The following is a 144179-nucleotide window of genomic DNA, read 5'->3' as shown; positions in this document are numbered from 1 at the left end:
TGGTAAGTGAGTTATATCACACACGGGACTTTGTGGGTGAGCTTTCTGTAAGGACAGAGGTTGTCCGGGACACATGTGGGTTGAAAACTTCATCTGAAGTTGCTTCCACAATTTAAGTGATTCCTTGAGCCTCCCTGTTCTGAGTGGTAAAACGGGAACTCTTGATCATTTCTACACAACTCTTAATGACATTAGGAAGGCGATGATCGAGGTGATTTTAAGTGCAAAGTCCTACCTCCTCGTGACCCTGCAACTCTCTGGTTTGGAGACCCAGAAATATACTGAATTATCAGGTAGCCTCCACTAGTGTCTGTGCAGCTCTACAACTGCTTACCCAGAGAAGAATAAATTAGGTCCATTATCCGAAGAGGGCAAACGTCCTGCTAATTTACTCTGGGAAGTGTCTCATCCTGCCCTTCCTCCATTCTGTACTCCCAAACTAGAACCGCTGATTATTTTTTGATGCTCAAGTTAGCAATAGTCCATTAATTTCATCATTCTTCTGATGCTTAAGTTGTCACAGTTTGGATGCTGAAAGTTATCTTCTGTGCCCCACTGCACAGCTCCACTATTCTTTGAGTCTTTCCATACTTTTTTTTTTTTTTGCACAAGATATATTAGGTCATCTTATACTTTGCATTTCCAAGCTTTAATCAGCCTTTTCCAAATGAGCCCTGTGCCCTGTTTCCCTTCATTCATATATATATTACCACAGCCACTGTGGTCCATTCCCAAAATAAGGTGGAAGGATAATACATGCAGGCATGTATGGGGGAGAGAAGGAGGGGAGAAGAAAGAAGGTGGGGAAGAATCTTCAGTTCTTATGCAGCATATTTTATGTGAGAAATATAAACCATGGACCTGAAAACGTGATCAAGGGCTCCATGCATCCCATCAAGATATTTGACTATTCCCAAAGATGAAGGTTTTAAACAAATCACCGCATTGATAACTCTGATCACTAGAGTTTCAAAGCAAGAGTCTCGCAGGATGGGAGAGGCTCTGTAAGTCGCTGTGTATCCGGCGACTCCCTACCCTGTCCAATCCCACTTTCTGTTCTCCTTTCTTCCTTTGCCTTTCAGTCATTTGGTCTGGGTTTTTGGTCCCCTAACCTGCATGCACGTGTATTGTTGATGTCATGTTTTTCAGTAATATTGGCTTTATAGTTAAAGTTGCAAGCGCACTTTCAGTGTCTTTCTTTCTGTCTAGTGGGAGAAGTATTGGTTGTAGGTCTACTTTGAAAGTTGGCCAGAATTCTGCTGAGACTTCATCTGGACCCGGAATTTTTTTCAGCTAATGGCTTTTTATGACTCTCTCCATCTTCTCATTGGATCTGTGCTTGTGTGGAGTCAGAGAACAACTTGTGGATCTCTCTCTTTCCACCATGTGGGTTCTGGGAATCACTCTTAGGTTGTCAAGTTAACATGCTCCTTCCTTTCCCCACTGAGCCATCTCATCCATCATGTCTCTTGAGTCTCTGACAGTATTTTAGTCTTTCCCTTTCTTATACTGATGTCAACACCCAGTTTTTGTGAATTCTTTTACTTTTGAGACCACCATCTCATTGGAGGAGTTCCGCAGATGAGGTGAGGCAATTTCCTCAGTGTGTTACGACAAGAGTTCCCAATGTCAACATGGAATTAGTGATGCTGTTAATTTTGACAGTTTGGTTCAGGTGGCATCTGCTAGGTTTCTTTGTTAAAATCTTATTGCTTCCATAATATACAATAGATGTTTTGGAAGAGACACTTTCATGTTATGCAAACATCCTGCTTCCTCTTGTACTTCTGTGCACTGATTTTTTTCTAGATCTTTGAGAATTTCCCAGAGTGAAATATTCCTAGTGATCATATTTTCCCCCACCCAAATCCTCCCATTTCTATCTCAACTTTCCCCACCCACCCAACTTTGTGTGCTCATCTTTTTATTGGTGTCGTTTTAAGCATTAACTCCCATTTGTGTTGCTCATAAGATATTAAATGTGTGTCCTTCCACTGGATCATGGTGACCTACCGAGGGCAACATTCTTAAGTGAAAATGATCCCCCTACTCTCCACATAGCCATCAACTGTTAACAGCTTCTCAGACTGCGGTGGGACTTTGTGTCCACATCCCCTCTTAATGCTTGATTTCTGCCTAACTCGATCTTCCTCTGGTCTTGTGAATATTGTCAGAACTGCCATGAGCTCCTATGTGCAGGTGGCCTGCTTGGTCCAGACACCACTGCTTCTTTGGAGTCATTCATCACTGTTAGCTCTTATAGTCTTTCTTCTCTCTATCCCATAATGATCTCTGAACTTTGGAAAGAGGGAATGTGATATGGATGTCCCATTTAGGGCTGAGCATTTTACAGTCTCTTATTTTCTGTACCTTGATCAGTTGTGGGTCTTTGTGTTAATCTCCATCCATTCCAAGAGAAGCTTCTCTGATGAGGCCTGAGAGATGCACTAAGTTGCTGGTGCATAGCAATATATAGAGGTCCATTTAGCCAGCATTATAGTAGCGGATTCTCCCCCAAGGCCTATGACCTGTGTAGCCACAGGTTCTTGGTTCAGATAATGGTGCCAGGTATAGATTTCATCCTGTGGATCTGGCCTTAAGCTCAATCAGAAAGAAGTTGGTCATTCCCATGATATTCACGCTGCTGTCGCACCTTTGCGTATGTCTTGCCAACCCAGTCATTGTTAACTTGCAAAATGTACAGCTAAGTAAGACTGATGACTACTTTTCTCCTCCGCTAGCGAGCATAGTACTTTCCAGCACTATAAAAGCTAGCCAGAAGGGTTGAAGCTTCCAGGTCTGGACCTACTTACTTTCGACATGTTCTGTAATTCAAGCATGCAATGTCTTCAGCAATAAAGTCTCACTGTCAAATTGTGAAGATAATCAAGAGCATTGAGAAAAGCCTTCAATGTTTTAGAGTCTCTGGGACCTCGCTGGCCAATAACTCAAAAAGAAACAACTCTTTCTTGGCACTGGGCTTTTATTTGCTAGCTTATGATGTCCAGCAGGGACACTGTCACTCTGTTATAGAGTAACTTTAATTAAAATATGGGGCATAGCACTAAACAGAGATTTCTCAAAAGATAAAATGCAAATGACTGAGAAATATATTTTAAAATGTTCAACATTCTTAGCCACAGAGGTATTCTCAGCCACAGAGGTATAAATGCATGTTGTACATTTAAACTCCCTCGAGATATCATCTTATCCAAGTCAAAAGGCTAAGATACACACACACACACACACACACACACACACACACACACACACACACGCACACACAGGAAAATGCTGGCATTGACATGGGGACACATTCACCTCTATCCACCTGACTAATTTCTGTTTGGTTTTCAGCTTTTAGATTAATATACCACCCTCATGGCAATCCTCCCTGATTTTATAGTAACCACTAAATTTATCTGTAACATATACTCTCACGGAACCTGGACTCCTCCTTTCTAATACTGAGTCCTAACTGTAGCAAGTGCTGTACTCCCTGTTCAATATTTGTAAAGACCTTTAGGCTGTGATGCCATGAGTGTGCTGACCATATTAACCATGGATATACATCAGACATTCTATGTGCAAAGTATTTGGATAATAAATTTCTGAATAAGCAACAGTTAAAACCTCCAAGTGTTGGGCATGGATCCCTGACATTTGGCCTTAACAAAAACTGAGCAGAATGACTGAATTTCTTATGTTCTTGTTTGTCTTCCATTTTGAATTCTTAATTTTAAAACTTACTATCCTATTATTTTATGCATATGGGTGTTTTGTCTGCATGTATGTCTTAGTGCACAGAATCAGAGCGTGAATGATAATGTTTGGCAGCAAGTTACCCTTTAATTTCTTTACCTTTCAGCCTGTGTAGTGCCAGAGACAGGACAGTAACTGAGCATTTTCACATTTCACAGCAAATTGAACAGGTAATTTCTTATATACTATTGGAAGACTGAAAAGTCTATAAATCTAACAACGTTGCAAATATGAGGAAATGTTACATTGTGTGCCTAATTAGCCACTTTAAGTGGCTCAAAGTGAGCCCTATTTTTCTCTTTCCAATCATAAGCTTGCCACAGATTTAAACTGTTATAGAATGTCTGTTTTGCCAACTTATTTCCCACAGGGAAGCCAGCCTTTCCTATAACTAATGATATACATTTGTGGTAACAAGACACAAAAAGTGTATTCCCCCCCCCACCCCCATTGGCAGGAAAAAAACCATTATGTTTTAATGTAATGGAAAATTAAGAATCTTAAACAGTTTGTTCATCAATCAAAACACTGGAAAGTTTGAACAAAGGAGATATCTAGTTAACAGTGTTTCAACCTGGGGCTCGTTACTGTTTCAAAAAGTGGTTCTTTCTCCAATTTCTCACTAATGTGCCACGGGGAGTCACACCAGTTGCTCCTTCCATTGACTTCCACCCAAACAGCTTTATCTGAAAACCCATCGCTTCCTGCCACATACATGCAGCCCTGTTCACTGAGTCGCTCAGTCCCTACTGTGGAGACGTTGAGACCAAGAGGAGTGGCTGCTCTCAAGGCCTAAGCGCTGAGAACCCCGGATTCTTTTGCCTACTTGACTTGTGTTAATGGGAATTCAAGCTGTTTCAACAGAGGAGTTTCTTTAAACATTCACCTTGTCCTATTAAAAGGAATTTTACAGAATTCTTGTCATGTTAGCAATTTTGATGTGCAGTGAATGCACTGGAGTATTTGGAAGCAAAAAGAAAGTGTATAATTATTGGAAGTTCACAAACAATACTCATTAGTCTCTGACCTTGTGTTAATGAGAGAATCTGCCACTTGACAGGGAGAGAAACTGGCTCTAAACTGGTCTGGTTTCTCCTATCAAACTTACCTCGCGGTTTTCTACAGCGAAAGCAGACTTCTATTCCTTGGCGTCATGGCTTGGTGAGAAGTCCCTTGCCACATTCTTTCCTTTAATTTAATGTAAAGTTTGGCCTTGAAATCTTTCTGCCCTGTAGACTTCCTTTCCAAATTACAGGCACTCCTGGCAACTGAGAATATACAACTGTACCAGACCGGAGTAGACACGAATACCCAGAGAACATTGGCGATCCATTGAGAAAGAAGTACCATTATAATGGTTTGGGGAAATGGGACACATGTAATGAACTATTGCAAGGGTAAAGAATTGCCCACTCTTGTGTGAGTAAAAAGTCAGACGGGTGGAATGGCAGATTTTTGAGATGATTCATGGCAGAAAAGATAGCATTCTGAGAGACCTACACGTAATGGTAGCTTATAAATCCGTGGTTCTCAACCTTCCTAATGCTGCAACCCTTTAATACAAGTCTCCATATTGTGGTGACCCCAACCATAAATTATTCTGTTGTTACTTCATGTGGGAGCCCACAGGGGTTTCCTAGTGAGAGCTGACCTTGCTTTACCAGCAGGGCTGCATAAGAGGATGATTGGATCACGGGCCTGTGTGCCAGGTGTTTGGAAGGGTCTACATTTGGCTGTATCTAGCAAGGGGGGATCTTTTGCCTCGCCCCTTGGCATTGCTATAAAAAGCCGTTTTGAATAAAGTTCTGGGCTGTTGAGTATTGACCAAGGTCCTCCCAAAGCTATCCTGTATTTCTACCTTTCCTCTCGTCAGCTAGGCCTTTCATTCTACCTAATATTTCTTATTCCTCTCTCCTCCTCACAGGAACCCTTTAAAAGGCAGGAACATGTCTCCCACAATTTCATAACTGTAATTTTGCTACTGTTAGAATCATAATACAAATATTGGATATGCAGAATCTTGACCCACAGGTTGAGAACCACTGTTCTAAATTACAGCATGTGACAGAATTGGGAGAAAGGAGCATTGAGCTGCCTTTCTTAGAAAAGCTAAAGACCATTTTAAACATTATTGATGGCACAGCTATCCCTACTGGCTGGACCACAACCAAAGGTACAGAGGGAAATAGAAATGTGCTTGGTCTTTGGAGTAATCAGGGACTTCATCTAGCTAGGGAGGAGTTATATGTTTTTCTGAGTCTCCTTAAAAGGCAGTACAATGTTTTTTAAATGGAAGTTGCATACAGCCCATTCTGGAATAACCCCTAGTCACTGAACATTACTTATGGCTGTGAGAAAAATCAACTCCAAAACGTATTCCTTTTAGAGTGTCCTAAGAGGAGCGTGGTGGACTATTCCTCTTTTGGTGGCACTGATCTAAATGGCTGCCTTGGTAGATAGAACAGAACTAAGATTGGCTCGCTCTTGTTCTTTCTCTCTCATTGAGTAATGCTCTGTTCACTGTCAGGACAGGCAATGCACGCGTCCCATCACAGTTCTCCCATGGTCACAGAGACTGTCATAGAGAAACCAGAGCACTTGTTTTTTTGTGAGCATCCTACTTTGTCTTGTTTCAGACTCTCACACATGCACATTCTTGATCTGACTGCTCCTGTGCCAGTGGGAAAAGAGGCTGATGTGAAAAAAAAACCCACTTCTAAAGTAACAGAGCAGTTGTTTGTATCTAGGCTTTCAGTTCACACTAGCGGCAGTGTTTGAAAGCATTTACTCTCCTTGACCAACTAGGACCACCCAGGATATGGTCTGTACAGTCAGTCACAATAGCCACCATCAACAGATGATTGTGTTAATTGGGAAGGGTTTTCACTTGTGTATTCCTAAAAGTATCTAATAACCCTCTGAGTATAGTCAGCTACCACTCATGCTTTTTCACATGACCCAGATGAGGGAGATAGATATCACTGATAGAAATATATTTTAAAATATCATGAAATTATGCTTCTTTTCCATATTCCTGAAATCATGTGCACATAGTCAAGCCTTACAACCAAACATTAACCCCTTTAGGCTACCAGGAATGTGTTATGGTGTGGCAATAACAAGGGCCATACTATTTGGAGATAGAGGTTAATCCAATCCTAACAAAGTTCATTATTTCTGACCATACACGATCCCATATGCAGTCTATGGTACATTAAGGAGGTAAACACTGGGCTTAACTTGCATTTCAGAAACTCCTTGAGCTGTTTCTGCTCCTATCAGCCTTTAGTGGAAACACTAACTAAAATCTGCATGATTTATTGTTCTCAGCAGGAATTTGTCTGAGAGGGAAATCATAGCAGGTTTAAGCTCATGCTCGAATGTGGCTCTTGCAAATTAGTCAGTCTATTGTCTACCTTTAAAGAAAATATAGCAGACGATCCCAGCCTTTATTCTGTTTTTAACATGCCAACATAACTGAGGCCTTCCATTTACCCATTGTAGCAACCAGTAAGCTACAGCACAAGCTCAGGCTTAGGTAGCCGAAATTCCACATGAAGAGAGGATTGTGGGTTTGCAGCAGGCAGAGGCACATCTTCGGCACATTCTTCTCCAAGCAAGTCCTCCTCATCAGGGAAGGACTATGGGTTGAGGCACCAGCTTCTGTTCTTAGAAGGTCATGTGAGTTTCAGATAGCCAAAGTCCAAAACAAATGGGAAAAGAGGAAAAGAAGGGGAAAGGAAGGGAAGGGAGAGGAACAACAGACAGGAAGGGTCAGACAAATCACCACCACAGAACCCACTAGGGTACCACACTATTCAGGGCTTTTTTTCTGTCATTTCTTCTGAACAGTGTCACTGAGGAATTGTGTTCTTCACCCAGAGAACTTTCTGTGTCTTTACTGCAGTCCTTCTTGTCCTAAGGACTTTTCTGTCCCCAAGGCACGAAGTATTTCTACAGTCCAACGCCTTTCATCCACCACTTCCTTATTATTGTTCTGTTGTTACAGCTTTCTTTCTAAACAGTTCTTTGGGTTTCTTTTTATTCTATTCATTTTTATTGTTGATGTTCATGCAACTAATTTTTTTACTTGCTACTAATTTAATGTAAGATTATGGAATGGTAACTTATATGGCATGTTTTGTTGAAGGATCAAAAATTAGGAAGCCCTCTGAAAAAATGCCAGAGAGGTTTAACTTAGTTGAGAAGACCCATTTTGTATGTAAGTAATATCATTCCTTGGATTGGGGTCATGGACCAAATAAAAAGGAGAAAGGAAGTGAAGCCTGGTATCCATCCCTCTGTTTCCTGATTGTTGATGTAATGTGAGCAGCTGCCATCATGCCTCCTCCACTGTGATAGCCAGTACTGTCCAACTGTGAACCAGAATAAAGTCTTCCTTCCTTAAGATACTTTTATCATGCACTTTATCATAGCAATAAGAAGAGTAATTAATTCTGCAGCTCAAAAACCCTGCTTGTGGGAAGAGTTAAGGAAAGCAGGCCTTATAGGGGCAGTCCCTCAGATGAAGTATAGGAACCTGGGTTTCATTGTGCACATTTCAATATTTGCTACACTCTTTTGCAGAGTAGGTTGATAAGAAAACAAGATCTGCAGAAATCATCCCTACTTGATGCAGACTATTTGTCATGGCTTTTCATGGTTGTAGCAAGTGTCACAAACTGGGGTTCTGATGAATAAAAACATTGGAATTATGTAGGATCAGTTTTGGGGTTGATTTCAAAGCTTTCTAAGTCTTATATAGTACTGGAGATCTTTCTTTATATTTTTTAATTGTGTAGTTCCCAGGGTCATTTACAAATATATTATTGAGATTTTTGTACTTTATTGCCACTAATTTTTAGCTCATGATTCCAGGTTCCATCACTGAAGAAGAGTCAAGGCAGAAACTTCAAAAAGCTGGCCACATTACATTGTCAAGAGCAGAAAGAAATGATTGCGTGCATGCTCACTGCTTGCTTTGTTTGCTCATGCTCAGCTTGATTTATTTACTCCTACAGTTCAGGACATTCTGCTAGGAGCCACCCACAGTAGGATGGCACTTCATTAAATCAACTGGTTTATGAAGATGATCCCACGTAGACACACCCACTGGCCAGCCCAATGGAGACAATTGAGATCTTCCCTAGTGATTCTTGGTTGTGTCAAGTTGAGAAAGCTAGTGATGACAGTATTTAAACATTACTTATGGCCTTTGAGTCTGTCTGTGCAAATGTGGAATGATGTAATTTCCATTGTTCCTCTTGCCAGTTTTTAACAACTCTCTTTACTCTTGGCCGTTGGATATGGGGATTGCTACATTGGGTGGAGTAAAACCCTCCATTTCCTATTCTTCTTTGCTTCTAATCCCTGTCTTTTTATTTTTGGTTTTGTTTTCTCTTTTCTCTTTTAGGTGACATAGCCTTAGGTCTTTTTCTTTTTTTAAAGACCATGAGAATATTTTATTTTAATTAGTAAATTTGACCTGTATACATGTAATTACTTCATATTAACATCTCTTTAATCCCATTTTCTCTCCCTTTCCTTTTCTTCCTTCTTTCCTCTCTCTTCTCCCATTTTCTCCCCCTTTCCTTTTCTTCCTTCTTTCCCCTTTCTTCTCTCCTCCCTGTCTCTTTCTCTTCCTTCTTCCTTTCATTATTTCTTGTTCACAATTCACATTCCACATATTTCTACTGTCTCACCATTAAATACATGCACCATGGTGTTTTAAATTCCTGAAGTCAGCAGTTCTACTTCAGAGTCTGTGGTTCCCAGAGGCACTGGCTGCTCATTCACAAAGTATGTAAGGTAAGCCCTGAAGCTATGCCCTTAAACTGACAGGCAACAACCTCAGACTACACACACACACACACACACACACACACACACACACACACACACACACACCCCTGGCTCCATATCCTGCTCTACAACTTTGGAAGACTTCTGCTTTTAGGGACCTCAGGTAAGACGCCACCCACTGCCTGCTAACACTCCTTAAAGCCTTCTGAGCAATCCCAGACTGCACCCCCTTCCTTGGGCTCCACACTATGCCCCACAGCCCTAGCAGCTTTACCAGAGGCTAAAATGGTCCTAGGGACCCAAGGGAAGACATTGCCCACCTCCATATCCCAGCCTACAACTTCAGAAGCAGACATCGGCTTTACCGGAACACAGCCTGGATCTAGGGACCCCAGCCCCAGCTGCTGCACTGGAGGCCAGGTTGGTCCTAGTGACCCCAGGTAAGACACTACCCACTGCCCACTTAACACTTTTTAGCCTGATCAATAACCCCAGACTGCATCCCTTCCCCTGTGCCCCATATCTCGGCCTACAACTTCTCTAGAAGACTTTTGCTTTACCAGAGGCCAGGGCAGATCTAGAAATCCCAGGTAAGACATTTCCCATCATCTGCTAATACTCCCTAAAACCTGCCCAACAACCCCAGATTGTACCCCCTTCCCTGGGCTCCACACTAGGCCCCACAACCCCGGCAGCCTTATAGGAGGCCAGGCTGGACTTAGGGACCCCAGGCAAGACACTGTCCACCACCCACTAAACCCCTTTAAGCCTGCCAACAACCCAAGACTACATCACTGGGGTGGGGGCTCCATATCTTGGCCAAAACTTCAGAAGAAGACTTCCATTTTACCGGAGGCCAGGCTAGACCTAGGGACCCCAGACCTCTGCTTTACCAGAGGCCAGGCCAGATCTAGGGACCACAGACTATAACCCCTCACCTGGGCTCTATATCCTGGTCTACAACTTTGGAAGAAGGCTTCAGCTTTACCAGAGGCCAGGCTGGAGCTAGGAACCCCAGACCCCTCAAACCCCAGAGGAGACACTCTACTGGATGTAAAGACTCACTAGTCACCAGAACCCTTGGCCATTTAGGCCAGAAGACCAGAGCAGAAAGAGAAACAAAGGAACAAAACTGCCATCCAACAAAGACAAACAGTAATCAACACCCAGACATACAACCATCCCAAATCCAGATGCCTAAACACCAGTGTAAGAACACAATAACAAAAAGGGCAATACAGCACCACCAGAGCCCAGTTATCTTCAACAGCAAGATCCGAGCAATCCAACATAGCTGAAGATCAAGAAAATAACCTTTTATGAAGATGATAGAGGTCCTTAAAGAAGATATGAAAAAAGCCCTTAAAGAAATTGAGGAAAAGACAAAACAAAAAATTGGAAGAAATCAATAAATCCCTTTTTTAAAAAAGCCAAGAACAAAACAGATGAAGGAAACTGTTCAAGACCTGAAAATGGAAATAGAAGAAATAAATAACACAAATGGAGGGAATTCTGGAAATGCAAAATCTGAGTAAGGGAACAGGAACTATAGATGCAAGCATCACCAACAGAATATAAGAGATGGAAGAGAGAATCTCAGGCATTGAAGACACTATTGAGTGCGATGGAAGTGTGGTAATATTGTGTTCCCCAAAATATTGTGCACCCTAATAAACTTATCTGGGGTCAAAGACAGAACAGCCACTAGATACAGAGGCTAGAAAATGGTGGCACACACACCTTTAATCCTAGCACTCCAGAGGTAGAAATCCCTCTGTATCTCTATGAGTTCAAGGCCACATTGGAAACAGCCAGGCATGTTGACACACGCCTTTAATCCCAGAAAGCGAGCCTTTAATCCCAGGGAGTGGTGGCAGAAAGCAGAAAGGTATATAAGGTGTGAGGACCAGAAACTAGAAGCATTTGGTTGGTTAAGCATTTGGCTGGTTAAGCTTTTAGGTTTCGAGCAGCACAGGTCAGCTGAGATTCATTCTGGATGAGGACTCAGAGGCTTCCAGCCTGAGGAAACAAGACCAGCTGAGAAGTTGGCCAGGTGAGGTTAGCTGTGGCTTGTTCTGTCTCTCTGACCTTCCAGTGTTCACCCCAATACCTGGCTCAGGTTTGATTTCATTAATAAGAACTTTTAAGACTCCTGCTACATGGGAGTTTTTTCTATGTTGTGGTCTGATGTCCAATGGAATAGAATGTTTGGTTTGAGAGGCAGGGTTCACATTCTGCTGGCTGGAATGGATCATGGAGTTCCCTGTGAACTTGGGACAAAAGAAAGAAAGGCCCTTAAAAGAGGATGAGGTGGGGTCAAGGGGTTGTATGAACCCTTTCGAGCTGGTCAGTGGGCAGTGGCGGTGTGTGTTGTGGTTACTTTTGTTTATCTCAGGTTTTTATCTTTAATATTTATCCCTGAGTTTTATTTTATAATAAACAGTAAAAGAAATTGTAATATCTGGCACCCAATGTGGGGCATAATTTGTCAGTGGAGTTTTTCAACTGGGACTGCTGGCTCCAAAATAACCACACAGAGACTTATTACTAATTATAAATGCTTGGCCAATAGCTTAGGTTGTTACAAACTAGCTCTTACAACTTAAATTAACCCATATTTCTTATCTACACTCTGCCACGTGGCGGTACCTTTTCTTGGCATGGCATATTCATATCCTGCTTTCTCTGTGTCTGGCTGGCGACCCCACCCTCCCTCTTTTCAACATTCTCTCAGTCAGGCTCTTCCACCTATCCTCTTTCTGCCTATGTATTGACCAGTCAGCTTTTTATTAAACCAATGAGAGCAAAACATCTTCACAGTGTACAAAAGGATTATTCCACAGCACATTACCTCAGAGTAATCAAATGGACCTAAGTAGCAAGCTGGTATAGCTATCCTAACATCTAACAAAATAGACTTTCAACCAAAATTAATCAAAAGAGACAGAGAAGGGCATTTTATATTCATCAAAGGAAAAATCCAACAAGATGATGTCTCAGTTCTGAACATCTATGCCTCAAATGTAAGGGTACCCACATTTGTAAAAGAAACATTACTAAAGCTCAAATCATACATCAAACCCCACACAATAGACATACTCTCACAAATCGACATCCAGACAGAAACTAAACAGAGAAATAATAATGAAACTAACAGATGTTATGACTTAAATGGACCTAACAGACAGCTACAGAGCATCTCACCCAAACACAAAAGAATATACCTTCTTCTCAGCACCTCATGAAACCTTCTCCAAAACTGACCATATACTTGGCTACAAAGCAAGTGTCAACAGATACAAAACAATTGAAATAACCCTTTGATGAAGGCCATGCCACTGATTTCATCTTGGTGTTATTTCATTTTCCTATAGTTAGAACTTTTAAAAAATGCTTTTTGCTTTTTCAAATGAAACAATTAATAGTTGAAAACTTGGTTCCATTCTGTAGCTGCATAATAGATTTATAGATATTTATCTGAAATATTGTTGAGGCTGAGGTGAGCAAGCATAGATACTGTGGGATGTTCTGTATGGCAAATGTGTTGCTGATTAGTCAATAAATAAAACACTGATTGGCCATTGGCTAGGCAGGAAGTATAGGCGGGACAAGGAGGAGAATAAAACTGGGAAGCGGAAGGCTGAGTCAGAGAGACCCTGCCAGCCACCACGATGACAAACAGCATGTGAAGATGCCGGTAAGCCACGAGCCATGTGGCAAGGTATAGATTAATGGAAATGGATTAATTTAAGCTGTGAGAACAGTTAGCAAGAAGCCTGCCACGGCCATACAGTTTGTAAGCAATATAAGTCTCTGTGTTTACTTGGTCGGGTCTGACGGCTGTGGGACTGGCAGGTGAGAGAGATTTGTCCTGACTGTGGTCCAGGCAGGAAAACTCTAGCTACACATAGGGAATAGTTTGGCAGCATGGGACTCCCCTTGCCTTGGGTTCTGCACACATTCCTCTCTACATAATGCCCCTAGCAACCTGCTAGCTACTTAGGGCACACTTGCATGGAGCTGCCAGTTTACCTTCTTTAAATGATGGAAATAAGTTACTTCCCTCAGGAACCCATTGATAATATCTTACCGTGTTTCTAGTCAAACACATTCTGAAACACAATCCAGGAATTGCATCAGTGGACTGATCAAGCCTAGACTGGTTTGGGGTGCATGGACCACAAGTTTAAATTGTGCCCCAGGTGAACTTTTAGGGAGAATCTCCTACACTCATGCATAATTGGGTGTATATATGACTAAAATCAGATGCATTATGCAAAGTGACATGCATGGAGCAAAGGAAAGCCTACGTAATCTAAGCCTATTAATCAAAATACAAAACCAACCAAATTATAGCCTAGTAATGGCACTACTACTCCTCTTGAGCCCCATAAAAGAAAGCCCAGACAATGGAGAGTGCCCTTGTCTTCACGCATGTAATCCACTGCTCTCCAACAGTGCGCTCTGACTTGATCTAGTCCTTTACTTTTGAATAGTTTCCTTACTACTCTGCAATCTGTGTGGGCTTTTACTTCATTCCTGAACGAAAGGCCAAGAACCTAGGAACACCAGGCCCAGATCCCAGCTTCTGGAAACACAACTGTCGTTTGATGTTTCAAAGCTGGAGATCCAAACAGCACACTAGAAGGACAGGGATATTAATTTTTTCTTGAAAACATGGATTTGGGTTTCCTTGTAGTACAGAAAAATAAGTCAAATTCCTTTCTGCAGTTTTCTGTCTGATTTCCTTAGGTGTGGCAGTCAATTTGGCTTTATATATTTGTAATTTGTTAACGATACATTAAAAGCAGACTTGATGAGACCTCGAAATGTCTCTTCAGAGTAGGACAAGATTTGATTGATCAATAGAAAATATTCTTTTCATGGTTCCAAATGGATTCCCTATGAATCCATTAATTCTGAACCCAGATGCTTCATAAAGCCTTCAGTGTAATGAATTACATAGAAATATGAATCCTTCGTATGGTGTATTTTGATCCCAGCTGGGAATATGACTGTGACCCGAGCAAGAATTTCCAGAAGTTCTAAATGCAACTGGAAAAGCAGCAACAGATATTAGTCTCAGCTATCATGGTATCAGATTTTCATCTCTGCCAGCCTGGGACGGCCTGAAGAATCCAAGCAATCCTGTGAGAGACGTCAAAGGCTTGAAGCTGTTACTGCCGATATGCCCACATCCAAATTTCTGCTTGCATCATAAAAATGAGAACCTGGAAAGTGTGTCGGGGGCTGAGAGTCAGAATGAAAAACCTGAGTTTTCTTAGAAAAGTGTCTGACCTGGCTCTCAGTGTGGGCCACCGACACCAGAGCCAGCCCAGCCCCCGGGGTCACAAAAGAAGAGTTAAAAGATAGCGCACAGCTGTTCCCCTTTCTCCTGAGGCTGGAGAGGAAATGGGTTTACACCCAAGCAGAGGGATTTAGACTGATCTAGGAAAGGATTTTTGCCTCAAGGTAATGCTTTCTCAGATGGAATCTAGTGTCTTCCCATGGCTGGTTAGAGACCAGTCATTCCCCAGAGCCCCAGAGGCCCCCGGAATGACTCACTTAAACATCACTATTCTCTTTGATAAGAAGCCTGAGAAGGATGTCTTAAAAAAAAAAAAAAACAAACTATTTGCATGGGATTGTATCAGCTTCAGTATTATCTCAGTTGCCAGCTGCACTATTTTGAAAAAATCTGTGTGAATTAAAGTGAGGAATTTAGTTGTGATTTATTTTTTATTAATTGTTCTTGGTTAAAAACTTTAAGAATTGGTTCCAGTGGGAAAAAAAGGAAAATTGAAAAGAATCCCATGGTTCTGAGAAGACAGAAAGCTAATCTTCATGAGGAGAAAACAGGATGTGTTGGACTAGACTTAGGGAGCTGGGTCTTGCAGCTTAGAAGTCTTAACTCCTTCTGCTGTCCTGAGCACTTCCAGCCCCATGCTTTACTTTGCTCATTTAAAAACAAGGAGGCTATTCACCTTGCTAACATTTTACATGAGAAAATGCATTTTGCATGAGAAAATACATAAAAGCGAGACTGTATGTTCTTTAGTTCTGGAGATCGAAACCCAGAAATACATTTTGTGAGATAGAAATCAGGTACATGAAACCAGGAGAAAAAAAATTAGTGGACTTTTCACTACATCAAGTGGCTCACAATCACCTGTAACTCTAGCTCCAGGGGACCTGACGTCTCTGGCCTTTCATTGGTGCCTGTACTCATGTGCACATACCTATACATCCACATCCACACACATACGTATAGTTAAAAACAATAAAAAGAAATCCCTAAAAGAATGAAGAGGTTTTGGTAGAATGGTGAGTTTAATAATTTTTGCTTTTCCTTCCTTTTTGTCATTTGTTTTCTTAAAGCAATCTTAACCCAATAATACATATTTACAGGTAGTTTACAGTTTGTAGCATCCATAGGTTGTTATTGACTCATTATTATCTCGGGGATCAAACATTAGCCCCATTGGAAAATTAACTTTCCACGTTTCTCTTTGCCTTCAATCTTTCACCCCCAGTTCACAGTTATGAAGGAGGAAGCAGGGAACCCGGGTCTGCATCAAATTAAATCCTTCAATTGCTCTGTTTAGACTTGCTGTTTGGCTTCCCACATAGGCCACCCTTTACCTTCTTCTCTGACAGTTATGGCAGGTTCTTAGGGGCACCAGCTCCAACTGGAGAAGACTCATGAAAGCTGCCTATAAATAGCAGCAATATTGGGGGTCAGGAATAATCCAGTGCAGACAATGTGTGACCTTTTTGTACATAGTAGCTGTCTGGGTTCTCACAACCTCTTGCTAAGAACCTTCTCTTTCTGCTCATGTACGGCTAATTTACCAACAACACTATCAGCTATTTATTTATTCCCCTCCCACTTGAAGTTTCTTAATACTAGAAAATTCAAAACTAGATCCAGAAGACAGGATCAGAAGGAAGTTCGTCTGTGGCAAGAGACACATCCTCTTTTAAAGTTACAAGCAAACAAGTTTTTATTTGAAGTGGCCAGAAGTAAAATTTTCAATTAGAGAGACACATTTTGTTGTTGTTACTTTTAAAACAAATCAGAAAACGAATGTGTGGTTGCATATTGGATAATTTTTTTGGGGGGAGGGACAATTAATTAAAAACAAAACCAAAAATAGAGACCCCTTCAAAGAGCTGTGTAGAAGTTTTGAGCATGTCCCATGTTAGACAAGAATTCCTGAAAGGCTGGAAGGTTCATCCTCAGGAGTTTATGCTTGAAAGATAAACTCAAGCTGTGTGTTCCCTGGGGGCTGGCCCTGCCATTAGAAGGCAAAAGCATGGATTTAAAGGCTGAGGCTCCAAGCCTGACTGGGGCTCATCTTCCTGGTGGGACTTGCCTCAAAGTGCAATTAGTGTGTTCCTTGTAGAAATCCTTTCCACGTATAATGACGGAGAGTAGGGTCGCATTGGTGCGTGCGTGTGTGTGTGTGTGTGTGTGTGTGTGTGTGTGTGTGTGTGTGTGTGTGTGTGCCAGTGAGAAGACCGCATGCTTCTGTTTCACTTAGCCTTTGGGGACCCTTAATCCCATATCCCAAGCTCCCTCTCCTGCCACCCCTCACCAAGATGCTTCCTCAGTGCTGACAAAGCCCGCAGCAGGAAGGACTCCTGCTCACCAGGCTCTGCTCTTGTGATCAGCAGAGCTGCCGTTCCGTTTTTCTGCTCTCCGTTTTGTTTTAATCTTCATTTCTGATGTGTATGAGAGTCTGCACTCACAGCTCTCTCTGATAGTCGAGGATATTTGATCTGTCACTATTTACCCATTATTGGCTCTGTTTACCCAAGGGAAAATGAGCTGCACGGCTTTAGAACAGCGAGCACTTTAGTACTCGCATGCACACACATGCTGATCTCTGACAGATGTTGCTCTTTGGGAACGGCAGAGAGGGGAGATACGTCATTCACTTGGGAAGCTGTTTGTGCAAGCTGACTGATCCTGCAGGTGCCCGGACAGCACGGCCGAAAGGCTGAGAAAAATGTCTGCTGCAGGAACAATGCCCCAAATAACTGTTTTCCACATACACACGCAGCCAGCTGGCATAGCACTCAGAGCGATGCCTTCCTGAGAAAATTAGCCATCTGAAGAGATTTTAATTTCAGCTGTATTACTGGGCTTATAAATTCTAACTTTTTGTTATCTTTTAAGCACTCATTAATTACTAGGTAACACGGTTTCTTTTCTTTTTTGTTTGTTTGTTTTGCTTTGTTTTTTGAGACAAGGTTCATCCATCCTAGGCTGACCTCCAACTTGCTGTATAACCAAGAGTGAGCTTGAATTTCTCATCCTTTGGCCTTCACTTCCTGAGTGCTGGGATTGCAGTGCTCAAGAATCTCACTCAGGGCTTCACACACACTGAGCAAACACTCTGCCAACTGATCTGTCTTCCCATCTCTAGGCAATTGTCTTTATAAATATACCAAGGTGAGGTCCTTTTTCAAGCCAAGATGCATATTGGGTGAACTAGTTTTTGTTTTGTTTTGTTTTGTTTTGTTTTGTTTTGTTTTGTGTGTGTGTGTTTGTGTTTGTGTGTGTGTGTGTGTGTGTGTGTGTGTGTGTGTGTGTGTTTAGAATGTGTGTGTATCATGGGGAGGGTGTTTAACCTCACGTATGTTTAAGTAGAAGAACATTTAAAAACAGAAATCTGGGGTGTTACAGGAATCCCTTTCTACCAAGGGCAACTTTCCTGCTGCCTCAGTTACATGTGTTGCTAGGCAGAGGCAGGACTGCCTGATCATCCCCAGAGAATACAAGAGACGGGGCTTCATTTTCCACAGCGGCTGTCCCTTACATCTTCATGGTAGTGTTTATGTGTCCACTGAGCGTTTGCTCCTGGTCTAGACTTGTGTGACAAGTTCAATAAAGTAGAATCTTAGTCCCCAAAGGGAAGAAATCTTTCAAGAGCAGTCATGACTTTGAAGCAGTGAGAATGTCAGGAAAACTCTGTTTTCATGGTGTATGTATAGAAACCATGCCTTCTTATCCATCACCCAATGTTGAGATGTTATCAGCCTCAATTACTCTCAACAATTTATCTAAGACTTCCTGCTAGGACTCTGCTGGGACTTGGCATTCCTTGCTTGAAGCTGCTTTAATGGAGCTGCATCCCCCTTAGTTAGTAGGGGCTCAAAACCAGGCTCTGACAGTCTTTGGGGGAACCTTGAAAGCTAAGTCACTTGCTGTTGGGACAATCAAGTGAGCCAGTCCCATGTCAAAGCATGACACATACTACCTAATGATACATAGTGTCAAATTTTATTGCTGAGTTCTTTAGTAGCCTCTCTTCCTTCTGTCTGTCACAAAACTGAAGAAAAGTCCAAATACAATCTTTGAACATTCCCTTCTTTGCAGTGACAGGGTATTATCACAGATATTGGGGCTGTCTGGTATGTCAAGTTTCTTCTTGGCCCCTTGTCCAGCAGCCTGGCCTTGACTTTGCATCTTAGCTTCACTATGTACTGTTACTATCATGTCCTGGCACTTGTGCTGGCAGCCAGTCTGGACACCAGACACTACCCTGAAACCCATTGCTCATGTAACTCACAGTGTAAATGAAAAGCTCCTTTTGGATTTGAATTCAAAGAACTTGAGTCAAGTTTTCCTTATTCCAAGGAAGCCAGGTAGTCCCTGGTCAAGAAAATCATGTTCTATTTTGTAAAAGGCCCTGTTTTTCAGTACGTGTGACAGCAACAAAGTAAAATCACAGTCATGATATCCACACCCTAATAAGGGAGAAAAGTAATGAGCCATTACCTGTTTAATTGGATATCAGGTTTCTGGTGCACTGAGATTTTCTAAAGGGTTGAAATGTTGCTTCTATAATAATTCACACCTAAGGAATGTTTAGTCCTATATTGGTTAGCTATCCTACTATGGACAAAATGTCTACTATAAAGAACTAAACATGGGAAGGTTTCCCTTGGCTCACAGATTTAGAGGGTTCAGTCTGTGGCTGCATAGTCTTATAAATCATGCAGAAGGTTGTGATGGCAGAAACTTGTGTCCCAAAGGAATTTCTTCACCCCTTGGTATACAGGAAGTAGAGAAAGACAGGAGAAGCTTAAAAAGAAGAGATTTGCAAGGATCTGCCCATGATGACCTACTTCCTTCAGCTGGACTCACTTCCTAGTGTTTCTAGAACCTTCCAAAGTATCATCACCATCTGAGGACCAAGCTTTAACACACTAGCCTAGGCAGACATTTTATATTGAAATCACAAGCTCTCTAGAGAGAATATATCAAATGCCCTCCATGTCTGCTCATAGAAGATAGATAGGGTCTACTGTATTAGCTAAGTCCAGGACAGCCACAGCCATTTCAGAGACCTTTAAGTAAGCAAGATCCAGGACAGTGTTTTATAGGTGTCCTTCTAGGGAAATGTCTACTGAGTGACAAAGCCAAATTGAGGCTGGCAGAGTCTAGTCCCTTATACCCAGGATTGGAGCTGCTTCTCAGGCTGAGAGAATGTGCTGGAAGTTTCTAGGCTATAAGAAAGGCAGGCTCTGCCGGGCGGTGGTGGCGCACGCCTTTAATCCCAGCACTCGGGAGGCAGAGCCAGGCGGATCTCTGTGAGTTTGAGGCCAGCCTGGTCTCCAAAGCGAGTTCCAGGAAAGGCGCAAAGCTACACAGAGAAACCCTGTCTCGAAAAACCAAAAAAAAAAGAAAGGCAGGCTCTGGTTTGGAGTTAGACAGAACTACTTCAAGCTTTAGGTTCCCATCACCTACTAGTTGAACAAGTGTGGTGGAGTTAGTTAACCTGTATCCATTTCCTAGCTTTATGAGAAATCCCACAAAACAGTCTACAAGCTTACAAGCTGGTGATATAAATTAGTATATTTATATTATTTGAGAACAAATTATAATAGCAGTGAAGATGGGGGGGTTTCTGGTGTAAGGACCAGCATCGGAAGGCCTGATGAACAAAAATTACATTGCTTGAATCCAGGAGGAATTAAATGTCCCAGCTCCATCTAGCAGAAAGAAAACTCTCTCTCACTATTTGTTCTATTAGGACCATCTCAAGATGCTGATTGGATGATGGTCACCCGCATTGGTGTGGCAATCTTGTTTACTCATTCTGTGATTTAATTCTAGTCTTTTACAGAAACACCTGTAGTTAGAGTTTTCCTGCCTGGCCCACAGTCAGGACAAATCTTTGTCACCCGTCAGTCCCACAGCCACTCAAACCCAACCAAGTAAACACAGAGACTTATATTGGTTACAAACTGTATGGCCGTGGCAGGCTTCTTGCTAACTGTTCTTACAGCTTAAATTAATCCATTTCTATTAGTCTATACCTTGCCATGTGGCTCATGGCCTACCGGCATCTTCACATGCTGTTTCTCACCGTGGCGGTTGACAGTGTCTCTTTCTGCCTTCCTGTTCTTTCTTTTCTCCTCTTTGTTAGTCCCGACTATACTTCCTGCCTAGCCACTGGCCAATCAGTGTTTTATTTATTGACCAATCAGAGCAACACATTTGCCATACAGAACATCCCACAGCAAACACCCCTGTGGACACTGCCCTAAACGTTTTGCAGCTCTCTGAGCATCCCTTCACATACACAATTGACCACCACAGTGGTCATAACTCTCCATGGTGGGGCCAGTGAGGCACTTAGCAGGAGTAAATTGAGTGAGATGACCTGTGACTAACTTGAACTAATGTGAAAGTTTGCTTGGACCCTGGGCAATTAGAGCATCCTAGAGGCAATGTTTATCCCATCTGGGCTGCAACAGGGTAGGATGGAGATTTTCCTGGAAGCAGTGTTGTTTTGTTAGCTCAGAGGCAGCCTCATTGTTGCTTGGTGAAACCAAGATCTTAGACATGGAGAACTGTGTCAGTCCTGAGGGAAGAGGCACCCTTAGGAGACAGGTAAGGAGTCGATCTTCAGTGATGGTGAGGATAAAGCAAGACAGGGAAGGTTTTATATGTGACACAGAAACTGGAGGACTGTGCAGGCAGATGCTTAGGAGTTTATCGAGGGCTCCAAACTTATGTTAGCAAATAAATCCCTGGGATAGGAAGCAGGGTTATTGGTGTTTCCAGGTTTGGATTTGTGCTCTGTTTATAGATACATGGGATTGAAGCCTTAATTACCTACTGCTCAGCTGTGCAGCAGAATGCTACATGATTTTCTCAGCTGACCTCCTTTCCATGGGCCCCACCTGCTGGACTGTGGGGGTGGGTGGTCAGGGACTTAAAACTAAATTCCCAATTCATCCTCTTCCACTGTAATAGTTTTCTTGGGATGACTCAGACCCCATCAGGTAAATATTTGGCTAAGAGAACCGTGCAGTTTGTCTTTGGAATGCGAAAGAGGACCCTGCAGAAAGACTTCCCCTTTCTCAGATGATGCTGAACAAAATGTTGAATGAGGGGATCCATGAATGTAGACTTTTCATGACTTTTATGCTGACTTCTTCTCCCACATACCTTTTTCCTTGCTCACCAGACTTTAGAATTTCCAATTTCCTTCCATGATCATGGTTTAGGGAACAAATTCTCTATAGATAATAGATACTACTGCATAGGGCAGCCTATGCAGTAGCATGCTTTCAGGGTAGATTTTGAGATCATAAGACTTGAAAGTAAGGTGTGTGTGTGTGTGTGTGTGTGTGTGTGTGTGTGTGTGTGTGTGTATGTGTGTGTGTGTGTGTGTGTGTGTGTGTGTGTGTGTGTGTGTGTACATGTGTGTGCCCATGGAGGTCAAGAAAAAACCTTCCATATCATTCTTCAGGTTCTGTCCTAAGGCAGGGTCTCTCATTGACCCAGTATTCACTAAGTGAGCTGTATTTGCTGGCCAGCAAACCTCAGGTATCTCCCTGAGTCCATATTGCCAGTGCTAAGATTAAAATCCCTGGCTTCTTTTACATGAGTTCTGGGGGTGGAGCTCATGTTCTTGAGATTGCAAGGCAAACACTTTACCAACTAAAAATATCACTCCTGACTAGTGCCATGGATATGAATAAAACTAGCTTTCCTCTAAGCCATGTTCTTTCTATATAGACCGTAGACCATGTCCTAAGCACTTTATCCTAAGTATTTAAAATTTGTACTCACATATAGTAACCCAGTTATTCATAACTGCATAAATTTACTATAGCTGTTTAATAGCTACATATGCTAAATTAATTGTAGTTTGGGATATAGATTTCTTTTTAATTTTTAGGTGTGAATGCTTTTATATATATATCATGATGTGTATTTTACCTGTGAAGACAGTCAGATGTCACCCATCAGCAGGGAAAAAAACTGTAGTACAGAGGTTAAAATGGTACCTAAGTTTTGTCCAAGTCAAAACTTAACTAATTAAAACAAAATTTTAAAGGGCTGTTAATCTGAGAGCATCGAAAGAGTCAAACACAGGAGGGAATTTTCTTATTGTTAAAAAAAAAAAAAGATTTCCCCAATTACTAGCAAAGGTTGTAGAAAAGGAAGAGCTGGAGTCCTGGCTTTAGGTAATGGAGCCGGGGGTGGACTGGTTATTAAACCAATGAGTCTGGAGCTTTGTGCTTTGTTCTTAAGCTGTGATTTGATGAATTGAGACATTGTTTAAATACTTAAGGGGTATGTCAAGGGTTTGCTTGCAGAAGCCAGACTGCCTTATGTGAGGCTGAGACAATTGTATTTCTTGATTGTCATGTGATTGAATCCAGAACCAACTAAGAGGGTCTGTGTGGACACTTCCAGAAAGGATAACTGAGGAGAGGAGACCCTCCCTCAGAGTGGGTGATGCCATCCAGTGAGTGGCTCAAGAAGTCCCCGGGAGCAGTGTTGCTTACTGGCTGGCTTTCAGTCCTTGCTGGTGAGTGTGTCTATTTTTGGTGCTGCCACTGCCTTCATCCTTTCTAACATCAGAAACCCAGCTTCTTTGGCTTTCCATTGTGACTAAAGACAGTGGCTCTCTGGGAGTCCTCCAGGCCTTCACCACCAGAATGGAAATTTGAAGTGTCCAGCCTGAGGACTGAGTAACCTACTAGCTTCTCAGTCTTCGGAGCAAGTAGCCATTGTTGAACTACATAATTCCTGTTATTCTTTTACAACACACACACACACACACACACACACACACACACACACACACGCACACGCACACGCACACGCACACGCACACACACACACACACACCTCTATAAGTTCTATTCTAGAGAATTCTGGTGAACACAGAGACACAGCAGATACCTTCCCTACTACTGAGCTCTGATTAGAATGTCTCTTCATTTGAAATTCCCATCCTAATGCCATGCAGTGGTCCACAGCTCTTTGTCAAGTCAACTCTATGCCTCAACTAATGTGCATGGAAAGTCTGACTTGTTCTTTCTTAGGCTAAAAGGTTTCCTCTTTACCTCTAGATGGAATTAAGCTTTTTCTCTCCTTGTTCGGACATCTGTGGGTTATTCAAGCACTGACTGGACATTCTTTTGAATCTATTAATTAGTATGTATACCTCCTTGTTATTCTTCACAACTTGAGGATCGCTTCTTTCTTTTTTCTCTCTCATTTAAAAAAAAAAGATTCAAGTTTTTACATCTATGTGTGTGTTTGTGTGTGCCTGTGTGAATTTATGCACAGCATTTGTGTTCAGGTGTGGACAGAGGCCAGAGGGAATCAGATCACTTGCAACTAGATAACAGGCACTTGTGAGGCACCTAATTGAGTGCTGGGACTCTAACTTGGGTCTTCTATAAGAGCAGAAGTCCATTTCCCCAGGTCTTTCTCTTGTACATCCCCAGAGGCAGGATAGACACAGGCCAGATCAACACTATTCCTTGGAAGCCTTAACTCCAAATTTCTCTTTCCCATTCTTAACCCAAATCTATGAAATATAAAATACTTTTAAAATATGAAAGACTATAAGAGGAACTAAACATCTGCCTTTCTTGATGGTTATTATCCTAAATGCTCAAAGCCACAGGTTCTTTAGTTTGCAGAAAGCAAGGGTCATAGAGCTAACTGGCAGTCAGTTCAGGTGAACTTTGGCAAAGTATTGGCCTCAATGGAAAAAGAAAGTCCTAAGTAGCTACCCTACTCTGAGACCTCTAAACTAGGGTATGTATTTGCAAGAAGGAATATAAGCGATGTATTAGTCATTGAAAATCCTCTTGTTAGTTTATTTGTTCTCTTCGTTTTCCTGGGTTCCTTAGATACTAAACTTGACTCTTGGAATGATTTCGAAGGAAGACTTGAAATTCATCCAGTGCATAGAGAGGAAAGCTGTTTCAGGACAGTACCTCACCAGGGAAGGAGGTTACATAAAGGCACGAGTAGCGGGGAAGGCTGGGAGCACCCTTCGTCGGAAGCACAGGAGACCAGGGGGAGAATCAGTGCATACGGGGAACGGCCAGAGCTCAAAGAACGCAGAAAGTCTTCAAAGCACTTCTCCAGGGGAGGATGTTATTAGATTTGTTTAAAAAAAAAAAAAGGAGTCTTAAAAATAATTCTAAAGGCAACAAGATAATGCAAGAATAATACCTGCTGATAAAGGGCCCTTATTCTGAGCTAGGTACAAGTCTAGGCCCTTTCCACGCATTCATATATTTCATTCCCACAGTTACCCAAGGGGTAAGTACTATATTGCTTCTTTTACTAAACACATTCATAGTAAGCACCCGAGTTGAGATATGAACGAAGGCAGTCAGGATGGACTGCATATTTCATGTTGCTGCTGTGCCTCCCCAGAGGCAGGAGGGATATAGACTGGAGGTGTGTAGCTTGATAGCAAACAGAGGCAGCAGCATGAGAAAGGAACTCATATGCAACAAAGATAATGCAGTTGGTACAGTTGGTAGTGGTACAATTAATAATGCAGTTGGTACAGTTGGTAATGGTACAATTGGTAATGCAGTTGGTACAGTTGTAATGTACAATTGATTATGCAGTAGGGACAGTTGGTAGTTGTGGAGGCCCACAGAGGTTTCCTAGTGAGATCTGAGCTTGCTTTACCCAGCAGGGATGCATTAGAGGATGGCTTGACCATGTGCGTGATTACCAAGTGATTGGAGGGGTCTGCACTTAAAGGGAGTTCTTTTGCTCCACCCCTTGGCATTCCTAGAAAATGCCGTTTTGAAGAGACACAAGAGGCCGATGGATATTGATCCAGACCCTCCCGAGGCTATGCTGTGTTTTTATTTGTCTCTCCCCTCTATCTTTCTATCTAAATATTTCTCACTTTTCCCTCCACAAGAGTACCCTGGGGAAAAAGTAGGAGTGGGCCTCCCACAGGTAATGGTATATTTGATAACGCAATAGATACAGTTGACAGGTTCTTAGTGAGGGACACAGTTTTAGGGTTTGGTAAGCCCTTGCGAATCATGTAGAGATTTACCCTTGAGCCAGAAAAAGAATAAAAGAATATTGGGTTTGTGGTGGGAGAGGCACTTTAAGCATGAAATGGGACCCCAAATGCCATAGCAGTACATAGAAAGCAGATGACAGAGAGATGTACTCTGAATTGGAAGAGGAAGACAGTCATTAAGTGTAAGGAAGACTCAGATAAGTCAGATGAAATGGAAGAAAGGGTATTTACAGGCACAGAATGCAATGTACAGCTAAAGTACCAAAGGAAAGGAGGGTGAGTCCCAGGTCACAGGGGAGTTTGGGCAGGATGTGCAAAGCAGAGCAGAGAGAGGGAGATGAAGCTAGGGGGAAATGAGAGGGACAAGAGAGGGCATCGGCTCTCCAATTCATTTCATTACTGTGTGCTTGCCAGAAACATCTCAGAGGTTCTAGACCTAGTCAGCACCCACAGATGGCTGTACCTTTAGAAGGTATGTTAAATTACTTTCCTTGTTGCTGAGACAAAAACAAAACCCAAAACCAAAACAAGAACAACAAAAATAACCAACCTGACTTTAGGCAGGAAGAGTTTATTCTGGCTTTTGGTTTCAGACCATCCCAGCAGGGTAGATATGGTAGAGTTCATGACAGTGGAAGCATATAATGATTCCTTCTCATATCTTTGTGGGGCAGGAGACAGAGAATGGGGATGGGCTCCATCTTGTAAGGAGTAAGTAACATATACCCAGCACCATTTTCCAAAGGTTCCACAACCTTCTGAAACAGAGCTACCAGCTGGGACCAAGGGTTCAAACACATGGGCCTACAGGGTCGCATTTCCCATTCAAACTATAACAGAAGGTCACAGCCAAGGTGACATGCGAGCTTTTGGACAGCTCAAAGAATCATGAAGTCATTGAAAACCTGAGTTCACAAGCCAGCCTGACCAAAGGCACGTCTGCTCTCACCTGCTTCACATGCTAAGCCCTCACAGTGATGGGGGCAGGTGTCACTGTGGCAGCATTTACCAACAATGTGCTTTCTGACATGGACCATCTGGCTTTAGGAGACAGACAGACAATAGGAAACACTATTTCTGAGGACCCTCACCATCCCAGGTCATCTCACACAGGGGCCTGCTACTGAACTCAAATGTAGTTCTTGAGAGGCATATTATCTGTCCTCTGTAGACTGCCTTGTAGGTTAAAGGGCACAAACTCCTCTTTTCCACCTTGTGCCCTGGTTCCTTGTGTCTAAAAACCTTTCCATCGCACCTTTGAACCTCTTGGCCGGTGCACTGCTCTGTCAACATCCTAGCACTTGGCATCCTAGGTTTGTAGTTGTTGTTTACTTCTCTGGTTCCTTCCCTGCACTCTCATTTTCATGATCTGTGCCAGCCTCTTCTGTCTGTATTAGCTTTGCTAGCACAAAGTAGGCACCACTAAGGTTTCCTGTTGAACCCCATGGAGCAATATGTACAAAAGAGGGGCTTATTTGCTAATGACACACAAACACACACACACATACATTTTTTTTTTTCCAGTGTGACTATGAAGTACCCATCCACTGCACTGAAGGCTTTGGAGATCAATCCTTGCAGAATGTTGTGCTTGGCTTCCTTTACAGTGGATCAGGACTGGACCCTTCCCCACATTTCATATGATATTGTTTCTTAATTATCTGTGAAATATGTTTACCTATGGGTGACTGGATGAGTTATGACTGTATGCAACCTGTATCTGCAGGAGGAAGCTTCATAAATAAGTCCATCTTGTACAGTCTGTGAAATTGTGTGTGTGTGTGTGTGTGTGTGTGTGTGTGTGTGTGTGTGTGTGTGTGTTTCTGTCTCTCTCTCCCTGTCTCTTTTCTCCCTGTCTCCCTTCCTCTTCTCTCCCTCCCTCCCCCTTCCCACCTCTTTTCTCTCCCCACCTCTGGGACAGGGATGGAACCTGGGCCTTTACACATGCTAATCAAGCATTCTACCACAAAACTGCATCCCCACAGACTGGGATGTCTCTAATCTGACCATAAAGAGAAACGAGGAAATAGACTAGTATGGAACAGGGTAGGTTTAAGGATATGACTTTTGTTCTTAGGGAAATTTAATGTGGCTTATATGATATAAAGAAAAATACATACAACAAAGCCAGGAACTTGAAGAGGCATCTGAGAGACGGGAAGCTCACTGATTGGCCAGGCCAGCAGGACAGGAGCCAGCCAAGGGAGCGAAGGGTTGCACAGCAAAGGACTCAGATCAGTAGCTTCACCCCGATCCCCAGCTCAGCTTTTGGTTGGTTGAGTGGGAGGGTTGTGTTGTTGTTTGTTTGTGACTGAGTCTCTGTAGCCCAGGCTGGCTTTGAACCTGAAGGAATAACTTCAGGTTAGGAAACACTTCACCTTATCTTGCTGAGGGCTGGGATCACAAGCATGCACCACCAGGACAGGCTACTGCCTCATGTTTTAAGTGAAAATAAACACTGTATACTTTGTCTCTATGAAATGTTCTCTCTAATGCTGAAGAACTATAGACCATGTGTGTTCTTGTGTAGAAATTGTCACAGCTGTGTATGTTTTTGCTGTTTTACAAGATCAAAAATAGCCCCATTCTTTTTCTGGCAATGAAGTTAATTAGAACTTCACTGCAAGTAAACATTAGGAGAAAAAGTAGACTACTAAATGGTGTGGGTAGGGCCCTGACTTTAAACGGCAGCACGTGGCCTTGGACCGTGACTGTTAGGGTCACTGCATCAGTACATCATCAAGAAACGAAATCTCCTACCGCCCCTGTCTTCTGCCCTGTGCTAGTTATGTGAACTGTTTCACGGAATTGCATAGATGCAAAGCAATCTGTGGGAAGTTCCTCCCCTCCTCTCCCATTCTTATCAGACCGAGTTTATATTTTATTTTGCTCAGTTGAATTGCAGTTTTAACAATGCTTTCCTTAGAAAAATGCAAACAGATTTACAAAGTGCTACCAGCCTGATTTACTTAGGAATACCAATGGAACTCCCAGTGTCAGACCCACTTGTAACAAGTTGACTTTGGCAGGATTGTACAATTACTAGACTGAAAAGAGTGGCCAGTGGCTTCCAACTAGTTCTGCTTTTAACCCTTAAGAATGCACTGAGTATTGAAAGAAACCATGGAAGAACTTAGAGCCGCCATGAGGAGACAAGGAGCCAGCAACACTCTCCTCTTCCTCTAAGCTATACTACCATATATGACTTACTGTTCGTGGATGAATATATTAAGAACAAGAAGCACTCATTTCTATCCATTTAGCCAGCAGGGGCAGGGCATGTGTTTATTGAATAAAGTCATATGGAAGATGTCATCTCTGCTAACCAGGAGCTTCTGGTCAAGACAAAAGGCAAGCTATCAAACTACCAGCATTGAAGGCACAGTCTAACTCACAGTATTTATAGCATGTCTGCAGATTTGCACAGAACCTCAGAGATTTATAGATGGCGTGCATGACACCTACCAGGGAGTCAGAGCCTTGTCTGAGTAAGCAGGGTTTGAGATGAGCCTTTGGGGATGAGTGCATATGGCCATGGGGATCTGGGAGAAAATGAAGAGCATGGGGGCTCAGAGAGGGGCCCACATGCCAGGGTGGGTCGGGGAGCTGCTGTCAGAAGCTCATGGGACCAGAGAGAGGCTGGTGAAGATGCAGAAGTGCACTGTAGATGATCTGGAGATCTGCCCTTTAATGGAGAAATGAAGTGATACTCAAACCCCCTTATTCTGTAGTATGATGCCAGGGGCTTTCTAGTTCATGTGTTGTATTCTTAGAAAATAAAACCAAACAAAACTGGGATGTAAATTCCCGAAGCTTATTTCCTACTTCTTGGCTAGATGACAAAGGAAGGGGCTATTGTGTTTGCTATAGTTTTTATTGGGGGTAGAGACCTGCTAACCCTGGTGTGTATTACAGGCTTACAGGTGTGTCTAATTTTTGACATTGTAAGAGAAGTTCTCTAGAAACTCGCACTTAAGAACTGCACAGTAGAGTTATAAAACAAATAAGAATCTCAAAATGTTATGATTTTGTGTTGGGCTGCATTCATAACTATCCTGCGATACATGTGGTCCACAGGCCACAGTCGGACATGCCTGGAACCTTCACTCACAGTAACCAAGTGTCTGCAATTAGTGTTCACGCTTGACCACCCTTTCTGTTACCTGACCTGTCAGAGGGACTTGCCCCTGTAGTCCTCTGTAAATAGTTCATTCATTCATTCAACCGCCTGTGCTAGATCCAAATGTGTCATATTATTGGTGATTGTGTGGCTTATGGTTAGTGTTTTACAGTTTTCCGTGTTGATTGGGTCTCTAAGTAAAGAGCCATCTTGAATAAACAGACGGCCTGGCAATTCATGAATGGAGCCAGATAGAACATGTTAGCTATTTGAGGGTAAACTCAGCAGAGTTACTCAGAGTTACAGATTTATTCTAGGACAAAATTAAATGGCCACAGGATCGATTCCAGGGTGGTCAGTGAGTTGGCCCCTTCTCTCTGGATGTGCTGTGGAGTTTTGCTTATCTGTGGGACTCTTCTGACTACTTTTTTCCAGAACTGATAAATGTTGGAAACTCAAAAGAACTTCAAGATGTTTGAGTATCACTTTGTCACTAATACAGTCCCGACTTACAGAAAGTTTGAGTTTCCAAGAGAGGAAAAGTGCTTGAGTGCAGATTCTATGGTAAGGCATTGATAACAGCACAGCACCGCTAAGAATTAGCTGCTTCTATCCTGTCTGGGTACCTAACACCTGCAGAGGCTTTCCATCAAAGTGCTGGATGTCTGTCAGCGTCCTTGAACAGGGAAGGGGGACGGAGAAATTGTAAGAGCAGCAATGTACTTACCTACAGAATGTTTAACTCTAGTCTGCTTTTCCTAAATGATTATACCCCAAAACTTGAGTGCAAAAGAGGAAAAGTAAATCAATCAAGTGTGACGTTCCAAGTTATTTTGTGAGTTTGGAATTGTGGTTTTCATTACAGGAAAGGAATTAAACTTTTAGTACATGATGTAGGCCACCTCTTCCTAAGGCGAGCTTTCTCGGAGTTTGCACTAGCTTAGAAAATGATCTTCTGGTTCAGAGAAGTAGTTAATGCAACCTCACTCTCTTTTTATTTTAAAGAAGTTTTTATGCTATATTGTTTTAGAGCAAGTCTAGATAGAGTGGAGAGTAAAAAAGTGTGTTTGAACTTGGCTTTCATTGCTCCACATAGTTCATAGAAAAAATTATTTTGTAATTGTTCTTAGAACTAACTGTATTACTTTTGTCCATAAAAATGCAGTTCGGATTCCCTGGGAATCCACAGGCCACACAAGCTAGGGATGAAGGTGAGCTGGCTTGGGATTTTTGCTCCCTGTCCCCTCCTCCAAATCCAATCTGCCAGTCTTACCTCCATCCCTGTAGCAGACCTTCTGGATACCTTGGCCAAAGAAAATATTAAATCTGAAAAATTCCAGGAGCAAAACATCCAGGACATACAGGACACTATGAAAAGACCCAAAACTATGAATAATAGGAATAGAGGAAAGAGAAGAAACACCGGTCAAAGTCACAAAAAATATTTTCAGCAAAATCATAGAAAACAATTTCCCTAACCTGAAGAAGAAGGTGCCTATCAAGGTACAAGAAACATACAGAATATTAAATAGACTGGACAAGAAAAGAAAGTCTCCTTGCCACATAATAATCAAAATACTAATCATACAGAACAAAGAAATAATATTAAAAGCTGCAAAGGGAAAAGACTAAGTAACATATAAAAGCAGAACAATCAGAAAAACACCTAACTTCTCAATGGAGACAATACAAACCTGAAGGGCCTACAAAGATATTCAATAGACCCAAAGAGAACACAGATGCCAACCCAGATGACTATACCCAACAAAACCTTCAATCACCCAGAAGGAGAAAATAAAACTTTACATGACAAAACCAAATTTAATCAGCATCTGTCTACAAATCCGGCACTACAGAAGATTCTAGAAGGAAAACTCCAACCTCAAGAGGTTAACCACACCCAAGAATCCACGAATATACAGGGAATAGATAATCACAGACCAGCAAGTCAGAAGAGAGGGAAGAAACACACACACACACACACACACACACACACACACACACACACACACACTAGAGACACCACTTATAACACCACAACAACAAAGTAACAGGAATCAATAAACACTTCATGATAACTCTCAGCTTAAATCACATATTGACCCCACACACTGGTGATAGGAGTCTTCAATACTACAGTTTTGCCAGTAGACATGTCATTCAGACAAAAACTAAACAGAGAAATGCCGGAGCTAACTGAAGTCATGAACTGAATGGACCTAGCAGATTTTTAAAATATTGTTTATTTTTATTTTATGTGCATTGGTATTTTGCCTGCATGTATGTCTGTATGAGGGTATCAGATATTGGAGTTATAGACAGTTGTTAGCTGCCATGTAGGTGCTGGAATTGAACTTTGGTCATCTGGAAGGGCAGAGTGCTCTTAAGTGCTCTTAACCACTGAACCATCTCTCCAGCCCCTTAAGATTGATCTCAGGGTCTCATGAATGCTAGGCAAATAATCTACCACTGACCTATGTCCCCAGCCCATCTGTTACATTTCTTGTTGTTGTTGTTTTGTGTTTTTTGAGACAGAGTTTCTCTATGTAAAAGCTCTGGCTATCCTGGAACTTGTTTTATAGACTAGGGTGACCTCAAACTCACAGAGATCCATTTGCCTCTGCCGCTCAAGCGCTGGGATTAAAACCTAATACAGTAGAAGCTTCCTAAAATATATGTATGTGTGTGAAATTGCCAAATAATGAGGGAGGAAGAGCATCCAATGGACACCTCTTGTCACCAAATGAAGCTTCTAGTACTGGAAATGGGTTACATCTAACCGAGTTGTTAGCCAAGGGAGTCCCATGGGAACCTCCATATAAGCCAAGCTGTTGCCAGTGCCACAGTTTACTCTACACAAATGGATGGCAAGGCCCTATGTCACTGAAGACAGCACCTACCCAGCTCATTGATTACGGAGAAGTTGAGCTGGTGCCTACCTAGAGCCTTCACCCCTATGGACTAATGTTCATGGTACTGGAAAGTACTCTGCATGCTACCAAAGGAGAAACATAAACACCAGCACAGCTAAAAGCCTTTTGCTACAAACCCTTTGATCCACAATGGTGTCCGGCCTGCAAGATGTGCTAGTGCAGTAGTGGCACACAGCTTGTGGTCGTAACCAACCACTATCTGATTTGATTTAAGGCTGCTCTAGGCAGAGATGGAACCCATATCCAAAGCTGCTTGAGTGACCAAGCACCTGAAACTAGAGATCCCAGGGATCTAGAGTAAAACCAAATGCTATTGTTCTAAACAATAACAACAAAACATAGCAATAAAATGACTCTTAATGACATTCTGCTATTCATAGATCAGTGCCTTGCTCAGCTATCATCAGAGAAGCTTCCTCCTGTAGCAGATGGGAACAAATACAGAAATCCACAGCCAGAAAATATGTAGAGTGAGATACCTTACAACATTCAACCCTAAACGGGATGTCTCCATCAAATTCCTCCCCTCAAGGCTCAGAGAATCCCATGGAAGAGGAGACAGAAAGGGTGTAAGAGCCAGAAGGGATGGAGGACACCAAGAAAACAAGGCCCTCTAAATCAACAGATCCATACACATGTGAACTCACAAAGACTGAGGCAGCATGCACTGGGCCTGCATGGGTCTGCACCAGGTGGGATCCTAGAGCTGAAAGGAGAAGAGGACTATGTCCCCATCCCTAACCCAGAAGCTAACTCCACTTGATAACCACTGAAAAATGAAAATGGAGCTTTCTCCAAGGGAGTCACACTAGGAAAACAAACTATTCTTAAGTTTAGGCCCCATGCCCGATAGTGGATGGCTAACAAAAACAACCTCAATGGCATCTTTGGAGGTTCTTTGTCTCATAATGTCGTGTCAGGGCTTCTTCTTTCTTATTTTTTAATTATCTTTTTAAATTGTTCATTTATTATTCTTAGTTATGCCCCTCTCTCTTTTTTAACCCACACATCCTTTGGATATATATATACATATGGCTTCCAGTTTAGTGTTGATGTCATTTCTGAGAGTGCAAACCAGTGGGTTCTGTGTCTGTATTGGTTTCTATGCCTTTTCTTGGGCTCTTTTTGTTTGTTTTGTCCTATGCTGATGTGTTAGTTTTTCTTTTATATTATATTATATTATATTATATTATATTATATTATATTATATTATATTATATTATATTATATTATATTACATTATATTATAATTCTGATTGTTTTCTAATGAGAGACAGAAATGGGTGTATCTGAATGGGAGGTGGGGAGGAACTGGAAGGAGTAGAGGGAGAGAGGGAAATCCCTAATTGGTATATTACATGAAAAAAAAACTATTTTCAATAAAGAAAAATAATTAATTTCAAAACTACAGTTAGGAAAGAGGCAGAGAGAACCTCAGATATCCAGTAAGCCGGGGAGAAAGGTCAAAGGTTGGACAAGCAAGCACTACTGTGCACAAATGTACCACCTAGTGACCGTAATTAGTAATTGCATGTAAAGGTTTACAGTTCCTGTCCCTGCAGAGTGCACTTGACTCCTACTCACTTGACTACAGCCTCACTGTTGTTAGGAAATGTCGGTGAAAGTGCCTTGCCAGTGATTTCACGTCGCACTCTCATCTCTGCACGGGAGATCCTCAAAGTTTTATGTTTTTGTGCATTTCCATCCTTCCCCTTCTATTTGCTACGGTTTGAAATGTTCTAACAACCGCACCAATTGTAAATAACTGACTGCATAATTCTCCTAAGATGCATTTCAATTTCAAAAGGTTGGTCTCTACTAATCAGTCCAAGATCTAACGGGGTAGTAGAGCTGGGGCTATGCTTGGTTTAAAAAGTCTATTACTCAAAATGATTGGTCAAATAGCATTTCCCATGATTTGATGGTCACCAGAACACCACCGGAAACATTACCCAGGCATTAAAATTGCCGACTACAACACTTTCCTACTGTTTAGAGGGATAATATTGCAAAAGTGAAACACTCTGGTTAGATTGACATCTGCCAACACTATGTGTTAATTTTAGGAATAACACAATTTTTCCTGTTTCTCCCTGCTCCCGAAGACCACTTACTAAAAGCCAAGAAATGGCTGATATCTTTTCTGAGGAAGAAACCAATTTTTAGATTGCATCAGATGAGTATTTTATTTGTTTGTTTGTTTGTTTGTTTGTTTGTTTTAAATTAGATCTGGGTTTCTCGTATCTCCTTGATGTACAACCTGCTTACATAGGTTTCTCTGCACTTTATGGCTCAGGACTTAGGAAAATAGGTTCCAACAGTGAAAAGTGGTAAATAAATACATTACATCTTTATAGGCTACTTGATAGACTGAAAACACACTAATTATCTGACATTATTTAATAGCATAGAAAATGCTTCCAATATATTTTCATGGTTTTTTTTTTAAACCTCATAATTGTACTTTTAGTATGCTATCAAGTTTAGGGTAAAAATTGTTTTTGTGTCCCTAGGAAAGCATTACTAGAATGATATGCTTCTAAAACTGGGCTGGGCCTCTTCTGCCTTTTCTAATTTATGGTCCCAGACAGGATGAAACATATGCAGAGGAGCGCCCAGGCCTCCCACCAAGGTGCCCTGACCTCTGTCTTCTGTCATGTCCTCACTGGATCCTGCGCTTTTAGATGTTGTTGCGTGGCACTAACTGTAAGAAAGCTACTCCATCCTCCAGTGTACTAGGAAGGAGCCATGCATGGGAAAGAAGCAGTCCTGGCATGACTGTGGGCAGAAGACAGGACTAAGGTGGGCAAACAGGTGTCCTGCTGCCTGGTCCTGGACTTTCTCAGCCTCATCCCCTTACATACATCTTAGACAATGAGGTCTGACACTAATTGAAATCTGTAGTTAGATTCTGGGCCAGCTCCATATTTTATGTGTTGTCTCTAAGGTTTACCCTTTAGTTTCTTTTTTATTAATTAAATTGGTTCTTTTGACAGTTTTATACAGGCGTATAGTGCATACTGACCACTCTTACCCCCACCCTCTCTGATATTCTTATAATGAATCACCCACACCTCCCTACGCATCTCTTTCTCATACTCATGCCTATTTGTTTCATTTTGTGATCCACCGAGGCTAGTTGTTGACAAGGAACTTATCAATAACACAGTCATTGTTTACAAAGCCATCAATTGGTTTTCATTTTCCATGCTCTAATTTCCATGCACTCTTCTTCTTTCTATATCCCTCTTTCCTTCTCTCCACTGTGGCTTTCACTACTAACAGGGTGAAAGGGGCTGGACCTGAAGCTCGGGGTGTAGTCTAGTGTGCTGGAGACCTTGGGTTCAGTTCCTAGTTTGGCCAAAACAAACAAACAAACAAAGTAAATGACACCAGATATTTGACAGCAGTTCCAGGGGATTCTTTTCTCTCTGAAACAATTCAGCTTAGAATGAGACTACTGATTGATTGGTTTTTAACCTCCTGGAAAGGGTGTGGTAGTCTTACATGCTGTGCTCCAGTTTCTAGGAACCAGTAATTTATAGATTTCTGCCTACATCAGCCAGCCCATATTAGTATAACAAATCCACTCTACTTACCTCACACCCAGGCAAGAGTGTCTTAATGCAGGCTGAGTGGATTTTTAGGAGTGTCTCCTCTTGAGACCCAGGTGTTTGGACTGGTTTTCTGTGACATTGAGGAACCAACCATTAGCTGTTCAGGCCAACTGGCATTTGCACCCTCAACACACAATGGGGTATGTGAACCCCACATGTAGCTGAGGCTCACCTTAGAACTCCTGGTTCTTTGAATGTCTACACTGGTTCCTTTATCTGCCTCTTCATGTAAGTCTCACTGTACTTGTCCTAGTTAGGGTTTCTATTTTTGCCATGAAACATCATGACTAAGGCAGCTTGCGGGGTAAGGGCTTATTCAGCTTACACTTTCATATCATTGTTCTTCACCAGAGGAAGTCAGGACAGGAACTCAAGCAAGCAGGAACCTGGAGGCAGGAGCTGATGCAGAGGCCATGGAGGGGTGCTGCTTACTGGCTTGCTCTTTGTGGCTTGCTCAGTCTACTTTCTTATAGAACCCAGGACCCAGGGATGGCACTACCCACAGTGGGCTGGGCCCTCCCCAATCAATCACTATTTAAGAAAATGCCCTATAGCCAGATCTTATGGAGACATTTTCTCAATTGAGGTTCCCTCCTTCCTGATGATTCTAGCATGTATCAAGTTGACATAAAAGTAGCCAGCACAGCACTCAGCTGTTGAAGTCCATTTGGTGGATGACTAATGTCTGGTTTTGACCAGCATCTCCTATCCTAAGCCAGAGTTCTCATATCTGTTTTGATCTTGAGCCCTACTTAGGCAGAGTAGGAGCCTTCACAGCCCCATCCTGACCAGGAAAGAAAGATCATCCTGGCTTTATCTGTCCCTCTTGCCAAAGAAGGATCAAACAGGATGTGGTTTTCTAGACTGGCTAGAACACTGGTTAGCAAATGGTACCCAGAGACTCTGTAGACAGCAGCATGGCAGAGTATTTTATCACAGCAAGTTAAGATTGATTCCCTAGGGTGTGGGCAAGAGACTTCATATGTTGATGGATTCTTGCTCTCTGATCTATTAACCCAGAACTTTGGGTGATGGGGCCTTCTATTACCTGGCCATAATTCACTCCACTGGCTTACTTCCTCAGTGACTTCACAAAAGCTGAGTGAGGTCTTCACTGAGAGCCATGTCTGTGGGACAAGAAGTCAAATATCAGGACCTATGTGTGCTTTAAAATTTTATAAACCAGTGTGCACTTACCAAAGCCAGGGAATGTGTAGTGTGGGAAGAGGGCTGTGTTGTATGAAGTTGATCATGGCAAATTTTATGCAAACTATATTAGAAGGGCCAATATTTTAATAGGCACAATGAGAACCTTTCTAGATCATCAAGTTTTTCTTTTATTATATCAGTACGTTATAGCCCAGCATTGTTTGACAAACTGAGTTTTACCTTGCTAAAGTCAAGTCTAGCACTATTTATCAAGCAAGCTATGAACTGTCAACTATCCCAATGAGTTTAATTTCATGTCAAGTTGTAATGTCAATAAAAGAAATTACAATAAAATTTCTTAAGTAATTGTTAAGCCCAAGCAAGTCAAGTTAGGAAGTATAAATGGATTTGTTCATTTGAAACTCGGGAGTCATCCTCATGGGAAGCCACTTCCATTTACACCAGCTGTTCTCAGTTCTGAGAAATTAACATCCTGATAGGAAATGAACAGAACTTCGTCCTTTGAGAAGAAGATCTCTGGAGGAGGCTGATTTGTCTGAAAGTTTCTTCTTCGACGTAGGCTGCTGTCTCCTTTCCAGCTTTTTCCCTTGAAGCTAAACTCAGGCATCCTAAACCCCTGCAGCTGTTCACCAGAGATTACCAGCAAGATAGGGGCTATAAAACTCAAGCTGTAAGATGCAAACTTCTGCACATTTTCTCAGGCCCCGCCTCCTCCAAATATTCTACGTCTCTCTCAACTCACTAAGAGCCTTCATGAAAGCTCATCATGTGTCTTGCTTCTTTGGGGCCTAAAAGTTGGCTTACAAATGCTGTGCTTATTTCAAAGGACAGTCAGCTTGCTGAGGACCATCTTTGAAGTGAGTGGAGTCAGGCCGCCCTTTTGTTTTTAGCAGGGAACAAAAAGGGCAGCCTTCCCAGCTCTACCATCGTCTGCTCTAATGCAGTGTGGAAAAGCAAACAGAGAATACTTTTGTTAAAATCAGATTAGACTAATTCTATATGAAGTGCTTTAATGAAAAATGTTTAATGGTTGAAATACTATAACTCTGGAGTTAAAGTACAGGTGCAAGATTGATATTCTACACTCCCTAGAGAGCAAACTGGTACGTACTGTGAAAAACCAATTAGAGTTTATAGTTGCCTGGGTTGGCTAAACGTCTTTTTCGTGGGAACTTTTCATTCTTATGAAATAATCATTTTGCATTCTGTTGGTTCTGAATAATGTGGGCATCCTGAGTTATTAAGAAATGGATTTATTTTACTAAGCATCCTTTGCTGTTTTTCTGGGGTCATCGACCTGACTTTTAAATGGGGCTGCAGGCCAACTCTGATTCTCACATCAGTTCATTAATTCACACAGCTGTCTCAGAACAGCACAAGAATAATATATACTGCAGACAGAGGGCCAGCAAGGGGGTGGGCTAGGCCTTCATGCTATATTTCAGTCGGGAGATCCTGCTGACATCATAAACTACGAGAAGACAGCTTAAGCTGTATGAGGAGAGCGGCAATGCCCCCCCCCCCCCATGGAAATACGGCAGGTTTAATTGACTCCTTTGAATTTCAGCATACACAGAGTGGGGCACCCAGTCATTTTCATTTTGAGCAAAGTCAGAACATTAAAGGCAGGCACTGCAGGAGTAGATTATTGGGGAAACCCAAGCAGCACGAAAGTGTGGGGACAGATTTAATTGTGTGGATGATATATGAGCAAGCCCCACAGAAGGGTCTGGTCCTCGTGGCCTTGCGGAAGATTCGGGTTTGTTTTATTGGTGACTGTGAACTCATCCCTTCCTGGAGGTAATGGTCCAAGTGAAGTGTGACAAGGATGAGATGATTGAAGTGTGAGTAAGGCTGGGGAAACCAAGGTCTGCCTCCACATCCTGAGGAACGGAGGACCAGATATGCCCTCCATGCAACTTCCAGTAGCATTTCCTTCTTGGTCTGACAGCAGGATTGCTAAAATTGACCTAAAGCCTTATTCTGGACTGAGTCCCTGCTGGAGCTTTTTCTACCAAACTGAACTTGGAGGTTTCTTAGACAGAACCGAGGCATCCGAGAGGTCCCGGTCCTCAGGGTTTCCTCTGCGATGCAGGCATAGGATAATGACCAAAAATGCATTCGCTAGTTTCACATTGTTTAAGTTCCCAATTGGTTTTGGTTGCCATGGGGAAGTGAGCTAGGCCTCTCTGAGCATAGTTTTCATTTTACAAATAAATCCAGCCAAGGTTTTATGTCTTTAGATATGGGGGAAGTTTATGAAGTGTGACATTTTAAGTGTGCTCTTCAGTAACTATTATAAACTCACACCTGTGAGTATGTGGCTTGCAGAGATCTGGTGGCCCTTATCTCATCTGTACAGACAAATGTCGCTTGGTACAAGTCACCTAAAGCTTTGCATGAAACACTGACGAATCTTGACAGAGAATGAGACTGCCAATGTGCAAGGAAGAGAAAAGGTTGAAATTGACTGAGATCAGATGTGAGCCTCTTCTAGGCTGTTCTGCCACACGTGCTCTGACAGTTCTCTCTCTCTCTCTCTCTCTCTCTCTCTCTCTCTCTCTCTCTCTCTCTCTCTCTCTCTCTCTCCCTCCCCTTCTGTCTCTCTCCCTCTCTTCCTCCCTCCCTCTCACTCTCACCCCTTTCTCTCGTCCTCTTCTTCCCTTTCTCTCCCTCTCTCTCTGTCTCTCTGTCTCTCCCTCTCCCTTCCCATCTCCATCACCCTCTCTCCCCCTTTCTCTCTCTGCTTATTTGTTAGACAAATGCCCAGACCCACGGAAATCCTAGGGATACACAGACTGCAGTCACAAACCCTCTGAAAGACTCTTCTTCACTGGTGGAGCTGGTGGTCATCCCATCCTGTCACAGAGTCTCCTACCACAAGGTAGATGGTGTCGGGACAAAGGGTTAGCTAGGTGTGGTGGCACAGGGCTCTAATAGCACTGGGAACAGAGGCAGGTGGATCTCTGAGTTCGAGGCCAGCCTGGTCTGCAGAGTGAGTTCCAGGACAGCCAGGGCTACACAGAGAAACCCTGCCTCAAAAACAACAAAAACAGAAAGAAACAAACAAAGGGCTCCTTGGGAGCACGCCTTCATCATGCAGACCATTAGAAATCTCAAGAAGGCAGCTCTGCTCTCTGTTAGCCACCGACTTGGAAATACCGTTAGCCAGATTGTAATTTGTTTGGAAGAATGTTTTGTGTTACGTTTGTGCACAGAAAGTATGAGGATTGCCCATGAACTGATTTATACTCATGATAGAAACATTTCTTAATTTTGCTTGTTAGCAGAAAGATGGATAAGTGACAGCTGTTGTGAATGAGGAGGCCATCATTAACCCAAATTGGGCAATTTTAATTAAGAAGGAGTAACTAATAAATTTGATTGAGGAGCGGGAAAATTTAGTAATAATAAAAATTTCATATGTTTATTTAGGAATAGATATTCACAGAGTCGATGAACACCAGGAATGATCAGGATAGTTCTTTTTTTTCTTTTTTTTAATGGATAAAACTAGGTAGGTAGGTAGCACTTGCTATTGCCCTGAATGTATCCCTACCTCCTTGGGAAGTAAATAGATTTAGATGAATTCATGGGGTAGTGCTCCCATGCTAAGGCTAGTGTCCTGTATCAGAAGAACAGGAAACAGCATCCTCCTTACACAGGATTCCCCCCCCCCATCCTTTCCTTCTGTCTCCCTCTCTTCTCCTCTCTCTCTTTTCTCTGCCTCCCCCTCTCATCCCTCATCTCTCTTTATCTCCTCTGTCTCTGTTTCCTTCCCTTCCTCTCTTCTCCCGTGATCTACTCCACTCCCCTCCCTTTCTCCTCTCCTCTCCTCTCCTCTCCTCTCCCCTCCTCTCCTCTCCTCTCCTCTCCTCTCCTCTCCTCTCCTCTCCTCTCCTCTCCTCTCCTCTCCTCTCCACTCCACTGTCTTGGCCTCCTCCCCAGCCTTGGAAGGACATTATAAGTCAGCCCTCTGGATGCTGGGGAAGGACACTCACCAGGCACTTAATCCATCTGCATCGTGATCTTGGACTTGTCCCCTTTTAGAACTGTGAGAAACACATGTAGCAGAGCCATCCGATCTGTGGTATTGTATTATAGCAACTTGAAAGCTAAGACAGCAAGCTTAATTTATGGATTTGTTTCAGTGAATGACTCTTTTAGAGTTACTGAATTTTCTTGTTATGAGGATTTGTTTCTTTTATTTATAGATTATGGGTAGTCAAGCTCATTAATGGAGTAATTTTATCTAAATCTTCTCAGATCTTTTCCAAACTGCTGTTATTGGAAATTCTTTATCTTAAATACTTGAAATCACAATGGTTTAGCTTTCAGATTTTTAAAAAATTTTATAGTGTTTGTATAAATACAGTATCTTGGTAATGGGTCCAAGTCTTAAAAACGTTCACCTGTGTTAGCGCACTCCTTATACACATAAACTAAGGTTATTTCATACAATATTCTTAGTGTGCCTGTGATTTGATGATACTGACTGATCTCATGAAACCAGCTGTAGAATTTTCCATTTGTGATTGTCACATTAGTATTTTGAGTTTCAAATCAGGGAACATTTTAGATCCTTACATTTAGAATTACTCAACTTTTATAGAGTTTACAACAGAACAGCAAACAGTGGGAGGAAAATAGTAACGAAAGGGAAACAATGACAAAGTCACAGTGATTCCTATGAAATGGGGCGTTCTGGGACTCACAGATCTTTTATATGTTCTGCCAATGAAACAATCCAGTGTTTCCCTTGGTGAATTAAAGATGGAGGTATTAAAATGTATACTTTTCTTGTAAAAATGTGATATTGCAACAATAGTGCTTGAAGCTCTCTTTGTACTTTGGAATGTTCCTTTTTATTCTCAAATGGGAAACACATTGGGCATGGATCATAGGTGCAGTGAATAAGCTCATATTTTGGATAGTTATTATTTCATCTATTGCAAGGATAGGAAGTCACCAAAAGTCTGATTTTAAATATATTTAATAAAAGCATTTTTCTAAAGCTCATTAGGAAAAATATTTCCTAATGGTTGGGTATTCTTTTTGAGAACAGATTGGTGTTTTTTTCTTTCTTACCCCATCATAATAGTAAAGGTCAACCAAACAACCTTCAACAAATGCTGGAGGGGATGTGGGAAAAGGGACCCTGCTTCTCTGTGTTTGTTGGATTACAAACTGGTCCAGCCATTCTGGAAATCATTGTGGAGAACCTTCAGAAATCTAAAAAGGAATCTACCATATGACCCAGCTCCACCACTCTTTGGAAAATGCATAAAAGGACCTGACACTCCACAGATCCTTCCTTAGCAATGATCACTGTTGTTGTAGTCACAAGAGCACTAGTCACTTCCAGGAAGTAGAAACAGGCTAACTGTCCTTCAACTGACAAATGGATAGTGAAAATGTGTTACATCTACCCTAGGAGATGCTGTTCTGATGTAAAGAAAAAACGCAATCATAAACTTTGCATGAACTAGAAAAGACAGATTGAGTGAGGGAATACAAACCTGGAAAGACAGTATCCTAAGTTCTTCTTATCTGAGGCTCCTAGCTCCAAATCTGAGTACGTAATCTGTAATAACTACAGAAACCAGGAGAGTAAAAAGGGGCCATTGTATGGAAGAACACTGGAGCAACAGAGAGGAGAATGTCAGGGTGCAACAGACCTGAAAGAGGAAATGGAAAAATGGGGAAATTAGGGAAGCAGAGGGATAAATTCAGACGAAGGATGGTTAAAAGAAAAAAGTAAGGATGTCTAAAAATGTCATAAGGGATCATACTATTAGCTACCTTAAAATACCTATTATACACAGATGTCAGTGTATAGAGATACATATATAGTTTAAATGGCATTTTCTCATCTGGGCTGACAATGCCTCCCAAGAGCCATAGACCATCCAACAAACCCCCCAAAACCAGGCATGAGAAGACCCCTTTTTAGTTGTTAGTCAGGGCTATCTAAGAGACTCTCAAAAATTACAAGCTATTATGACTGCCCTCGGGGGCTTCCCAGAGGTAGAAGGTAAATCCTTATTTTTGAGATCCTATGTGCTTTAGACATGGAACCCAGAGAATCTGAGCTTGTTCTGACCCAAAGGCCTTCTCCCTGATAACTCATTTTCACACCAGAAGGTGTCGTGCAAGCTTCCAAAGGAGAGAGGTAACCAATGCCCCATCCAGCTATTATACTTGTAAACCACAACAATCAGCATGGCATGATAATCCTAACAGTACAGTAATGCCATGTATATCTCAGTGGTAACTAACAGCCAGCCAGAAGAATTTAAGACAAATGCAAGGGGGAAATCATACCTGGTACTAGAAATATAGCCAACTACCCAGGGCTAATAAAGTCATGGCTCTTAGAGGAGAACCCACAACCGCCACTCTATTGAACCAGCATAATCCATAACTGTATTCTATAAATATTTATCCTTATATCAACACGAGTGTAGGCCCGGCCACCCCCCATTGTCAAGGTAAGTTTCTCTTTGGAACAGACAGACACCATTACAAAAACCACAGCTGATCAGAATGCAGAGTTGTAGTGCCCAGTCCCAAGGGATACAAAGAGGGTGGGCCGTCAGTTTTTCTTTTTCCCTTTGGTTGGTGGCTGTCAGAGTCCCAGCTCTTCTGGAAGTAAAGCACAATCTCAGTGATTAAAGTCATTATTTTTACAAGGAAGGGTTACTATCTTGTGAACTACCAAACATTTTCATAGATATGGATTAATTTTGTGCTTTTTCTATAAGGATGTAGCTGTTGATAAGTCTAGGGATGGTTGACTTTTTTCTCATGCTCTCTTATTATTAAAATGCCCAACATGGTACCAGGCAGAGAGAGACCTTAGTTGCTGGGGCAAATATATTCATACAGTATGACAGTAGATCTCTCTGCATAAATATCTGAAATGCAATTAGTGCACTCTAAGAATGTATTTCTCTAACATATTAAAACCATCTGAATGTGGCTTAGTGTTAATTGATACATTGTGATGATTGCAACAAGTAGAAGATGTATATCAAATATAAAATTATAGTTGGCTGACTGCATATATTAAAATATTATTTTGCTTTTAAACGTTATTTTTAATTCCATTTGTTGCATAAGAAATTTATCCATACTTTTATTGTCATTGTATGTGTATTTGTGTATTTGCTCTGGGGATCAAACTAAGGTCATCAGGATTGTGCGGCAAGTGACTCTATCCACTGAGCCATCTTGCCAGCCCTTAAATTGTTTTCTTTTTCAAGAACTCACAATAGTTTTGCATCTTGAGGCATAGGCCTCTCCCATCACCATGACCATACTATATCATCAATGTATGGCTGTCATCAGTTTGAGTGTGTAGTTTCCCTTCACTAACATTAAGTGGTGCGTGTTCCTTTCAAGGCATGACCTAATCAATGCTGTGAGACCGAGTCTCATTCTGTCACTCCTATAAGAATCAGTGCTCCCTATTTGCTTTAACATATCCATCAGGAGTTCTGCTGTGAGAGGAGATGTGCTTGGGTTTGCCTTCACTGATTTTGAGTTTCACATGAGCAAACTTTATGTAGCCGTCTCAACAGAAAGCCTCAAGCATTGTAGTAGCACAATCCAGTTTCCATCTTGAGGGAGAAAGGATAGTTTGTAAAAGAAACTTAGGGGAAGCAATGGAACTTTTTGGGTGAAATTAGGGACAAATGAGCCTGCAAGTGCTTTGGTGAAATGTATATGTGGGGTGCAGCCATCATCAGACTTCGGCTTCCTTGGCTCTTCCACCCTCTTACTCCCCCACCCTCAAGGTCATCTGCTCCAAGGAGCAATTTATAACATTACAGCTCATATTGTGGTTGCAGTTCCACAAGTGACATGAAACTAAATCAGTCTTGAGTGCTGTAGGCCAGCACAGCTACTTTCCTAGTTTACTGATCCCTCCAAGACGCCTAATAAATCTTAGAAAGGTAGCATTCCACCCCGGCCTGCCAGTTTTCTCCCCTCACAAAAGGACCTTGAAATGGAAACAATGAAGTCCTCTTTAAGGCTGAATTTTATGCCAGGGAGAAAGAGACGTGCATGGGAGCCACGTTCTTAAATTGCCTTTTCGAACCCTGGTGTAAGCACTTTGCAAGACAAACGAACCCTCAACTTACTGCGCATTCCAAGTTGCGGGGGCCACAGGGCATGAAAACATGCATGAAAAGTTTAGTAACTGTACCCACAAAGTTCTTTATTGTCTCTCAGGAGCAGAAGGTGAGGTTCAAATAAAATCTAGGCCACTAATAAGCATGTGTTCTCTACAATTGTGTGTTACTTCAATTTCCATGGACACACAAGGCTCACTGGAGGAGGTTCCCCCAGTGTGGCTGAGAAAGAACCTGACACAGATGTCAGCACTGAATTATATCCAAAGACAACTCATGGCTTCCAGTATTTTAAAACTTAATCTTAAATTCTAAGTCAGATCCACCCAAAATCTTAGGACATGGGGTCAATCATTGAGTGACTTGGTACCATGTGTTGTGTTTATATTTTATGGCTATTACTACTTAATTTTCCCAAAACTTCTCTGAGTGAACTGCCAAGACCCCTTGTTAGTTTGGTGTGTTGTTCAGCTCGCCTAGTCATGATGCCCACTTTATCCAGTGTCTGTCAAATGTCAGCCTGGATTTTGCTGCATAGGAATGCTGTAGACATCAAACTTTAGTAAGTAGGGGCTGGGAGTGTAAATTTGGGGCAGAACATGTATTTATCACATATAAACCTCTGGGTTTAATCCTCACCACAAAACAAAACCAACAAACAAAAACTTTTAGGGAAGTGTTGAAATCAGTCGAGGCTGAATCACAAAGGTCACCCTTATATTGGACTGAGCCTCTTCCAATCAGTTAGACGGTCTGGTGGGTAAGACTGAGATACGTCAGAAGGAAAGAATTCTGTCTTTGTGCTGCCTGTGGACTTGACTTGTCACACCAGCTCTTCTCTGACTCTCCAGCCTGCCGGCCAGCTCCGTGAATTTCAGATTTGCCAGAACCCTCAACTGCAGCGCTGATTCCTTGACGTAATTTCACTCTATATACCTGTACATCATCTATAGCTCCTCCTACCACTCCTGTTTTTCTGGAGAACTCTAACACAACCCCACTTTATAGCTAATAACGCCAAGGCTCTCTGAGGTGAAGCATTGTGCCTTGGCATTCAGCTCACTGATGAAGGCAGAACATGGGCTGCCTTGCCATCTGCACCCCCACCCCTGATCAAGCTGGAGCCCTCCCAGCCTGTGGCCAACGGACATGTGAGGGGCCTGTGGAGAGCTGAGCTGTTTAATTCCTCTCATAGGCTTTGTCTGAAGGCTTCTCACAGCAGCCCACGTGAGGGAAACTGATTTGCTCAGGATGAATGTGGCCACCAGTGTGCTATTTCTCTCAGTGTAAACAGAGCCTCACACACACTTCATCGATCATACCTCCACACTGAAAGGTCCCCTTAATGCTGGCCCACAAATATTATGTGTCTCAGGCAATCCTGTGCTATCAGCCACATTTCCTGATCCACTTTGATTAGATACATAAACAGCGTCAGTAAAACAGATCCTGAGCTTTGCTGTTAAAAATACAAGATAAGGCCTCCATAAAGATTCATCAATGGCAGAGGTGCTGTCTAAATTAGGCCTGCGCTCTCAGATTCATGCTTTCTTTCTTTTTTCCATGTTGGAAGAAGGGTCAATGGGCAAACATCTGTGATATATAATCAATGTGTCCAGTCCACTACTAAAGGGGGATCTTGGGGAGAAGGAAAGGTTAAAATAATCAAGAGGTTCACAAAGTGCTCTTGCATTTGCGGCCCAGTACATGATTGACACTGCTTACAGTTACCTCATCATTTTGTATCTGGTAAACGGTGTCGCTGTCGCAGCTGAGAGCAGGGAAGAAGAGGGCTGATGCCTACAAGGTGCAAAAGCTAACAGAGGCAGCACCCCGAATCTTCATGGCCTTCAAGGAATGTGCTGCTCAATGCCTTCCACAAAGGAGCCCGAGGGGACCAGGGGTAAGAGCCTGGGACTGTGCTTATAGTCTGGGCATGTAAAATGCCTTTTAAAGCTGTGTCAGTTAGTTCATCTTATGCTGCTAGTGCCTCTTGGATCCCACACTTTTGCTGATTTTGTTGAGTGTTGTTTGTTTTGTGCGTTGTGCAGGGTAGTCACGTAGTAAAAGCCAAAGTGATGAAAAGCTATATTGAAGAGTTAATTTGGAGAGATCAGTCCACTTTTTCAGGCTTTCAAAAAGGCATATACACGTGGACATTTCTTCAGATTGGATATCTTTCATTTTTGTTTTCACACGCCAAAGGTTTTAAGTATCAGACTGATGGAAGTGAGCACCTTGCTCCCCCCACGCCTGTGAGTGCAGCAGACATCAGAGACCATTGGCCATTTAAGTAGAAAAAACAGACACACCCCGAGTTTAGAGTCAGCAACCAAGAACGCCAAACCATCCTGGTCACTCAGGTCTGAAGGAGTTCCAAGCACCTTTTGGGCATCACCCTGAGCCTTTACTTTATTCCCCCAAGCATCCCCTACTGACAGTTTCCCCCATTCAAGACACAGAACAGTAGTACAGGACCAGTGTTGGACAGTCCCTCTCCTGAAGAAAGACAAATTCTTCATTTGGGATGAAAAAGTGAATCTCTGAAAGAATCCAGGCATCAAGAGCCCTGGAGTAGAAACTTTTTGTTCAAATTGGCTTCCTTGGCATGATATTTTCATACAGAACCACAGATATGATGAAGTACAGGATGCTCTCAGGCCTTTAATCTACACAACCAGGAGCTCAGTGTTTTATTTGAAGTTCACATAACAAAGCTTCCCACAGTTCCCAAGGAAAAGAATTTGATATTGCAAATTTGCACTTGAGGTCTTGAGTATAACGGTAAGTTATATCCTCCATTCAACTTAACTCCCAAGTACACAATGCTGAGATAAACAGACCTGCTGGCGGACTGTTTAAAGTGCCGAGGTATTCATCCACAGATCTGGAGTGTGCAGTCTCAGAAAGCAGCATGAAATGTCTTCCAGTGCATTTCACGATTGTAATTTCCTGTTTATTCAAGGTAAGAGTGTTGCTACCACAGACTGCAGTCGGACTTAAGCTGCTTGAATCCACAAATGCTGACACTCCAGCGACCCTCTCTGTTTTAAACAAGCTGTGTTTATTCTGACTTCCTTGGGGTTGACCTTCCCAGTTTCCTTGGCTATGTTTGTGCTCATTTGCTCTATTTACGTATTCCTTCCAACACAGATCTATGACTGCTTGCATTGTCTCTCCTTGCCACACTGCTGTACCCTCTCCTCTCCTGCCACGCTGTGCGATGGCTCCCCTTTTCTACCGTCCACTGTCTTCCGGTTACCCAGCAATAGTAAGAGCTGAAATAAGCATGCAGTTGACAAGGTCTGAATTTATAAAATAAATAAGACAATTCTATGCTTTCTCAAGTTTATCATATCTGACTCATGTCCCTGAATTTATGTTTAGTCAAAGTGAAATGAAATGTCAGTTGCCTTAAAATTTTAGCCATTTCACCAGAGGGGCTGGCCGAGCCTTGCAGTAAGTTCATACCCTGACCATCAGCACAGTACCCTCCTCTCTCGCTGAGTCTAAAGAGAAGCCTGTATTTGTCTTACAGTGTCTTTCAGAATGCACCTATGAATAATGAAGGCTTTTCTTCAAAGTGACTACCCAAGAAATGCTCAGTTTTCATTTCTGACTAATCTTGCTATTTTTGACGTGCTGTTGAGTAATCTTTCTTTTTTCAGGTGTCAGAGTGGTCAGACCTTCAGAAATGCAAAGTAAGGAGGTAGTTTAAGAAGTAACAGAGGAGCATTTGACCTGGCCTGGGGGATATGTTGATGTGGGCAGCTACCACACATCCTGAGAGTGTCTTGCAATCTTGTGACCAGGTGTTTGAGTAAACTGGTGCACAGTAGCAGGAGATAAATAGGTCAGATTGGGTGGAAAGTCTAAAGAATAATTAACTGATGACCCGTCACAGTTTCTGTTTCTGTGATCCCGTTTTAACCCTTACATGCTTGCATCGAGTCCTGAATGTTGTCCCTCTCTCTACTCCTTGGGGCTGTTAGCATCATTGTTGAATATTCTCTATTGCAAAAGGCTGCCTCATATACTGTTGGATATTTAGGATCATCCTTCCTAGATGCAAGCAGCATTTCCTCATCCCTTTCTTACCGTCAAATGGCCTCCCTTTTTTATTCCCCACTGAGTACCACTGCTTTCAAATACACTTCTGAAGTCATAAAGGACAAAGTACACAGCAAGCAGCATAGCTGCATGTGAGACCAAGGGCATGTACTTCTATGGGCCACAAATGGATATTACAGAAGGGAGTCAGACACTTCCATCTTGCAAAGTTGCCTACCAAGAAGACTTCTATCCAGTAAGGAAACAACAAACAAACAAAAAAATAAGCCTGGATATAGAATATTGGATTAAAAGACTGATCATCAGCAGAGATGCTGCATACTAGGGAACTCTTCCTCCTCACCTTCCTCCTTTTTCTTTTTAGATAGGTCTCTAGGCCAGGTTGGCTGTATAACTATCTAATTGAACTTTTGATCCTCCTGCCTCCACCTCTAAAGTAGTAGGATTGCAGTGATGGTGGTTGAACCACGGATCTCATGCATTCTAGACAAGCACTCTATCAACTAAGCTACATTGCTGGCCCTTGAATATTGCTTATTTTGATTCCTTTATTCTGTATTCTATCACAATGAGATGATTACTGCCCACTCTTTTCTCTGGATGTTGTGAAGCCACAAAGTTATTATATTGCTGCTTTCAAGTCTTTCAAAAGTCTCATTTATAGGTGGAACTATACTCATAGGAAGATAGCCTAAGTTTGGAGAGTTCTATATAGAATGTGTCATTTAAAAATGAGAGGAAGCCAGACATGGCATATGGAATTCTCAAAGAATTAATAAAATATTATTTTTTTCAAATGAGGAAAATTTCGGTTATCTGGAGTTATCTTCCTTCCTAAGACTTTGTATATGAAGTTGACTAACTGTCTTTATTAACACCTCTTTGTTAGTTGGTTTTCTGTTGCTTGAGGAAAGGGCCATTTTGGTCCACAGTTTCAGAGACTCCAGTCCATGACCAGCTGACACTGTTACTTCTGGGCTCTAGCAGAAAGAACATCTGAGGAATGCTTGGCAGAGGAGGCTGCTCATCTCATGGTGGTCAGGACACAAAGGGGAGGGACAGAAGGGAGCCTGGGGCCTAGAATCCCCTTTAAGAGCATATCTGCTATGACCCAACTTCCTCCTACTAGCCCCCACCTTTTGTAGATTCCATAATCTCCTGATAGAACCACAGGATGGACTCAGACTTCCATCACTTGGCCTCTCAGTGACATTCAGAATTCAAGCTACAGCAATAGACATCTACTAGAAAAGTGCTAGAAATGGTCTTAAGTTGGGTAAAAGAATAGATGTCCTTATTACAGTCATATTTGAGATTCTAGGAGGTAGTGTGTGTGGGGGTTCTGGTCTGGAATAGCCCTGAAGACACAGCCTATGACAATAGGTAAAACAATGCAAAAACACCAAGAATGGATCAGGTAACTTTTTCTTTTCTGTGTCCAGAGTAAGGCCATTTCATACATATCTGTGAGTCCGTTATCAATGACACTCAACATTCATTTCCAGATAATTATTATCAATCACTGCCATCTAGTGTTAACCAGATGAATGGATTTTTCTATATGATTTCAGTTTTGTCAATCCATTTTCCAGACCTGCACCTCTGGATTAAAATGAAATATATGAACCATCTCTCTGGAACGTTGAATGCTGTGTTGTGATGTCTGTACCCTGAAAATACAGGTTTTATACCCAACCAGGTACAGTTTGTAGCTCAGGGTCCCCAGTTGTTCTTTTTTGGGGTTCCATGGACTGTTGTCACCAGTATCAGCCTTGTTCATGACCTTTGCCTTCAGACACCACGGTCTCATAGGACCAAATGCATGATCTGTGGAACAGAAAGTTTATAATTCACCAATTAGAGAAATAATTAAGGAAAATGCGTCTCCACTTTTTTAAAGGGGGATTAAACAGTGGGGAAAGTGCTTGATGTGAAAGTGCAAGAACCCGAGTTCAGCTCTCCAGAACCTACATGAACCTACAGTAGTATGCACATGTATTCCCTACGGAGTGGGATAATTGCTGTTGTTAAGGATGGATTTGGCACATTCTTGCCCTCTTTCTCACCTGCTCTCATGATGGAGTAAGCAGAACCTTATCAAATGTTGGCTCCTTGGCACTGGACTTCCAATTAGGGCCCCAGGAATATAATTCTGTTTATTAGGAAGTATCCTGTCCCTGGTGTTATTACAGCAGCACAGAATGGATGAAGGCATTGTCCAATTTTTTTTTTGTTCCTAAATTAGGGTTCTCCAGAGAAACATGCCCAAGAGGACATGCAGAGGTGTTACAGGAATTCTGTCACCAGTCTGCTAGCCAATTGAAAGGAGCATTGTGGTCTAAGAGGTGTGTGTGTGTGGAGAGGGGCGGTGGGGTTCATTGAGAATGTACATGACAGAAAGAAAAGGCGGGGCCAAGGGATGTGTGGCCCCTTGGATTGAGGAATGAGTGGTGAGTAGTAGTGGCTGGTGACTCAGTTCAGATTCCCCATTCTGTCTTGTGACATTTGTGCTTGGATTTTACTGATAATAAATGGTAAAACAATCTTTTGATTTCCATTTCCACATAGGTCCATAGAACAAGTCATAGCATAGCATTGGCTCAGGTCACTATGGAGACTAAAATCTTCCCAGATCTGTGAAGTGGTTCCATTCCAGACTCAAAGGCCTGAGAACAAGGACACTGATGATGCACTCAGTGGTTCAAGTCTGAAATGCTGGGGGCTAATGTTTGAGGGCAGGAAAATGGATGTTTCAGCTCAAGCACAACCGACTCACCCTTGTACCCTGCTTCTGTTCTAGCCGGGCCTCCAATAGACTAGATAATACATGTCCATTGACCATGAAATGGTGATCTTTACTAGTTAGCTCCTGAAATACTGACCTGCTCTGGAAACACCTCTATGAAGTTTTGATTGTGGTGCTGAAACTGGAATTCAGGACCCTCCACAGACTGAGCAAGTGCTCTGCCTCTGAGATACAACCTTGGCCATCCCTTTTCAGGTTTGACAAGTCCCTTGTAAGTCAATGGGCACTGGGAACCCCAATGTTACAAGGAGGAGAAGCAGAGATGGGGAGGGAATGGGTACCATCTCTTATGTCTGAGAGTAGCCATGTTCAGGCTTTTGCTTTCTTCCTTCAGATTCAGGATCCAACAGTGTCACTGTGAAATCTCCTCCCTACAAGAGCCCTACTTAGACTGCAGTACACACATATTTCTGCATGTGGATGACCAGAAGATCTTGATAAAGTGTGGAGTCTGCTTCTGCAGCTCAAAGTGAGGTCTGAAGTTCTGCATGTTTCCCAAGCTCGAAGGACACACTGCCCTCGCTAGTCCTCCACACAGTTGGAATTGCAAAGTAGAAGAACATAATGGAGACAGGAAGAAATATCTGATACCAGGGAAACATTATGATACCATGGACGTTTCTTCTTCATCCTCAGGGTCAACAGTTTAAACAAACGTATGCTTGAGCTGGAGGTGAGGGGAATGAGGCGGAAAGCCATTTGAAGAGTGGGTTACAGTGAAATAGTGACAATTACATTTAAATAACTAGGGAGGGCAGACTTCATGAAGCTGAAGTCTTCTAGAGCAGTGGTTCACGACCTTCACAAGGCTGCAATGCTTTAGTGCTTTAATACAGTTCCTCATGCTGTGGTGACTCCCAAACACAAAACTAATTTCATTGCCCACTTCATAACTGTAATGTTATGTTATGAATCATAATATAAATATCAGATATTCTGCATATCCGTGAAAAGGTCCTTCAACCCCAAAGGAGTCATGACCCACAGGTTGAGAATCACTGATCCAGCCATTCACTTAGATCACAAAGGACTCAGGGATGGTGTCTCAACTCTTCATTGACATTTGGGCCAAGGTGGCTTCACTTTGGGGACTAAAACCAAGGTAACAGGAGAGGAAGGCCAAGTGAAGTATTGGTTCAAGCTTACTATTTTTCTCTCTCCATGTACAAGCACAAATTCCACAGGTTATGACTGAAAAATAAAACTCTCTTTAGTCATTCTAAATGTGATCAAGCAGCAAAAATTGGAAGAGCAAAATGTGGACAGAGATAAAAATAGATAAAGCCGGGTCAGGTGAAGGGGTGACATTTACCCAGGAAATACAGTCACCTATTGATCCGTGCCTTAAGCCCTATCTCATAGACACCACCTTCCTGGCCAGGCCCTGGTCTAGTTTGGGAACTTAATTTGAATACCTGTATCAGCCTAGCAGATGGCATCCTCTGCTGACTGCCTCATCTTAGCAGGCTCTCCTGGTTCCTTGGCAACTGTGTTTTAATAACCTTTGTAGGGGAATTGGTGCATAAGCATAGAGCTGGGGTTAGCCTACTGCAGGTGTGATAAGACTTCCCATGTTTTTCTACATATGATTCATCGCTATCAGCACCATATTTTGATAGTTTACTTAAGACAAAGGCCAACAACACGAATTCTTTGTCAGCAAAACCTCCCTTAGCGTAAGTAATAATCTTATCTGAATTGGTCCTTGCCCCCAGGTTCCATGCATTAGATTCCTTCTGCTCCTTCTGCTCTGTCTGCTTCCTTGTTTACACACCTTTAATAGTTTAAGTCAGACTCTGGAAACTACTTCTCAATGCAAATGGAGAATATTTCGTCCTCCTCTATTTTGCATTTTTTTCTGATTTTGTCAGAATTGGTCATTTTATTTTAGTTTGTGCAGTATTCAGTATGTTTTTGAGCTTTTGTGGGTCCTAATTTATTTAGTAATTTTAGCTATTTTATAATGTGTGTTCATGTATGTACTAGCAGGAGCTTTGTCTGTGTAGATTATATTCTTGATTTCTAATAGTTTTAAGGCATTTCTCTATATTTATTTATGTTCTTAACTTTGCTTCCAGTGGAATTGATTTTTTTTCCTAATAAAAGCAGGTGGCTTAATATACCATTGACTGTTCACCACTTGTAACTGTGAAATGTAAACAGTTTGTGTGAAGAGTTGTCAGTGATCAATACAGAAGATATAATCTGCAGGTAGGAAGGCTATTGCCTTGGTCATTGGAACTTGAGCTTGAGTGGTGATAATTTGTAAATATATGAGTTGTTTTCTATGAGGATTTGCCCTTGGTCCTTAAGTTATATGTCACATTTAACTATATCTGCATTTCTGACCTGACAGGCACCCACACACATGTATACCCAGACGCATGTGAGCATACACATACAGTTAAGATATTTTAGTCTATAGTGGTCTGATACGATGCAATGATGTTTAATCCATCATGAAACTACTCAGTGAACTGAACGGAAAGAGTTACAGAGTTGGAAACAAATCCTCTGCCATTTGATTCTGATTTTGCTGGGTAGGAGGCATCGTTTCTGTATGTGATCGGGAAGCTTTTCAGTTCCTGATTCTCTCAATATTCTTATATCCCTGATACTCTTAATGACACTCCAGATCTTGAAGCCAAGTTTGGTAGAAAGCTGGGCATCTGGACTGGAGTCTGGAGCTATGCCCCAGTTCTCACTGCATTGCTGACTAAGTGGTTTTATAGATGCTTCTCAGTACTTTGATAGTTTAAAAAAGTATTTTCTTACCACAGTCAATGGCTCATTATTTTAGAAGGATGCAAGAGCATCAAAAACTGCCTTTAAAAATAGTATTGTGCCTAAAAATATCATTTAAAACAAGTTTGTGGCTTAAACACATTTAATAGATAGAGAACCTGGGAGACTCTTAATAAACACTAATATTTATACCTAGTTATCCAATTATGTGTTTTCTCTTCATATTCTTTTCTTTTAACCTTCTTAAGAATCACCATCCCTTGAAATTGAAGTCTATTTCAATCATATTAAAAGAAGCAACTTGCCTGTTTGAGTTTTTACAACTTGCAACATGTCAATTTTGGCCTGATGAGATAGTGATGGCACATTCAGTACATGAATCAAATTATTCTTGTGAAATTTGGAACCAAGCTTGAAAACATTGTAAAATATGATATCATCACTGAATTTTTAAGATAGATTTGCATAGTTCTTGTTTTTCTTAGTCTGGAACAAAAATGAATAAACAATCTTTAAATAGATGAGTATTCTTTCAGATCTTTGCAAAAACACGTTTTCCATACTGGCTAGTACTTTTTGGAGTGCTATGTGCCAAGTCAATATTTCAAATACTGTACTAGTATTAACTCATTAAATCTTTAGGGTTGCTCTGTGAGGCATGTGGTATCGTTTAATGGCAACAATCTCTGAGAAGGCAAGTCTGCACACTTGCTCTCCTTGTCTGCAAGTCCTGTGTCCTCTAGCCTTCTAACACCAACAGTTACAGTGTTTCCCTGCACGAGTCCACTCAGTAACCTGAGCATGAAGCCATTGGTCAAATAATGTCCTTTTCTCCTGTTTGTTTTTAGGAGAGGATGGAGGTTCATGATGAGGACACAAAATCTGGGAAGGTGTGGTTGTGTTCCTGTCTCAGTTGTTTGACTTCAAGTGTGGTATTCAGGCTGGAGGGATCAAGATTTTTTTCATAAAACAGGAGTGGTCGTTATAGCACCTACATATGGTTTTGAGATGCTGAAGAGTTAAGACATGGGTTTTCTAGCAGTGTCTGATACATAGGAACCCTCACAGGCCTTTCCCTTGTTATGATTGTTTAATATGATCATATCAAAATGTCTCAGATAGTTTAAAACACTCCGTGATGCTGGTCTGTGGTGAGTAGCTCAGTCTGTGTTTGGCAAGGTTTGTTCATCTGTGTCTGAGACAAAAATAAGTCTAAAATACTGAGGAGTTTTATTTTAGTGAAATGTTTTCATGATTTGTGTGATTTATATTATATCCTGGGTAATGGGCTCTAGGACTATCTGGGAGCTTCAGTTTACAGCAATATGATAATTAACTTCCAAGGAAATTTAAAGAGTAATTGGCAGGATGTAAAAATTCCAAAGTTTTATGTCTGCTTCTATCTGCTGGACAAGTTTTCTCCAAACAGCATTTATTGAGCTAGGTACCCTGTGTGCACATTGTCTCATCTTGCCAATGCCCGAGGAACATACATGATTGTCATCACTGTAGAGATGAAAAAAATCATAGTTACTGAACTAAGGGGAACTAGAGTCCATATGAAGGCACACACTGTTCTATCCTGAAGTGCAAACTCTTTCTGTCGTTCCTTCTGACCATAGTTAGAAGTATAAAAGTAACCCAGACTGAAGCAGTGAGAGGGGAAGGCATGGCCATGTGGCTCTCATGACACTTTTCCTCAGGAAGAAGTCTTGTTAGTAGGACAGGGCCAATAGTACAAGGGCACAAACCCCCTTCGAGGCAGTTCCCTTACCTTCTTTATCTGGCCTGTACTTATTTCACTGATTTTATTTGATTCTTGTTTGTGTTTGTTGAGCATCGATTATGTACAAGGTGGAGTTCTAGAAACCACAGAGTATGAAAAAAAAGTGAAGAAAAGTGTCATACTTTATATCACCATAGACTGAAGATGGAAGTGAACCAGGAAGAAGTCTATGTCATGTCTGGTTATGGGTCGGAGGCAAGTCATGGTCATCATTATAGGCAGAAATAGGAGAGACATGCATATCAGTCCACAAGAGACAAGGAGCATAACTCAGGGGGATTTCTATGTGGAGGTACCACATAGAGTAAACTTTGAAAGAGCTGGAGGGAGAACAGGCTGTACAGAAGACAGTAGGAGGAGGGAGATGAGGAATCATGAACTTTTTAGACCAAGAATGATTCCCTACCAGAAGAAGAGGCTAAATTAGGTTAAGAAGGTTATGTTATTTCTGTGGAGGAAGGAAATCTTTATGATCTCTGTTCTTTAGTTAGTAATACTGGGAAAGGACTCAGTGCTGTATAGATACCATGAAAGCATTTTATTATGGAGATACTACTCCAGTGTGGATATAAAGCCTTAGAGCTCTTTTTTAGGAAGAATGCTTCAACATATCTTGATGCATGCCAATTTCAGATGTAGGAGCCTGAGAAAATATTGGAATCTTTGATGGAAAGTTAAGTTTAGATCAATCAAGATCTGTTCTAAATGTGTATGTATTTAATTTGAAAAACTATGGAGATGCAAGACTGGGCTTTGGGTGAAGGGAAAAAAGGACTCAGTGTGTCAGCTGTACTATGCAGAGTAATAATGATACTGACATTGTAAAGAGAAAAGTGTGCAAGAGATCAGAATCAAGAAGAGACCTCAGGGATGGAAACACCACTGCAGCAGTCAGGAAAAGGAGGCAGGCAGGGAGAGAGAAGTGAGCAGAAGAAATGGTGTTGGAGGCAACAGCAGAAGAGAATGTCAGAAGACAAACGATGATTCACTTAGTTGTAAGTTTTAGGAGTTCCAGGCTTCAGAGGTTGTGTAAGTCAGCCTGCATACTTCAGGGTTCCCCACAACATGAGGCACAGTGTTCACTTGGTGTTCAGTAGCCGTAAAGATCTGTACTGTGTAGAGTTTGAAGACAGTGAAGGACTTAGTATTATAATCAGTAGATACCTGATGCATTGGGAACGTCTAGATTTTGTACTTTAATGGTAAGCAGAGAACTCGCATCGAAGATGAGGACACATAGAACACTTATGTCTCCATGCCATGTGTTCTGTTGGACCATGAATATAAAATTGTCTCAGTTTATAATATGACAAATTGCTATGCAACACCTAGTGTTGAACTTGTACTGGATGTATTTGGCAGCAAGAAGGTGGAGACCATCAATATAGCCATCTCTCAGACCATGTAATTACACTGTGATGGGTGCACAAAATAAGATGGACTGTCAAAGGCTCTACACTATATGGACATGAGGTGCAATTTATCTTGTAACCTAAATATAGCATCCAGTGAGAAAGAATAACAAATAGAAAAAGAGACACAAAACAATAACATCTATGAATATAAACACACTCAGAACAATACTGTCCACATATAACATATGGACATGCGTAGCTAAGGTCATGTTCATGGAGTAGTTGTCTTCTGGAGTCAGTGAGTGAATAAACATGAGAATCACTTTATGAAGTTCCGTGCCGGGTTTATGTGAATTCACACTTTTGTATTACACATGAAAGAAATAAAGGTGTGCATCTGATGAAGGCACGTTTGCAATTTTCAAAAAGCTAAATGCAACAAAAATCCATGCTGTCCCTGAGGAATGACTGTGTAGGCATTATCCTTTATTAAGACCATTGGTATACAAGTTACTTTTTGTTGCTCTGATACAATGCCATGACCAAAAGAAATTCAAAGGAAAACAGTTTATTTTTGCTTACAGTTCCAGAGGAAGAGTCCATAATGGATAAAAGGCCATGGCAGCAGGAGCAGGAATCTGACCTATCACATTTTCATCCACACCCAGAAAGTAGAGAGCAAGCAAGGTTGTCAACCTCTCTAAACAGCATCACCAACTGGGGTCCAAGTGTTCAAATGCATGAACCTATGGACAACATTTCTCATTTAAACCACCACAATTGACAAACTAAATACAGAGGGAACCACACATAGCAACTGTAACATTCACACTTACCACAGTTTACTAATTAGGACTTCAGTCAAGTGTCTCAGGGTGATGCTAATGTGAAAAGGAGAAGGGAGGGACTATAGAAACAGAGATTACAGTGTCCCATATCAGGTTCTAACACAGGAAGGCTTTACATGGTAGAGTTTGAATCTAATACTTGGGACTATAGGCGTCTCCTGTTATATAGTTATATCACTATATATATCATTATACATAACTATAGTTATCTAATTATATTATATCAGTATATATTGAATAGGAATCTAATATTGACATTTGTGTCCTGGCTTAATAATTACATTTATTCTTGTCCTTCATAATGTGTGTTCTAACAACTTTGCTTTCTATTCAGTCAAATAAGATTACCCTTCATTAAAGTCCAACTTGAACATGTCAGAAAGGATATTCCCAATACATGGTGATTGACATAATATATATATATATGATTTGCAGAAACTACAGTTTCCCATGCAGTGATGGTGACATCTGTCCAACTCCCGTTTCTTTGCTCTTTCCAAACTGACATTCATTTAAGTAAGTCAAGCAGTCCCCCACTCCCATAAGGCACCCCACTAAAGGTCTGGGTGACTAATGTTTAGGACTAATATATTTATAATATATACTATATAATAATATTTAGTGTGGTTTTGTCTTAACTGCATTCAACACAAAATTCCATTTGCTGTGCATGTGCTCTAACCTCTCCCTCTTGAACCTGTCTTGGAAAGAACAATGGTTATCTTCATCTTCTGTCTCTGAGATGATTTCCATCTTCTGGATGATGAGTTTGATGAGTTCATGCTGCTTTTCCAAGAGAGAAGTGAGGTCCTTCAGTCTGTAAGAGCACGCATGTGTCAGGAACTTATTTTTAATCCCTTCCCCTTTCTTAGCCCTTATGACTGCAGCAAAGACCAAGGACTAGAAGTGTTCGGCACCAAGTAACGGCTCAGCTTGTAGCCTCATGGTTGCCATCCATTCCTGAAGTTGGAGTGATTGCCCCTAAGTTACAGGACTACTTTGTGACCAGCTGTTGTTTCTAGCTGTTGTTTCCAGCTACTGATATGAAACATGCATAGAAAGGTTAAGCAGCCTTCCCATGGACAGTTACTAAATAGTTGATTAGGAATCTAAACTCAGGTAAACTGTAGAGCCCTCTTGCACATCTCCTGTCCACTAGGTAGCTATTCAAGGGATTCTCCAAATCTTTTTAGGGTTCTGTTATATGAACCCAGTTGGCTCATGAAGAATATAGTTTATGATAATGAACCCAGTAGTAAGGAAATTAACATTTAATTCTCATCCATTTATTCCTTGGATGGCAAACTGGCTGGTGAATGGTCACAAATAGAGTCCTAAAATATGTCTCTTGATTTTCAGTGCATGAGTAATGTCCCTCAATAAAGCCTAATTTCATATATGAGATAAATACCAGTATCATAATGTAACTGTACCCAATTTCCCACATGAAGACAGATGGAGAAATACAAACCTGTATTTCTGTTTCAATATTTCCATTTCCAAACACATGTCAGTGTTTGGTACTTCTTGCCGTGTTTCTTGTGTACAAAGAAAGTAATGAAAAAATCGCTGTGGGTAAAACACAGTAGTTATTAAGGGCGAATTAAATTCAGAACTACTTCATGAGCATGCATCAAAGTTCAGTCCCCAAGTCAGGTTCAGTAGGACAAATTTTCCTAGGTACCACTATGGCCTTACAAAGCTCCTCGTCTACCTGGGAAACAATCAGGCCAAAAGCTACGGTGGTGTCATCCGTAAGAGAAAAATTAAAAAATGCAAATGATACAGAAGGCATAAATGTGAAAGGGACTGTTAAGAAAGGGCTTTGTTGTACCATTTTACAAATTCTCATGAAAAATGCCCATTCTGTATTATGTGCAGTACTGTTCCATATACGAGGTGTTAATTCTTTGAAACTGCACGGCCTCATTATTGATCACAATTTAACTACTGAACCATATTTCCCATATAGACATTTCTGAAGTTAAATTTTAGTAATTTTTTACTTAGTGCTCTCTTTTTTTCTGGTAGCAGGGACAGAACACTGGGCCTTGCATGTACTGAGGAAGCTCTTTAACACTGAGCTGTATTACACCCCAGCTTCACCGAGTGTCTTTTTTTTTTTTCCGAGGCAGGGTTTCTCTGTGTAACTTTGTGCCTTTCCTGGAACTCACGCTGTAGCCCAGACTGGCCTCGAATTCACAAAGATCCGCCTGCCTCACAAGTGCTGCCCGGCTACTGAGTGTCTTTTAAATCAAAGTCGACTAGAGAAGGTCAAGTGTAGATGTGAAATGACCAAGAATGAGATAATTCTAGGAGTCCAGGACACGAAGAAATTCAAGTGAACTATGTTTAGATATAGAGTGGACCAGAGGGGAGAAGAAGAAGTAAGGGGATGTCTTACATAACCAGGATGGTTAGCCCACCTAGACTGATGAATAGTACATGAACTGCAGTAGTGAACCCTAGGGAAACACTGGGACCTTTCCACTGTGGGGAGGAGAGGGTGAAGCATGGCAGAAGTGAAGTTTGGCTTTGGGTGTGCTAGGTTTAAAGACGCTTTGAGACAGACGAATGGAATCTTAAAAGTGGTCAGTTGAATACAGGGGCCTGGACCTCAAAAGTAAGCTCTCAGCTATAGAAATGAATTATGGGTATTCTGGGCTTAGGTGCAACCATGTACAAGATTAGGGGATAGTATGGAGTTAAAACAAAAAAAACTAATGTGCAGAGATTATGATTTTGTGACTACATAAGGTAAAATTAACCTACAAAGAACTCAGGAAGAAGAGTCATAAGATGTGAGCAGCCTGGGTGTGACAGAATTAGGATCTGGAACTTGTGACTTTTAGTGTGGCTCTTCTCTCCTATAATGTACTGGCCTTACTTGGTCTTTAATGATTTTACATGTCTTCTAAAGTAGACATTCTCATATATGTTCTTTATTTTGTGTTCTATATTTGCATTTAGACACACACATCTGCACATAAGTCTACACATAAATGTATGTGGCAAGTGATTAGGAAAAGCAAATGAAGAACACCTGTCCTTTTAGACAGCTACTAAAAGGGTATAGCCTGCCCATCTATCTGCCTGAGCGTACAGGGATGTGATGCTGTGCATAAACAGATGTCTCCTTCCTGACATCCTGATACTTTCATATAATGTGTTGTGCACTTGCAAAAATACAACCACTTCTTTCCCACAGGCAGAGCAGACCCAAAGCCTTCTCAGGGGTACTGCTAAGGTCAGCACAATGAATGAATGTCATATAACATCATTTGGTATGCTCTTCCTTAAGAGTACTTACCAGCATCCTGCCATGCCTGGGTCTGTTCGGATACACGATGGTGGACTTCTGATCTACTTTGCGTAAGTACCAGAGAGGCAACTTTTTCTCTAAGTTGGTATGAAGTTCCACCTAAAATGTATGTTGGGTTTATTAATGAATCATTAATTAGTCTCTGAAACAATCACCTCAAGAGCAAAATAAAAGTGGATTCCCATGTCTGGATTTCTACACAGTGACTGAACTGGCCAGGCTTCCTTCACCTGCCACTTAGCTCAGTCACCTACTTGTCCCTCTCTCGCCTCATCCCCCATGTGGCCAGAGCAATCCACAAGTGAAGTCGAAGAAATGACTGAAGACTTTAATGTTAGCAAGCGGGTGTTTAGTGCTCAGGCAGGGGCTGTAATCCACACTGAAGATACAAAGAAGAATGAGATAGCCTGTATGCTTAGGGTGTTACAACGCCAAGAGTTCAGCACTGCTGGGAAGTTTGAATGGTATGATGTGCTCAGGACAGGAGAGGAAGGATTGCTTAGCTGGGGAGATACAAAGTGAATACACAAATGCAGTTCAATGCACAAAACAAAAGGAAAACAAAAATGCAACTATCACACCTACAATCCTTCTGTGGGTTTCTCTTCGTATATTAGCAGGGCAGAAAGTTTTACCCATGACATATATTGAATATAACTTCTCTTTGGAGACACAGTATTTCATCTCTTTAATGTTTCTGTTTTGAGCTGGTATTTAGTTTAATTCTCATATTGTTTATTAATTTTTTGGCAGTACTGGGGGTCCAACCCAGGCCCTTACACATGCTCAGCTAAGAGCTCCCATAGTCTTCCATGGAATCCTCAATCTTCCATTTTTTTTTTCTGTATTTCTAGCCCTTGGTGTCTCTCTGGATGTGGTGGTTGTGACAACTGTGTAGCAGCACTCGCTTTCTAATCTAAGACCACACTGCTTTCAATACCTAGGATTTCAAAATAGTGAACTATAAAGACATTCCTGAGCAAGGTGCCTCAAATGAAGTGTGCCTCAAGTAAGACACACTCACTATCTGGCTTACCATTTATTTTTATGATGTACACCACCCTTTGCATACTGTAAATTCGTTTCCATTTTAAAAAAGCTATGTTTTCTTGTGCTTTGCTTGCAATTCTGGTCAGATATTTGTTTTGATTTTTATGATAATTTGCTGAAGATCAAGCCCATTGTCTTTCAATGCTAGTCAAAGCCTATACCATAGAGCTACATCTCCAGGCCCTCATTATCCACTGCTCACCATCTCTCCACTAATTTACCCATTCCACAGGCAGCGCAAACACCCAGACAGAAGAGAAGCTATTTTAAAGAGGGACTTCGTCTCTCCCCAGGCCTCTGGCTATAAGACTGTTCAAATATTGGAGTCAACTTCTATTCTGAGAAAAGAAAAAGGTCAGAGCCCTGATGCCAGCCAGGAGAATAGCATGGATGTTAGGAAGACATGTTACTTTGTTTTAACAACCCATAAAACCAGTTTGCAGGACAGTGTGGAGCCAAGGCAAAGATAAATCAATGATGGATGGGATCATGCCTTGACCATGAGTACTTAATTACACGTGCTTCACATGCCAAACTATCAGGAGAGTTTCTGAATGGAACATTTGGGCTGTAATGAGAAAAAAATCTTCATATCAATTGGGTTATGGTGGCACAGGTCTGTAACTCCAGGACTCTGGAGGTTGGGCCAGGCAGATTATGAATTCAAGGCCAAAGTGAGTGACAAAGTGAGTTCAAGATCAGCCTGATAGAACACTCACACCTACACACATATACCTTCACATACACACACAGATACACACATACATACCTACATTCACACCTACACACACATACATATGCATATACATACAAACACATACATACACACTTACACAGATTTATATCCATGCATGTACACACTCATACACACACATGCACATATATGCACATACATAGACACACACAAACACCTATACGTACACACCCATATACACACATATAGAGACACACAAACACATGCACACCTATATACACATACATACAGATACATTCACATATACACACACATACAAACACATATCTACACACACACACACACACACACACACACACACACACACCCTCACACCAATTTGCATTTGGCTTGGCATGTAATTAAGCTCGTTTCTTCAGTTGGCTATAACTTAACCTGATACGAGTTGTCAGTCACTTTCTCAATTTTTCTGAGTAGATTACTGCAGGGTGTTTTTTGATAATCCCTTACCTTTTGATTATAACAAGAACACACAAACAGGTGCAGGTGGCAGTTCTCAATATGGGGAGACATCCATATTAAGTAATGGTGCACTTAGAAAATCAGCTTTCTTATATACAAGTAATCATAAGAGTATTGATTTCAATATGTGTTTAATAATTATCATACTTACCTGCATAGCAATCCTCTTCAGTGATGCATGCTTCTGGACCTCGGCAATGTCCCCAACTGCCAAACCAATCTATAATATGACAAAAGATCAATCATAGCTCAACAAAAAATGCAATTAAGATTGGTCTTACTTTCCATTCAAATGTCAATAATTAAACACCATCGACTAAGTGGTATATAAGCAACTAAACACCATAGGCCAAATGGTGTATAGTCTAAACAATGTGAATTTGTTCTTTGCATTTCTGGGGCCAGGAAATCTAAAATGATATTAGCAGATTCAGTGTTGTACATAGTGTATTTTATATATTCTCAAGGAATAGCAGACAAAAGCATTGTGACAAGTTCCAACGCATCTTTTTCACACAGGTGTGAATCCTGCACATGAGTCCTCTGTCCTTATGATAGAGTCATTCAAAGGCCTGGGAGCTTTTAATACTATTATCTTGATGATTAAACATTCAAACTGTGGCAAGATCTCTGCTAAGTGGAAGAATGAGTGATGGGGATGGAGTCATTGGTTAAGGAAGTCTGTCCAAAAGACCTGACACTTGAACTTTGAAAGATTAGAGTTAACCTCTGGTGGGAGGGTTTTCCATGAAAAAGTAAAAGCTTGCACAAGAGTTCCATAAGCATGAAGGAAAGCGGAAACAGTCCTGGGGAAGATCAAGATGATGGTGAGTCAAGCATACAGATGGGTTTGGGCTGGATTAAGACTTCTAAAGAGTCGTGAAAATGAATTTAATAGGCCCACTTTTAAAACAAAATGATCAACTTTTAATTAGCTATCTCTGTAGTGAAAATGCTTAGGAAGAATTCGGCGGAGAAATGAGATTGTAGACTCTTCCAATGACCGCTATGATAGAGATGAAGTGCCGTGAGGATGTAGGCCACCTAGAGGAAGATGTGGGAGGTAAGAAAGAGCAAAGGTGGGGAGTCCAGAACTAAGACACTTTCCATGATCTGGACACCATGTCTCTGGACCATGGGAACCAGGAGGTGTTAAACCTTATCTTCCTAAGTTTGCCGCCTTCTGTAGTTTCTTGTAGTAACATAAAGCTGACTAATACACCCCAAATACAGAGATGTTAAAGGGGTTAAGAATCCTTGGTATTTGTGGTTGTTTGAAAGAAAATGGCCCTTCAAAAGGAGTGTCACTATTAAGAGGTATGACCACCAGGCGGCAGTGGCACACTCCTTTAATCCCAGCACTCGGGAGGCAGAGGCAGGAGGATCTCTGTGGAGGCCAGCTTGGTCTCCAGAGCGAGATCCAGGACAGGCACCAAAACTACACAGAGAAACCTTGTCTCGAAACCTCCCCCACAAAAAAAGAGGTATGGTCTTGCTGAAGGAAGTGTGTCACTGTGGGGGTGGACCTTGAGGTCTCTTTTTCTCAAGCTTCCCTCAGTGTAACAGTTAGTCAACTTCCTGTTGCCTGAAAGATGTAGCACTCTCAGCTCAAGCACCATGTCTGCCTGCATACTGCCATGCTCCCCTTCGTGATCATAATGGACTGAACCTCTGAAACTGTAAGTGAGCCACCCCAACTAAATGTTTCCTTTACAAGAGTTGCTGTGGCCATGGTGTCTCTTTCCCACAATAGAAAACCCTAAGACAGTATTATTAAATGTTCCAAGTAAAATTAATGGTGTGAGCAATGAGATATCACTTACTAGTAAATTCATGAGAACAATTGGGACAGACATTGTGAAGGCAATAAGTTGCCCAAAGGTCAGGACTGGATATGCCAATTCCTTTCTTAGGAATGGTTCTAGGAAGGCATCTCGATAGTTGATGTCTCCTAGCATCATGCTGAAAGTCTGGATTAAGGAGAGCAATGGAGTGCTGAAGGCATCCTGAGAAAAGAAGAAAAGGAAACAGGGAATTAAAATCTCATATCGTGAAAAAGGGTTTCCAAATGACTAAATGATGAGAATTATACTAAGAATACTTTTAAAATTCACACATGTAACTCTTAAGATACAGTCATGAGAAGTATTATTAACAAACTACAATCATCAAAAGTAAACATAAAACACATTTTGGTGCTTAAATATAAATTTTTGACGAGAGAAAAAAATCTAATAAAATGATACTTTTTCATCAATAAAATCATTTAAAAGATGTATAAGATACAAACTATTCAAATACAGTTATTAATTTACTAGACCATTAAGATTTAAGTATAAATATGTATTTCCAATATTACTAGTAATGATGTCAACCAAAGATGTAAATATCTCACTTGGAAGTTCAGGAGGACGTAAAAGCTGAGGCCAAAAGCCAATAAGAGGAAGATAAACACGCCCGTTGATCTCAACAATGTTTTAAAAATCACCTCCAACATAACAATGAAAATTCCACAGTTCTCAAACCTAGAAAAGCAAAAGTATTAAAGCAGTTGCTCACTCTGGTGTCAAGGGGTGTTTCATTCAGTATTTATCGTCGAATAAGTCAGGTAAGAGGTTTAATAGAGGAGATCACTGAAGCCAGGCATTTTGGAATAAATAAATAAATGCAAACCTGCAAGTAACCAAATCTTCTTTTCAAACTGACTATTGGGCTGCTTCCTCCTCCTCCTCCTCCTCTTCTGTTTTTTTCATTCTTCCTTTTTTCTTTCCTTCTCTGTTTCTCTCTTCCTTCCTTCCTTCCTTCCTCCCTCCCTCCCTCCCTCCCTCCCTCCCTCCCTTCCTTCCTTCCTTCCGTCCTTCCTTCCTTCCTTTTTTTAAATTTGTTTTTTGACAAGGTTTCTCTGTGTAGCCCGGGACAGAGTAATTCTTATTAATGCCATTTTTCTTTGTTTTACTGCTTGACCAAGGGGATGGCAGTTTACTCTAAGTGATTAACAGAAACCCTCACAACCCAAATAAAAGAGAATGAGGCCTGTTGCTTAATAAAGGGATTAGGGACAGAAATTCTGTGATGGCTCAAGTAGAGACCAAGTAAAGGAACTCTTGTGCTGTGGGATGGTCTGTTTGTTAAATTGCTCTGATTGGTCAATAAATAAAACACTGATTGGCCAGTGGCCAGGCAGGAAGTAGGCGGGACAAGGAGAGAGGAGAATTCTGGGAAGTGGAAGGCTGAGTGAGAGAGACACTGCCAGCTGCCACCATGACAAGCAGCATGTGAAGATGCGGGTAAGCCACAAGCCATGTGGCAAGGTATAGATTTATAGAAATGGATTAATTTAAGATGTAAGAATTAGATAGCTAGAAGCCTGAGCCATTAGGCCAAACAGTTTAAGCAATATAAGTCTCTGTGTTTACTTGGTTGGGTCTGAGCGGCTGTGGGACTGGCAGGTGACAGAGATTTGTCCTGACTGTGGGCCAGGCAGGAAAACTCTAGCTACACTCATGTTCTCAGAAGCCCCTAAGACAGGGCACAAAGTACACATTTACATTCATCCATCCTTACAACCCACCCTTAGAATACTACATTGTGATGCTTGGATACACAAGTGCAAGATCTGGCCACTAGTTTGTACTCTTCCTTTGTCAAAGATTCTTTAAAAAAAAAATCACATCATGTAACAAAATTCCACTACTTAATATATACCTGAATCAAAACATCCCTTTGTACTTTATAAACATGTATACATATTATATGTCAATCAAGAAATACAGTTTTTGGAAAATCTGAAAGGAAATTTAGCTATGTTCCCAAAGAGAACCAGAAATGTGGCCAGATCACTGATAGTGCCTGACTTGACTCTACGTTCCTTCTGGGTCACTGCCTTTTCCCAAAGCCCTGTCCTCCCTCTCCACAGGCCCACACCTCAGTCAGCATGACTGCACTGTTTCCAGAGATGTGGATTAAAGTGGGGTTAGCATATCCCTGGAGACCCAGCTTACTGGCTGAAACCTTCAGTAAATTACTCCTATTCAGTGTTTACATTTCGTCTTTGACACAATGCAGATAGTGCCATCTACTTCTTGTTATCATAAACATGTGAAAAAGATGCTTAACTCAACATCAGCAGTTTTGGGACGAGAACTTAGGCCACTTTCTCTCTCTTGAATCATTTACTACTTTTTTAAAAATTAGATTATTTTATTCCCTGTTTTTGTATTACTTTTATTCAATTAATTTAAGTGCTTTAACCCAAAGTAAATTTTTTACCAAACAATGTCCAAGGAAACAAGAGTAGCTAACACTTTCATTTCTGTTTCTGCCAACGTTTGAGCTAGGCTTGTTGATGAAGGCAGATTTGGCACTGAGGGGACTATGGCCATGTCTGGATACTTTTTGGTTGTTACACTAAGGGTGGGGATCTGCATCTAGTGTCCAGTGGGTAGAAATCTGGAATGTTGCAAACTACACAACATGTTGTTGCATAGGCAGAGCTGCTCCCTCTACACAATGACATACACCAAAAATAATTAATGGGTCCCAAAGTGAGGAGTTAAAGCCTCAGTGTACACACTGAGGCCTCCACCCTTCAGGATTAAGATATTAACATCCTCACATTTAAAACGACTGGAGACAGTGAGAAGCAAGTTACAAATTCACATCACTTAAAATAGTCTTTCTTTGATATTAAAAAGGTTTAAAGAATGTAAAAATCATCCAAACTGGTCTTACCTCTGAAGATACAATAGGAAGTTCATCCAGTATAAGAATATTGCTATTGCTCCACATTGCCACTGCATATATGCTGGGATGTTGAGAAACAAGGGCAATACAAAGATGATGCTGGTTGTATAGATAATCCATTCCAGAGCGTTGTTGTAATCCAGGAAGTAATTTCTTTTCTGGATAGAGAAGGGTGGAGAATTACCACATGGAGAAGCCTGGCATCTGTATGCTTTAAAGACAAAGTGTCACATCTGTCATTCTGGAGTGACTTATAATCAGTGCTAGAGTTAGCAAAGGCACTGGCTGTCCTTGTGCTATGGATACCTGATAACTAAGAAAATGCTACATGATTTTCTTTGTTTTCCCTATAAATGGCATATTCCCTCTTAAGGGAACTTTCATTTGTTTGTTTGGTTGGTTTTTTGTTTTTTGTTTCTCAAGACAGGGTTTCTCTTTGTAGCCCTGGCTGTCCTGGAACTTGCTCTGTAGATCAGGCTTGTTTCCAATTCACGGAGATCCACCTGCCTTTGCCTCCCAAGTGCTGGGTTTAAAGGCACGAGCTACCACCACCTGGCTTAAGGGAACTTCTAAAGAACTGCAGATTGGTCTCATAATTCCTGAGATCTTTCTGCCTGTGAGGACACACATTTCTGGCATTGTAAACAAGTCCCACTATAAAGAAGTTTGTGACCTGTGCTAAAAGTTAACCAGAGAACAAAGCCAAAGCATAATGATGTGCTTAGTAGAATATACTAGACATTAAATGTTCCATACCATAGACCATTTAAAAATAAACCAGAAAAAGGGAGATCAACTCTAACCAAGGATTTATATAATGTCATAGTTTTTAAGCTATCATTTGCAATGTTTAGTTAGGAAAATGAAAGAAGATAAGTGAGTCTAAATAATGTGCCCAAAATAATTTAAGGTAAACCAACAATGTGACTTGATTCTCAGGATTGTGACATCTTACTGAAAAAAGAATACACATACATATGAAAGTATTTGTAATGTATAATAGTAAGTGAATACAAATTTTTATTAATGCTATTAGTCTTTAATACAGATATCCATGCACTTACATTATATAACAAAGAAAAATTTCAAAAATGTAATGCTATAAAAGAGATAGGTTTTATAAAAAGTTCAAAAGATATGCTTAGAAATAAAGGATCTCTCTCATTTGCCAATCAAAGAGAAGATCTTCGGATACTTAATAAAATTCTTATGTCTAATCTGCACCTAACAACTCATTATCTTAAAAATAAGAATAAAGTAAAAGAAAGTGCCATGATAAATTTCTGAGTCAGGTATGTGGCACATACAGAAAATCCCAGGATTCCAGAAGTGATGGCAGGAAGATCATGAGTTCAAGGTCAGATTCAGCCAGAGTAAGACCCTCAGCTCAAAAAAAAAAGTTTCCATATTTTATAACAATTCGGTTTTTCAATAAAAAGAAAAACTATTCCTCTTATGGCAATGATTCAAAGATAGGCCTGTTTGAAATGGGGTCGAGAGAAGCTCTTTAAAAATACATTTCCAATTTGAAACTGAATTTATAGTATTACAATTAAAATAACTCTCAGCAAACTATCTTAAATAGTACAAGAGCAAACACGGTGAAGTCCTTCATGATGATCGCAGTGGACTGACAGACCCACCTGGAAGCAGGAATGGTGGGGCGATTCTTCCTCACATGTGCCAGCTAGGCAGAGTGACCTGGCCAAAAATTAGGTGATCTCTACATTTTGAAGTTCCTATATGAGTTAAGTTGTGTGAATTGCACATGACCAATACCATTTAAATAATTGTTTACTAGTTAATTCATACTCTCTATATTAAAATAATTATAGTTTAGAAATACAAACTAAATTATGTACCTGTTGGAAAATTTGGACCACTTCTTTGCAATATCCAAATATACTTGATAAGAAAACAAGAACCATACATATTGTTATTGGAAATGAATTCTGAAACAAAAAAATGTAAGACAAAAAGGATTATAAGGGTTTAAGAATAGACAAATTTTATTTGCATCATAATTTTCCACTAGTAGGTTTTATTTTACTTCTGCTTCACTTTTATGCACTGTCTACAATTTCATTAAACTGAAAATTATCATCATGCCAATACTCATCTCATTAGTAGAGGTTACGTACTCATTTCTTACCCCGATTATTGCATGTTCAAACACTGACAAGTGAATTATGAAGGGACACAGATCTGCAGATCTACATATATTTTAAAAAATTGTGGTAAAGTACACGTTATAAAATTCACTGCTTTATAATTTTTATTGTATGTATTTGTTACTTGTTTTGTGTGTATGGTATGTGCACACATGCATGCCTGCATGCACTCATGCTGTAACATGAAGGCTGAGATCAGAGGACAATTTCAAGAAATGGGTTCCTTCTTCCTATCATTTTGGTCCTGGGTATTAAACTCAGGGCATCAGGCTTGGCAACAAGTGCTTTTAACCACTAATCCATCTCGCTGCCTCCCACCTCACCCCCAATTTGCCATTTTAAAAACTCTATGTCTTAAATACACCTTAACATTTTAAAATATAAATCCTATCATTAAACACATTCACATCATTACATCACCATCATCACTATTTCTAAAGTTTTCCCATTATTTCATTAAAAAAAACTCACACTCACGCAACAGCCCTTCCTATTCCCCTTTCCCTGCCTTCTCCATAATTACAAGTCCATGCTATTTCAGAAAAGTTGTAATTTCTCACATTTAGCATTTTAGCTAGATGTCAATTTCTTTGCAAATTGTCTTATTGACCATTTGTTAATATTTGTTCTCAACCCAAGAAAGTTTTAGAAGAAATTTGTACCACATATAAGTTCTATTAATAATAACCAAAGTCCTGATACGTCATGGTAATGAACTTGTTATTTCTAAAGAAAAACACATTTTTACACATTTCCTTAATTTTAAATGTTGAAGTTTTGAAATACCAGAGTGTTTACTGGATCCAAATTATTACTAGTTTCATTGATGATTCCAGTGGAGTTGAAGGCCATTCCAGGCTTTATTTTGACAACAAGAAGGGTCATGGGTATGAGACCAAGACAATAAGATCCTAGGTTCATCATATGGGCTCTGAAGCCATAAGCACACCTACAAAACAATGAGCACATCACAACTGAGTCATCTCAAAGAAAAATATTTACAGACACCTATGGAAAAAATAGCAATGATCTATTTCGAACATCTATTTTATAAATTCCTTGTATTTTACAACCAAAGTTCTTCCTGTTCACTTTCCTCATTTTCAGAGATAGAATCTCAGTTGCTGAGCAAATGACAATGCAAGTCTCACCAACTCATGGAAAAGTGGTGTTTTCCGTCTATGTGTCATAGCTGCAAATTGAGCCTTTCTGTACGACACCCATATTGTCTCACTGCTTACTAAACTTCATGACCCACGAGGCTAGTTTGTGTCTCACATTAAAAATTACATATTTCAAATCTTAGTGTCAAAGATAACCACAATGATGACAAAATTTGCCTTCAATGCTTGCTCTACTCAAATTCTAAAACATAATAATACCTAAAACAACAACATACCACTGCAATATAATTACTTAGAAGGCTTTGGGTAGAGTTAAAGGGATCATCATTTTAAACAGAAGACTAGTACCCACCATTTCATAAGTAAGTATTCCTTACACACAGGGTGGTTGAGAAGCTCTATGCGGTTATGTTGTACCATGACCTGAAAACAAGGAAAAAGTAATAAAAACACAATGATGTTAAACAGCTTAGGATGAACTGAGCCTTTTGTTTTCTGATTTATGATGTTATTATGGTATTATGAATGCAACATTTGGTTATTTTAGAAATTTTGAGAAGTTCAAACTTTCACAAAAAAGTAAAAATGTGCTGGGTAGTGGTGGCACAGGCTTTTAATCCCAGCACTTGGAAGGCAGAGGCAGGCAGATCTCTGTGAGTTCAAGGCCAGTCTGGTCTACAGAGAGAGCTCCAGGATAGTCAGGACTACACAGAGAAACCCTGTCTCAACATTTCCCCCCTAAAAAAATTCAAGAGAGAGAGAGAGGAGGAGGGAGAGAGAGAGAAAGAGAGATAGATAGATAGATCATTTTTATACAGGTGCAACCACTTGATTTAGTGTGTCTTTTCATCTCTGTCCCAATGATATGGTATAAGCTTGTTAATCTTAAATAGGGTTGCAGTAGAAATAGAAATTATAGATAAATTGGCAAGGGTTTACCCTCATTCTGTGTTTCTAGAAGGAATTTCATCAGTAGGACACATACAAGCAGTTAAAATAATGTGTACATTATAAGATTTTGAGGGTGTTTTAGTAACTATTAGTATCTATTTCAAAATTATATTTTAATTATCACAGAACTATATAATGAGAAATTAATGACCTGGACGGTACAAGAGAACCCACCAGATCCTTTATCATTCACAAAAACACTGATTTTAGCATAATACACAGAGCACATTACCTTGATGAGTAACAGAGACCCCAATTAAAAGGACCCTGCTAGCCAGATGAACATATTACCTACAAAGGCTATTCCCCAGAGAAGATAAATTCTAGAAAAGGCCAAAGTGGAAAATACAGGCTTGGGCAACATTGCAGGTATGGACATTGTACTATGAAACTGTCTCCCCAGAGCTTTTCCATTTCTATCAATCTTGTAGCCAAGCAATTCAGAGTCTGAGTGGAAACAAGTCAGCTAACACAAGCACTAGACTTACATTGAGGACTGTAAGAGGCTCATATCTCACATCCTGGGTAGGTGTTAATTTTTTGGTCATTGCTAGTGGGCACTGAAGATATTTGAAATTATATTCAATCTGTGGAAGACATACATTTAAAATATTAGTCTAATAATTAGTTTAGTAAAGATCTCCAACTACTTCTTTTTAAAATTCTTGTTGAGATTTATTTATTTATTTTAGATGTTCTGGATGTTTTGCCATCATGTATGTCTGCACACTTCATGTGTGCTTAATGTCGACAAATTCCAGAAGAGGGTATTGCATCACCTGGAACCAGAGTGGTGGACAATTGTGAGCCACAAAGAGGGTGCTGAGAATTGAACCTGGGTCTTTAGAAGAGCAGTCAATGCCTTTAAATACTGAGCCATCTGTCTAGTGCCCTGCCACTTCTTCTTGATAAATAAATATGCAAGCTTAAATTTTTGATGAAAGTCAACTGGTGTAACTATTAGTAATTTCAAATGGAGAAAAGGAAATTAAGTTATGACATGCAAATTACAAAAATAAATATATTGCAAAGATATTTTTAATTTCTTTACAGAAATGAGGAAAAAATAGAATTATATGATTTAGGCCCTTGCCTACATAAATGATTTGAGTCACCCCAAATCTAGTGGTTAGATTCATAATCCTGAGAGAAAATGATTGCCATGCTATACTCTCAGAACCAGAAAGGACAGGACATACTAGATAGCTTCATACATGCACGAGAAGCCCCTGGATAACTGTCATGAGACATGAGAATTTTTAGACATTCAATCTTCCCATAAAATATGTAAGTAAATGTAAACACTGAAAATAACACTAAATAATGTCATTAGAAGTAACTAAATATTTGGGAGAAACAGAATGTAAGGAGAATATTCTCTCATAAATAAATAGTGCAATATGAAGCCAATACTCATCATCTACTATACACTGTAGAACTACAGTTATCACCACTTTCATATTTTCAAGGAATTTTTATGAAATGCATGTCAGATTATCTTAATAAAACAACCTTACATGGTAGTCATGACAGGACTTGTCCTCTGTGGAAGGTATCATGCAGAAGTCTAAAAGAACCTTTGAGAAAGAAAACCCAGTTGAGAAATTAGAGGAGCAGATTGTACATGAGAAAGAACTTTATTTTGTGTCTACAATAATATACAAGCTATTCCCATGCTTTCCTCTGCTTCACGATCCTTCTCCAGGAAGAACAATGAATTGGGAGTTTCCTTCTATTGATACTGCTACCCTAGGAAAGGCCATGTTCAGTTAACACCGTGAATTTGCTTCCTGTCGCTAATATGGTCCTTTAGGTTATATGCTCATCTGGAGTGCAGGAGCCTCATAATCATGTTCTGCAGTGCTCATCAAGCCATAGACTGTTATCTTCATTTTTGAATAGACACACATATTGAACAGTATCTTTCTAGTGCAAAGAAGACAATTCCATAAGAATGACCATCTATAACCATTACCACTTAACATTAGAGCAGAGTGTGCAAAAGGGAAGAAGTGGAGTGTGGCACGTGGGAGGGGCTTCTGCACATCGAAGTAGCTGATGTTCAACCTAGTGATTCCTGCTGTCTGAGAAGGCCATCCTGGGTCTTTTGATTTCTATAGGAAGTCAGGTGCCTGTATCCTTAAGGAAAGCATCTTAGGGATACATGTTAGAAAGAAATGCAAATGTGAAGAGCTTTCATTCAGCTATCAAATACCACTGTGTCTCTGCCCTAAACTTGAATTATTTGAAGAAGAAAACTATATTTACAAAATTTTATTACATTATAAGCAATAATGTAATAAATTATTCTTTTTTCTAATATAAATAATTCTTTTTTCTAAGCAGGTTCTCATTAAATATTTATTGGCTATTTTTCCTCATAGAATTTGAAAATTAAAAACTGTGAAGATAGAAACTACTGTTATGAGGTTATGATTGTAAGTGTAAGTCCTCCTACCACACTACATGCCAAGCACATACCCATGAAGCTTTTGCTTTAGGGAGCTTACTTTCATGCACTCAGGAAGGTATTCTACCATTTCCATGGTTGGACATCTGTTGCTTGGAGAATAATGACTGAAAACTTGAAGACACTCATCCCATCTGTAAGGAATTCATAAGAGAAGCACAATAATTAATCATGTTTTTATTGTAGCTGAAACTGAAGATTTCATACTTGCAGTAGAACTCTAACTTTAATTGTGTTCTTAAAGCATCATGTTCACACACTGACTGCAATGGAGACAAGTGAACCAGGAACAATTCATCAATATTACACTAACCCATTAATGGGGATTAGGAATGCAGGTGAGGCCCAGAATAGTTGTTACCATGACTGTTCTGTTTCTTTCTTTAACTGTCTTTTTTTTTTTTTTTTTTTTTTTTTTTTTTTTTTTTTTTTTTTGGTTTTTCAAGACAGGGTTTCTCTGTGTAGCTTTGCGCCTTTCCTGGAACTCACTCTGTAGACCAGGATGGCCTCAAACTCAGAGAGATCCACCTGGCTCTGCCTCCCAAGTGCTGAGATTAAAGGCGTGCGCCACCACCGCCCAGCTCTTTAACTGTCTTTTAAAGAAGGAAAGCCAAGGCCATTGTCTTCTTTCTCTCCTGCAATTCTGACATGCTAAGTCCTTCAGAGGTGATTGTGTTAGGCAGATAAAGTCATGCTCACGTACTTGAATTGGCAACTTGGTATGGCATCCACATTTAACTCATATATATGCATGCATGTGGTGCATTGAGTTAAATTGGAAAAAAAAAAGCATGTATTGAATATAGTAGTGAGGGTAGATCGTGACATCACATTACAGAGTGCATCTCTTTCTCCACCACCATCTAGAGAGAAGGGGCTGGAAGGTACTTAGTATTCTAAAGAGAAATTCAATCTATAATAAGTAAAGATGAGCTCATTTATCTCTAAGACAATACTTGTAAGATGAGTCTGATGCTACTGCTACTAATACAGATAGAAATTTAATGAGTAAAATTCATGTAGAATATCTGCATTATTATCAGAAAAGATGGCTAAATACTTTGATTCACTGGTGTTTCAAAGGGAACGAATTTCTCAAGACTCCACAGGCTCAAAATGAAGGCTAGATCAGCCTTGAATATGAATATTGGTCACTTTGTGTTCCCAAATGGGTGACAGGGGTTATCTGAATATTTATTTGTGCTACTATAGAGGAATTTTGTTCAGAGAGTTGAAAAACCACCATCTAACTTCATCATTCAAACTCTTTACAGGGGCTAGAGTTGAGTGGTTAAGAGCACTGGCTGCTCTTCCAGAGGACTTGGGTTCAATTTCCAGCACCCACATGATGGCTCATAACCATCCACAACTCCAGTTTCAGGGACTAACATGCTCTTCTGACCTCTGCAGGCACCTGCTACATGTGTGGTACATATACACAGATGCAAAATAAATTAAATAAATAAATATTTGAAAAACAAGAGTAAACTCCTTAGAGGATGATTTACAAAGGCATATCCACAAAAGGTCACATATTATAAAGGGTCATTTCATTAAATGCCATTAGTAACCTTAATCATACTTTCTACATTGTTATTATTATTTACATGTGTTTATTTATTGATTGATTGATTGATTGATTGACTGATTGACTGACTGGTTGATTGATTGATTGATTGACTGTGTTTGTCTGGAGGAACATGCACCACAGTGTGCTTTTAGGCTAGAGGACAGACAACTTGTGGAAGTCAGTTCTTTTTCTTCTACCGTATGAGTTCTAAAGATCAAACTCAGGTACTCATACTTGGTGGCAGGCATGGTTACCTGATGGGCCAGCTCCCTAGTTCTACACCTACCTTCATCAGCACACAGTTTCAGAGTTTGTGCTGGCAAGAGCTGTCAGGGAAGCCCAGGAAAGCCCGCCAGAGTTTGCTTGACAGTAACCTTGTTACCAAATGTTCCCTGTGCCTGGACCCCAGGCATCTAACAAAGGGCTAAGCAGGTAGTACTGGGCTGTCATGTTTGGTTTGTAGAAACGAAGACTGAGGATGAAGTAATGCTCCCACTGTCAGTAGTGGCTGAGCAATGGGCATTTGCATGTGATTCAAAGCTGAAGCATGTTCTTTCCCTCACTTGTTCTCAGGCTAGGAGGGGTACACCCTGCTACCAGAGGAAGCAGGTTACAAGAAAGATGGGAAAACACATACCTTTTACTCCTGATGGTTGTGAGGACCACTTCCTTCCGCTTATTGTGCAGTGCGATATGCAGAAAGGAGGCTTGCTGCTTGTTCAGGACAATGTCAGCGTTGTAGCTCAGAAGCATAGCAACAGCCTTGGCATGGCCTTCCCGGGCTGCAAAGTGGAGTGCTGTGTTCTTCATACAAAAACAGAGTATGGAGAGTAGGTTGAGAGAAGTGAGAATCTTTGGCTGCTTTGTTGCCTTGTTTCATTGCTGAATTTCTTAAAGGGATGATCAACAAAGCTAACTATTTAATAGCAAGTGTATCAATTTAAACCTCATGTTCACAATGAAGCTTTAAACAATGAGTTTATCATTGAGAGAGAGAGAGAGAGTTGCTTAGAGAGAGTGAGAGAGTGAGAGAGAGAGAGTTGCTTTGTGGTACTCTGTGTTGCTTCTTTGGTGAGATTACTCCATGAGGACAAATGAGAAGCTTTTAGGGTAAGGCTCCAATAGTAAGCACAGAAGTGCATACCCCTGAGGACTTAGCACCTATTAGAACTGTGAATTCCAAACTTGGGGTTCTAAAAGCTTATTAAGAAGTCAGAGATGATTATAATGTTGCCAATTTGTCATTTTTTCATACAAAAATATTTTTAAAAATAGAAAAAGAAATCATGATGGCCTATCTCATTTTGTGAGGAAATGCACATTTTTGGCACTCTGTAAACAAATGAGGAGAAATGCAGATTTAATTGTTATCTTGACACAATTTAGAATAGCATTTTAATTGAGGAACTGTCTAGATCTGGTTGGCCTGTGGGCATGTCTGTAGGGGTGTGTCTTGATTGTTGATTGTTGTAGAAGAGCCCAGTCCATTGTGGGGAGCATCATTCCTTCAGCAGGAGTTCCTGAACTAGAAAAGACAAAGCCATATGGGAGCAAGAAAGCCAAGATCCATTAATTTATCTCTGTTCTCTTCTGTATATGTGATACAGCTACTGGCTTTGAGTTTCTGCCTTGACTTCCCTTCAGTGATTGGCTGTAACATGGACTTGTAAGCCTGATAAACCCTCTTTTGTGTGTTGTCAGGGTGCTTTATCACAACAACAGAATTAAAACTAGAACAGAAATTGGCACCAGAGTAATGGAGTTGTTGCTATGATGAACCCCATCTCATGAATTTTTATGGCTTTGAATTTTGTTGGGGAATTTTGGAACTTTAGATTGGAAAAGCCATTGAGTGCTCAGGACGTCAGGACAAGAACTCAAACTGAGTAGGAACTGGAAAGCAAGAACTGATGCAAAGGTCATAGAGGAGTGCTGCTTACTGACTTGTCCATCATGGCTTGCTCAGCCTGCTTTCTTATAGAACCCAGGACCAGCAGCCCAGAGGTGGCCACACCCATAATGGACTGTGTCCTCCCTATCAACCACTAAGTAAGAAAATGCAGGCATTCTCTCAGTTGAGGTTCTCTCCCTTCAGATGGCTCTAGCTTGTGTCAAGTTGACATAAAACTAGCCAGCATATTTCCCTTTGGAATAAGAATGCTTAAGTGTGTCATTTATTTTTTACAGGAGCCCACACTTAAGAGACTTTGGACTTTTAAAGAGGCTTTGGATTTTTAAAGAGTTGGCTTTTTAAGGATTGGGGACTTTTAAATTGGATTGTCTTTCGTATATAGTATTAATGTGAGAACTTGGAAATAAAGAAAGGAAGGCTATGGTTTACAAGTGATGTGGGTGTTCGTACGTCAAGTTGACAAGAGGAGGGTTCTGATGGTTTGGATTGCCAACTTGCTACAGACTATGGTCAACCTAGGAGCAGAGCCAAAATTAAAGAGTCCTCTAGGTCTGATCAGCCTGTGGGCATTGTCTTGAGGACATTGTCTTAACTGACTCTGCCCACTAGGCAGGAAGAACTTGCTGAACAGAAAGCAAGCAGCAAGAGCACATTCATTTCTCCTGGCTCTAGTCTGTGGATGTGATGTGTAGGTGCTTTGAGTTCCTGCCTCATGCCCCCACTCAGGGATGGACTGTAACCTAGAACTGTAGGTCCAACAAACCCCTTCCTCTACTAAGTTCCTTGTCAGGCTGTTTTGTCACAGCAACAGAAAAAAAAACAAAACAAAACTAGAATAATCCCCAATGTAAGACAACAAGATCAATCCTTTTAAATTGCTGTACTTTATGTCAGATGCCTGTCTTTAGGAACAAACACTCAGTTCTGCTTTCTTTATTTTTCTGGGTTCACAGGGAGAGATACAATTTTAAGGTGAACTCATAGGCTTCTATAGGTATGAAGGACAGCTTCAACTCACACACATCCTTCTGTGTTCTCTACTTTCCATTCTCCTTTTGCTTATTCCTCACTTCAAGAGACTGCTTTTAAACTGAAAAGGCTGAGAGTAGAACAAGGGATGGAGAGAGGGTTGTAAAGGAGGCTTTCTCACAAGCTTGGACATTTGCTCTATGTCAAGATTTTGATTTGGGCAGAGGGATCTATACCTACCCCTTCTTCATCTAGTCGATCGGTACACTTCAAGTTAGTATCAAGAATGACCTTCATGGTCTGAGTGTACCCACCCATGGATGCATGATGCAAAGCCGTCCAGCCATTGTGATCACTGTTAAAGAAGTAAGAAAAGAGATGCAAACACTTACAGATCAAGCATGGAAAGTGATGCCACTAAGCTCATTTTAGCCTGGGCAGATGGTAAAGCATGAGATGTAACAACTCAATATTTAGTGACTATTTCTATAAGGTAGCTTCAAGCATAGTAGTGTAGCTCACTTACTTACAATGTGATTCACACATATACGTTAGTGAAGTATAAAGGATATAAGAATGTTACCAAACTCTTGAGGGTGGGGGAAAGTATAGCTAATACAAAGCCTAAGTGGGTTTGCAAATGTTATTTTCAATCTTGTCTTCCTGAACGTTGTTTCAGAAAAACCTCCCTAATAGTTGTATTGTCCTCACAGTCACCAGTGATTGCACACTTGTAAGATGGTTAATGCTGTCCCTAAGCATTTAGGTCTACAGTCTCTTGTGTTATCCAAGGTATTTATCCTTTTTCACAGGAATTAAAGATGCAAATGTAGCGAGAGCCTGTCAAGTTGGTGATACTTTACAAACTACGACATAGGAAGGAAATGACACAAGTTAATTTTGGTACCAGTAAGTAATTGCTCAGGTTATGAAAGCCACCTTGCTATTTCAGTAATGCTATAATTAAGCACCAGCTATGGAGCTGGATCTACATGTGTCCCTTTTGCAGGTCTGATGTTCTGTGTCCCTGAGAAGCAGGAAGAGATGAGTCTAAGCACTGAGTTCACAGCTGTCACTCAGGTGCTATTATCAATATTCTGATGAAGAAGTTGGCTGATAAACATGAGCCTAAAGACCTGCTTGTTCTCTGCCACTTGGGTAAAGCTTGAAGATAGCCCAAGGTACCTGTAGAAGTGTTTCTAGGTTTTCTTCCCTTTTTGTAAAGATGGGAGTTTGATTACTACACATAGTTCATTATGTTTCATATTTTATCTTGGTTTTATGAATCATGTTAACTTTCTTTAAGTATAAGAGAGGTTGGTTCAGTTTGCATGTTTCCCATGGCCACTCTTTTGTACCTCTCATTTATTAGACTGAAAGGAAAACCCTTTGTGTTTGTATGTGTGCATATGTACACATACATGTACTCACGTACATGAATGTAGCTCTGTATTTGAACAAGAAGATGAAAGAACAATGACATAGAACACAAATATTTTAAAGGTTCTTGGAAATACCCCCCCCAAAGCCACTTATTCTATGGCAATAAGGTCATAACTCTATACACTGAATTTGACATTTGAGAATTATATTGAATTCCAATTTAGTGTTTGGAAAATTATGTATGCTTTGAAAGATTAAACAAGATAAATAGATATTTTATTTATTGATAACTAAAGTTTTATACCATAATTTAAAACATTACAGAAAACAGTCTAAAATGCCTAAATTTAAGACACATGAATTCCATACACTCACACCTCACACTCACACCTCACCTGAGAAACAATGCCCCTTTCTTCAGAAGAAGTTGAACGACTTTATCATGTCCATTCTTTGCTGCCAGGTGAAGAGGGGTCATTCCATGGAGATCCCCTTCATTCAAAAGCCTCGTGTCACTTATGTCCTGTAGAAGCCTCTGACACGTGTTGATGCGTCCATAGCTTTGAAAGGTTCATATGCATAAGACAAAATAAAAGACAGAAACAGACATGCTCATATGTTGGGAGTCTGATCCTTACCTTGCTGCGAAATGCAGGGGTGATTTCTTATCTTTGCTTTTGGAATGAATGGACACATTGAACCCAAGGAGGTTATTTACAGAGACTGGGACCCCCTGCCTACAAGCATAGTGGAGAGGCGTACATCCATCATTGTCTTCATCCATCACTAGCTCTTTGATATGTTGCATCTGTGGGAAAAGGGGTATTTTGATATGACTGCCGCCATGCTCATAGGGTAGGTTTCAAACTACTCTGTAGCATAGCATTTTCCAGTCTAGCCCTTGAAGACAAATCTACAAAGAAACTAAAAGCTAGAGGAAAATAAATATGGATGAGGTCTTATGCTTTGTCCCTTTATCTTTTCAAGTCAAGGCCTCGAGAGACCCTGCAAGTAGGGAAAATACTTAATGCTGTATTCTCCGAGCTATTTGACCATGATCGCCCTCTGCTCCTCCCTTCACTGTTTCTACAAACAACACTTAAGAGCCTAAGATGTTATGTTAAGCAAAACAAAACAGATGGAGGTCTTGAAATTGGATTTATTTAATTAAAAAAATAGATGAAGCAAGACTATAAAAGGTAAATGAGTAGGTCAATCTATATAATAAACATTTACTTTTGTTTAAAAAGTTTAAGCCCATCCATATTTTGACTCTTTATTAAGCACAATAACAACATGAAAATCTACTTATTCTAAGAAATATGATATACCACATGCACTTAATAGTTAAGCAGTAAATATTAGCTGGCTCATTAAACATGATCCTGTCATTAGTGAGTCAAATGTGTTGAGTAGTTTTCTTAATGGATAGTGGAATGTTACTGATTCATCTTTATACTTGGCTTCTCCATTCAATTCACAGAAATGAAACAGAGGAAAATGAATGATTATCAGTGGGCCCTTATTATAGATGAGAGTACAAAAACCCCTGTAACTTTCAAAACTCAGTCTGGATTATCATTATCATCAACTAATTATTACCATCCCCATTTCTATGATGGAAATAAAAGTTTCTTTATTTGAAAACCTAGAATGAACTCTCATAACATAAATGGCAACAAAATCAGTTTACTCTTTATTGAACACAACTCAGTTTATAAAAATTCATGGATATACAATACCTGCATAAACTCCGGCCGCAAATTTTTTAGTCCATAAGGCTGTTGTACAGTCAAATGTAAAAAGTTACGCCCCAGATGATCTTTTATGTCTACTTTGGCACCTGGAAAAAAGCACAGAAGAAATGTACAATCTACTCACGTGTTTGTAAATGGCCTTTGGTGGGTTCTCAACTTTCCAAGTCTTTGACTTACAGGCAACTATACTTAGGTGGAAGAATTGAACATATTTTAAAAATGAGTTTACTTTACGATATGTGTGTGTTTGTGTGTGTGAGTAAAGGGGTGAAAATATCTGGTACTTTACATTTCTATGGGAATCCTTAAGTTTTAAGTATAAAATTTGAGTATGGAGTGATGAAGAAAGGAGAAGCTTCTGTTCCCACAGTACCAGGTTTCTCTGTAACAGGGACAGTGACAGCGGCTATACAGATGTCTGCTGGGACAGAAAGCTCACATGGTCAGCAAACTCCTGGTATTTAACTGTCTGATACATCTTATGTGTTATTGCTACACATTGTCCTCTCAATATTTTTTACTGGACTGAACACTAGTTGAGGCTTGGAATGTGTTCCATTAACCTTTGTGTGAGCACAGAATGTGTCCCTGTGCCTGGCATGAGATAGATGGTTAACAAATGTTTATCTAAGCAGATTGGCTTGCTTCTGGTTGGTACCTTTAGAGAGGAGCAAATTCACAATATTCCAAGATGCAGAAGCAGTTGCTAAAATAAGTGGAGAGCGTCCTTCAGAATCAGTGCTGTTGATGTCTGCTCCCTAAAACAAAGCAAGTCATTCAACAAGATTATGAATAGATGAAACAGCAGCGAACTTTGAAATACCTAACTAGTGTAGTGTCCATATCACTCCAGCACTCAATCTTAAGACTAATCATAGAATTACATGACATTTCTCTAGAATTCAAATAACATTAGAAATCAAGACAATTTCTCATAATTTCAATAATGAAGTTATTTTCCCACATTAGGCTCTTGATTAACATCTGTCAATAGATCAATTACTACTCAAATTCTTAAAAAAACTTAATAAATATGTATGGCTGCAGGCAAGAAGAAGTCACCTGATCTCATTATAGATAGTTGTGAGCCACCATGTGGTTGCTGGGACTTGAACTCAGGACATCAGGAAGTGCTCTTAACCTCTGAGTCATCTCTCCAGACCCCAAGAAATTATTTTAAATGTCTTTGATTTTGATTTTTTCCACATTTATTGACTGTGTAATTTTAAAATCATCAATAAGAAATCATTCACCTAAAAATACTTACTTTATTTGAAATAGATAAACTGAGACAACTGAATTGAAATTATGAAGGTAAGAGTTTAACCAAACATGCATGTGAAAATTCTTTTTGTTATTTTTCTGTGTTGTGGAACTATATTCCACATGATAAGAGACAAAGTGCCTTTGAAATTTCCATGGAGCAAATCCTCTACTTTGGACAGAGTAGCAAAATCAGCAGAAGCCTTGAGTCAGGCATTTTCCTTTGCTCTTTCAGAGCTTGGCTGACAGTAGCAGCAACAACCTCATGGAAAGGTAAAGGCAGTGGGTGAGGGTCAGCCATGATTCTCCTGATAGGACATTTGTAAGAAAGCACACACAGCACAAAAACATGATATCTAGTGAAGCTCTTCCAAAGTTTTCTGTGTAAATACCACAACTTCAGTAGTTGCTACAAACAACACAGAAAGTGCTGAATATGATGAGTGAAGCTGTGCTGATTGTCCCTCTTGTGGGGATAATAAACCCACCACACAACCACCCAAGTGCATACTCGTGAAAATGCCAGTCAAAAGCTGGCCAAGCCGGCTTCTCCAATTGAAGAAGATCCTATGCTTTCTGTAGCAGGCAGCATCTCTTCAACATAGTTTTTAACTTCATTGTTTTTCATGCTTTGGAAGATGATGCTGAGGAGGTGGGGCTAAACGCTTTATTAGAAGATGAAAGGGACATAGGCGGCCTGCCCTATATCTGCCCCAAGATAGCACTGTTATAAAGGCTCAGTTTGCCGGGCGGTGGTGGCACACACCCTTAATCCCAGCACTCTGGAGGCAGAGGCAGGCGGTCTGTGAGTTCGAGGCCAGCCTAGTCTACAAAGTGAGTTCCAGGACAGGCTCCAAAGCTACACAGAGAAACCGTATCTCAAAAAACCATATATATATATATATTAAAGGCTCAGCTGACTTGTCTACACCCAATAGTTCCAAGAGGACCCATTCACAGGCCATCAAATGAACTTACAGACCCATGAACTCTAAGCACAAAAAAAATTGATAAGAACATCAAAATATATACCCCAATTCTTTTAACCTCATAGGTTGACTACTGCATCCATAGGAAATACACTCTTGGGAATGTGTCAATCAGCCTTCTGGAAACTTTGGCAGCCAAATAACCACCCATAATTTCTTTGTACTTCCTTCTTAGCAAGGTTTTAACTCCTGACCTACATTTTTTTAAAATATAAATTGCAATTAATAAGCAAAATTCTTATGGCCATGATTTAAAATAGCATTTCAAAAACTGCATCATGTTTGAGACTAAGATTAAAATAATTTTAATTTCCACAAATATTTCTATTAAATTTGAAATACACAGATATATTAACCAAGAACTGTGGTTTCTTTTAGAAAACCCATGCAATATTTAAGTGATGTTTTCAAGTGTAAGTAGTACTTTAAGAAAACTAAGCCTGTGAATTGAATAATTACCGCTGAAATTAAGTAGTCTGCCAGGTCATGATGGTCAAACAATGAGGCTCTGGGGGAAAAAAAAAAGAAAGAACTAAGATTTTATTGAAATAAATGGGAAAACTAAAACTGCTGTAATCAGAAGTAGATTTAACTGGACAATGAATAATTCAATGTTATAGTAAAGAATTTAGATTCTGGGTAGCATATTTTCAAAGTAATAAAAATCAGGAAAAATAAAATACAACACAAAAACGACTCTCTCATTGTTTAATGAGCTGTCTTATCCTTCCTATAAAATCTTCGTTCTGAAGTGAGTAGCAACTCCTGCCTTTTGATGGAGATGAAAGAACTTGGGGGCACCATTGTGATTGTAGGGATCATGCAAGATGTGCCTAAAATGTGTCTGTAGTATTCAGAACGTCTGCTGGGAGGCTGGGTAGGCGGGGCTCCTCTTCAGCAAAGCCAATGAGGAAGCACCAGCTTTCCTGAGCTCTTAGGAAGCCTGAACTTCTTATGGGGAGAACCAAAATCACTTTAGAGCTCTCTCACACCAAGGTATAAGACAATGCTAATTAATAACAACTGAAAGCCACAACTATTCGTTAAAAAGTCACTGTTCAGATACGAACGCTAATGACTTAAAACTTGATGTTTTCTGTTGGATTTCACACTACTCCCATTCAAAGACCTCAGCTACTTTTAATTTTTTTATACATATGTAAATTTCAGAACACACTTTTGAGTGTTACTGAAAGTACACAAGATACAGCATGGAGCTCTATTTTCCTAACATAATTGTTTCTTAGGCATATTTATATTCTAAAACTATGTTATGAAAAGTCACTGGATATCCAAATTGACTGAACATTATAATCAAAGAATTCTAAACAAAGTCCCAACTCACTCCAGTGGTTCTAACAGAATCTGGGGTGTTAGAATCAGCCCTGGGAGTTCCCAAGTTCTTGCATGTTTCATATGTACAGCACTTTTTGTTTCATTTATTTATTTTTATTACATATTTACTTGTGTGTGTGTGTGTGTGTGTGTGTGTGTGTGTGTGTGTGTGTGTGTGTTTTGCAGTGCACATGTAGAGGTCAGAAGACAATTTGTAGGAGTCATTTCTCTTCTCCTATGACATGCACTCTACGGTTGAACTCAGCTCATCAGTCTTGGTGGCAAGTATCCTAATACCTTGCTGACCCTAAGTTTTTGCTTTTAGGGTTTCTATTTGGATTATTTTGGATCAGCATTCCTGAATTCATGCTGATTCATTTTTCATAATCTTCTTTTGTCATCATATGCTTATGTTTATATAATTTATCATTCATGTCTTCATATCTTTGAAGAACTGAAATATTTTGACTGTCATTCTTTTAATCTTGCTCTGTATTTGTGAATGTCATTGAAAGTAAACAAATCTTTTGTTAGTTTGGGGGTTTGCTGTTTTGTTTTGCTTTTTAAAATATTTTCCCCTTATATTAGGAAATTTTAGTTTGCAGATTCATCCTATGTGAGACCCTGCTTATAAATGCATATTTGATCAGGGCTAGTGGCTTTGCTCATCTGGATATCCATTCCCCCCTTCCCAGTTCAGAAGTACATCTTATACTGCCTGCTTCAAATTCCTTTCCTGGAGAGATAATGCAGCTTTCCTGCTCCAGTTAGTGGCTGAGAATTTACCAGCTCTCTTCTGTCATCCCAGACTTCTACCTTATCATAGTTGTGGAGGAGAAGAGGGATAGAGACAAGTACAGAGAAATGAGGCTATCACTTACATAGAGAATATTAAATCCTTGTCTTCCCAATAGACTTGAGTCCCAATATACACTTCCTGCTTCTCTGCCCAGCATCCAGGAAGCCTCCACCACCAAAATAGTTCTCTTTATTTAAAACCTTGGTTAGAGAATTTACTATAGCTGTTTTAAAACATTGATGTCTACTTATAGATGAAGGCATTAGAGATCAGAAGGGGAACTATGGAGAAGCCACATGGATCTGCTCCATACTGGTCACTAAATGCCAGCAGAATATACCTGAAAAATTGAGTTTAGAACTGGCTTAGAAAATTTCACATGTTGGCTTCCTTAGCCCTTCCTACAGGATCAATGGCTGATCCAGAATATGGCACTGGCACTTCTGTAAAGTTCCAGTTACTTTGATTCCTGAGGTACATTAGAGATTCTAGATGAAACACAACATCATTGTGATTAATTCCCTTCTAACCTTTGTCGCTTTCATGTTTGACTCCAAGCTTGACTTATTTGAAAGGCATCAAGCTGCAGTGGCTTGCTTTGATTTTAATCACATCAGGTGTCTATTGCGAACCTTCCCACTTTTGTTTCTATATATCTTTACTGATGAAGTGAATTGCTTGTGTTGTTGGATCTTGTTTTGTGATTCATCCTGTTGATGTCATTTGACTGGTGAATTTAATCTATTACTCAAGATTTTTACTGTTAGGCATGATTTTCCACCTGACATTTGGTAATTGTCCATTGATTTGAATGTTTTTAAAAACTTGCCATCATTCATTTTTGCCACTATTAATTTATTCATTATTGGGGTTTTCAGACTTTCTGTTGTGTGTGATTATTTATCTTTCATGTATAGGTTTTATACATAGTATGTTTTCATGATAATAGTTATCCTTTTCTTTAATCATTGAAAAGGTATTTCTTAAGGGTGTGTTGAAGAATTCCTTTACTTTCTGGTCATTTGAGAAGAATGATTCAACTTTAGAACTTCCACTACCATTCTGGCTAATTTTTTCAAGCAATATATATATTTAACATATGAATGACAAGTAGGCTACTTGCCTGTGAAGCAGGGTCTCCTGATTGCCATCGACTGCATTCACAATATCACTGCTTCCAGTATAGGATGAGATCATGAGTTTAACAATATCAGTGGCTCCCTGGGTTGCAGCAAAATGGAGGGCCATGCATTTGCCATTCTATAAACAGTGTTGATGTCAGCATTAGCTTAAATCCAAACTTAAGGATCTAACACATGTAAATTCAGCAGTGAGTCTATTCTTCCCAGATCTAGGATGTCAGAAGGCGATGAACCGCACCATTTGACTTACTAAAAACCATGAGTATGAAGGCCTATCTAGCAAAGGCCTCCTAGCAACCCAAGTGCTCTTGGCATACACTTCCATTACTATCATTTGAATACCATTCTCTTCTTAAGGAGTATGAGTCTCGTTCCTTACTGAGGTAACTGAATGAAATGACTTCATAAGAATAAGGTCACTTCTATTTCAAAGAATTTGGAAGCGATGAGAAGAAGTTTCACATGATTAATAGCCAATTTCTGCTTCCTCCACAAAGGAAAGGCCTTTATGGGAGCTGACCCACAGCACTAAAGGGAAAAGTCCCTGTAATCCATGCTCTTCATCAGGTCAGGACCCAGACTCAGTCAGACCTCTTACATACATATCCTTAGAAGTGAATTAGGTGATCCTTAGTTAAAAGACACAAGTCTTTAGACTGTAACCCAAGACATTCATGACTGGGCTTCAGAGTTCCTGGCTTGGCATATTATTGCTGTTATCATTGGGGTTAGGCCTTAGCACAGCTCATGGCAGTTGAGTGGGATATATCATTGCTGCACCTGCCTTGTCATTTGCTTTGGAATGTTGAAATTTTTAAAATTAGAGAATATTTTCTTCAGTGTGGACAGAGGAACAGCCTTCCTTTGTGCTATATGCATTTCCAGTCTTACCTGCGTATAGAGGAGCCACAAAACATTTGGGAAATAATGTATGGAAATTCTCAAATCAGAGTGCCATATAGACTGAACACTTGCCTCTATCATGTCGATGTGGGCACCATTGTCTAGGCACATTTTAATCATGTCCAAGTCACCACTTTGAACTGCCAGGTGGAGTGGGCTAGCTTTCTTATGATTCACAAAGTTAATATGAGACTCCTTGGTGTAGCCATGTTTTTCACCTTTAGAAGAAAACACCATTGAAGATGAATAGGGAAATAAATAGGCTTCTGAAAGAAAGGACCTTTAGAATTACATAAGGGCCCATGTATAAATCTTATTCTTTTTCATAAGAAGGGTATCTAAAGGTTGCTTTACTGTGTAGAATATAGAAAGCATCAACTCACCATAGTTTAGTATTAATTCCATACATTTTTTGGCACCTGCAAATGCAGCCTGGTGAACAGGGTAGTCTCCCCATTTATTTGATTTACACAACTTAGCTCCTTTTTCTAACTGGAGGTAAAGGAGAAACAAAAATGGTAACACCAACTAAGTGACAAAGGTAGACAAGAATTTCTGTGCTTCAGCAGGCCATTTCATCTTTCAGAGCCTCTGGGAGAACATGCAGAAAGCTATGTAGATGTGCAGTCTAGGCAAGATAGCAACTACAAAATCAGGTTAAGACTACAGTAGAGACACTTTACATCTTACAAAGATGAAGATACACTATGATGCAAAAATATCAACCTTAATCTCCCAACACACTCAACATATTTTTTTCAATTTCATGTGAAATATTTAATTTTTAAAACACAGGTCATTTGAGTCATATAAATATTTTCAGTTTGAGATGGGACCAGTACAAGTACCAAGTGTGATGAAAAAGAACAATTTAGATGTCATCACGTATGGGAAAGTCTGAAGCACTATGACATGCCATGTTAAAATTTCAAAGACTGGAATACTCTGACATTCCTTCACTTCCTGCAGTGTTCTGTTGTTCTAAGTTGTTACTAGCCAATAGTCAACCAAAAGCAAAATATTAACACATATTTTGCATACGTAACTATCAGGAAATATTTGTATACCTTCTATTTCTGAATAGCAGGCAAGTTAGCCAGAAACATTTGGAAAGGAGCTAATTTGATGAAATTCCAGTAGTGCCCTACCTGGAACAGAAGCTATCCCCGAGACAGGTACCTTCAATGTCTCGATAAAATTCCAGTAGTGCCCTCATCAGGGGCGCTACCTGGAACAGAAGCAATCCCTGAGACAGGTGCCTCCAGTGTCTTGGGGTGTCATACCTGGGAAACTTTACAGAGAGATGGCCAACTTTCTGGATTCAGGTTTCGGAGAAACCATAGCCACAGTTCCAATCTTGGGAGTAGAAATGAAGTGTTTCTTTTCTGCTTTCATCTTAGAGGTAAAAATAACTCTGTAACTGTCCATATTCATGTTTTCTCAAATGGTTTAATTTTTAAAATTTTTATGTATATGGGTGTTTTATCTGTATGCATGTTTATGAACCATGTGTGTGTGTGTCTGATGCACAGAGACCAGAAGAGGGTGTTCAATCTCCCGGGTTTACAGATGATTATAATCCACCATGTGGGTGTGGCAGCCAAACCTGAGTCCTCTGGAAGAACAGCCAGTACTCTTATCACTGAGCCATTTCTTCAGTCCCAGGATCAAATGGTTCTAGTGTCAAAGAGGTTGTTATATGTTGGCTTTATATTCTAGCCCTACTGCCAGATTCATCTTAATCACTGCCTATATTTTCTTTTTACCTTAATTTTTTCCATGCTTCATATTTAGTCTTCTGTATACAATCTAGGTTCCACATTGAATCCTAGAGGTGTATCCACATAAAAAGCACTGAGAACTAAGTTCTTTAGACCTACTTTCTGTATTTTCGATTTTGCTAAGGAGATACCATGAAATGCTTCTTATATAACAGTTTGTGACATAGTCACCAAAAGAAAGCCACAGCGTGTGATTCATTGATTTACAAACCAAAAGCTGCAAAGCTTCACTGTTGTCTTTGGCACATGCAGACATCAAAGCTGTGTTTCCATTCTCTCCTTCTAAATTGATGTTGGTGGTGATGTGCTCAGTCAAGACCTGGACAAAGTGAAGAAATCATTGTTAAAGAGCTAAACTGTTGGTTCTCAAATACAGTCATGTCTCCCAGTAGACTAGATTGCCAAACACCATGTCTGACCCATCTTTTCTGATTCCTCTTCCATAAAATACTTAATACAAAAAATACAATGGTAAAACTTAACATGGGCTTATATTTTTTTTTCAGTACAGGTAACTGAACCTAGTAGCTCATGCCTGTTGAACAATGTTCAACTACTGAGTCATTTTCCCAGTCTTATTTGTAGATTCATTTTCGACATTGAGACAGGGTCACATTGCCCAGGATTGCCTTTACTTAGCAATGTACTTTAGGCAAAGACTTTGGATTTACTATCCTTCTTCATTAGCCCCTGTGCAGCTGGATCACAATCCTGCACCACTGGCCATTGGGATTGTCATTGTTGTTTGTTTATGTGTTGAAGCTTATCAAACCAGCTATTTCCTAAAACTCGCTACTTCTTCCAAGTAAACAACTTCCTAGCAGAACTCCTTCCCAACAGAGTGTATTCTGATGTGACACACAGCCAATGAATTAGGCTAACTAATGAGTTCTGTTCAGAGGAGAAAACCCGAGCTGAGGTTTAGTACATAAAAACAAACAGGGAAACTCTTTAAGGTGAAGAGAAATTAGAAGCAAAGGATGTCTCCACAGACTTCAGGCCCCTTCAGGGTCTGTTCTCCAAATCCAGATTCACATGCAAAGGAACCCGCCAAGGTCTACTAGAAGCTTCTCCCCATCCTAGCCCCCATAGAACTGCAGACCACAGTTCCACTGCATGTAATTATAGTTTCTTTCTTTCTTTCAAAGGCTGAATTAAATTCTAGGTGGCAGTGGTCACAAAGAGAGCAACTGAACTATGTACCTACTTCTATTCAGTCATGACCAGACATGTCCAGAAGCTCTATAGGACTCTCTGGGGCCCTTGGATAAGAATCCAGGAAATCTAAGGAAAGGCTTAAGCTACTGAGCCAGATTAAGCCCCCAAAACAAAGACCATCAAGACATAAGGCCATGCCCAAGCCCCTAGGCAAATGGTCCCCAAAGATACTGCCTATGTAAGAACTTGAAGTGATTCATAAATGACTGTTATGTTTTTTTTTTTTTTAGCTTTATAACCTTATAGATGATGGTGGATATTATAGGGGAAAGCTGGTAGATCAAACAGTGAAAAAGCCTTTTGGACTGGTAAAGGCTGAGTAGGTACAGACTAGACCATGGACATGGCTAGAGAGGTAGGCAGAGACAGAATTGCTATCCATAAGCAAACCTTCTCCTCTTTCTCCTATTGTCATGAACCAGGTGGTAAAGAACACTGGTAAACATGGTTACGGTTGGTAAACAAAGACCATTTAAGGCAGAGACAATCCAACTCTACAATGACCCTAGTTTTCTCTCTTGGTTTTGTATTGTTCAGGACAACTAGGTTTTTTTTTTGTTTTGTTTTTATCTACACACTGATTTCATAAATTATCTATGGGCTTTATTTCTGAACTTTTATTTCTATGCCTGGTCTGAAGAGTTTTCTAATTAACAGTAGTTTTTCAACAATTACCTGCCTTTGAACTCCCAAATCATGCCTTTAAAGACAAGATGAATTAGGCTAATGACCACTTATTTATGAAAAGAGCCTTCAGAGAAAGCATCAGAGTTCTCTGAGGAAATAGATGGCACCGCTGGGCTGTCCCTGCAGCCATAGATGATGGCCACAGCACCTGGCTGTTGGATGATGCAGGCATTAGAAAGAAGGTAAACAACCTGTTTCCATGGATATTTTTCAGTACCTTCTCAGGGGGTCCTGCCCAGTCTTCACAGTTACTAACTGTTCAGCCACCTCTTCTGCTTAGTCATTCTTCCACTTCATTCAAATACCCACTACTTATCAGGACAGTGTCTAGAACTACAATTTTGTTCAGACAAATAAGACATTGTTGTTCTTTCAGAGATAACTAGCCAGCCAGGAAGGAGGCACATCAGCATTTAATGACACTGTCATGTCACCAAAGTTAAGGTAGACTTCAAAACCCAAGCCCAGCAGACAGGGTGAAGGGGGCTCCGCTCTCTCTCCATGGGCTGGGATTCAGACCTTTCCCAGAGCTGGAAAGAAAGCTTTTGTGGCAAAGGGGCTTTGGAGCTCTCCTTTGTGGTTTACTGACAATCAGCTTGGGTGTGGGTTAGCACATTTGCTAAAAATCAGCACTTCCTGTACTGTTTCCACAGGAAAATCTATTGTTAAATTCCAAATAGCCTAGTGGTTCTCAACCTTCCTAATGCTGCAACTTTTTAATACAGTTTCTCATGCTGTGGTGACTCCAACCATAAAATTATGTTGCTACTTCATTATTGTGATTTTGCTACTATTATGAATCATAATGTAAATATCTGATATGTATGATATTTGATATGTGACCCCACAAAGGGGTTATAATCCACAGGTTGAGACCAACTGTTCTAGAACATAATCCATTTGTAAATGGCAGTCCTCTGAGGAAGCAAATTTGCTTTCTAATGTGCCTGTGAATCTACGAGGTGTAGTCTAAAAGCCATGGGCTAAGTCCTACCCTTTAAATATTTACCAGGGATTGCTGTATGATATTTTGTTTGCATTCTGACAAATAAAGCTTGCCTGGAAATCAGAGGGCAGGGCAGAGCTAGCCACTAGTTAATCATAGAGGCCAGACAGTGTTGGTACACACACCTTTAATCCCAGCACTTGGAAGGAGGAAGCAGAAAGATCAGGAGTTCAAAGATACCCTGGGCTACATGAGATTGAAACAGTCTAAAAGAGAAACAGAGCTGGGTGGTGGTGGTGTACGCCTTTAATCCCAGTACTAGGGAGGCAGAGACAGGAATATAAGGTGAGTGGAAACAGGATCTGTTCCCATTTGGTCTGAGATTTCCTAGAGGTAAGAAGTCTCTAGTAGCTGCTGCTCTGCTTCTCTGATCTCTCAGTTTTCACCCTAACATCTGACTCTGGTTTTTATTGACTAAGACTAGTTGGGACCGAGGTCCAAGGGGTTCCTCTAGTTGAGAGAATTCAAGCTTTGAAGAACAAAAACAAAAGAAATTCCCATGTGTGATCTCTGTATCTCTTGTTGATCTGTCTTTTGACAGGCTGTCCATCTAACAAATCTATGGGCTCTGCCATGATAAAGGTTCTAATCATCCTTTTCATTTCAGTCATTTATGAAAGAGATCTAAACAGCAAAGCCTAGAGCTGGAGTTGTGCAACTTTAGGCAAGTCATTTAGTTCTCCCTGTGCCTCTTACTCAGCTATGGAATGGAGATACTAATATTCTTAATTTATACTTTTAAATGAGAGTTTAATAAAGGCACAAAGCTATTTTTAAAATGTCTGATTAAAACTCAAGAAAAGTTGAACTGTGATTATTATGACCATTGTTCTCACAATCTTACTCATCAGTGTCACCCATCACCATCCTCCTCACTGCCACCATATCATCATCATCAATCACCATCACCACCATATCATCATCATCATCATCATCATCATCATCAATCATCATCACCACCACAACCACCATCATATCATCATCATCATCATCATCATCATCATCATCATCATCAATCACCATCACCACCACAATCACCATCATATCTATTATTTTTCTCTGTGTCTTTGCCATCTTCCTCCTCACTCTCTTCCTCATCACCATCATTTGGTGAGAAGTAAACATCATAGTTGTTACGCTTCATTTTCCATTGCATGGCCCTTGAAGTTGGCCATTCTGAAACAGGAAACAGGTCAGATGTGGATTCTGGCCCCTTCTCCAGGGTCAGCCCACTCCCAGTTGGCCAGCAGCCTCACCTTGGTCATTTCATTGTACATGGCCTGTACAGCTATGTGAAGGGGTGCCATCATGTTGCTGTTTCGAAGGTTTGGATTTGCTCCTTGGCTAAGAAGAAACTTCACACTTTCAACTTGGTTTTTTTCTGCAGCCCAGTGCAGTGGGGTATTTCCACAACTATCCATTATATTCAGCACTAAAGAAATAACAAAAGACGCATTAAATTTAGTTTGGGATGTAGTTAATACTTCCTTGTAACTACCCACTTCAAAACTTAGTATCAAGTGTTTATAAAACCAGCTACATTGTCTTAGAATATAGAAATAGGATACAGTTTTAGTTCTTAAAATTATCCAATGAGCCGGGCGGTGGTGGCGCACGCCTTTAATCCCAGCACTCGGGAGGCAGAGCCAGGCGGATCTCTGTGAGTTCGAGGCCAGCCTGGGCTACCAAGTGAGTTCCAGGACAGGCGCAAAGCTACACAGAGAAACCCTGTCTCGAAAAACCAAAAAAAAAAAAAAAAAAAAAAAATTATCCAATGAATACTATTTGAGAATACATGAAAGTATGTACAGATCTTAAAAGTTGGGTTAATAGCCGGGTGGTGGTGGCACACACCTTTAATGCCAGCACTCGGGAGGCAGAGGCAGGAGGATCTCTGTGAGTTCGAGGCCAGCCTGGTCTACAAAGCGAGTTCCAGGAAAGGCACAAAACTACACAGAGAAACCCTGTCTTGAAAAACCAAAAAAAAAAGTTGGGTTAATTTTTTTACATAGTATCTATAAAAATAAACCCTCTTGTTGCTCAACTTTTATCTGTGTATTCATTTCATAATTGTAATATAATGCTGAGATTACATCAGAGCAGATCCTAACTAAGTTCCATGTGACTGTGATTTCACTTAAGCTTGCAGTTGCCCAAAAGATGCTCCCATGGCAAATGACCAGAAAGATGAAGATGCTGAAACCTAGAGAGGCTGAAAGTCCTCCTGTTCCAGCACACTGCTCCTCAGGAGTTATGTGAATCACTCAGCTGTCTCTGTCAAACGGTAAAAAAAAAAATAGACATGTATGCAAATATGTACATATTTATATGCATATTTACTTCTATATGTATAGAAACACACACTCCTGTAAAAGTGTTGGAGAATAATATTGGGGAGAATAATATTGGGTCATGTCTGTAAAGATTTTAGCAGACTATGTGGCCTATTGCAAGGATTTCAAAAATGTTCATGAGAAAAATGTCAGGTCACTAATAAACTCCCAAGTTGGATTTTGCATCCCTGGTGATGGACATGCCTTCCATGTATTTGTATAGTATACATGTGCTGCTATTTGTCTTGTGAATGCTGTGTAAGAATAGAATGTTCTTCATTCTGAATTGCCCAGTAGCTATGATAAGGTAGTCATGGTGGTATATCACTATGTCTGAAGAAAAGGAAAAGTACTCACTCATGAATTGGGCTTGGTGGCCATCAACAGTAGTGGGAACCATGAGGCAGCCAAGTTTCCTGTTTCTCTCTCTTTTAAAATTTTCTTCCTCTACTCCTTTCATGCATCAAAGTTTTTAATTCTCAATCCACCTCCCCCCAACACCTTAGACCCTCATTTTGCTTAAGCAAAAAAAAATATTCTGTTCAGCATCAAATAATTAAACAGCTTCGATCACCAACATACAATTTGAAAATGATTTTAGCTTGACTACTTTTCACAATTCATTTCCCTGTAATCATAGGGGCTTTCTAAAGCAGGTCTTTCTTGTGACCTTCTTCCTACTTGATGTCTTTGTAGCAACTGATCCACCTAACTAATCATCCCAGTGATTTCTCCCCTGCCTGTGACCCACAACTCTCTTGTTCACTCCACTCTACCTCTGCCATCCATCTCTTTTTGTCCATCCCCCTAGCTACCTCTTATTAACAATCCCTGCTCTCCTAAACTCTGTCCATGCATGTGTGTTCTCAGTTTCATCTACTTCTGAGGCAAGGCCCTCAAGCAGTGGTTCCATCCTCTGTGGTTCTGACTGTATGTGATGTTTCCAAGAGAATGTACCCAAGATATGTATGCCAACTCAGAGTAATTGAATCTCACACTCTCACACTGACTTTGTTCCTGTTTGGTCTGGTTGGTCAAGCTGTTCACCTAATCTCTTAAAGTAGAACTCATATAGTCCACTCCAGCTTCCCAGACATGCCTTTCACATTCAGTCTACCCATAAGCAGTGTCCATGTCACAGGTATAAATTTCCTGGTCGTCCACCAATCTAAGTGCTTTATGAACCTGCACTGTAACACTTGGTTACCTTCACAAGAAGAACCATGGATGATCATCTTCATTAGTTCAGTCTGACCTTCTGCTGCTGCATGATGCAAAGGGGAGATACTTTCATCCTCATATTTGCTTAGTTTTCTTCGGTTCTTGACGAAGTCTTCTAATCTATACATATCTCCTTCAATGTCCACCTAGAGAAGTATAAAAAGTCTGTTACCTAAAACAAGTATGTGCAAAACTTTAAAATATAAAATTAGTCATGTAATAGCCTGAAGGCTTTACTGCTGTTCAAAACTGTCATGCATACAGCAAATAACGTTTCTTAAAGAACACAGTACATATAGACATCAAGTAGGCAAATGCCTATGCACTGATAAATACATTAAACAAATGTTTAATTTTTCTGACCATAATCTTACATATGTTAAAGGAATAGAAGCCTCAAGAAAAGTTTTGAAGGAAATTTACAAAATATGCTCTGAGAAATAATACATTAAAAAATACAGAGGGCTTTGCTTTGCTGGATGAAACGTATTTCAGTTACAGCAAAAGGAATCAAGAAATAGTGGACTGAAAATGGTCATAGCACAGTGAGCACATGTGTGGAAAGTTATCTGAAAGTCCTTATTTTGTAGTTCATAGACACTGATAAAAGTAGTAAAAAGAAGTAGAGTCTATGAATGTGAAGGTTTTTAAGTCTAGGAAACTAAAGTATTCTATCTTTTTTTGGCCCCTCCTGCCTACAGTTGGTCTCCACCCAACCTTCCTTACACACCAAAGCTAGGATCATCCTGTAGCAGTGTCCCCTAAGGAATTTGTTCAGGGGTCTAAAACAGTTGCCCTACTCCTGAGCATGAGCAACTCCTGCCAGAATTCAAGAATTTCCACTTAATATACATAATGACAAGAAGCAATTTCTTTATTCGGTTATTTAAAAGTTCTAAACATCTGCCTTACACAGAAAATGGAGAACTTTAAAAATCAATAATTACAGAAATATTTAACTATCCTCCAAATGTTTTGGCAAGATTTCCATTCAAAGTTGCATCTAGAGTTACTGATGTATTTGCAAATGAATGGTAAGGCCCTGCTTCCTAGAGGCTGGCCTCTAACCTGCAGTGTGGCTGAGGATAACCTAAAATCCCTGATCCTCTTGCTTCCCCCTACATAGTATTCAGATTGGAGGTACGAGCCACCACACCAGGTATGTTTTTCGGTTTTATCCACTTTCTTTTTTTTTTCATTTTTTTATTAAGAAATTTTTTTTATTTTACACACCAATCAGAGATCTCCCTCTTCCCTCCTCCCATCTCCCCCCAGTCCCCCCCCCCCCCCCACCGCCAACCAACTCCCCATTCCTCCCAAGAAGGCAAGGCCCCCCAGGGGGAGGCAATTCAGTAAAGGCAAGTTCAAGCCCTTCCCCCTACCTCAAGGCTACATGAGGTGTCATGTAGTAGGCTCCAAAAAGTCCCCTCATGCACCAGGGATGTATTCTGATTCTACCACCAGGGGGCCCCCCAAGCAAATCAAGCCACACAACTGTCTCATGCAGAGGGATTAGTCAAGTCCTATGCAGGCTCCACAGCCATTGATGCAACTTTCATGAGTTCCCACTACTTTCTAATACACAGTAACTGTAGCTCACACAACCAGGCCCTTTCTAGGACACTGTTCAAACTCAAATGGATTCTAAGGCAAAAGTCTGAGAAACACTCTGGGTCTTTCCTGCTCTTTCATTTTATTCACTGTGTTCAATGTTTGCTACACATTTGTATGCTTCACTTTTCATGATATATTCATACGGGTAATTTTCAGAGAGGAATGGAGAAAGAAAGGAGCTTTCACAAAGAACAGAGGGACGTAAAGATTTTTGCTTACTTTTTAAGATAGGGGTCTCATGTATGCCCAGGTTTGGCCTTGAACTTGCTATATAACTGAGGTTGACCTTGAACTTCTGATTGTCCTGTTTCTACTTTTTGAGTGCTAGGATTGCAGGCTTGTACAACCACTCAAGTTTATTCTATACTAAGATTTAAACCCAGATCTACCAGCAGAGCTACACCTCAGCTCCCTATAGACTTTTGTATACATGAAGCTACTTGGTGAGTTTTAGTTTCCTAGAGGTTTAAGAGCAAAATATAGGAAGAATAGGAGTCCATTGCAGTTCTAGGGTAACACCAAGATTCACATGATTTATCATTGTACCTTCCAGATTTACAAACACACTGCCAAGTAAAAACATTTGCCTTCTTTTGCCTGCTTTTAGGACCATTTTCCTCCTACTGGGTTGCCTCATCCAACTTTAATATGAGGGTTTGTGCCTAGTCATATTGTAACTTGTTATGCCATATTCGGTCAATGCCCTGGGAAGGCTGCTCTTCTCTGAAGGGAAAAGGAGGAAGAGTGGATCTGGGCGGGGAGGTATGGTGGGGGAAAGGATTGGGAAGAGTGGAAGGAGGGAAACTGAAGTTGGAATGTAATATATGAGAGAAGGAGGAAAATGCCTATATTGTTTTCAAAGCTATTACAAAGACCCAAACCAATTTTTTTTACAAGTCAGTAGCTTTGCATAGACCCAAGATAGCATGATAAATTTTTCTCATGCCATAGAAGTAACAAACAAAAGATCAAGAAAGTTGCTTTGAGTTCTTCCTTTGGCTCTGACTGGTCACCTTTGCCACATAAGATAGCTGTCAACATAATTTGTTATTTTAAAGAAAACTACAACATTTCATTACTGCAAAGAAAAATTATCAAATAGAGCAGTGATGAATTCAGCATATTAAGATGAATTCACTAAATGTAAGAACAGAAGAAACTGAAATATCTAAGTTTCCCACTTTGAATTTTATTTCTCTTGTCACATAATAGAACCTAAAACAAATAAACAAAAACAACAACAACTAAAAACACCTTTATGTTGGCAGTATCTTGAACGAAAATGTGGCACTTTCCAACTAAAAAACAGTTCCATGTGCTCTTAGTGACTATGGGATAATACAAAGACATCCAGCCATTCTCAAATTTACACATAATCAATAATTAAACTGAGGTTCTTGAAGAAATGGTGCTTTCCTCCTCTTAATGTCTTGCCCTAGCAAAGAAATTGCTCACCTAAATCAATTTGAAAGCATTTTAGCACTTGAATTTGATGTCCTTTGAACGATAATATGGGATACTATTGCCCATCACCAGTGCTGAAAAGAGCAATTTACCAGTCTGTTAGTGATAAGTAGTTGACATATACCCTCTACGCTCTTTAGAGGAAGGACTAGGTTCAGAGGTTGGCAAGATACTATTGAGTTCACAGTGATAAAAACAGCCTATAAACATGTCACAGGAACTCATAAAGTGTGTTAAACTCTCTCTACTCAGGGCCTGACATATCATCAGGAAATTCCTTTAGAAAGTTCTTAGGACAGACCTGAGATGCTCATATATAAATTTGAGGCCAGTTTGGTCTACAGAGTGAGTTCCAGGACAGGCACCAAAACTACACAGAGAAACCCTGTCTTAAAAAAAAAAAAAAAAAAAAAAAGAAAGAAAGAAAGAAAAAATAAATATCTTTGAAAACTATTTAGGCAAATGCTTTACTTGGTTGCATATTTTCAGATCTGGAAAGCACACTAGGAAATTGTTTTAATCCTCAGTGTTATTCCAGAACCACAATGCGGTTTCATTATTTCTTCCTAGTTTGTGTTTTCAAGCCTCTGGTGGATTACATATAATAATTAATCTAGTATAGTTTCCTGTTTTGAGTACTCCCTAAGCTCTTGAGCTCTTGAATTCCAATTTCTATGACTATATTCAAGACACTAGGCACTAGATCCTTTTTACAGAAGTTAGTTCTAAATTAAACTCTTCAAATTAGAGATTTCAGCCCCATCTGTTTTAGTCTGCTTGAATGAAATAGATCTAATCAGAATAAGACCAAAAGGGAAAGAAAACTAAGGTGAGAAACTATATATAGCTAGACATGGTTAAATGTCAAAGTACTTTTTTAAAGTACTAACTTGAGTTAACCCAGTGAGTTTGTCATTGAAACTAAAGATACTAAAATAAAAACACAAAGAAAATATTAGGTCTGGATAGCAGAAATTCTACAAATCTCTAGAAAACTGAATTTACATGAAGGATGTTTTGAAATTTTAAAATTTCTTTGTGCCCCACAATAACTGTAATGATAGCATCCTAGTACTAAAATTCACTCATGATGTGGTTTGTTTCCTACTAAAGCAAGAGGCCTTGGTTAATCTGTTAATTGGGATGGGGAGCAATGTTGACTCTGAAGGCCTTGTATATGCGTTTCTGTGAGGTAGGGCCCCTCTGACTCACATTGGCAGTTTTGTCTACCTAGACAGCAGTTGAAAAATGTCTACCAAAGCTAAATCTGTTCTTATATTCTTGCCTCTGTTAGAACAAAGCTACCAATAGACATACAGACTGAGAAACCACATCTACAGTCATAGATTAAAAAAAAAAAATCAAAGCTCAATAAAATGGCAAAACAAATGAAAACGACCTAAGTACATGTATCAGAACATAAGTAGTTAAATAAACCTTCATGTGTTCCCCACAATGGGATGCTGTGAAGTAGTTAATTTTTTAAAAAAGAAGTAAATTTTCAAGTACTGAATTGAAAAGTATTCTAAAATTTACTTCATGTGTGAGTCAAAGTGCTTTCTCCATGAGCTCATACTTTTATAAGTTAAAGAAAACTTTGTGAAATTTGTGTTTGCAACAAGCATTTCGTTTTCCCCTGAAAAATGCATAAGGAACTACGCGGAGATGAATTCACAGTGGGTATTGAAAAGCCACAGTTAATATCTTGACATTTCAAGAGAGTCCCTCCCTTTTTGCTATCAAGCTGAGGAACTCTAATGGGTTTTCTGGGCAGCCAACAGCCAGCCTCTACCCTTCAGAGCAGAGTGGCAGCGTCAGGGTTAGCTTGGTAGTGAGTGAGACTTTCTTGCAGGTCGGAACATCCAGAGGACTGAGGACTCTTTGAAGCCCCTTCACAGCTGTCCTCCGGTCCTCACTAGGTCTCCCCCTGCTGGTCTTGCCTCGGTTTGTAGGCGTGTCCCCACCAGGCACATTTGCAAACACCGAGTTCTCTGCTTCACTTTTAAACAAAACTGCTTCTCTACCCCAAGACACTTGTCGGATCCCTATCTGACTACCAGATTCTCAGCTGCAGCGGTTCCACTTCAGTCCAAAGGAAAAAATCTGCTTAAACGTCCAAGAGGAACGGCGCACACTCCAAATTTGTCCTGGCTTCATGCAGTCCTGGGTTTCTAATTCTGTTATCTATCAAAAGTACTTCAGGGAAACGTCTCCTCTGGCATCAATCCATCTCCTGGCATGATGGGATTCGGCAAACAAGTAAGCAAAACAAAGGACCATCAGACAGTGTGGTGGCGCTTTACTGGTGTTGGCTCAGGCTCTGCAATCTTAAGCATCACTTACAAGTGCTCAGTAGCCTGATACTCTTCTTTCTAGCCCTGTCCACACTCACTGCTTCCTGAACTTGTGTAGCAAACGCATCAGACTGTTGCAGGCAAGGAAAGCCCCACCCTCCCACCTCCCACACTGACCTAGCATGCTCCCGACCACCGACTGATTCCCCAGTACCTTAAAGGATTCCTTGGAGCAGTCCATGTCTTCCTCCACGCCGCGATAGACAACGCCCTGGATCTCCTTCCTCTCCTCCGGGCGCAGCATCCTCCTCAGGCTGCATCTCATTGACTCCACCTGGACGCCAGCTGGCGCAGCTGCTCCCCACAAGGCGGCACCTGGTGACAGGGCACTGTGAGCTGGAGCCCAGCTTGGGACCTGCACCGGCTCGGCTGGGGAGATCCCTACAGCCAAAGACCGGTTCTGCCACCGGCTAGGAGGGAACTTCTGTAGAGTTGTTACCCACTGGGCTACTTGTAGAGCAAGCAGCAGGCGGGGCTCAGGATCCAGACATGAACCACGTGGGCATCTGCCCAGGACCTGCCTCTTTGGAGGACTAGAGTGAAATTCCAAATTGGTGCGGATCCAGTGGATTTGTGAAAAAAAATAAATAAATAAAACAACCTCTCAAAGAAGTGGCGGGGGAGGACGCGAGTGGAGAAGAAAGCATGGGACAGGAAGGTGTGGGGAGGGAGAGAGAGAATATAGTTCGGAACTTTTAGAAAAAAAAAAATTCCCCCAATTAAAAGTCTGGGAGTTTGACTGGGATGTGGCTCAGTGGGTGAGGTGCTTGCCTGACCCTCAGGAAGCCCTGGGTGTTATCCCAGCATTGCATAAGAACAGGCCTAATGGTGCAGTCCCACCCGCAATCCCACCCTCTGTAATCCCGGAAGATCTGAAGCCCAAGGTCACCCTGGACTGCACAGCAAGTTTGACGTCAGCCTAGGCTACATGAGACTGTCTCAGTATAACAACTGGAGCTCTCCCACCCATGCTCACCTCCTAGTGGAGGGAAGGGCTCTTGAAATTTTGGAAAGTAAGATTTCCAGCAAAATTTCTCTTCCCAGATGTCAGGGTAAAGTGATTGCATTTTAGGTTTGGGACTAGACTGAGTCATTTTGCGTCTCAGACCTCATTTCCTGTAGATAACAGTTATTAAAGCTACCTTATGCTTTGCTGATTTGACGTCTAAGAACGGTTAATAAAAATGACAGGTTAATTATAAGCTGCTATTGATCTATGGAGGGTGTTTGCCAGCGGCATTGTTAGAGGGCTTTGTCTTCCCGGGTCTGCTCTGGATTCACTGTCAACAGCACAGGTGTCAAATGTGGACAAAGAAGGGTGTCCTGCTCCCCCAAAGAGGCTGGTTCTGCTAGACATGGCAGCACGGGGAGTCTGTGCAACTGCTGTTGCTGTTTGCCCAAGGCCAGAAGGCAAGGAAACATCTCCGCAGAGTGATCTGAGTTTGCACAGGACAGAATTTCGCTTTGACTGGCTTTTGCTTTAACAAACTGAGCTCCTTTAAGATGCTGGAGCATCCGATTCACACCTAACACAGATCACTACCACCTAACCCCAAACCCACAGGAAGCAGGACCAGCCACAAAACAAGGCTATCCCCAGGAAGGTTTGTGGTCTGTTTGACCTAGGAGTTACATGGGGCTGAATTTAGGGATGAGTCTTGTGGGGTTAATGACACTGAGGAATCAGGAAGAGGTCTGCCCCCCAAGTCTTCTCATTCACAGCAAATTGTGATCAATTCCACCCATGGGGGGATGATGATAAACAACTATATCTCCAGTTCCTTCGAGGAGATTGCTGGAAAATGGGTGGAGGGTGCTGGTGTTGAACCTCACCACTCACAGCTTCACACCAGTGTCCTCTAACAGGAAGCGCAGGAGGGATCTACCTGAAGTAGGTGATTAAGGTAATTCACATGGAAAATCTAACTAAGGAAAGCTCATGCATCCTAGATCCACTTACTGGACGAACAGGAATTTCTGTTATTATGAATGATTGTTGTTTCTGTCCCAACACTTGGTTTGAAGTGGGACAGAAGTCAAAAGAGAACAAAGGAATGTGTCACAGTGGGTGTTGTTGAGGCAGGGGGAGGGTGGAGCCAGGGAACTCCAACAATCCAGTGGTGCTTGGAGATGGGTCATCAGAAGTCAGCACCGCTCTTCCGTTTTATCCCTTGGTGACAAAATTCCTACAGAATGACACCTTCTGCTGGGACTCCCCATTTATATACACCCACCCTCAAAGACAGACATGGTACTCCAAAACATGGGTCTTTCCCAGCTTGTCCATTCCTGGTTAAATGCTGAAAGATAGCATGACAGAGCTAATCTTTTCTTTCTTTCTGATAGGAAATCAAAATGTTCATCTTCCTTCTTGTCTTCTGCTGGCTTTGTCTACTTCATGCCTTTTTCAATCAGGAATTTCTGTGGCCATTTCTTACTAATTGTTGCATTATTTCTTGCCTAGCAAAAACCAAACAAACAAAAATCTCCTTTTCCTAAATGGGGCTTCCTTTCCTGCAAAATACTGAACTTTTAAGACACATAATGCAGGCAGAAGAAGACATTAGCTGGCCACTTACAATTAGGCTCTTATTACATTTGAAATTTAATTATTGATGAGTATAAATAAATGTAATCATTTTACCAGTGATAATTTCAAAATAATTGTAATTATTAGAGGAATAAAACTTTGTAGATGTTTCTAGGAGGTATATTTTATTATCAAATTATGTTTTATATTAGGTAATGCCTTATTCCAAAAAGAAAATGTGATGACTTTACTTAAACTCTTAGAGAAACTCTGGCTATTTCAGATGGAAAAAAATCTAAAACAAAAAACAAAATTATCCAAAGTTGTCTTTATTTTGTTCCAGAAAAGTTGCTTGACTCAGCCAATTAATTACAAAAATATTTATATTTTTAGTTATTACTTCAAATCTACTTTGTAGTACCCACAATTAAAGGTAAAACTGGCCACTTAAATCGAAACATAATAAACTTACTGAGGAACAGAAATTTTTATTGTATCTTTAAAAAATATATAAAATCTACTCATAATAAATGTACAATTTGATGTATTTTAATAAATTTGTACAATTACAGAACAATTGGTACTCCAGTTTTAAAATACTTCCATCAATACAAAATGTTCCTAAATTAAAAGGCAGTCAGCACTCCTTCCCACCCATCTGTATCCTACAGTTTCCATCTTCAAGGATGCACCTTTTCTGGAAATGTCAGACACATGGAGTCATGCACTACAGAGGCTTTTCCTCTGCCTTCTTGTTAGGGTGATGTACTTGGGATTCACAAACGTAGCACTGAGTACGGGCAGTCTCTTCATCCTTATTCTCAGTTCTGTCCTATTGTGTGGCTCTATCTTATTTTTCCTGATCCATTTGACAGTTAATTGTCATTTGATTATTTCCGAATCACCGTGCAGATCTTTTTGTAGATCTTGGTCAGACACATAGTAAAGGTATTACCTATCTGCATGATGTATGTTTAGTGTCATATGAAGTTGGCAGATTGTTGTTTACTAAGTGGCTAAACCACTTTGTACAACTCCTAGCACTGCGGCAGTATTCCAGTTACTCGATGCTCTCAAAACTTAGCATTATCAACTTTTATTATAGTCATGTTAGTAGCATAGCTTATGGTGACATCACACTGGCTTTAATTGGCATTTTCCCAGTGGTTTATAACGCTGTTCATGCTATCACATATTTATTAGTCACTCATTTCTGTTCTTGATAAAACACTTGTTAAATTTGTCCCTCTTTTAAAATCAGATTGCCTTCTTACTATTGAGTTGTAGAGGCCTTTATTCTAGATATGACACTTTTCAGATAAATGTTTTCAGAATATGTGGCTCTTTTATTTTCTCAGTGATGTCTTCTGAATATCAAAAATTTGAATTGTGGTAAAAGTCTAATTAGTGAGTCTTTAATGGATTGTGCTTTGGATGCCATATATAGGAATGTTTGCCTATGCTGATTCCAAGTTGTCTGCAATATTCTTAAAGTGTATGTAGGTTTAGCCCTGTCATAGATCCAATTTGATTAACTTTTAGTGTGGGATATGGTACAGGCCTATGTTCTTTTTGTTAGGTTAGATGCACAACTGTTACCATTTGTTAAAAATACCTATACTTAACTAGAATTTCCTGGAAAATATTGTTAAAAAATTAATTGATCATAAATTTGAGGGTTTATGTCTTATTATAATGCATATATCAATACAATAAGACTGTATTTAAGCCAATATCACACAGCCTTGATTTTGTAGCTTCATAATACCAAAATTTGAAATTAGATGATCTGAATTGCCCAGATTTATTCTTCATTTTCCATATAGTTTTCAATATTCTAAATCCTTCATGTTTCTATACAAATTCTAGGATCAGCTTCTCAATTGACACAAAAGAAGATAGAATTTTTAAAGTGATTGTATTTGAATTTATGGGTCTTATTAATGAAAAGAGCCATGTTTGAATATTGAGTGTTCTGATCCACGAACAGGATTTTTCCTAAATGTGCAGATATACCTCAAGTCTCTCATCAACAAATTTTCGTGTTGTATGTGTTGGTCACGAACATTTCTGTTTAATGTGTTCCTAATACTTTATTAGATTTGAATGATTTGGAATGGAATCATATTGTCACTTTTGCTTTGAGATGGCCTGAAGTCATTATAGAGAATTCAAATTGAATTTTCATAGAGATCTTTCATGATTACACATCACAAGACTTGTTCATTAATCCTAGTAGTTTCTCTTTTAAGAGCTCATGGAAATGTATGCATATAAATGGCAACTGAAGCCAGTGAGGGTAAAGGTGATTGCCTTAGGTATTTGATGATCTAAATTAGACATTCCAAGTTCCCATAATCAAAGCACCTACATATGCACACACACTCATGCACATACACACAAACGATGATGATGATGATGATGATGATGATGATGATTTACATGCCATCTTTGCCTGATCTAGGAATGGTGCCATACACCTGTAATCCTAGTAGGTGATCAGGAGGCAGCAGTTTCATAATTTGAGGCCAGCCTTGGATGCATAGGGAGTTCAAAGCCAGCCTGAATTACATAGTGAGACCCTGTCTTTAAAAAAGAAAAAACAAATGGAAACAAACTATTATGTCTTATGATAATATTATCCTTCTACACTGTAAACTAATCTGTACACACTCTGGTGCACTTGATTCGAAGTATGGACAATGGATATCATAGTTTGTCCTCCCCATCTTAGACTGAAAATACATTATTAGTAGGATTTGCATATATGTTTACCTGACATTTTCAGGTAGAAATTTTCAGAAACAATTCACAATTTCTAAACCATGTATTCTTCTGTATGGTGTAATCAAATATTGCATCTCCCTGCTCCCTGCCTCTCTGGATGTGAATGAGCTTTTCCCCAGTGTATCCACGCTATAAAGTCATTCTGCTATTTAGTTACTGGATTACCAGGTCATCTGCCACAAGCTGGTTCTTGAATTTAAGTAACCTGGATTTTATACAGTAATTCCCTCCCCAAAGCATGAAAATACTTATTCTGTTAATTCAGAAATCTAAAATAATATATGCAAATGTTTAAGCAAAAGGAAAGGAGGGAGGGAGGGAAGAAGGGAGAGAGGGAGGAAGGGAGAGAGGGAGGAAGGGGAAAGTTTTTGACTTAGTGAAAGAAAAAATCAATTGTATGCCAAGAACCATGCTATGAATATTTTTCTATCTATGAATTGATAAGAGTGAAAAGCAAATTTATGCTAGTCTTTGAAATAGCAACATAAACTCTAAAAATTGGGACATATATAAGTGCTTAGTTAAGATGAAAGGGCTTTATTGGTTGTAATATTAAGGCAACTGCACATAGTTAAAAGGGAGGTTTATTTTGTGGGTTAACTTACAAGTAAAGGGATAGGTTACAGGGTCTGGGAAAGGTGTTAGCACAGACCAGCGGTGTTCTCTGGAAAACTCTGCTCGGTCTATCTCCAGTGTCCAGGATCCAGGAACCAAGAGAGCCAGCACATCCGGATCTCAGGTCTTTAGGGCTCCTGTCTTGGTCCCTCCTTGTAGGTGTGACAGTTACCGAAGCCTCGATGGGGGTAGTACTTCCAGGTCAAAGCTGGAACAGCTACCCACTACAGGTCTTTAATAACCAAAATCTATGCTAACCCTTTGTTGAGGCATCCATTAAGGATCTTAGAATACCTACTGCAGAAGGACAGGGAAGCTACTCTGCTACTTTCTAAAATAAAGAATTCACCACCAGAACAGCTCTTTTCTTTTGGGGTAGATATTTTATCAGTGTTATAGCTTGAAATGTCTCCAGTGGGGTCCAGCATTTGAACACTGGTCCTGGTGCTGTTTTGGAAGGTTGCAGCCCCTTTAGTAGTACGTTAGTAGTGGGAGGCAGAGCCTTGATGGAGGAAGTGAGTCACTGGGCATGGGCCTTGAGGTTTTATGAGACTCACATGCTGCACCAAGAGGGTAATCCCCCGAGGTTTCACTACCCAGCCCCACTTCCTGCCTGTTCCTGCTCCCTGACTACAGATGCAATGTGACCAGCCCCATATGGACCTTCTGCTAGCACACTTTCCACACTACGATACTATGTCCCTTCAAAACATACTTGTCTTCCTTTGTCACTTGTCTGGCATTTGGCCACAGCAATAAGAAAAATAATTTATACAATTGCAAATTCAATTTTCTTAACTTTTATGGAATCAGTTTGATTTATGTTTTTGTGAATTTTGGTGATATAAGTTTTTGAGAAATTTGTCTATTGTTGACATAAACCTGTTCACAAAATTCTCCAGAATCTAAATTCTGTAATAATGGCTTTTGTTGCATTCCTTTTTTTTAAAAAAAAAATGTGTATCCTTTCCTGTCCAGCTATTGTTTTTATTCATCTTTTTAAAGGACAGACTATTGAGTTTCTTTTTTCTCTATACTATTTTCCTTTTGTGTTTATTGCTTTTAGTGTTCTCCCACTCTGATTTTCTTCCAATATGACAACATATAATCATACAGTGTGGTCTGGGAGTGTAGCTCACCATTAGAACACATGAGGTTCTGGAAGAAGGGAAACCACTTACAAGCCAGTGGTAAGCATTGCACAGCCGCAGCCATAAATCTTGCTTGGTCTGCTTTCATTTGTGGTTTCTTCATCGACTCATAAATTATTCTTTGAAGCTTATTCTTTAATTTCTAAGTATATAAGATTTCCCCAATCTTTCTGTTGTTAATTTCCAATCTAATATCATTTTGGCCAGAGAATATACTTAACATAATTTAAACTGACATAAACTTAAATGTGGACTTTTAACTTTCTGTTTTCTGGCTAGCTTGTGGTCTATGCTGGAGATTAGTCAATATGTATTTGAAAAGAACATGTATGTGTCTGCTGATGTTTTGATAAGGCCCTGAACACATTATTCAGGTGCAGGTGACTAAGAGTGTTCAGGTTTTCTATATTCCTGGTCATTTTCAATTACTGTGCTCAGTTACTGGAATTCTCACTATGGTTGTGAAAATGCCTCTCTTCCTTTAAGTTTCATCACTATCTACATCACTACAGGACCCTCTCTGTTCTTAGCCACACCCTCTCCAGATTTCTTATGTGTACTGTTTTGTGTGCTTGACATCAAGGTTTTATGTGACAGGTTAGGTGGCTTTTTTCTTTTTGACTTTTTTTGCTTCTTTTCTTTCTTTCCCTCTATATTTAAAGTTCCATCATTCTGCCTTCTGGCCATTACTGTTTCTAAAGAAATGCTGAAATGTGCTATTGTTCTATCTTACAATAAACAGATATTTCCCCCCGTGTTTAAAACATGTCTTCCTCTTTTAACAGCTTTGCTATAAATAACATGCTTAAGTGATCTCTGTGATTTCTGATCCATGTTCGTAATATCTTGAGTTTGCAGAATAAGACTGTTAAATCAAATTTGAATTTTTTAGCCATTGCTCCTTCAAATTGTTTTTCCTTCCCCTTCTTTCTTTTCTTTCCTTTTTAGCATCTCTGTAACAAGTGTTAGCAAACTTACTGTTGTCCCACCCACCAGTCTGTGTCAATCAACTACTAACATCTTTTGGTGGTTGGAGATGACTTTCATAGAAATATCTCCTGGTCCACGGCTCTCCTTCCATCTTGCTGTCCATTGAGTCTACTAGTGAAAATATTATTTAGAATATTTTTTTTCAACTCTAAAAGGCTGCTTTGAATTTTTGTTTTACTTTCCTTTTCGCTAGTAAAAGTACACATGTTTTGACACTGTGCCATATCTTCATTTACTTTTTAGATACATTTTCTCCAGTCTTCTAAAAATTTCGTATTAGTTAGTTTGAAATATTTAACTGCCGAATCTAACATCTACACTCTCATAGAATCTGTTTCTTTTTTCAGTTTTCCCTTGGGGAGTTTAGTTTGCATTTTCTCGAATCTTTATCTGAAATTTTTAGTTAAACTGGGCATTTTAGGCTGTCCAGTGCAGCATATTTACATGGCGGTCTATTTCAGAGCTGAGGTTTAACTTTTCTGGAAATAAGCTTAAATTTCTTGAAGACTTTGTCACCACTGCTGCTGCTTCTCAGAGTTCTTTCAATTTTCAGTTTTATCCTGGATGTCTAAATGTCTTAGTCCATTTTCCTTGCATTTAAAGATTACCATCACAGAGTTTTTAAATGTCTTTGTCCTTTTGTACTGTTATAGGAAGATATTTTAATTTGACCACCTAACTGACAGTTTCATTTCCTAGTAATCTTCAACTACCAAATGTCTGTAAATCTTTTAATTGCATGAAGAAATTTTATTTCAAAGACTTATCCAATATCTAGAAATGTGATATGTTCTCACATTAAAAAAAATTTATTTGCTCTGTGTGTGTGCATGTGTATGTGTTTGTATATGTATGTCTGTGTGTGTATGTCTGTGTATGCGTGTGTATGTGCACATGTGTGTGTGTCTGTCTGTGTAAGTGTATGTGTGTGTGGATGTGTATGCCTGTCTCTGTGTGTGTGTGTGTGTGTGAGTGTGTGTGTGTGTGTGTGTGTGTGTGTATGGGTGTGGATGTGTGTGCGGACTGTGTACCTGTCTATCTGTGTGTGTGTATGTGTGTGTATGTGCATGTGTTGTGTGTGTGTGTGTGTGTGTGTGTGTGTGTGTGTGTGTGTGTGTGTATGTACTGTCTTGGTCTTACTAGGCAGGTCTCTTTTGCTGTTTCTAACAACACTGGGGCCAGGAGCTGCAGGGTAATTCTGCTGTCTCAGCCTCCTGTCTCTTCACTGTGGCTGCCCTGCTTCTGCATCAGGACTGCTGGCACGCAGGATCTTCGCTGCCACTCTGTGTGGGTTCCAGCGACAAACTCACACAGACAGGCTGGGTGTCGAGTACTTTCACCCAGAGAGCCATCTAGTGGGCTCTGTTCTCACACCCACTGTACCCACTGCCCCTCTTTTTCTCTGGACCTCAGTTTCCTCCTTTCTCATTGTAATGCACCTGTTTCCTTCAGATGCTGAACAATCCGTGTGCTTATTGGGGTGCCCTGTAGATCTATTCTCTTGCTTCATCTATTCCTAGGCTCAGTTTCTGGTGTGTGAGGGAGGAAGATCTATGTGATACTGGGGGCTGTTCGATGTGCAGAGGCTTCCCATCTGGGTAGTCTCCATGCTGTCTTTATCAGCCCTGGAGCACTGACTTGTTGCCCACACTCTCCCTCAGCCCATGCACAAATAGCATTTCCATGATTGCTTCATGCACGTCATTGAGGAGAGTGGTGCTGAGCCATCACCTCTGACTGGTTCTCCCCAAGTAAGAATTTCTAGCAAACACTTCAAGCCATTGGCTTTGTGGCTGGGCTCTCTTTCCTATCTCTCACTACAGATATCTTTGGTCTGTGTTTAACTTGGGCTTTCCTGAAATAAATAACTTGATGAATATTATCTGCCATCTATATTTCTGTAATTCTTAAATATTTCCTGATTGTTGATGGCTCTAGACATCAACAATCATTTTTTCATACTCTGGTTTAGATTTACAGATTCATAAAAATCATTTTGTTTTACAGGATTGTCACAGGCCTTGAGATGAGAACTATGATGGTCCTGTGTGTTCAGACCACTGTCTCTATCCAGCTGCACTCTCTTGGCTTCTGTATAGTTAAAAACAAATCTATCTTGTTTCTGATGAATGGTAGGGACTGGAGAAATATTTTATATGGCTACTCTTGTAGTGTTTGAGGGAAGTTTAAAGGAAGCAGAGAATAAGGTTCATTGAGAATCTGTAAGTCTTCAAGCCATGTCTGCAGTTTGGTAAAAACTGGATGCCAAATAGAAAATTCTGCTCACTGTGGGTAAACATGGGTAAACACACACACACACACACACACACACACACACACACACACACACACACACACACACACACTGCTCACATACACAAAATCACTGTGACACCAGTCACTCCCTTTTTCTACCAAGGAACCAAAGTGACTCTGAGTACCTATCAGAGAGAAAACAGAAGCAAATCTTGCCCTTTTTTTATATCCCAGAAGGCTAAGCGATACAGATTATCCAAGCCAGTGCCAGGAGCCCATCCCTTAGCAACTGTGTTATTTACAACAGTCAATAACAATGCAAACCTGATTAGTTCATTTAAAGTGGGAGGCATAAAAAGAATTCATTAAGTTGGCCTCCAGACAAGGAAAGCTGATAACATATCAAGTTTTAGAATGAAGTAAGACATATAAGTCCAGTTTATTGATATTAAATGCTTATAAATGTACACAATTCATTAATCAGACTTTGACATTTATCTTTATGTTGGAAATGTGTTTCTATGATATTTTTCAGCAATGTGCTATGGCTGATTTCTACTGATGCCTACATTACTTTATAGTATTGGGAAGCACATTGGAAGCCACCCATTGGTTATAAACACCCTGTGCAATGCAATGTTATTAGTTATGCACATAATTTATAGTCACAGAGTCTCAAATGGAAAGGTCTGCTTGGAAAGAAGAGCTCTTTCTTCTTTTCATTTACACCAATGCTGTTCCTTGACAGGAGCACTCAGCACAGAGCTAGTTATACATCACATGAGCATGCCTTATTGGGTTTGTCTTCAGTAGGTAGCTAACACCATACACACTATCTGGAGTTCAAAGTCTGTCCTCAGTTGAAAGAGACATTCTGGTTGAACTACTTCGAACTCTCCTTGTCCAGTACCTAGGTTTGTCCCAGTTTGTATACAACCTTTTAAAGTATTTTTAGGTCATAATAGCTCAAACAATTCAAATAGAACTGAGTTTGTAACAGTATTTTTATTTTGTTTAAATTGTACTGGAATATAAATAACACTGAAGCCCAATAACATTAACTCTAAGAGGGGAAACTATGATTTGAAAGTTGAAACTCAAACTTGCATTTAGTTATATATGTTAGGACAACAATAACTATACTTATTTTATATGCCAGAAACCTCGAGTTGTTTAACAACTGAGATATTTTCATTATCCTTCAAAAAATAAGAGAGCCACCAGATACTAAGTGAAAAACATGCTTACCGTTATCCTTGGATGGTAACATCCTGCTTCTGCTGTTTCTGAGGCACAAATACCAAGAGGAGAACTCTTCCAGGTCTTCCAGGCTATGTGACTTTTATACTCCCACTTAATTATGTGAGGTGCTGTTTATCCTAAGGATCAATATTACAACTTCTCATTAAACTGCCTTATATAAATTATACACATATGTAATTTAGCCTTTTCAATTGGATTGCTGCCTACTTAAAACTAATCACCTAATTTAATTATTTTTAAAAATTATCTTATATATGTGAGGGTTTTGTCTGCAAGGAGTGCTGGTGGGGGCCAGAAGTGGGGATCAGATCAGGGAGTAACAGGCAGTTATGGGCTGCCATGTGGGTTCTGGGGATCAAACCCAGATCCTCTGGAAGAGAAGCCAGTGTTCTTAGCCACTAAGTCATGGCTCCAGTGCCATGATTTCATTTATACACGACAAATTTGTTTCACCTCCGTGGCTTCTTCACTATGTAATAGCACAAATCAAGTCAGTCAACAGCAGTAACTCCAAAGAGAATTTCAGGTTTTTCCCAAAACCTCATTGCCATCCTCCTCCTGAATACATAGATCTTATTCCATAAACATTTCTGTCCATGAGAAACACAATTTCAGTAAATAAGCTTCTAAAGAGAGTAACTGAGGTCAAGTCTGTCCTCCACTTTCTCTCCGATCAGATTCATGGTAACTGGTCTTATTCTGAGGTCCTTGATTCATCTGGGGTTGAATTTTTGTGTAGGGTGATAAATATGGATCTATTTTCATTCTTCTAACACAGCCTCCAGTTTTATCACCCCTATTTATTGAAGTTGCTGTCTTTTCTCCGGTGTGTATTTTTGACTTCTTTGCAAACAATCAGGTGTCCATAGATGTGTTGAGTTGTGTCTGGGTTTTCAATTCAGTTCCACTAATCTGCGTATCTGTGTTTATGCCAATAACATGCTGTTTTATTACTATAGCTCTGTCATATAACTTGAAATCTGAAATGGTCGCACCTCCAACAATTCTTTTATTATTCAGTAGTATTTCAGCTATCCTGGGCTTTTTGTGTTTCCCATATGAAGTTAAAGTTGTTGGGTTTTTTTCCCAGTTTCTATGAAGAATTGTGCTGGAATTTTGATAGGGATTATATTGCATTTGTAGATTGCTTTTGGTAGTGTAGCATGAATCTTAAAAGGTCTTATTAATAAAAACAAACCTGGAGCCAGATATTGGGGTGAATGCTGAAAGATCAGAGAAGCAGAACAAGCCAACCAACCTCACCTTGCTAATTCCTCAGCTGATCTTGTTTCCTCAAACTGGAAGCCTTTGTGTCCTCATCCGAATAGATTTCAGCTGAACTTCTGCTAAAAGCTAAAAGCTTAACCAGCTCTAGTTCCTGGTCCTCACGCTTTATATGCCTTTCTGCTTCTTGCCATCACTTCCTGGGATTAAAGGCATGTGTCACCATGCCTGGCTGTTTCCAATGTGGCTTTAAACTCATAGAGATCCAGACGGATCTCTGCCTCTGGAATGCTAGGATTAAAGGCATGTGCTACCACTGCCTAAACCTATGTTTAATATAGTGGCTGTTCTGTTCTCTAGCCCCAGATAAGTTTATTAGGGCGCACAATATATTGAGGGACACAATATCACCACATGGTAGGATGATCATTTTCACAATATCAATCCTACTGATCATCATGGCAGATCTTTCCATCTTCTGGTGACTTCTTCAATTTATTTCTTTCATATCTTAATTTTTTTTATTATATAAACATGTTACCTAATGAATGCTGTACTGTTTTGTTAAAACAAGCTGCCACTGGATGTCAAAGGGAACTTAATTGAAAATGCTCTATCTTATTTCCATTTCTGTCCCTAAGGCATTTATTTTTTATTCACTCAATTATTCATTTATCAACATTGATTTTGTAGTATCTATATATGAAATGATATATGAGAAGCATCCAGCTTGATGAGAAGTTGTTTTTGTTTTTAAAATACAAAACAAAATAAAAAACAGTGATGAGTTGGCCTACTCTAACATCTACCCCATCTAGGATCTGCTGGAGCTCATGAAGGGACTGGTCCTGTGGAACAATATCCACAAGATCTCCATGATTCAGGGCATCTGTGGTCTATCCCAGAGGAGTTTCAATGAGGATCCAGTGATGATGGTGTGCCAGAAACCAGAGGCCTTGAACCAGACCAGTGACTCATTGCAATGAACATTTGCAAGTAACGCTTATTGGACAAAAGGGTCTACTGTGTGACACACTGCTCCCTATGTCACTAGGACAAATGAAGAGGTGTTGGAGAGGTGGGGAAGATGGGGAAACAAAGAAATTTTGTTGTTGGTTTGGTTTGTTTTGCTTACTTTGTTTTGTTTTGTTTTGATTTTTTTAAGTTTTATTTCAGGGGGTCCTGCAGAAATGAGGGGAGGATATGGGGGAAAGGGGGAGGGAGAGGAATTTCGGTACAGGATGTGAAATTCCCAAAGAATTAATAAAGAAATTATGCTAAAATAATAATAGTCAGTGTAAGGAGTGTATTACAGCAGGAGAAAGGACTGTTAACTCAATTTTGCAAAACACAGAACAAATATTCTAAACATGTATTTAAAAGGTTTAACTGACACAGTAATTGTACACATTATGTGGTACCTTTTGGCACATCAATTCATTTGCAATGGGCACATCTACAATTGCAATACCCGTTCCCTCCTGCATGTACTATCTTTTCCTTGGGAACATTTAAATCCTTTCTGCTAGCTATGTTCCTACACTTAGTTGTCAATCGTAGGTATCATACCATGTGTTGTAGTGTGAATGCTAAATGTCCCCCGTATGCTCATGTCCCCTGCAGCTGGTGCTTGTGTTTGAGAAGGTTGTGGAATCTTCAGGAGATGGAGACTTGCTGGGGGGTATGTTCTTCAGGTCTTCGGGTTTTATAGCCTGCTCCCACATCTTCTCTCTGCTTCCTCACCACTGACGGAATGCAGTCTCAGGTTCTTGTCTCTATGCCTGTCCCACCAAGAAAGACTGTATCCTCTAGGAACTGCAAGCCAAAATATACCCTTCCTCTTTTAAATTGTTTTGATCAGGTATATTGTCGCAGTAACACAGACATCATTCAGCAGAAGTTGCCCCTACAAACACTCCTCCACTGTTGATGGGAATGCAAACGTGTGCAGCCATTCTGGAAATCAGTATGGCGGTTTCTCAGAAAATAGGGAATAAATCTTCCTCAAGACCCAGCTATACCACTCTTGGGCATATACCCAAGGAATGCTCAATCTTACCATAAGGACATATGCTCAACTATGTTCATATCTGCATTATTTGTAATAGCCAGAACCTGGAAACAACCTAGATGACCCTCAACTGAAGAATGGATAAAGAAAATGTGGCACATATACGCAATGGAGTACTACTCAGCAGTAAAAAACAATGACATCACGAAATTTGCAGGCAAATGGATGGAACTAGAAAATATCATGCTGAGTGAGGTAACCCAGACTCAGAAGGACAAATAAAGTATGTACTCACTCATAAGTGGATACTAGATGTGAGGGAAGGGATGGCCAGACTGCAGCCCACAGCTCCAGAGAGGCTAGCTAGCAGGGAAAGACTCTAGGAGGGACACGTGGATGACCCAGTGAAGGAGAAGTGGATGAACTCTACATGAGCGGACTGGGTGTGTGTGTGGGTGGTGGAGGGAGTGGGGTGGGGGATGAGAACATAGGAAAATGGGAGGGTCAAACTGGAACAGAGTGGGAGGGCCGGGAGGGAGATACCATGATGGATAAGGACATCATGGGAATGGGAAGAGGCAAGGTGCTGGGGAGGAGTCCTCAAGGATGACCCCACCTTGGTCTGCTGGCAGTGGTCCAGAGGGTGCCTGGACCAGTCTACTCTGGTGACCGGTCTAGCAAATAACCTAGCTGTCACCATAGAGCCTTTGTCCAATGACTGATGGAGGCAGATGCAGAAATTCACAGCCAGGCACCAGGCTGAGTTCCGGGAATCCAATCAATGAGAGAGAGGAGGGATTCTGCAGGTGAGGGACATCAAGATCATGATGGGAGGATGTGCAGAGATGCAGCCACACTAGTGGAGGCCCATGAACTGTGGACTGGTGGCTGAGGAACCCTCATGGGACTGGACTAGGCCCTCTGGGTACGGAAGATGGTTGTTTGGCTCAGACTGTTTGGAGGACACCCAGGCAGGGGGATCAGGATCTGTCCCTGGTGCATGGACAGGTTTTGGGAATCTGGTGCCTGTGGTGTGATGCCTTGAACAGCCCTTGGTGCAGTGGGAAGGGGCTTGGACCTGCCTAGGCTCCGTGTGCCGGGCCCTGCTGACTCCCCATGGGAGACCTTGATTTGGGGGATGTGGGGATGTGAGGTGGCTTGGGAGACAGGGATGGGGGTGGGAGGAGGGAGAAGGTGGGATCTGTGGGTGGTATGTGGAGTGAATAGAAAGTTTCTTAATAAAGAAAGATGGAAGAAAAGAAAAAAAGAAGTTGCTCCTACTTCAACCAGAAGTTGAAGATGCGCCAGTAGCACCCCTGCACCCTTCAACAATCCTGTCTCCATCCCCCTCCCCAGCACTCTTCCCAGGAGGATCAGGGATAAGGATGCAGAGTGGTCAGGAGGTTAGAAAGGACCTGCGGCAGGTGGACATGAAGGGAGGGAGCACTCAGTAGATCTAGACACTGACACTACTGAAGCCTGAGGACAGTCTGAAAATCAGATGTGTGACATGGACTCTAGAATGATGTGGAGGCCTCTGACTTTATACGAGGAAGACAAGAAACCTGCAGATATCTTTGGAACAGGGACTGCAACAACAAAGTGATGTGAGAGGGCTGTTACACAATAGAAAATGTAACTAAAAAATCCAAAGGGAAGGTAAGTAAAAGAAAAACGGAAAGGAAACCTTTCAGTGTGGAAGTAGAATGTCACTGGATACCTTGTCAAGAACAGTGTGAGTTCAGACTTAGTGCGGATTACTGGATACCATCACAGGAATACTGGGAATAATAAAATGCTATGCTCTTCACAAACATTTACTATAAGAAAGAGGTTAGCTTTCCCTAGCGTTAAAATTTTTCTGGTCTACATAGGAATAGGCTTTGGTGCATATCAAAATAGTACTGGGCAAAGTTTAAAGTGAATTTAATTATGCTCTGAACATCAAAAATAGAACTGTATTTCAGAACAATTAGAATGCCAACTCTCATATTTCTCCACATAGAAGATTATCAGCTCTATCTAAATTCATTGATAAATCTGATATCAAAACAGTAGAAAATATACTGTAAATAAAGGTAATGAATTGTGAATTCCTGATAAAATTTCAAGGTGAGCAGAATCCAGGATATTTTTTCAAACCCTTGTGCTGAACAATGACTAATGCCTTAGTAGTATTTAGTAGTAAAAGCAAGCATTTGAATGGTAACTACCCACAGCACAAAACTCATAAGAAGAAGAAACAGTTTATGGAAAATTAGCAAAGCTAGAATTGGTGGAATGGGAAATTATGTCTTATTAAGCAAATAATCTCTCAAGTTTTAAAATATCATACAGGATTTTTTGGAATAATAGCAATACCTAAAATAAAACAAGAAGTGATACACTAACTGCTATTTGTTTATATAATCATTGCTCCCTTTCAAAAGCAATATGCTGTGCCTTTTTTAATTTAAACTGTGTGAGAAGCAAAATCCTTAAATGGACAATGGCCTGCATTTGTACTAAAATTACAAGAGTGGGTTATTACAAAGACAGAGAAGTAATTTTTTGGTATATTTAGATTTATTTTTATTGAGTTATTAATAATAAAGTAAGTTCTTCCATGTTTGAAATTAAGACAAACCATAGAACAACACAGAATACCTACCATTTTGGCTTATTTCCCCAGTGGGACATCAACAAACCCCTGCACAGTTACCTAGCTGTCCACGGGTGACACCGTGGATGCTCTGCCAAACCTGAGGTTTCAGTCAAGAGAACAAAAGCTTGTGCAATAACATGGACTTTGTAAGAAGAAAGACAGTTTGATTGTCTCTCTGCTACCTGGCAGTTTCATTGAACTTCCGATCATTTGTGCATATCTCACAAATAATAAAACCAGCCAAAACTGGGTTCCATTGGAAACAAACTAGGTGATGCATTAGATGATTCCTATTATGCAGCAGAATGGTATAGAACATAGCTGTACAGCTTTTACAGGTCATGCTGCAGAGCAGTTCTCATACAGATGATGGATGGTCTGTCACGAATCTGTGCCAATACTGGGATCCCAGCACAAAACAGACCACATGGCAACTTTCACTTAGAAAAAAACATTACATTGTGCTCTTCCCAAGTCAAAAGCACTTTATTGTGGTTTGGGGGACTAAGATGAACATTTGGGAAAATGACTGCAAAGTGAAGTCTTAATTGAGTTACTGGGATAGAAGGGGAAATGATGCCTCCTATTTCCTCAGAAGTGTCCTGCAGAGTCACCAAGTGAAAAACCAGCCGAAGCCACGTTTCATACTTGTGTTTCATTTAAGTGCTCCAGTTCTGTTTTCATATTGGGCACTTACAACTTCTGAAGGTGCTCCTTTATTTCCCTCATTTTGTAGGGGAGAAACTAGAGCATAGAGGAATGAGGCAACTTGGGGGTAAGACTTGTGGGCTGTTAGAGATTTGATATCATCTTTGGTTGTCATTTCTAAAGTTCAGTAATTGTGCACCAACATGTTGCCTCATCGACACCCTCCATTGATTTATCCACATAATTAAGTTATTCCATCTGTAAACACTGACCCTTGATAGTATGATTCATACTGACTGTGTTCAGTAAATACTTTCTGACAAATTGCCTTTCCAAGATGAAATCCTTCCAGATATAAATTTCCTGTGTTGTAACCAAAGAAAATGAAACAAATTACCACTTACCAGATAATCAAGGTCAAAATTTATCCAAATTGGGACTAATATTGAATGACTCATTCATTGTCCTCATTGGGAAATACCAAACACAGCGTGTGGGGATAACCAGTTGATCTGTGGAGAAAGAAAATTGAAAGCCAGCATGAACATGATCACCTTCCTTTCTCTCAACCATCCTGTCACTGTTGTTAAAAACATCAGGGCAATATCACAATTCTGGTACACCTAACCGCATCTGAACTATATCTTAGTGTATAACTTGGAATAAATACATAGCCCCACTTGAATCTTCTACGTAAAATGATACATTCATCTAATTAACATCTGCTATCAGAGGGTCTATTTCATGGTTGCTTGGCCAGTGCACTTGGGCAGAGCATCATGGCCATGGAAACATCATCAGGGTTTCCTCACCTTATGGCTGACAGGAAGCAGAAAAAGTAAGAGACCAGGGAGCAGAAGTAATTTGCAAAGCTACAGCCACAGTCTACTTCTTCTAACTGTCTTCACCTCCCAAAGCTTCCATTACCATCACATCCGAAATCAGTGCTACCACATGGGCATCAACATCTGTGCCCACACAGAACATCTCATAGTCAAACCATAACACCCCACTCTGTAACTGGCCCACCCTAAGTTCTTCCACAGGCTCTCTGTCCATTTAGAGCAGATTACTTTTGTTAGCTAAACTCATTTAGTAGCTACAAAGGAAACAAAGACATACAAAATTTTTGAAGTACATACATGAATTCCTTTGTATTATATCATTCATAGAGGGAGATTTCAAGCTTGAAGAAACAGAGCATAGAACAATGGCTTCCAGGAACTGGAAAGAGGAGCAAATAGAGGAAAAATTCCATGATACAAGTTGCAACCATTCTACAGATCTAGGTACAACAATGTGATTGTACTTAATCATAATGCAAATGGAGTCTTAGTTGCTTTTCTATTACTATGATAAAAAACCATGACCAAAAGTAACTTGGGGAGGAAAGAGTTTATATCATCTTACAACTCTCAGGTCACACTCCATCCCTGAGTCAGGAGGCAGGAACTTATGCAGAAGCCATGGAGGAGTGCTGGCTTGCTCTCCATGACTTGGTCAGTCCGCTTTCTTACACAACTTACACAACTCAGGGTCACCTGCCCAAGGGTAGTGCTGCCCACAGTAAGCTAGTCCCTCCATACCAATCGTCATTCAAGAAATGCCGTACAGCTTTGCCTACAGGAAATCTGATGGAAGCATTTTCCTGATTGAGGTTACTCTTCTCTGATGACTCTAACTGGTGTTAAGTTGTCAGCAAAAATAAAAACCAAAAACCACCAAGACACAGACAATATCTTAAATATTCTTACTATATACACAAAAGTAATTAAGATGATATATATATATATATATGATTATTAGCTTGATTGTGGCTAATATTTCATAATGTATGTACATGAAAATGATCAAGTAGTATATCATAAATATATACATCTTAAATTGTTGATTGTATCTCAATAAAGTTAAGGGGAATCCATGGATCATGTCCCAGAATCTTACCACATGGTTTTGATGGGATTCTCATTTAAGTGGTGCTACTCTGTAAGGGTATGACACAGAGGGGACCTTGGGCTAACAAGAAGACCAAAACACTAACGAGAAATCTTCCCAAGAAGCAGCTGTCATCCTCTCTGTTCTGACCGTCTTCCTCATGCTCCCCCAGGTTGTCTTTCTCCCCTTGGTTATACTGTGCTTGGCAGTTCCACATTTGTGTCATTTCTCTGGACCTTGTCTCTCTGATAAGGGCTGTGATCACTGATATGAAATAATAAGATCCAACACATCCATGTGTTTAAACAGCTGGAAGTTGCCAGGTAGTGGGATGAGACTGAGGCAGGATGATGCAATGCCAGGCCTGATTGCATACTGAAATTCTACCTAAAAAAATTACACCCCTGTAGTCCGTCTCACAAAGGTACCCAAAGAGGTCAATTGTTCACCTAGGGCCTAGGGTTTCTTACTGTACACATTTCTAACCTTCCATGCTAACAGCAGATCAAATCTTATACAGATAACCAAGTATTGCCAGATTTTTCTATAAAGTTTTTATCATATTTTAACTCTTTTATCTAGTCACTAGGGTATCTAACAACCTTAAAAATTTAAACATCCAGAAAGCCATCTTAGCAAGTGAAATAAATATTTGGAGAAAAGACAAACTCAGGTGTGTTTGTTTGAGACTAGTAACTGTGACATATTCTCTATCTTCATTTGCTGATTTTTCTTTTCCTTTGGTCAACTTTGGTATTCCTTGACACATTTTTACAGTGTCATTTTAATTTCAGAAAAATAACTTGATGGCATTTGATGCATAAAGTTGAAGTATTCCAGAAGTGTATGTATGGTTTTGCATGGTGAGAATAAACTTACATTTACCTATCGATGCCACTTCTACCAATTCTTTGTTGTACTTCTTGGAGGATTGAAATTACATGCTCAAAATTATCCTTATTTCAGCTTAAATCATTTGTTGAGAGCATATTTGCATTCTAATATATGATATGACTTACAAACCTTCCATTAAAAATCTAGACGTTTAAGGTGATGGACATGATAAAGTTTTCATGAATCTAAATCTTACACCATATACCTTAAATCTACAATTATTGTATTCATTATAGACAATCATAGTAATCCTATTCTATTTTTCTAGGTGTTGGTATGTGATAGATGAGCTCAATTATCAATTTGATGGTAGAGCATTAATGAGGTATCCCTTGGAATATGTCTATAAAGGACTTCTCAGAGAAGTTTAACAGAGGACTAGAGACCCATGCTGAACATGGGCCAGCAGCACCCATATCCTGAGATTTCATGCTGAACGTGGGCCAGCAGCACCCATATCCTGAGAACCCAGGCTGAATGTGGGCCAGCAGCACCCATATCCTGAGAACCCAGGCTGAATGTGGGCCAGCAGCACCCATATCCTGAGATCCCATGCTGAATGTGGGCCAGCAGCACCCATATCCTGATATGCCAGGCTGAATGAAAAGGGAAAAAAGATGAAGCAAGCTGGGCACCAGCATTCATCGCTCTGGTTCCTAACCGTGGGCACAATGTGAGCAGCTCCCTCACGCTCCTGTCTCCACCACTGTGGACCATGTCCCCTCTACTCAGGAGCACAAAAGAAATCCTTTTTTCTTCCACTGCTTTTGTTAGTTACTTTGTTACATCAATGAGGAAAATCACTAACAGAAAAGTACCAAGAAATAGGACTGTTGTTATGATCAACCTGAACATGTGGCTTTCAGACCTTTAGGATTAGATGGAAGAGTTTGCAGCTAGAGTCTAGAACTTCCTCGACAGGTGTAAGCATGACACAACGGGCCGTTCTAGAAGAATTCAGGACACTAGAAAGCCAAGAGAAGCCCAGGAGGGGAAGGTTGTCTCTAGAGATCGCAGAGAGGATCAGGAATCTACTGGGAACTGGGCTGCAGGCCATTGATAGTATATTCTGTCAATGAATCTGACTGCAGCCTGTCATGTCCTGAGGATGTGAATGAGATTGAATTTAAGACAGGATGACAATGACATCTCGGCTGTGGAATGCTTACTGCTCACTGCTCTGTGTCAGAGAGAGAGAGAGAGCGAGAGAGAGAGTAGAAAGAAGGAAAAGAGATTGAATGAGTTTAAGTATGGAGAAAAGTTGAGCGCAGGGAAAGTAGATCTAACTGTCAAAGAGGTTAGCATTATCACAGAGAAGCTGAGTGTTCTGCACTAGGGCAATGATACCCGGACGGCAAGACCCCCCCCACCCCACGTAAACCTCCATTTTGTAAAAGTACAAATTCATTTGAAAGGATAGAGATTCAAAGAGAAATTCATAACTCAGGTGCTTTTTTTCTGGCTACCTTCTTCATTTTACATTGAACACACAAATTTGAGACCAGGCTACACAGTTAATAACAGGGCAGCCTGGGCTATAGTAAGACTTTTTTTTGTTTAAAAGACAAGAATGGTACTGCTAATCCTTGCCATGTGATGGCTTAATGTTTGCATCTGCAGCACCTATTCTGTTATGCATACACACACAAAAATAACAGGATAATAATACTTGTCATGCTAAAGGTGGTATGGGTGGATAAGCTCTGGGTCTGTGACGTTATCATTGAGCTACTGAAACAACCCTGATGCTGCTTTTCACTGTCCTCCTTGTAAATAAATGAAATGATTAATAAACTATAATGCTTTCATTTCCTTCCATTAAGAATGTTTCTTCTAATATACAATCTCTTTCAATTTCTCACTAAAATGTCAATGATAGATAGCACACACCCACACAATTACTAACTCAAAATAATCACAACAGTATTTATCATTATATTTCTCCTTTATTATCAAATTTATGACCCGTCTCTGGAGACCGTATGAGAAAGCCAGGTAAACTTAATCAGGGGTTTTCTTTCCTTAAATAGTGAGCCCACTAATTGGGGTTTCCTCTCTCTCTTGCTTCTCTGCTTCCTGAGGCCAATTTTGACCAAGAGTTGGTGCCTAGAGCTTTACCAGTGCTCCCCTCTCCTTTTGTCACCATAAAAAGTGTTGTGTGAAAAAAAAATGATATGAGAAAGAACCTCCATGTTGCAAATATTCAGGCCAACTTTGCCAGTGATGAGTCATACTCTAAATCCAAGGTGCGTTGAGTAAATATGGGTCTCGCTAATATAAACAGCTCCCAGGAATGTATCATCGATTTAAACATCCTGTGCTGAGTAAGCACCACACTTCTTTTATAAAAATATTCAAACCGCAGCAATAAACATGAGAAGTGAATTAGTACATATCCCCCAGAATCCACAAAGTTGTAATGTACTTCAGAAAGCTAGATTCCCATTTTTCATGTCACTCAAAAAATCGGAGACGCCTTATAAAGCAAAAGCTTCAGAACTGTTCTTTAAAAATAAATATTATCAAGTAAATTCAAGTGTATGCATAGCTCCAAAAGTAAAAACTTGAAAAACTGTATCATAAAAATTCATAGTAAAGGGAATGAGGTTTTAAAAATAATTTAATGTGTGCACATGTATGCATTGCTCAGGAAACCTGTCATTTATCCATTAGACAAACCAATTACTAAACTTCCTTGTATGTAGAGTTCATGGGACTGAACTAACAGATTAAAAATGATATGGAAGTCTTTCTGGTCCACAGAAAATATTCTCACTTTCCCTTCTTTCCTTGAGCACATCTGCATTTATATAGCAGTCTTTCCCCAGAACTCAGGCCAACCATACTTCTCTTGGCTTATTTGATTGATTCCAACTTGAGACCCCCCCCTTTTTTTTTTTTTAACAGAGGTGAATATCTTTTATTTTCCTTCCTCCTCTTTGGAAGAGCCATAGGACCTAAGCCTGTAGATACTTTCTGATAAATACTCACTAACTGATACTATAACCTTACAGGTTTCTGGGTGGTGACGAGCTAATAGCCTTCCAGACTGGGGCCATTCCGGGATTGTTTCTAGGTGGGATGAGGAGGATGGGCCACGGAAGGTTTGGTGGAATGTCTTTTTCTAGCTTTACAAAGCTGTTGCATGCTCTACTTAAAAACTTGCATTGTAGCTGCACTTTTAAAAGAAGGAATTGTTGCCATTGTTAATAAAACACCACTATTGTAGCTATTTCATTAATTCCCTCACGAGACAAATCTGCAAACTAAAACATTTATAAATGAAATAATTCACTTCAAAATGGAATAGAAAGTGAGAAGTTTAATTAGCCTAAGATTGATCATAAGTTATCATTGTAGCAATGAATCATTGGCTAATTACAGGGTAGATGTCTGTGTTGCTATGAATATACTTTTACATGGTGGTTGTCTTTGTTGCTATGGATACACTTCTACAGGGTAGTTGTCTGTGTTGCTATAGATACACTTCTACAGGGTCATTGTGTTGCTATGGATACACTTTAACATGGTGGTTGTCTGTGCTGCTGTGGATACACTTCTACAGGGTAGTTGTCTGTGTTGCTATAGATACACTTCTACAGGGTCATTGTTTTGCTATGGATACACTTTAACATGATGGTTGTCTTTGTTGCTATGGATGCACTTTGGCAGAGTAGTTGTCTGTGTTGCTATGGATGCACTTTGAACAACTTTTTATTCATTTATGAGAATATGGCCAACCATGATGGCTTGTACTAGTAATCCTAGCAAGTGAGAAGCTGAGGCAGGAGGATTTCCATTAGTTCAAGGATAGTCTGGGCTACACAGCAGCAAAAATTTGCCTCAAAGAAGGAACAGTGCCATTCAAACACAGGCGTGTCTTCCCCACTAAGATTGCTGACCCCCATGCTAACTGTTTCTGGAAACCCCAGACAGACACACCCCCAGGTGTGCTTCACCGCTCTCTAAGCTGTGGCTCAGTCTAATCAAATTCATAAATAAATTTAACAACCGCAGGAAGAAATGAAAGCCCACATCATCCAGTAAGTATAGGTACTAACTCAGTGACGGGATGCCTTTTGATAAGACTCAGCCTTTGGCTGGCTCATGTACATTTTAAAGCATGTCTTTTATGAGATTTTAATTGATATTTTTCGTGTGGTTGTTTCTGTAGGTTTCAAAATTCGAAAGGATCTCTTCCTCCTAGGCTAACTACCTTAGATCCTCACCACACAGTCTTAAATTTTGGTGAGCGTATCGAAGAGTATTGGCTAGGATTTCCCAGTAGTGGAGCTACCCAGACCCAGACATACCATGCCTTTAAACAATGTCCCAGCTCTGATTTTCGTGGAGATCTAGAGCTCAGAAAGTGACCTGGGAAATGTGCCACACAGCCACTAGCTCTTTATATAACCACTAAAGCCCTTACTGCTCTTCTTTACCAATGTAAAATTCCACAGCCGTGCTCAAACTTAAATGGGGAGAAAAACGCCTGATGCTCCCCACTCTAGTGTAGAAGGGTATCATCCCACTACGATTTCAGTTTATTCCGTCTTTGTTGCTCTTGCTACTCTATACTTTAAACTAACTGGTTTGTGTAATTTTCCTGAATTGTCGTTTCAGAGTGATGCTCAGTCTGCCATTCCATATTCTACCTTAATATCTATTCTGTCAGCTCTACTGAGTGTGTACAGTATTCCAAAATTAAATTTAAAACCAAGAGCGTGCCAACAGAGTCCATCCAGAGTTAGAAGTATTCCAATAAAGAAAGTGTAACTAACATGACCAGTGAGGTACTATCTAGTGATTGACTGAAGCAATCACTAGGGGTGGCATTTCTTGTCTCCCAAGAAACACTACTAAAGAGTCACTTTGTAGAACAAAAGTTTAGGAACAAAATTCTCATTAAGAATCTTCCTTTCTATTACAAGAAACTATTTTACACACACAAAAGGAGGAGGAAGAAAGTTAGGGAAGGAGGGAGGGAGGGAGGAAGGGAGGGACAGAAAAGAAAAGAAAGGAAAGGAAAGGAAAGGAAAGGAAAGGAAAGGAAAGGAAAGGAAAGGAAAGGAAAGGAAAGGAAAGGAAAGGAAAGGAAATGTCCTGTTTAGAAGAATCCATGGCAGCAAGGAGCAAGTAAGGAAGCCTCTTACTTGCCAGGGAGAAGACATAGTAAGTCTGAAATGACAAGAAAGTAATATTCATCCCTGGAAAAAACAATCAAGGTCCCTGAGAAAATAAAATAATAATAGAAAAGGAAATTTAGTAAAAAAAGCCAAAAGGTAAAAAAACAAAATGGACTGATTGAGACACAAAGCTAACACCAGGTTGGTGTTTCCCCCATATACTGTTCAATCCATTCCTGTAAACGAAAGGAGTAACTTCTGTGGCTGAATTTTGATCTCATTGGTAAAAAGTATAGCTAAATTATTGAAGATGGAGGAGCTTATGGCAGATAAAGTGAACTGCAGGAGAGGTTTTGGTTCTAAATTACAGAGACACCAACTTAAATTTGCTTAAGCAAAAAAGCAATGTATTAACAATACTTAAAAGGATGAAGCTAATTTGAGGCATAGGCTAAGAAATAGTAGTAAGTAAATGCATAAATAAATTTATAACTTTATAATATATAAGATTATGACTTTCCCTAAAGAGGAAGATGAATAGTGAGGAAGACACCCATATCTGTCTACCTCAAGATACAAAGCAAAGTAGCTGTTTTCCTAATTTTTGCTCAAGTCATGTTCTCATCCCCCATCCCTTGCCCTTCATTACCCCCTCCACCCCCAATTTGCTCATGTAGATCTCATCTATTTCTCATTCGCTGGGTGATCCATGCATCCTTCCTAGGGTCCTCCCTGCTAGCTAGTCTCCCTGGAGCTGTGGGTTGCAGTCTGGTTATCTTTTGCTTTACATCTAATATCCACTTATAAGTGAGTTTTCTGAGTTTGGGTTACCTCACTCAGCATGATACTGTCTAGTTCCATCCATTTGCCTACAAATTTCATAATGTCATTGTTTTTCTCTGCTGAGTAGTACTCCATTGTGTATATGTACCACATTTTCTTAATCCATTCTTTGGTTGGGGGGCATCTAGGTTGTTTCCAGGCTCTGGCTATTATGAATAATGATGCTATGAACATAGTTGAGCATGTGTCCTTGTTGTGTGATTGAGCATTCCTTGGGTGTATGCCCAAGAATGATATAGCTGGGTCTTGAGGAAGATTGATTCCCAATTTTCTGAGGAACCACCATACTGATTTCCAAAGTGGCTGTACAAGTTTGCATTCCCACCAACAGTGGAGGAGTGTTCCCCTTGCTCCACATCTTCTCCAACATAAGCTGTCTTCAGTGTTTTTGATCTTAGCCATTCTTACAGATGTAAGATGGTATCTCAGAGTCATTTAATACATAACAATCCAATTAAAAAATGGGCTACAGAACTAAACAGAGAATTCTCAATGGAAGAATCTCAATGGCTGAAAAACATTTAAGGAATTGCTCAACATCCTTAGTCATCAGGGAAATGCAAATCAAAATGACTTCAGCCTCTTTTAAATATTATTGTTTCAAAATCATCAAACTGATTCAACTAAGCCTTGGGAAAATAACACAAAGGGATTAGTAGTTTTGAGCTTTGCTATAAAAGAGGGGCAGTTGATTGGGAGAGCCAGGCCTAAGGAGGACTCTGGAAACAATAGTGAGAAAATTTTCTTGGGGTAAGACTATGATAAAAACAATATGTGTGTGTGTGTGTGTGTGTGTGTGTGTGTGTGTGTGTGTGTGTGTGTCTGTGTGTGTCTGTGTATCTGTCTGTCTGTCTGTCTGTCTGTCTGCCTGCCTCGTTCTACCCACAGACTATCTAGCATGCTATTCCAGCTCTACATATAGTTATATCACCCCAATGTGGAATTTCCTACCTCATACCAGTAAAAATATATATTAGGGGTGGCTTTTTACAAGTGTAAATATTTTTCTAAGCATTGGAATATATATTGGAGCATATAAAGGGACCTTTTTTCTCCTGGTTTCTTGGGATGGCCTCTTGACCTCAAAAGATGGCATATACCAACAGTTCACAATGTGACAGTTGGTAGCTGAGTCTCATCTTTCCCCCAACCTCATCGTAACTTGAAAGTCCCCCTAACCCCTTCTGACAGATACTGTGCTCAGTGACACAGCAATTCCCAAGTTCACTGGTGCATTGTTTTCCAATTTCTGCTGCTGCTGGTCCCCTCCAGGCTTCTACATTTTGAGACTCATCATGACTGTGGTCTTTTCTCACATCTCTGAATATGAAGCCTCAGTTCACTCTGAAAAGGTTAATAAACATGTTTCGGTTCTCCAAAAACATCCTCATCTTCCTGAGGCTTGATGCTGCCCTTCAGGGCCCTCACCGGGTGACTACGATGAGGCTTTTAAAACCCATTAGCTGGCTGGTGGCATTCCCTCCTGGTTGTGGGATAATTTTCACCCTGTTTCCTTCTGGGAGTAGCACTAACCGCAGAGGTGGGCTTGTCTCTTAACTGAGTTCCCGAAAGCCCATTTCCTGAAAGCACAGACAGATCTTTTTAAACTGACCTTGATCTGAAGTCCGAGTCTTCAAAATCTTGCTCTAAGCTTTTCTGAGAAACAACTTCCATCAAAATGTAGAACAAACAAATAAACAAAATACCTCACCCACATAAATTAGACTATATTAGAAAGTTCCAATAGTAAAAGAGCTTTTGGAGGGCAAAATGTAAAACTATCTTGAGGAATATTAGTGTGAGCTCTTTTTCCAGGCTGAATTGTTTTATCTTGTTTTATTAAATGTATTTATTTATGTAGTGGGGGAGAGCACTGTGAAGGCTAGAGGACAGAGAGAGAGTCCGTTCTCTCTCTCCACCATGTGTGTCCTGGAGCTTCAAGGCCGGTCATCATAACTGCAGGAAAATGCCCTAAACTGCTGAGCTATCTTGCTGGCCCAATGTCAAAGAATAAAATGTGACTATCTATGAAATGGCTCCCTGTTGCTAGAGTTTTCCTGCCTGGCCCACAGTCAGGACAAATCTCTCTCACCTGCCAGTCCCACAGCCGCTCAGACCTGATCAAGTAAACACAGACACTTACGTTGCTTACAAACTGTATGGCCGTGGCAGGCTTCTTGCTAACTGTTCTTACAGCTTAAATTAATCCATTTCTATAAAACTATACCTTGCCACATGGCTCGTGGCTTACCGGCATCTTCACATGCTGTTTCTCATCATGGTGGCTGGCAGTGTCTCTGACTCAGTCTTCCACTTCCCAGCTTTATTCTCCTCCTTGTCCTGCCTATACTTCCTGTCTGGCCACTGGCCAATCAGTGATTTATTTATTGAACAATCAGCAACACACTTGACATACAGACCATCCCACAGCAGCTCCCCTTCCACCATCTCATGCTGCCATTCCCCCCACTTCTCCTGGAAGTAGCCCTTTGGTGTACTCGGCTTGACTACCTTAGAGGTGTAAGAGCAGTGATGTGTGAATCAGGTCTCCTGACTCCTAAAGAACCATCTGAGTAGGTGACTTCTGTTCTCATACTGACACTGGTAGGTTATATAATGTGGTTAAGGCTGTATCTCACCTGTTAGGAGAATAGACTGATCACGTTCATCTGATAGTTTCATTATACAGACAGCCTACTGGAATACCTAAAGCATGGATTCCTAGGTAACTGCTTTTGTCACACTCAGTGACTAGGACAGTGTAGTTGCTTAAGAACGTTTACAGGTTTCAGTGTTGTGGGCAACAGTCAACTTTGTGTCTAAGGTTTGTTGTCACAATATAGCTTAAAATTATTTCTAAAATAGTTGCTTTGTGTAAGTATCTGTAAGTTTCAGATTATACTCAGGTCGCATCCCTAATGTATAAATTAATTCAGAACATATTCTATCAACAACAGAGCTCACCATGTTATTATGGTAATCACCAGAATGATGACTAACCAGGAATCTGTATGGTCTGACAGGAAAACAAGAGGTGTAAGTTGAAGCAGTCTGAAAACTCGTGAGGCAATTACACAAGAACACATAGGTAGTAGAGCATGCAAAGCTTAAACACGTGAAAGGAGATTCATATAACTAAGTGAAAGTTTAGTATTAAACAGAAATAATGCAGAAAACTCAAAAAACACTTGTTTTTTCCAGCAAATTTTTTTAAAAAAATGTATAGAAAGGAGAATTTCAAAAAGCTAGTCAGTGGATGAGAACCAGACTAAGTAAGCGGTACATACTCTGATCCCATTAGTATAAAATCCGATGAGCAGCAAACTAACCTATCATAATAGAAACCAGATCAGCAATTGAGCAGACAGTGACCATAGGAAAATGGGAAGAGTAACTTCAAAGGAACATAAACATGTTTTATTTATGTTTATTATTCTGGCTAACATAAAGGTATCCCATGGATATACTTATGCCAAAACTAATCAAATCTCAAAGATTGTAATTTCATTCAATAGTGAAGTTTAGTTTATGTTATCATAACTCAATACAACTCAGTACCCAGAAACTCTGATCATAATAGCTTGAACATCATATTTAAATATGTATGTTCTGAACAGCTTTCTAGTTCACACAAAATTGCACAACTAGAGAATCATTCTTTGTCCCTAAATAAGATATAAATAACATTACTGTAAAAATTTCCACTCAGGTCGCGTTTGATTTGGCTTCATTTCCTCCCCAGCTTCTATCTCTCAGTGTCTTCCTGGAGCTCTGAGACCCAGGCTACAGTCACTGTTGCCACACTCCTATTGCCTCATCTGATGCCAAGGATTCAATTATGTGTTCTTCACAGATGTCTTATTCTCTTCCAAGTATGGCCAGCCCCAAATCATCAGTCAAGAGAAGGCTGACTAGGGAAGCATTCCTTTGCTATGTACCGAGTCCCACCACTCTCCCTTCACCCTGGTTCCTTTCCTGTTCTCCTTTGTTCATTGAATCCTACTTACCTCTTTATTTACCCCCCATCATAGTGAATGTGGTGGGTACAGCTTCCCTGAAAGTAAGGAACACTCCTGCAACACAGTGCAGAATGAGTGTCAGACTTCAATTAGAAGGCATGCGTCACAGCTCATAGTCTACCCAGAATCCACAATGGTGTTTTGTCTCACCACAGAGTGTTTATGAAAATTTGACATTTCAGTCTAGAACAGCATTTCTTCACAGTAGCAAACCCCTGGGACAAGAAGTGTCTGTGGAAACGTCCCTGTTCCCTACAATCCTCCCCATTCCCTTCTGGATCCTTACTTAGTCTGCTTTTTTTTGCTGCCATAACACAATACCTGAGATTGCTACTTATAAAAAGCAGCTATTTATTTACTACGGTTCTGGAGGCTAGAAAGCACAAGATCACAAACCCTCATTTGGTGAAGATTTACTTTTTTGTGTCATTGCAAAGGAAAATAGAGGATGTACGCTTGAGACAGGCAAAAAGAGCTCTTTCACTCACTCCAGTGACAATCTAACTATCTTTTAAAGTTTCTACTGACTCTCTTCCCCATTACACTGGAGACCAAGTTTCTATCAGAGGGTCTTTGAAAGACATTTAAACCGTAGCAGCCTCCAACACCTAATGTCAGCAGCTGTGTTCCTGTGGCTTGTCTGGCCCCTTTTCTGACCACGAGCTCTCCTAATTCTACAGAGCGTTTGTTTAATGCCTGATTTGGAGATGGATGAAAGATGCCATAGACAGCCAATCGCTACCAGAGACTTGTTTTTGAGAGAGAAGAGGATGGTTTCTCATGAATTGTTTTTATTCTAGTTTTTATATCCCAAGCCAAATTCACTCATTTTCAAAACACAAAATGCTTCCCAATTATTTCCTACATTTTTCTAAAACCACAAGAGTTTTTGTGGTCACTCAAGTGACTCTGTGTCCATTTCAAATGTCCCCTAAATATACAGTGAACCAGACTGATCCTGGCCAAGGCATGCTGCACCTCAACCTCAGGTGAACAGGATGTGTTTTCAGAGTTTATATAAAACCAATTACAGGGATTTTCAATCTACAGGCTTCCATTAATTTAAAAGCATTCCATTTTAACCCATTTATAATGAAGCAGTACATTCTAATAAAAGGGGTCAGATTTAATCGTCATTTTTTCCATCAGAATCTTAACAGTCTGTTCTGCTGGCTTCTGTGACTGCCACTTGGCAGTGCTCATCAACAATGAAAATTATTTCCTAAACTTATTTGATTGTAGTATAAGCCAGGAAGCTTCTTCCAAGTGAACTTATGAAAAAGTCACAATCCTCAGAGGGCTGTCCAGGACCAGAGAGATGAGTTCCTTTGATCCAGAGAGGTCAGTGTAGCACATGTGGGAAGGTTTCAATACCAGTGGACAGGCAGGTATTTGAGGCATCTGAGGTGTCTCATGAAACACGTTCCAGAAAAGAAAATCAAAGAAGTAAGAAAAAAATCATTCACTATTTCAAACTTAAGAAATGTTCTTCATCAACATACATAAAGGAAGCAAATAATATGCATGTTTATGGGTGATGAGAATGGAAGAGGCATACACAGGACTGTATAATAAATTATCCTTCACCATCCCGACCAGTGCACTGTTAAATAACAGGGCTTCTGATATGCAAATACCCAGGCAGTAGGGTCTGTGAAGGATGAAGCCTCTGGGAGAGTGTGGAAAGTGGTGTAGACATTGGGCTTTGTCAGACTTCTGAGACTTAGAACCAACTAGAAATTAAAAGAAGTCCTGTGATTTGGCTTTTATCATTCTGACTTTCTTGTTAGTATTAAAAGTATTGACTAGCATTAGCAACAGAAAATAATAGATGAGCATATTCCTATGACTCGGGAGCTGTTTTCCTTCAGAGTATTAGTACCCAAGAGCTTTAAAAGTGATGCATGCATTCCTGTTGGTGTACAACTCAATGATTAATTATTCAACTGTATATTGTCCCCAAATGCCTTGCTGTGAGTCCTGTCCATAGTAATTGCTCAAGAGATAGCTGTTTAATTTCCTGGACCTGACAAATAGAAGTAGCTCCCCCCAGCAAGAGTGTGACCAGAGTGTCACTTGATTAAAGGCACCATTTAATCAGCCTGACCCATGATCCATAGAATCTCGAATGTAAACGTCTCTGGTAGTCCTTAGAATACATTACAGCCACAGAAAGTAAAAGCTGAGAATGTGAGAACCCAGTGCATGGAATAAGGCACAAGAACTGTTCTCCATGTAGTGAACTCAGTTTTGAGAGAGTAAGCAGAGAGACAAATTCATATGAATAGAAACAAAGCAACTAATTTTGAGATTTTCTATTATTACTTCTTTCTCTACATCTACCAATCCATCCTTCATGTAAACACAGTACTTGCAACTGCTTTATAATGGTATTCTAGTAGTCTGGATTTAATCACTCTCAAGAAACTAACTAAAACATCTTATGTTCATTTGCTAGAGTAGACACAACAAAATATCACCAAGGAGGAACCAAAAGAACAGACACTTGCCCTGTAGTTCCAGATGCCACAACTCTGCAGTCTAGGTGTAGCCACATTGGGTCCTTAAAGGGTGGAAGGCATGCCTCCCTTCTTGATTAAGGCAACTTGCTTACACACTTGCAGAAATGATACCTTGCCTCCCTCTTCATTTATGTTTCTCATGTGCATGTGTCTGAGATCAAATTCCCCCTCCTGATAGGGACTCTGGCTCTGCTCAGAGACAGAGCGTGATGGGCATTTTGTGTGTGGCCATGAGGCTGCTGCTGTGGGCTTTATCATATAATCATGTGGCACTTCGAACATCGTATCAGTGCAACCACCTTCACCCATCAGTTTCACTGACCGAAATGATGTTCCTCATGTATCCAATAGAACCATTACATTTCCCACAGATTGGTAAGCTTGTAGGAAGAAGGGCAAGTTCAGAAATTTTACAAAGCTAAGTTATTATATGTTACCTATGACTGTCAGGATTTAAAATAAAGTATTTGCTGGGCACAACATTAGGTGTCTGTCATCCTAGTGCTTGGAAGATGGAAGCAGGAGGATCAATAGTTTGAGGCTAGTCTGGACTACACGGAACTTAGTTTCATACACCGCTTTCCAGCCTCCTTTTCCTACCTCCAGACCCTCCCAGCCAGCTGCTCTCTCTTGAACCTTTCTCGTACCCTCTACTACAAGTAGCTTCCTTTTGATTATTATCGTTATATACATGTGTGTTCACATATATTCTCCTCCCATAAATTGTTAAATTAAGTGTTCCCATGTCACATTCTTCCCCAAAGCTGAAACAAGATGGATACAATGAGAAAAATATCTTTTTTACTACTTGTTTAGCTAATAATTAATAGTGTTTATTAAGTTCACACTGAGTTAGTTAATCATTAAATAGCAGAATGTCATTTATCTATGATCCTTGGGGGATATGTCAATCTAGTATGCTGAATTTATAGATGACTGACCATTATTGCTTTTAACCTGAAAATTTAAAAGTACTCAGTATACAAATAATCTCTGGCTATAAATCTATTCCCAATTAAATTGTATGTTTTGCTACTTACCTTAAAAGCCACTGACCTTTCAAGACTGTTAAAAATGATCTCATAATGATGACAAGTTTTCCTTTGAAATTTGTTATAGCCACTATCCAGGAAATAATGGAAGCATTGGACTATTTTTCCCAATGTGAGATCACACACATTCTGTCCATGTTGGGTCTTTGTATGTGTTCATGTATGAAGAGGTTATATGCTGCTATAATGGAATCATTGGGGAGAGTTAGCTTCATAAAGACAAAAGGTTTGTTTAGCTCACAGTTTGGAGGCTCTAGGGCATGTGGTATGGCCACTGACTTATTTCTGGAAATGGTTTCTGTGTATGTCTACTAGGTCTCTTTCTTTTTTCTTTTTGTATTTGTATTTTGTAAATTTTGTGCTGTATTTCATAATTTCATACATTTTTTAACTTAAAATTTTAAATTGAAATACAATTACACCACTTTCCAACCTCCCTTTCCTACCTCCATCTCCCCCGCCAGCCAGCCACCCTCTCTTGAACTCTTCTCATACCCTCCACTATAAGTTGATAGCTCCTTTTGATTATTATCATTACATACATGTGTGCTGTCACAGATACATGTATACATATATATATATATATAACTGTATGTACATATATATAAATGTATGTGCATACATATCTTATTGAGTCTGTTTTTGTTATTTATGTGAATACAGTTTCGAGGCTTATGACTGCACTGGACAACCAATGAGGAAGCTCATCCTGGGAGAGGATAATTATCCCTCTCACAGTAGCCATTCAGGTTCAATTTTTAAAGAGTTTTTCCTATTGCTGTGACAAAATATTAACAGGTGGTAATACCATCTTAAGAAAGGAGATGTATCCTCTGGCTAATGGCTTGAGAGTCTAGTCCTTCATGGCAAAGGAGGCCTGAGAACAGGAGCATGAGGTGGCTGGTCACATTTCATCCATGGTCAGTGTGGTGGTTTGAACAGGAGTGGCCCCCATAGGCTCATAGATTTGAATGCTTGGTCATTAGGGAGAGGTGCTATTTGATAGGGATTAGGAGAGATAGACTTGTTGGAGTCAATGTGTCACCAGTTGTGGGCTTTGGGGTTTCAAATGCTGAAGTGAGACCCAGTAGCTCTCTCTCTCTCTTTCTGCTGCCTGTGGATCTGGATGTAGAACTCTCAGATCCTTCCAGCACCATGTCTGCTTGCATGCCGCCATACTTCCCACCATGAGGATAAAGGAGTAAATATCTGAACTATAAACAAGTCCCAATGAAATGTTTTCATTTATAAGAGTTGCCTTGATCATGGTGTCTCTTCACAGCAATAGAACAGTAAGACAGTCAGAAAGCAGAAAAAGATGGATCCTGATGTTCAGTTGACTTCCTCCTTTTCTCCTTTCTATTCAGTCCAGGACTCTAATTCCTGGGTTGATGATGTTCACAGACAAGGTGGATCTTCTCTTCCTAGACCAGTGGTTCTCAACCTTCCTAATGCCGTGACCCTTTAATACAGTTCCTCATGCTATGGTGACCCCCAACCATAAAATTATTTTTGTTACTACTTCATAACTGTTATTTTGCTACTGTTATGAATCGTCGTGTAAGTATTCGATATGCAGGATATCTGATATGTGACCCCTGAGAAAGGGTCATTCAACCCCCCAAAGGGTTCATGATCCACAATTGAGAATCACTGTCCTTGATAAATCTTTCTGGAAATGCCTAGAGGTGTATTTTCTGGATGATTCTACACCCAGTCAACCTGACAGTGGAGATTAACCACGACACCACTACAGTTAGGCTAAGTTTTCACCTCATGCATTAACATAAGGCTTTTGGGACTGAGGTTGAGCAGGAGTCAGGGGGAAATGTCATATTCAAACCACAGGAATCCATATGGACTCTCTTGTTTTAACCTCCTGTCTGTGTCTACCCTGCTGTAGAAGCCAGACCTCATAGGTTTCTGTGCAACATAAGCAGGAATGAATTTGGATTGGTCACCACAGGTAGAACGTTCCTGAACTACTCATGCTTGAGTAGTGTGACACTTAGTGAACTTCTCAGCCTCACTTGGTACTTTTCTCAGCACCCAGAAATTTGGGGATTCAGAATCCCAGATTCTGTAGAATAGAGAATTATTATTCTATTAATTAAAAAGGAAATTGTACCTCAATATTCCTAAGGGTGTAAATGTGGCACTTATGTCTTATCAGTAGCCAATAGTGGACTTAAGGCCCACTCAACAGGTAAGAAATCACACCTGCTAATGGAAACGTAGCCAACTCCTGGGGGCTACTGAGTTCATGAGTCTTAGAGAGGAACCTACCACTGCTATTTTACTAAACCAGCGTAATTCCTAACTGCAGTATAAATACTTATCCCTACACCCACAGAGAAGTGCAGCTTGACCCCTCATCAACTTTAACTCCTAGTAATGTCTCTTTGCAACTGATGGAGACCATAACAGAAAACCACAACCGGTCAAAATGCAAAGAACAACAGATCATGCAGCTGTCCCACCCCAATTGGTAACATCTACAACACAACTCCTCACCTATGAATCAGGGAATATCGGAATATCGTGGAAAAGGGAGAGGGAGGGAACACTGTAAGAGCCAGAGGAATAGGAAGTCTGCTGTGAGACTGTCTCCTGAAAACGACAGGAAAAATTCACCCATGGCTACCTAAACAAGACCCAAGCAAGGTCAACACCAATCAACATGCCAAAATGAAATGGGGTGTCTCACAGGGCTCCACCCCAAGACAAAGAAGTGTAGGCAGCTAAAGAATGCTGAGAGCGGAAGAGAAAGTCTTTCCTAGGGAACAGTGCCCTAATTGGTTATCCAATGCAGAGTGGTCACTCCTGAAAAGTAAAATTATATCAATTTATAAGTAAAATTATATCAATTGAGCAGGTTGTATTAATGCATATAAACACACACACACACAAGCACATGGGCAAATAAATAAGTAAATGTAAAAATTTTAAAAAAGAAGCAACATTATCTGTACTAATTTCATACCCAATAAGAAAGGCAAGGATGGGCTCAGCGGAGGAATGAGGGAAGATTTGGAGGGGAGAAAGGGAAGGGCGAAATGTAATTATGTGTTAATTTTAAAAATAAAATAAAAATTAAGTGCAACTTCATGTACTGTGGTGGTTCATATTTGTTGCCAACTAGATTGGATCTGTGACTGACTAACAGCCATGTCTGTGGGTGGGTTAAGGGTAACTCCTGGAAGGATTGCCTGAAGGGGAAAGACTATCCCCAAGAGTGGGCATCGCCCTCTGGTGGCGGCCCATATAAAGAAGGCCCAGGGAGAGGCGGTGGTGTTTTTCCCTGCCTGCCTGCCTTGGCTCAGTGCTGGTGAGTCATGTGCTGTATTCCTACAGCCGCTGGCATGTTTTGATGACAGATTCTTTGACCTTTTAACATAGACTAAAGACCAGTGCTCTCCAGGAAGCAACCAGATCATCAGTGTGTGATTGGTGCTGCTGAGGCAGCCAGACTCCTGCCAGAGCGGCAGCCAGAGTCTCAGTCTATGCAGCATGCCAAAGGTCGTTGTTAGATTACCCATCCTATTACCGTATTATACGCCAATCTAATCTACTTTGTAATGCAGATCCATTCTATCATTTTGTTTCTCTAGAGAATACTGACTGGTACACACACACTATCTCTTCTTCTCTGAACCCAGTTTTCTAAGGAAGGTTTTGTTAATCCATTAGTTAGCTGATTAATTATTTAAGTTAGTTGGTTTAGTTTAGCTTAGTTTACTTTATGTGTCTGGGTGTTTTGCTTGCCTGCCTGTCTAGGCACTATGTGGATGCTGGAAATTGAACCTGGGTCCCCTGGGAGAGCGGCCAGTGCCCCAATAGCTGAGGCGTCTCTCCAGCCCTTTGTAGCAGGCTCTCTTAAGAACTACATTAAGTTTCCCTTTGAGTTTATGATCTCATTGTACTATACAAGGCACTCAAGTAAGGAGGACTGAGCACATTTTAGAAGGAGTCAACATTAAAGATCCTAACAGAATGTTTATTAGATATGAAATGCAGTCATGCATGGGTGGAATTAAACATAGAAATGCTTGCACCCATGGGACTGAAGAGAAATTCAAATGAGCTGTCTCTCGAGGGTGCAGGAGATCCCCCTAGAGAATTTTGTAAACAGAAGAGGTTCTTGGAAATGACTGAGGAGGAAGGAAGCCACAGAGATGTGTTTGGCAGTGGGTGAGCAGTGTACTGTACCAGGACTGTGAAGTAAGGAAGGGTAGCACTGTCAACCCCCAATCCATGACCGATGGAAGTCGTTGTGGTAATATATTGTGTCCTCCAATATAGTGCACCTAATAAACTTATCTGGGGATCAGAGAACAGAACAGCCACAATATTAAACATAGAGGTTAGTCAATGGTAGCACACACGCCTTTAATCCTAGCATTCCAGAGGCAGAGATCCATCTGGATCTCTGTGAGTTCAAAGCCACACTGGAAACAACCAGGCATGGTGACACACACCTTTAATCCTAGAAAGTGGTGGCAGGAAGCAGAAAGGTATATAAGGCATGGAAACCAGGAACTAGAACTTAGGTAAGCTTTCAGGCTTTTGAGCAGCAGTTCAGCTGAGATCCATTTGGATGAGGACTCAGAGGCTTCCAGTTTGAGGATACAGGATCAGCTGAGAAGTTGACCAGGTGAGGTTAGCTGTGTTTTGTGTTCCGTCTCTCTGACCTTTCAGCATTCACCCCAATATCTGGCTCCTGAAGTTTTTTTTTTATTATTAATAAGACCTTTTAAGATTCATGCTACAAGTCGTTCCCTCTTCTTGAAGAGAGAATTGAAATCTGTCATTTCTCAAATGGCCGAGCTAAGGTTATCTCTTGTCCTTTCTTCAACATGCCTGGTGTAGGGTTGCAATGCATTTTAGTGCCAGAGGGTACTAACAGGACAGTGCCAGAGTCACCCTTTACCTTTCCTCTTTGCTTCCTCCTCATCTTCCTCTGCCTCCATCCCTCCATCCGTACTCATATGTGATCTCCAGTCCCTTTTCAAATTCAGGGTTCCTCATTAGTGGATGCCTAGCCTAATACTTGCCATGATGTCTTTCTACTGGATATGAAATTAGTAAGGATAATGCTACTTCTCTTTAAAACATCTTAATTGCATTTACCAATCTGTCTTACATGTGTGTTTGTGTGTGTATAAGGAGTGCATGTGTGCCATGGTGCATACTCAGAAGTTAGAAGACATCTTGGGTAAGTGGGGGTCTCTCCATCTACCATGTGACTCTTAAAGATCAATCCCAGGTCTTTGGGCTTGGTAGCAGCACTCCAACCTGATGAGCCATCTTACCAGCAAGAATAGTGCTTTTCTGCATCCTCAGCATCCTTCTACCATGATCGTGTAGAGTGGATATTCAATACCAATGTGTCAAAAGATCTATTGGCTAATAAGTCACATGAAATTGCAAATATTTAA

The 144179-nt window shown here is 40.4% G+C and overlaps 1 protein-coding gene across 1 annotated transcript; it reads right to left on the bottom strand.

The window, feature by feature from the left end:
* Positions 1-59101: 59101 nt before the first annotated feature.
* On the bottom strand, positions 59102-104717 carry Trpa1 (transient receptor potential cation channel subfamily A member 1). Its single transcript, XM_052718169.1, has 27 exons — positions 104386-104717; positions 98786-98945; positions 96502-96677; positions 92546-92653; positions 90937-91045; positions 90626-90771; positions 89632-89768; positions 86834-86882; positions 84781-84880; positions 84108-84208; positions 83004-83173; positions 82761-82925; positions 81223-81337; positions 78739-78905; positions 76572-76665; positions 75579-75638; positions 74550-74648; positions 73463-73533; positions 72773-72935; positions 71678-71767; positions 69804-69973; positions 67468-67597; positions 66896-67078; positions 65224-65292; positions 62795-62905; positions 60956-61053; positions 59102-60301 (listed from the first exon to the last, which is right to left on the bottom strand). The coding sequence occupies exons 1-27, from the start codon at positions 104494-104496 to the stop codon at positions 60103-60105; spliced, it is 3351 nt and encodes a 1116-aa protein (XP_052574129.1). The 5' UTR covers positions 104497-104717; the 3' UTR covers positions 59102-60102.
* Between the last annotated feature and the right edge of the window lie 39462 nt (positions 104718-144179).

This window comes from Peromyscus californicus, unplaced genomic scaffold (assembly GCF_007827085.1).
Source record: "Peromyscus californicus insignis strain IS unplaced genomic scaffold, ASM782708v3 Scaffold_5__1_contigs__length_169319896, whole genome shotgun sequence".
Classification (NCBI taxonomy): domain Eukaryota; kingdom Metazoa; phylum Chordata; class Mammalia; order Rodentia; family Cricetidae; genus Peromyscus; species Peromyscus californicus.
Note: the sequence above shows the minus strand (reverse complement) of the source record. Positions and strands in the feature narration are given on the sequence as shown.

Bases quoted from the DNA above. Each gene is read 5' to 3' on its own strand.
- Trpa1 (XM_052718169.1), bottom strand. From the start codon at position 104,496: ATGAGATGCAGCCTGAGGAGGATGCTGCGCCCGGAGGAGAGGAAGGAG. The intron at 84,209-84,780 runs GTACCAACCAGA...GCTTTTTTCCAG, and splicing joins GAATTTGCTCCTCTCTAAAG to GTGCCAAAGTAGACATAAAA. The intron at 62,906-65,223 runs GTAAGTATGATA...CATACATTTTAG, and splicing joins TGAAGAGGATTGCTATGCAG to GTGGAACTTCATACCAACTT.